Here is a 126,018-nt window from a genome sequence, read left to right as displayed (position 1 = left end):
TGTTTGACAAACTCTAATCTGGTCTTCCTGTTTTTGAGGCTCACCAATGGTTTACATCTTGTGGTGAACCCTCTGTATTCACTCTGGTGAAGTCTTCTCTTGATTGTTGACTTTGACACACATACACCTACCTCCTGGAGAGTGTTCTTGATCTGGCCAACTGTTGTGAAGGGGTTTTTCTTCACCAGGGAAAGAATTCTTCTGTCATCCACCACAGTTGTTTTCCATGGTCTTCCGGGTCTTTTGGTGTTGCTGAGCTCACCGGTGCGTTCTTTCTTTTTAAGAATGTTCCAAACAGTTGATTTGGCCACGCCTAATGTTTTTGCTATCTCTCTGATGGGTTTGTTTTGATTTTTCAGCCTAATGATGGCTTGCTTCACAGATAGTGACAGCTCTTTGGATCTCATATTCAGAGTTGACAGCAACAGATTCCAAATGCAAATAGCACACTTGAAATTAACTCTAACTCTAATGAGATAATGAGGGAATAGCACACACCTGGCCATGGAACAGCTGAGCAGCCAATTGTCCCATTACTTTTGGTCCCTTAAAAAGTGGGAGGCACATATAGAAACTGTTGTCATTCCTACACCGTTCACCTGATTTGGATGTAAATACCCTCAAATTAAAGCTGAACTGTCTGCAGTTAAAGCATGTTTTGTTTGTTTCATTTCAAATCCATTGTGGTGGTGTATAGAGCCAAAAAGATGAGAATTGTGTCGATGTCCCAATATTTATGGATCTGACTGTAATACAGGGATAAGTTAGGCCTATTTTTGAAGATCAAGACATTTTACATATTTACAAGTTACACAGGTTACATAAGAGATGCAAGAGATCACTGGGTTAAAAGCACTTAGTAAATCTGTCCAATAAGCATACATCCCCATAAAACCATGTCAAGCCATTATTGCTGGTTACAATGTATAGTCAGTAAATGACAGCATGTGCCTTTTTGGATAATCTTCTAATAACAGTTTTATGAGTGGTTATTCACATAGGCAGGGTATGTAATAGAATTGGAGAGGCTAAGGTTTCCATAATGTGCCATAAATTAATACAATAAATTAAAATTGTCTGAGTATTCATTGACGAACAGGCCTTTGGGTGGGATTATACAAGCAGTCAAGTGGTAGTCGTCCCTAGCAAAAAACGAATCCGCAGCCAATGGCTAGTCATTACAATCAGCCAACCGGAACTATATGAACTATATAGCTACAACTACCAGTTATATGAACAATACATGTAAGACTTTGGTCTAGACATTGATAAATGCTCATGTCAGTAACTGCAAATAGACATGGTGTGTATCACTTGGTATGTCATGGTCAGTGAAGTTCTAGTGAATGAGCATTCCTGGAAAGTGCTACTAAAATATTAGTATGGCTCTGTGACAGCTTCATTTTTGTTAGCAAGGGGCTTTTTGCATTCTTAGAATAGAGCCCAAGGACTTGTGCTCATGTGCTTCACAGCCCAATTTAAGTCCTTGGGCTCTATTCTAAGAATGCAACAAAATGTCCCTTGCTGTCATTTCTAAGTGATTACATATTGCTATCTCTTGTTATGTAGGGTTTTGGGGACATTAGGATATTAAATATAATTAAAACCCTTGGTACTAGCCTAAAGGGCAGTGAATGGATCAACTCCACCATATGCTCCCCTCCAAAAATATTAGAACAGCAAGGTAATTTCCTTTTTTTTGCTATACACTGAAAACGATTGAGTTTGAGGTTAAAAGATGTACATGTAATGACAGATCCGAATTTCAGATTTAAGTTCCTGGTATTTTTATAGAGATTTGTAAAACAACTCATGACCTTTTGTATCAGACCACCAAATTTATAGGTGAACAAAAGGATTGGAACACGTGACTGACAAGTGTTTCTTTTTGCACAGATGTGTACTATTAGATTGATTGGTTAAACAATAAATAGTTCGGAATATCTACTCTTAGTTTTAGCCTTGCGTTTTGCCTGTGAAGAAAGCTGTCTTTGGGATAAAAGCAAGCCATTTTGTGAGAGGGGTGCGTGGGGGTTGGACCCAAAATGCACGACTCAGAAACAATAGTTAAATAAAGTCCCGTTAGGGCTTTATTCGGGACGAGTCCCAGGAGCGTAGTCAACACAAGCAAAGTCCATACATGAAGATCCAGCCAAACAAATATAAAACAAACAAAAAGCACGAGGGAAGAGCCGAACAAATATAAAACAAACAAAAAGCACGAGGGAAGAGGCAATCTCGTAGTCGGTAGACGTGCAGGGAGGTCCGGTAGCAGGAGAGCAGTCAGCGGGGCAGATGAACAGGCAGACGGCAGGCAGAGGCGTAGTCGAGGGCGAAGCGGGAGTCGAAACCATGAAACAATCAGCGGGGCAAAAGTACAAAAACGGTAGGTGAGGACGTAGTCAAAAAACAAACAGTGGTCAACAAAACAGAAATCAATGGAAGATGGTCGATAATAGGCTTGGATCGTAACGTGTAAACAAACAGTAGTAATGCTCAAGAGTTGCATAGTTAGACTAGAGGCAGACAATTTCGCAGTGAACAGTAGCGCGACTGGGCTATAAATGCGGGTGTAGACAGGTGCAGACAATTAGTTAGAGCGTAGCAAGGAAATGGAAAACAGGTGCGATGGATGACAAGTTTAACAAGGAGATTAGTAATCGTTAGTAATAAACCTATCCTGCCCTAGCATTAGTAAATTAGTAAATGACATGCACGAGAAACGTAAGGTAACATGAACACATGATTAGTTTGTTAGTCTCTACCCAATCCTGATCTAGCGTTAGTAGTTTTAGTAAATAGACAAATGGAAACACTTAGGGAGTGAATGACAGAAAGAGAGAGAGAGAGAGAGAGAAAAGGCGGAACGCAAGGTTTGCGGAAAAACATGTAAAAGTGTATGCATAACAACGACCAGTTAACGTAACAATAAACATGCAGCAAAACATAACACAAAGCGAAACTAAGACGATAATCACTCAACATAACCAGGTAATATAATCGTACGAAAACGTAACTAGACATGACAAGAAAATAAATCGTAACGAAACATAACTAAACAACATGACGAACCTAGACAACATAATACATGATAAGACACTACGTGACTAAGACAACATAAATAAACATAAATAAACATAAAACATGGCGAGACAGACCTGAAACGTGACAGGACCCCCCCCTTAACGACCGACTCCTGGCGGTCCTTGGAATTTATCAGGGTGGTCACGATGGAAGTCTTTGATGAGCGATTTGTCCAGAATGAGACTGGGAGCGACCCAGGAACGCTCCTCAGGGCCATAGCCCTCCCAGTCTACCAAGTATTGCACCCCACGGCCCCTCTTACGAATGTTCAAGAGTTTTTTAACTGTGAATGCAGGGTGGTTGTCAATAATGCGGGGGGAAGGTGGTGGGGGATCCGGGGGACATATGGGGTGAGAGGATACAGGCTTAATACAAGACACATGGAATGTGGGGTGAATTTTAAGGGAAGCAGGGAGTGACAATCTTACAGAGGAAGGATTAATGATTCTGTGGATCTTAAAGGGACCAATAAAACGGGGTTGCAGTTTGTGAGAAGTGGCTTGGAGGGGAATGTCCTTAGTGGACAGCCAGACGGAGTCACCTGGTTTGTAGGCTGGAGCTGGAGTGCGGTGGCGATCAGCAAAACGCCGATTACGGTCTGCCGTGCTTAACAGCGCGGCCTTAGCATCCCTCCAAACCTTGGCGCATCGTTTCATGTGGATGGCGAGGGAGGGAACAGCGATCTCGGCCTCCTGGTCAGGGAACAGTGGAGGTTGGTAGCCCAGGGAGACCTCAAATGGGGATTTCCCGGTGGCGGCGCAGGGTAAGGTGTTGTGTGCGTACTCCACCCAGGTAAGCATCTTGCCCCAGCCGGCTGGGTTCTTGGCCGATATGCAGCGTAGAGCGGCCCCCAGGTCCTGATTGGCCCTCTCAGTTTAGCCATTGGATTGAGGGTGGTAGCCTGAAGAGAGGCTAGATGTGGCCCCGAGGGCCACGCAGAACGCTTTCCAGACTTGGGAAATGAATTGGGGACCGCGGTCAGATACGATGTCCGAGGGAAGTCCGTGGATGCGGAACACCTCTCTCACCAGAACATCCGCGGTCTCTTGGGCGGTGGGCAATCCAGCCAGGGGGATGAAGTGTGCCGCTTTGCTGAATCGGTCCACCACGTCAGGATGGTGGTGTTACCCTCGGAAAGGGGAAGTCCGGTCACGAAGTCCACTCCGATGTGGCTCCAGGGTCGGCTGGGCACCGGCAATGGTTGAAGCAGTCCAGCAGGGGCCTGGTGAGATGCTTTGCTTCTGGCGCATGTGGTGCAAGCCTTGATGAAGCGTCTGGTGTCGGGGATCATGGCACTCCACCAGAATCTCCGCTTCAGCACCGCCAAGGTGCGGGTAAAGCCGGGATTGCAGGAAAGGAGGGATGAATGGGCCCATTGCAGCACCTGTGTCCGGGCGGCTGAGGGAACGTATAGGCGTAATCCGGGGTTGGACCTGGGATCGGGATCCTCCCGTAGAGCCCTCTGGATCACCGCCTCGATCTTCCATGTGACAGATCCGATGGTGCAGGAGGCAGGAAGGATGTTCTCGGGGACCTCACGCTCAGAACAGGTGTTGAATTGACGGGACAGGGCGTCGGGCTTAACGTTCTTCGAACCTGGACGATAGGTCAGAGAGAAGTTGAACCTCCCGAAGAACAGCGCCCATCTAGCCTGTCGAGAATTCAGCCTCTTGGCTGTCTGGAGGTATGCCAGGTTCTTGTGGTCGGTCCAAACGATGAACGGCTTCTCGGCCCCCTCCAGCCAATGTCTCCACTCCTCCAGCGCCAGTTTGACTGCCAGCAGCTCACAGTTTCCAACGTCGTAGTTCCTCTCCGCCTGGGACAGCTTCTTGGAGAAGAAGGCGCAGGGGTGTAGTCGGTTGTCAGCGGCCGCCACCTGAGAGAGCACTGCTCCCACCCCTGTGTCGGAAGCATCCGTCTCGACCACAAACTGGCGGGTGGGGTCGGGGTGTACCAGGATGGGAGCGGAAGAGAACAGTCTCTTGACCTTGGTGAAGGCCGTCTCAGCTTCGGGGCTCCACCGGAATGGCACCGCTGGGGACGTGAGCTTGGTTAGAGGAGAGACTACTTGGCTATAGGAACGGATGAACCTTCGGTAGAAATTGGCGAATCCCAAGAAGCGCTGGAGTTGCTTGCGTGAGGTGGGTGTGGGCCAGTCGGTGACCGCCAGAATCTTCTTGGGATCCGCCCTGATCTGTCCCTTCTCAAGGATAAACCCAAGGAACTCAACTGTGTCGGAGTGGAAGACGCACTTCTCTGCCTTGACAAATAATTTGTTCTCTAGAAGTCTTTGTAGAACTTGCCTGACGTGGTTTTCATAATCCTTGGCATTAGTGGAGTAGATCAAGATGTCATCCAGGTAGACGAACACATGGCGACCCAACAAGTCCGGAAGAACATCATTCACCAGGGCCTGGAACACAGCAGGAGCATTGGTGAGGCCGAATGGCATGACCAGGTATTCGAAGTGTCCGAGAGAGGTGTTGAAGGCGGTCTTCCATTCATCGCCCTCACGGATCCGGACCAGGTGGTATGCGTTGCGAAGATCCAACTTGGTGAAGATGGTGGCCTCGTGAAGTGGGTGGAACGCGGAGTCCATCAGGGGCAGAGGATACTTGTTCCTCACCGTGATGTTGTTCAGCTCCCTGTAGTCGATGCACAGGCGTAGGGAGCCATCCTTCTTCTGGACGAAGAAGAATCCAGCACCGACGGGAGAGGAAGATGGGCGAATCAGTCCGTTAGCCAGGCAGTCACGGATGTATTTTTCCATAGCCTCCCTTTCTGGTCTGGAGACGTTGTATAGGTGACTAGAGGGGAGTGATGAACCGGGAAGGAGCTCGATGGCGCAGTCGTAGGGTCGATGGGGCGGCAGTGACTGAGCTTGAGTCTTGGAGAACACCGTGCCCAGGTCATGGTAAGGTGTGGGAACCCCTTCCAGGGAGGGCTTGGGAGTCTGTGGTGGAGCTAGTGCTCCCTCTGCTGGTGGCGGAGCGGAACGCAAGCAGGACAGATGACATTTAGAATCCCAGGCTTGAACTTGATTAGAACTCCAGTTGATTGTGGGGTTGTGTTTCTGGAGCCAGGGTAATCCCAAGATGAGTTGGTCGTTGGGGGACTGGATGACGCGGAACTGGATCATCTCCCGATGGTTCCCAGAAATGATCAGTTGTAAGGGAATAGTGATGTGCGTCATGCGGCAGAAAGTCCTTCCATCCAGCGACCGCGCATTCTCAGGGTGGGGTAGAGGGAGGGTGGGGATGTTCAGTTCGGACACCAACACTTCGTCGATGAGATTGGCGTCCGCTCCAGAATCCACCAACGCGTTAATCCGGGTTGTTCTGTTGGGAAGAATCAACAGCGTGGTGAGCGTGGGACGATGGTTCTCTCTGTCAGCACCCTCATGCCTGTCGACTGCTCTCACCTCTACTGGTCGCCTGGTCCTGAAGGAGCACCGAGCCTGGGTGTGACCCGGCCTCCCACAGTAGAAGCACGAACCGGTGGTTCTGCGGCGTGCTCGCTCCTCGGTAGAGACCCTGGTACCGGCCCGGGACAGGTCCATGGGTTCGGATCCCTCCGACTGCTGCTCCTCTCGTCGAGGACTTGGCCCCTGCCTGGGGTACGGGTTGCCGGGAAGGATCGGTCTCTCCGACCGGCGTTGTCTGGCACGGTTGTCCAGGCGGATCGTGGTGCGCACGAGTTGGTCGAGCTGGGTGATGGGGTCCAGTCGCGCCAACTCATCCTGGAGCGTCTCGCTCAGGCTGGCCAGGAAGAGATTCGCCAAAGCTGCATCGTTCCAACTAGTAGCCGCCGCGAGGGTGCGGAAGTCGATGGAGTGGTCTGCCGCGGTCTTCCGTCCCTGGCGCTGAGCAATCAGTCTCTGGGATGGCTCCTGGTCGCTGGATGCGTGTTGGAACACTTTTCGAATCTCGTCAGCGAAGGCTGGGTAACGAGGAGGGAAAGAATCCCCGGACCACACCGCCGTAGCCCAATCCAACGCCCTCCCTTTGAGTAGTCCCATCACATAGCCAATCCGACGGTCGTCGCTGTTGTAGGTCTGGGGCTGTTGTTTGAATACAAACTTGCATTGGAGTAGGAACGCCTTGCACCTCTCGGGTTCTCCACCGAACCTCTCCGGAGGGGGTTGTTGGGGCTCCTGGAATTGCCAGGCTCCCGAGGGGTTGACCGCCGGGGAAGTGGGTGGGTGGGTGAGTTCCTCCCGTGGTTGTGGCAGGACCGCAACGGCGAGCCTCCTCATCTCTGCACACAGTTCACAAATCTCCAGGTGAAGCTTGGAGATTCCTTGTGAATGCTGCCGGACGATGGCTCCTTGTTCCTGGAGGGCGTGGAACATGGCAGTAGAGTCAGCAGGGTCCATAGTGGCGAAATTGTTCTGAGAGGGGTGCGTGGGGGTTGGACCCAAAATGCACGACTCAGAAACAATAGTTAAATAAAGTCCCGTTAGGGCTTTATTCGGGACGAGTCCCAGGAGCGTAGTCAACACAAGCAAAGTCCATACACGAAGATCCAGCCAAACAAATATAAAACAAACAAAAAGCACGGTGTCGAGGGAAGAGGCAATCTCGTAGTCGGTAGACGTGCAGGGAGGTCCGGTAGCAGGAGAGCAGTCAGCGGGACAGATGAACAGGCGGACGGCAGGCAGAGGCGTAGTCGTGGGCGAAGCGGGAGTCGAAACCATGAAACAATCAGCGGGGCAAAAGTACAAAAACGGTAGGCGAGGACGTAGTCAAAAAACAAGCAGTGGTCAACAAAACAGAAATCAATGGAAGATGGTCGATAACAGGCTTGGATCGTAACGTGTAAACAAACAGTAGTAATGCTCAAGAGTTGCGTAGTTAGACTAGAGGCAGACAATTTCGCAGTGAACAGTAGCGCGACTGGGCTATAAATGCGGGTGTAGACAGGTGCAGACAATTAGTTAGAGCGTAGCAAGGAAATGGAAAACAGGTGCGATGGATGACAAGTTTAACAAGGAGATTAGTAATCGTTAGTAATAAACCTATCCTGCCCTAGCATTAGTAAATTAGTAAATGACATGCACGAGAAACGTAAGGTAACATGAACACATGATTAGTTTGTTAGTCTCTACCCAATCCTGATCTAGCGTTAGTAGTTTTAGTAAATAGACAAATGGAAACACTTAGGGAGTGAATGACAGAAAGAGAGAGAGAGAGAGAGAAAAGGCGGAACGCAAGGTTTGCGGAAAAACATGTAAAAGTGTATGCATAACAACGACCAGTTAACGTAACAATAAACATGCAGCAAAACATAACACAAAGCGAAACTAAGAGGATAATCACTCAACATAACCAGGTAATATAATCGTACGAAAACGTAACTAGACATGACAAGAAAATAAATCGTAACGAGACATAACTAAACATGACAAGAAAATAAATCGTAACGAAACATAACTAAACAACATGACGAACCTAGAAAACATAATACATGATAAGACACTACGTGACTAAGACAACATAAATAAACATAAATAAACATAAAACATGGCGAGACAGACCTGAAACGTGACATTTTGAATCTTAAAAAATAAAAGAAATCGATCAGAGCCATTGTAAAAGCATTGGGGATAGCTTGTACAACAACTTGGAATGTCCTGAAAAAGAATGAAACCATTGGTGTACTAAGCAACAGACATTGAACAGGTCGACCATGGAAAACAACAGCAGTTAATGACAGAAAGATTGTGAGAGCTGTGAAGAAAAAACCCGAAATATCAGTCGTGTGACATACCAACAATCTCCACAGGGTAGGGGCGAAGGTATCTAAATCATCCGTTTGAAGAGGACTTAGGGAGCAGCAATATAGAGGCTGTACCACAAGATGCAAACTAAATACGAATCGGAAGGGGAGATTTCAATTTGCAAATAAGTACAGAGATGAGCCACAAAAGCGATTTTATTAACCAATGAGACCAAGATTACTCTCTAAAAGTGATGGAAAGGCCAAAGTGTGGAGAAAGAATGGTGGAGGAAGTATCATGGCTTAGGCTTGCGGTCACCTGCTACAAGCCATCGCTTTTCTACACTTCACTGTGCTTACTAGCTAACTAGCCGGGCTAACCCTGCTACACTCATTACATTACATTACATTAATGGCATTTGGCAGACACTCTTATCCAGAGCGAAGTACAACAAAGTGCATACCCATAACCAGGGATAAGTGCGCTGAAAGACCCTAGAGGGAAGTACAATTTCAACTGCTACCTGTACAACAAAGGACCAGGGCCTATTTGAAATTTTTTTTTTTTAACAAACAAATAAACAAACAAACAACAAAACAAAAATGACCAAACTTAACTATCCAAACACTGCTTACCTAGCCAACTAAAAATACTGATACACAAAGTAAATCACAGAAAGACAACAATTAAGGTTCACAGGGAGGTAGGGAGGGACGGGGAGAGGTGCTGCTTGAAGAGGTGCGTCTTCAGTTTGCGCTTGAAGGTGGGGAGAGATTCTACAGTTCTTACCTCAACGGGGAGTTCATTCCACCACCGTGGAGCTAGAACAGACAGTAGTCGTGAGCGTGAGGTGGAGGTTCGGAGAGGGGGAGGTGCCAAGTGGCCTGTGGAGGCTGAACGAAGAGGTCTGGCAGGGGTGGCAGGGAGGTCTCACCCCCATTTGGAACTCCGCGGCAACCACTTTTTCTTTAGGACCCACCCAGATCCAGATCATGGCACCAAAGTAACGAGAGAGAGATTGCCTGAGTCCGAGGTGGAATTTGAACCCCAACCTCTCACTATTTTCAATCACTATGGTAACAGGATATACCATTTGAAAGTGTAAAAACTCATGGTTCTGCCTGTGTACCCTATTTTAATGTGCCATTGCTTTAGCCACAAAATTTCCTTATTTTGCAACATGTGGGTGGCAAAACAAATGCAGGGGTACCTCGCCTTCTCTGAATTTTGGAAATCCATAAACAACACAAAATAAGGTAATGTCAGTGTCCTTTTCACGGCAAGCGTTGCATAATAATGCAATTCTAAAAATGGAGAAAGGGATAGAATGTCCATTGTATACTTTGAACATCTCTGGAGGAATTACAGTTGTGTTTCACCAAACGTCATTTGATTAAAAACTTGATTTGAGAGGGGAAAACGTATGAAGAAGTGCAAATTATAGGATGCTCAGGTAAAATGATCTGAAATGCTTTAAAATGGCAACAAAAACCCAAAACAAGCAGAAGAAAACGAGCAACTACTGTTAAAACGGATCGAAGATTAGTCAGAATGGCAAAGATTCAGCCATTCATCAGTTCCAGAAAGATCAAAGATGATCTACAATTACCTGTACTGTGCTGTTACACATCGATTGGACCAAAGAGAAATGGTGTAACATTCTGTGGACTGATGAGAGTAAAATTGTTATTTTCAGGTCTAGCGGTCATCAACAGCATGTCAGACGACCCCCGCGTCCTGAATTCAAGCCACCGTACACTGTGAAGACAGTGGAGCATGGTGGTGCAAAAGTCATGGTATGGGGATGTTTTTCATACTACGGTGTTGGGTTCGTACATCAGGGATCATGGGTCAGTTTGAATACATCAGAATACTTGAAGAGGTTATGTTGCTGTATGCGAAGAGGAAATGCCCCTGAAATGGGTGTTTCAACAAGACAACGAGTAAGCGAGCAACGTCTTCGTTCCAGACAAAAAGGATTGAAGTAATGGGGTGGCCAGTTCAATCCCCGACCTCAACCCCATTGAAAACTTGTGTGGTGACATTAAAAATGCAATTTCTGAAGCAAACCCTAAAAATTCATGTAGTTAATTCATTCTGGGCTGAAATACCTGATTCTAGGTTCCAGAAGTTGGTTGACTCGATGCAATGCAGATGCGCTGCAGTTATCAAAAACAATGGTTATGCAACTAAAAATTAGTTCAGTAATTGAAGTTAAAGTAAAAAAAGTTAAGTTAAATCTTGAATGTATTCCGTTTATACAGTTTGAAGAGAGTTTGAAGAGAAAAATGAAGATTTTTTTTAACAGATTAATGTTTTCTTTCTTTGCTTCCTGGAAGAGAATAACGCAGACTTGATAAGATTTGCTAATGCTTTGATTTGGAATTGAATGTGTAATGTTTCCACTACATTTGAAATATTGAACTAAAAACTATTGAAAAATATTTGCACTTTATTCACTTTTTTTAACGCACTGCTATTTATTTGAACACAACTGTATATTGAAGAAACACTGCTACAACCCTGTAACCCTGACTTACATTTTACCGGAAGATGTTTTAAAGATATGATTATGTCTATCGTACTAGTGTTACTGCATGCTATTTACACATTTTATCAAATCCTGCAACCAAGTAAGACTTGGTTGATATTATTGTGTTTTGCAAGCAGAATAAGTGTAGTGTTTCGTATTATACTGTACATGTCTACATGCTTATGTTTAAGTGTGTTAACTACAATTTATGAAAGTACAGAATACCTCTGCTCATTATTACATTACATTACATTACATTACGTGGCAAATTTATATATTGTTATATTGTTTAGCAGACGTTCTTATCCAGAGCGACGTACAACAAAGTGCAAATCAATCACAAGAACAAGTGCAAAAGTAGACTTGAGAGGACAGTACAGTTCCGAGTCCTAGTGTAAACATACAGAAATTCAGAACCCTTGAAGAGTACAATCAACTTTCAAACTAGCATACCACAGTTGGCAGCTAGAATACAACAGCCAATAAAAACAACAATACCTATGCAAGTAACGATATCTATACATAAGTGCCATTACGGTCTAAGGCTAATCACAGTGATTGTGAGTTGGGGAGGGAAAGGTGTAGCCTGAAGAGATGGGTCTTCAGTCTGCGCTTGAAGGAGGTCAGAGACTCTGCCGTTCTGACATTCACCGGGAGGTCATTCCACCACCGTGGGACCAGGACAGACAGCAGTCGTGAGCGTGAAGTGCAGGTGTGGCGAGGGGGAGGCGCAGACGGCACGAAGTGGCAGAACGGAGGGGTCTTATTGGTGTATAGGTCTTGATAAGGGATTGAATATACACAGGGGCTGATCCTTTAACTGCCTGGTATGCGAGCATCCATCACCACAACTCCATCATCCATCATCATAACTGCCTGTTGTCCATCACCACTCCAAGGTTTCTTGCACTAGGGGATGAGGTCACTGTGGTATCCCCTAGTGAGATGGAGAAATCAGAGAAGGGAGAGGTTAAAGCAGGGATGAAGATCGCCTCCGTCTTATCTGGGTTGAGCTTTAGATGGTGGTTCCCCTTCCAGCTCTGGATGTCTCTCAGGCAGGCGGAGATACGGGTAGAGACCTGTGTGTCTGATGGGGGGAAGGAGAGAAAGAGTTGGGTGTCATCGGCATAACAATGATAGGAGATGCCATGAGCAGAGATAACGGGGCCAAGGGATCTCGTGTAGATGGAGAAGAGGAGGGGTCCGAGGACTGAGCCCTGGGGGACTCCTGTAACAAGGGGGCGAGGGGTTGACACTCCTCCAGCCCAGGACACCTGGGAGGACCGGCCAGAGAGATAAGATTGGATCCACTCTAAGGCTGTGCCACAGTATTACTATCAAGTATGGACACTGAATCACAACCCCACCATATGTTCACTCCTTATTCAGTCTGAACTGTAATTTCATGCACAAGAGTGCGGTGCTGAATATTTTGACCGGTCTACAACCGATCAAGCTTATATTTGAGAATAAATCAGTGACAGCGCATCAGCTCAGTTTTCTGCGAAGAGTTAATTTGGTACCGTATGCTGAGCAATTAAACTGCTAATAACTTAAATTGTGTATATTCTGTGTTGTTTAACCACAATTAAGTTTGGCACCATGCATCAAGTTCATTTTTGTTCCATAATAACATAACAATAAAAAAAAACACTGCAAATGACTGCAGCTAATGAATACATTCGCCTCATTCTGCAGCATGAACTAACCCAGCTCCAGCTCAGATGTTACACCACACCTGGGCTAATAATAGTGGCAGGTTGGGTTGCAATAGAAAGGCACTCTGATGTTGAAAGCATGTTGTCAGACCTCATCCTTACAGACTCCCCAGACACCCATTTGAATTCCATCCTTGGTCCACTTAATGAATGTATTTAGACTCTAAAGATGTGACCCACATAAATAAATTCACAAGCACAGAAAGAGATAACATTTGGGAGACAAAAAGATAGACACTTGTGCACACTTGCAGTGGGATGTGTTTTGCCTTGAATGAACATAATCTGCAATGATAGTTTGAAAAGCAGTGCTGGGATTGTCATTACACACCATCGAATGTAATGCATGGAATTGTCATCTTTTACAGTGATTTAAATCCGAAATCCGAACTGTGGCAGGGTGTGTTGGACAATGCGGAATTGGTGATTGCACTGCATCTGACAATCTGGAACTTTCTTTATTTTTCTGTTTATTCAACTGAGTAAATTAATTGATTAGTATTAGATCTGGTATACACACACATATTCAGCATAATTTATAAAGGCAAACCAATATTTACTGCGGCGAAATATAATTTAAACAAACAGAGACACCAAGTGGTAATGTGGAGCGCTGCTTCAGATTACATTTAAAATCAAATGACCATTTTCTATTTTGAGGGATTATGAGGTGCTTAGAAACATTCTGGTTGTTGACAAATGATCCTTCTGAATTATTATTTACAAATTATAGAAACAGTAGAAAAATGTGGGTTCAGCCAAAATTCTTCAACAAATCACTTAAGGGTAAAACTGCAATAATTAATTTCCGGCTGAAATTGTGAAATATTACTGTATAAACCCTGGCAGGTGATGTGAAGATCGGAAATTCATACTTCACTTGAAATGTACACTGGGGTGGTAATGTAGAGATCATGTACTATGTGGTAATCATTACATTGCAACCCGAAATACAATACACTCATGTATTGAGAGCAATTTATCCAGAGTGTTAGTCCCAGGAATGCATAAAGTCGGATATCACCAAAAAGGCAAATGGCCGACTGAAGCCTTTGGTGAAGCTTAATCTTATGTACAAGCAAACGCAAATGTGTATTACATTTCAGTATGGGTCGGCGTAGCGACTGCATTTAATAAAGTCACTGAAATTCCATGTAATCCAGGGTCAGACTACCCTCATTTCCTTTAACCGAGGGCAAATTTCATGTCAGTACATCTACAGTCAGGTCCATAAATATTGGGACATCGACACAATTCTCCTCTTTTTGGCTCTATACACCACCACAATGGATTTGAAATGAAACGAACAAGATGTGCTTTAACTGCAGACTTTCAGCTTTAATTTGAGGGTATTTATATCCAAATCAGGTGAACGGTGTAGGAATTACAACAGTTTGTATATGTGCCTCCCACTTTTTAAGGGACCAAAAGTAATGGGACAATTGGCTGCTCAGCTGTTCCATGGCCAGGTGTGTGTTATTCCCTCATTATCTAATTTACAAGGAGCAGATAAAAGGTCTAGAGTTCATTTCAAGTGTGCTATTTGCATTTGGAATCTGTTGCTGTGAACTCTCAATATGAGATCCAAAGAGCTGTCACTATCAGTGAAGCAAGCCATCATTAGGCTGAAAAATCAAAACAAACCCATCGGAGAGATAGCAAAAACATTAGGTGTGGCCAAATCAACTGTTTGCAACATTCTTAAAAAGAACGCAACACCAAAAGCTCAGCAACACCAAAAGACCCGGAAGACCACGGAAAACAACTGTGGTGGATGACAGAAGAATTCTTTCCCTGGTGAAGAAAAACCCCTTCACAACAGTTGGCCAGATCAAGAACACTCTCCAGGAGGTAGGTGTATGTGTGTCAAAGTTAACAATCAAGAGAAGACTTCACCAGAGTGAATACAGAGGGTTCACCACAAGATGTAAACCATTGATGAGCCTCAAAAACAGGAAGACCAGATTAGAGTTTGCCAAACAACATCTAAAAAAGCCTTTACAGTTGTGGAACAACATCCTATGGACAGATGAGACAAAGATCAACTTATACCAGAATGATGGGAAGAGAAGAGTATGGAGAAGGAAAGGAACTGCTCATGATCCAAAACATACCACCTCATCAGTGAAGCATGGTGGTGGTAGTGTCATGGCGTGGGCATGTATGGCTGCCAATGGAACTTGTTCCCTTGTATTTATTGATGATGTGACTGCTGACAAAAGCATCAGGATGAATTCTGAAGTGTTTCGGGCAATATTATCTGCTCATATTCAGCCAAATGCTTCAGAACTCATTGGACGGCGCTTCACAGTGCAGATGGACAATGACCCGAAGCATACTGCGAAAGCAACCAAAGAGGCAAAGAAGTGGAATGTTATGCAATGGCCAAGTCAATCACCTGACCTGAATCCGATTGAACATGCATTTCACTTGCTGAAGACAAAACTGAAGGGAAAATGCCCCAAGAACAAGCAGGAACTGAAGACAGTTGCAGTAGAGGCCGGGCAGAGCATCACCAGGGATGAAACCCAGCGTCTGGTGATGTCTATGTGTTCCAGACTTCAGGCTGTAATTGACTGCAAAGGATTTGCAACCAAGTATTAAAAAGTGAAAGTTTGATTTATGATTGTTAGTTTGTCCCATTACTTTTGGTCCCTTAAAAAGTGGGAGGCACATATACAAACTGTTGTAATTCCTACACCGTTCACCTGATTTGGATGTAAATACCCTCAAATTAAAGCTGAAAGTCTGCAGTTAAAGCACATCTTGTTCGTTTCATTTCAAATCCATTGTGGTGGTGTATAGGACCTGACTGTATAAACTAAAAGTATTTATTTTTACCAGATTGTGTGCTCTGGAAAGCTCCACATGTGACAGATGAACAGATGGACGAATGCTGCCATGATAGTTTAAATGGAATTATGTATACAGACCAATATTAGCTCAACATTAATTACATTTGTCAAAATGAGGTCAGCTTTCGAATGTCCTAGATACTTGATTTTCAGCTTACACAGCTATTCAAAAGGTTGTTTTCATCAACTTAAGCTAACATTACATTTAATGCATTTGCTTCATTTTCTTTTGTTGAATACACATGGGGAAATTACCCCCATGGTAAGTATTTGGACAGTGGTACAATTAGTGTTGTTTTGGCTCTGTAGTCCAGCACATTGGATTAGAAATGAAGCAATATTATGACAAAATAGAGACTGTCACTTTTAATCTAAGGGTATGTACATCCATATTGTGTGATCTGTGTAGAAATTGCGTCCCTTGTTTATATAGTCCCCCCATTTTAAGGGACCAAAAGTGATTGAATACATCCTACTAATCAGAAACAACTGCCAGCTGTCCAATTACTTTTGGTCTGCTAAAATGGAGGGACTGTCTTTTCTACTGACACTCTAATGCTGATAAAAAACACATCTAAGACCACATTTATATAAAAAAACAGAAGACACAGAGCCAGTGATGTCACTGGATGTGTTTGGCTTGAATCTCCAGCCTGTGTTTCCCAAAAGGTAACGGGCACCCTTGAATGCAGAGACTGGTTTATGGACGGCCACCTATCCAGGCGATGACATGACACTCGACACACACAAAAATACAGTAACGTTAGCATACAAATATCATGTAACCTAATTTGCCTAGCGTGAGCGATATGATGGATAGCTCTGACTTCACCGAGTTTGTCGAAAGGCACATATGAGTCATGCTTCTACCGCAGGCTCATCCTCTTCGGGCTTCCAGGCCTCGTTGAGTATGTTCCCAAAAGCGTTTAGTGAGCCTGTGTGCTTCTCCATCAGAATCAGCCCAGCTTAAGTGAATCCTTCTTGTGCTACCGAACCATGACTCCACACTCCAACAGAGATACTGATGAAAAAAACAAAACAATAATGGCTTTGTGGCTGACTATCTGCACATCAATTTCAGCGAGTGATAGTTTATTTACTGACTAGAATTACAAAATAGAGAAAAGAGCACAGACAAAAAGTAGAGAGATTCAGAATTACTGTATTTGGTATTTGAGTGTGGGTTTGACTGTAGTGCATGAGTACCAAACAGATCACAGGTCAGGTGGAGCTAGGAGTAAATAAAGGGCAAGAAAAAGAAAAAGAGGAGAAAAATAAGCGCTTGGAATGAGCCCTTTTTTGGCATGTTGGTCTCAATTTTGACCTTCCCATTCACTGTGAGGCTATAGGTACCTGCCAACTGACTGCCACTCAAGTTTACGATTCTTCTTGATTGGCTGAATCAAATTCAAATTTCTCCAGCCAATCACAGTTCAGCAGTCTGTTCCACCTCTGCACCCTTCTTGAGAACTGTCGGCCATCTTTGTCATTGGTTTGAGTTGTCTGTATATTTACAGGAAGCTTTGCATTTACCTGGGATTTTGCTTGTAATAACTTTGTCGCTATGGTCATGTACCCTGCTTTTTTTATTTCTTTGGATTGCTCATGCTTGGTGAACATTTGTTTATGAGGAGTGAAGATTGTTTTAAATTTGGGTCTGTCACAATCAAAGGTTTGATTGTGTTTCTGTTACGTTGAGGAAAAGCTACTTGCTGCCATTGTTACTTTTATGAATTAAGAATACAGAAGGTGTAGCGATATAAACTGCATGTTACTGAAAGCTCTGGTGCAGATTTGAGAGTTGGTGGTATTTGAGACCAAGATTAGTTTGTGATGAGCAAGGAGCAACATTGCTGCTGCCGCTGCACGGATGGTATTAATGGTGGTGGGTTGTAGGAAACACCCTCCAGAAGACAACAAAGGTAAAAGTCCATGGTTATGTACTTTCACTGGTACTAGTGCGTGTCCTCAAACTAGTCTGTAACTCTAAGCCCACCCTTTCCTGAAATTGTACTTCCCTCTAGGGTGTCCTCAAAGTCTCCAAAAACAAGTATGTGTCTCCGAAACCTAGTGCATGTCCTCAACAACTAGTGAACAACTACAGGAATTCTCAGAAATGTACAAATGCCACACGCCAGTATTTTTCTTAAGAGGATCTGCACTTCTTGTCTGAGTAAATGTTCCGTTTTAATTATATCAAACGCACGTGATGGAACCAGAACTAGGACACAACCTGACGTTTAATCAGGAAAAGATGGTATTATGCATTAATATATTTTACAGTGGGGGTCGGTAGAGAGCGATGAAACTCTGAACCCTGCTTAACTGAACCCTCCTATACCCTGGTCGACAACACAACAGCACAGTATCAAGCTGGGATAGCGGTGGTATATCCCCAAGGTAGGTGCCACAGCTTTTTGGGTCCTCTTAAGAGTGCAGTCAGGATGGTCCTGAGCTGCACTCCAAAATCCCTGTAGATCCATCATTGAGTGGACTTTGACTAGGCCGAGTGGCAGAAGAATATTCAGAAACACAGAAGCATCAGAATCAGAATCAGAATCAGAATCACTTTATTCGCCAAGTCGTTTTTACATACAAGGAATGGGTGATTCACTATACACAGTCAAAACTGTTTTTATTGTTCAAACATTGGATTATTTGGAAAACATTTAGGTTACAGCCATATTAGCTGCAATTATTAAGACATGATTACATTGAAAAAACACATTGAAAAATAAAGTTTTTGTACTTTTAAACAGCCACAAGATGGTGTTGGAAATTCGGTTTCAAACTGAGTTTTGGACTGATGGGCCCTTCCTAGTTTAAACCATAATCTAATGATATGCAGGTACAACAATTACATGTGTATGCATCGTTTACACCATGCACTAAAATGTGTATCCCTTATACTGCATAGTCAACATACCCCCATATGACTTAGATTTAAGGGCCATTGAATCATTAACCTCTTCCACAAGTGTAACTCTTTCATTGTAACATCAATTAAATAATGGGCACTGACACAGAATGTAGCCTACAGTCTTATACTTACAGGCCAAATACTGTATGTATTATTTAGTTAGTTTGTGTACAATTTTATTATTGACCTACCTGGCTGTATTTTAAATGGGTCTCACCAGGTAACCAGGGGGAGATGGCCCTTGATTTAAAAGTCCATCCTCCAATCCCTTGTAGATGGTCCAACAATATCCTAAATAGTTTCCTTTAGCTAAGTAACACATAGGTTACCATTAACAAGCAAGCTATAGAAACAAAGCAGCAAAAGTTAGGCCTAAGCGCAGGGGCAGTTAGGTTAACAGATCAGCAGACAGGCGGTGCGTAGTCTCTGGTCAGCAGTCAGTGTTAGATTGATTGTTAGATGCACTTCAATATTTATACTTCTATACTGCGCGGCAGCACACAACATGAACAAAAAAACACTGGTACCTAACAGCATTAAAAAACCTCAAATCCAAATTTCCATACTTTTGGAGGGAACTGCATTTGATCTATTCTTCCACCATTGCATAGCATTTGGTACTCAGCCTTTGTCCAGTGATAACGTGAACCACAGTTAATGCATTAGTTTTGCAGTATACAATCGGAAGTTCGGAGGTTTACATACACCTTAGCCAAATCCATTTAAATTGAGTTTTTCACATTTCCTGACATTTAATCCAAGAATACATTCTCTGTTTTAGGTCAGTTATAATCATAAATTCATTTTAAGAAGGTGAAATGTGAATAGTAGAAATAATGATTAATTTCTTTCTTTCTTTGTTTCTTTCTTTCATTCATCAAGTTTGAAGGCCTCCTTGCTTTTTCAGTTCTGCCCAAACTTTTTGATTGGATTGAGGTCAGGACTTTGTTGTCCTTAATGGCCATAACTTTGGGAGTGTACTTTGGGCCATTGTCCATTTTGAATAGGCATTTGCATCCAAGCTTTAACTTCCTGACTGATGCCTAGAGTCTTGCTTCAATATATCCACATTATTTTCCTTCCTCATGATGCCATTTATTTTATGAAAGCACCCCCACAACATGATGCTGCCACCTCCCGTGCTTCACAGTTGGAATGATGCTCTTCAGCTTGCAAGCCTCACCCTTTTTCCTCCAAACATAAAGATGGCCATTATGTCGGATCAAGCTTTACCTGTGGATCACTGCGCTCAACCAGCGGAAGATGGAAGGATACATGTGTGTTCAGCAGTTAGTTCCAACTTCTCCAAAAACAACGTCTCTCATTTTTACAATTATTTTCCTGTTTAAACAAGTCGCTGTAAGGTGTATTTCTTCAATTTGACAGAGGTTGGCTACTGACTCCAAAAGGCTTCAAGTCTTTATGCTAAACTACCACGTTATGCTAACATGGAAACCGAGCCAGGTGAAAATGAAGTCAAACATCTCTAACTCGGAAAAAGGTACAGTGGTGTGAAAAAGTGTTTGCCCCCTTCCTGATTTCTTATTTTTTTGCATGTTTGTCACACTTAAATGTTTCAGATCATCAAGCAAATTTAAATATTAGTCAAAGACAACACAAGTAAACACAAAATGCAGTTTTTAAATGAAGGTTTTTATTATTAAGGGAGAAAAAAAAATCCAAACCTACATGGCCCTGTGTGAAAAAGTGATTGCCCCCCCCCCCTGTTAAAACATAACTTAACTGTGGTTTATCAAACCTGAGTTCAATTTCTCTAGCCACACCCAGGCCTGATTACTGCCATACCTGTTCTCAATCAAGAAATCACTTAAATAGGACCTGCCTGACAAAGTGAAGTAGACCAAATGATCCTCAAAAGCTAGACATCATGCCGAGATCTAAATAAATTCAGGAACAAATGAAAAAGAAAGTAATTGAGATCTATCAGTCTGGAAAAGGTTATAAAGCCATCTCTAAAGCTTTGGGACTCCAGCGAACCACAGTGAGAGCCATTATCCACAAATGGCGAAAACATGGAACAGTGGTGAACCTTCCCAGGAGTGGCCGGCCGACCAAAATTACCCCAAGAGCGCAGCGACGACTCATCCAAGAGGTCACAAAAGACCCCACAACAACATCCAAAGAACTGCAGGCCTCACTTGCCTCAGTTAAGGTCAGTGTTCATGACTCCACCATAAGAAAGAGACTGGGCAAAAATGGCCTGCATGGCAGAGTTCCAAGACGAAAACCACTGCTGAGTAAAAAGAATATTAAGGCTCGTCTCAATTTTGCCAGAAAACATCTTGATGACCCCAAGACTTTTGGGAAAATACTCTGTGGTCTGACGAGACAAAAGTTGAACTTTTTGGAAGGTGTGTGTCCCATTACATCTGGTGTAAAAGTAACACCACATTTCAGAAAAAGAACATCATACCAACAGTAAAATATGGTGGTGGTAGTGTGATGGTCTGGGGCTGTTTTGCTGCTTCAGGACCTGGAAGACTTGCTGTGACAAATGGAACCATGAATTCTGCGGTCAACCAAAAAATCCTGAAGGAGAATGTCCAGCCATCTGTTCGAGACCTCAAGCTGAAACGAACTTGGGTTCTGCAGCAGGACAATGATCCAAAACACACCAGCAAGTCCACCTCTGAATGGCTGAAGAAAATCAAAATGAAGACTTTGGAGTGGCCTAGTCAAAGTCCTGACCTGAATCCTATTGAGATGCTGTGGCATGACCTTAAAAAGGCCTCGAAAACCCTCCAATGTGGCTGAATTACAACAATTCTGCAAAGATGAGTGGGTCAAAATTCCTCCACAGCGCTGTAAGAGACTCATTGCAAGTTATTGCAAACGCTTGATTGCAGTTGTTGCTGCTAAGGGTGGCCCAACCAGTTATTAGGTTTAGGGGGCAATCACTTTTTCACACAGGGCCATGTAGGTTTGGATTTTTTTCTCCCTTAATAATAAAAACCTTCATTTAAAAACTGCATTTTGTGTTTACTTGTGTTGTCTTTGACTAATATTTAAATTTGTTTGATCTGAAACATTTAAGTGTGACAAACATGCAAAAAAATAAGAATTCAGGAAGGGGGCAAACACTTTTTCACACCACTGTATTCCCAAAATGTTGGTGTATTCCTTTAAGAAGTTTGTGCTAACAAATTGCAGTTTCTTCAACATAATTGAAATTTGACCATATGGCAGTTTGAATAGAATAAAAAACTTGCAGAAGCAGTAGAACATACCCAGCTAACTGAGAACGTTCAGTGTTCTGAGAACGTTCAGTAACATTTTCTATAGATTCTAAGAATGTTCCACTGTAAAATAACAGAAATAATGTTCCTTTAACATTGCAAGAATGTTAATAAAGGTCACATAAAATTGTTCTAAGAACTCCCAGAAAACTTCACAGATTGAACATTCTAGGAACCAAAACTAGGAACCGTCATGCTAAGAACCTATAATTTTCCCAAAACTGCTAATGGACCATTTGTAAAATTGCATCTTGTGGTACAGCCTCTATATAGCTGCTCTCCAAGTCTTCTTCGAATGGTTGATTGAGATGCCTTCATCCCTGCCCTGTGGAGGCTGTTTCTGATGTCATTGAATGATGTTTTGGGGGTTTCTTCACAGCTCTCACAATGTTTCTGTCATCAACTGCTGTTGTTTCCCTAGGTCAACCTGTTCCATGTTCGTTGCTCAGTACACTAATGCTTGTGCAATGGCTCTGATCGATTCCTCCTTTTCAAAGGTTCAAAATAGCTTGCTTTTCTCCCAAAGACAGCTCTGTGGTCTTTGCAATGGTTTATCTTTTCTAACACAAATGCAGTCTTCACAGACAAACCCCAAGGCTAAAAGCAAGAGTATATACATTTAGAACTATTTATTGTTTAACCAATCAATCTACAGGACACATCTGGGCAACAAGAAACACCCGTCAGTCAGTGTTCCAATAATTTGGCTCACCTAGAAATACAAAAGGTGATAAGTTCTAAGTTCTAAATACAAGGAAATAAAAGCTGACATTCAGATCTGTCATCTCATGTACATATTTTGACATCAAACGCAATTGTTTTCAGTGTATAGCAAAAACAAAGGAATTGGCCTTGCTGTTCCATTACTTTTGGAGGGGACTGTATGTATGAAACGAGTGGACAAATAAAGTTTATCATTGTATTTTCAGCATCACCAAGGACATGAAAAAATATGTCTTTGCGAGAGCTAAATAGACGATGTGCACTTCTATTAATTGGTGCAGGTAAATTCCCTCATGATTAAATCGGAGGCGCTCAAAGATTGTCCTAGGTCTTGATGTTTGAGAAAACACGTTCCTTTCTAAATGCTCTTCTTAGAAAAGCTTTTCTGCTGCCTGAGTGTGATTTCAGTTTGACCAACATTAAAAAAAAAAAAAAACATTTATATTTAGCTACATTGATTAAAACAGCCTATTCAACAATGGTAAACTGTCTGGATATGTTGTGGCTACTCGCAGTTGTATCATGAATTAGAAATATTCCCTGAACCTTCCACGCGGAAATTGCGCTGCTGTTCCCTAGTTATGAAAACCCGAGATAGTCTCCGCCAACCACAGTAAAGTTAGCAACCGAGTATTTTGCTTGTATTGTTCTTTTGGGAGTGGCTTAAATCTGATGGGTCCAACCCCTTGCAATATACCATATCAGATTGCAATCCATCAGGTTCGATTACTAACAGTAAAGATTTTATCAACAAATTCCGTTTCGGGAAAAAAAACCCAATTATTCCTTCACTCCTGAAACCAGCTATATGATGCTAAATGTATTATCCACAACAAGACATTAGGTAGCTCCACGGTAAAACTGGATCTCTGTTAGCTACGCTGCTAACTTACTAGCTAACACATTGTAACAGCGAACTTGGCAGGTCAGACTTTCGTCCGAGGTATGTATGAAATGTACTTCACCTCGTTTCTTCGTGGCATGCCGTTTGTATACCAAGCAAAATTGAGTAGGCTGAAAATACAATGTAGGTCATTGTGTCTGCATTATTATGCTGCAACCGCTACTCGAATCTAATGTCTGCTAACTTACAGAGGGAGAAAAACCTCGTAACTTACCGGTGCCAGTGATGTAAAATCCTACTTCTAACTACACCCTTGTAAAGTTCAGATACAAGTAATTATATACTTTTTTTAATGTGTGTGATGAATATGATTTCTCATAACATCTAGTAAAAATGAGGATAATGAGTAGGCCTAGGAGGATGGTCCTACGTGCGCTGTGATTCAGGCTTTTGTTTCATGGCAGCTGCTCCCGTTTGTGTTTCCGAATCCTGTTTGACACAACCCCTTTTCTTGAAATCGCGCTCGCTATTATTGTTAAATTAACGCATTCTCTTGGCGCGATTATTATCTTTTCCAATCGATTGTTTTCGTTCTGATTTCATACCAGCGGATTGCTAACTAGACGGCCGATTCGTGTATCTAGCTGACTAGCATAGCCAAAGTCTAGACTCACTGGCTAATTTATAGTAAGGCGTTTATTGCATTTACTCAGCGTAAAATGAAGTAGGCTTGGAGTCCGAAGTTTGTTAGACTGTAGTTATAGCTAGACTATGTCTACTTTCATAGTCACTTTCATTTCACTTTCAAAAAGCCTGCAATGCTTTGCAGTGCTGCTGTAACAATAAAGTACATGTCTGCTACTAGCCTATAGTTTGTGCTCAGTTGGAGGTTGTTCCAAAAGACTCCACAACATTAAATTCAAAGCAATGAACGGGCTACGTTAAGGTGATAAAAGTACTGAGAATGCACTGTACCGAAATTATCTAAAACTAAAAACACATCTGACAATTTGATATATGATTGTTATATTGCATGTTAGAGTGTACGTTCAAATATGTAAAATATTATAATAGCAGTTATAATAGCATTTCATACCAGTCTAGGCCAATATCTAGGCCAGGGGTATCATGCATGCTTAGCAATGTCACAAGATTAGCAATATATTTTTTTAAAATCAGCATTGCAATTCTACAAGCATCCGTTGGGAACGCATCAGGATTTAACTTACACTGTGATTTAGTTAATTTAAGACAATGTAAGTCAACAATGCTGCTAATCTGCTAATGGGTTCATATTTTGCTCACTTATTTTTGGCCAGTGACCATTAGGAATAAGTCCAAAAAGGGGGTTCTGTGCGTGTCTGCTGAACACATACTTTAGGAAAGATATGGTGCAATGTGCTAGAAAGGCTGTGTGGCTACAAATGGAAGATCCGATGTTTACATCGATATGTCCACCAAACTCCCCCTTAGGGTGGCCGGGCAAAATTAACTCAGTTATTTTTTAATTTAGGGTCATTCTGTGAAAAATCAAACAGAGGTGTGGGAGTTAACCACTCCACTTGCGCTCAAACCTTTGTGTAAATGTTCTTTAATATATTCAATAAAGCATATAAAACCATTAGCCTCATTTGTATTTGTCACTCTACAGATATTGGCTCTTAAAGAAGGGAGGGTTTGTACCCAAAATGTCATTCACTAGTGGAATTTGAGTTTGTGTAAATTTTGGAGCATCATATCTTTGTCATTACAGTAGTGTTCCTGTAAATTGAGGTTCTGTTTCAACCGAACAAAAACATGCAAATGCATTACAGTATGAACTCAATTCTTGTACATATGTAGCCTAGGCTATTATTTTGAATAACATAAGGTTTCATATTACTTGGAAACCTTCCACCTTACTATGTATAGTAAGGTGGAAGTATAGTACTAACTTTTTGGTCATTTTCTGGCCGGACACAATTTTGTATAATGTTTTAATAAAATATATAATACCAAGGATTGGTCTGGGCAGAAAATTATGTTAACAAGATCTTAGTCCTCTGTATAAATCACCAAGTTGCACATTTCAACATGATTGCCATTATGGACAATTACTTTCTCTTACCTCTTCTTTTCAACCCATGTCTGTGTGAATTGCAAATAATTATATTTCACAGGGGTATGGATTAAAAGTTCTGTTCATTTACAGTGAATGTGATAATTCTCTGTCAAGCAAGCACTCTCCAGAAGATGGATCAGGAAAGAAACCCTTGAGAAAAGGCGTTTCACAAGTCAGACCAGTTGTGAGTTAGGTTTTTCCAATTATTTACTTCAGAGGGCATAAAGGGAATTACCTCTTTTTGAACCTCATTACACTAGTGAAGCTTTAGCAGGCTGTCTAACTGGTAAATGTGGAGTAGTATTCTGTGTAACTATAAACAGAATGTTCTGAATTCTCCATGTAAATCTTATTATGACAAGCATTGTTTGTGTGGCAAGTGCTGAACAAATAAGTGTCTGTTTATTATTGCTACAACTTTGCCAACATAACATTTAAGACATTTTATCTGTAAGATGATTTTTGCTGGCTAACTTCCTACATTCAGACCTAGGTCAAGTATGTATTTGAATTACTTCAACTGTACTGCAGTTTCAAGACATTCATATACATTTCTTAGAATTTTCAGCAGCACAGTTGGCCAGAATACACAGTACAAACATTGAAAAGATCATTTTATTCTGAGTATTGTAAACGGATATTGCCAGTTTTCTCCAGTAATGTCGTTGGTATCTAAAGGGTTACAAAGTACTTCTTACAATTATTTGAGTACTGTTACTGGGAATTTTAAACCAAATAGGGGACTAGAAGTTTAGTAACTCAAAATATTAAAAATATGTGGGTCATGGACACTTTTGGCATTGCTGGTTCTGAAGGAAATTTGGACATGTTTAAAACATCTGTTTTTTGTCTTTTTTCAGGATTCATATTTTAAGATTGAAAATTGAAGACATGGAGGCTACAGTTGTGCTTCCAGTTCTGAAGAAAAGGCTGGCTTTCCTGTCAGGTAAGTCAGTGTACTCAGAAATAAATGGTATTGTCTTGAATTTTTCATTTGAATTGAATAAAGCCATAAATATGGCGTATGATCAAGGTTTTTTAGGTTGAGATACAAATCCCTTCTTTTTTTCATTAAATTCTAAAGTATATTAGGCGATACAGGTACATCAAAAAAAAATTGAAATATCGTGGAAAAGTTTTTGTTACATGATTTAAGTCAAAAAGTGAAACTTTCATATATTCTATATTCATTACACATAAAGTGAAATATTTAAATATTTAAATATTTTAATCTTGATGATTAGAGCTTACAGCTCACAAAAATCCAGTATCTATAAATATCAAAATATTTTATGAGACCAATCAAAAAAAAGGATTTACAACACAGAAATGTCAACCTTCTGAAAAGTATGTTCATTTACGCACTCAATACTTGCTCGGGGGTCCTTTTGCATGAATTACTGCATCACTGCGGTGTGGCATACTGGCAATCAGGCTGTGGCACTGCTGAGGTGCTATGGAAGCCCAGGTTGTTGTGATAGCGGCCTTCAGCTCTTCTGTATTGTTGGGTCTGGTGTCTCTCATCTTCTTCTTGACAAGAGAATCTATGGAGTTGGCCAATCAAGCACAGTAATACCATGGTCAGCAAACCAGTTACTAGTAGTTCTGGCACTCTTGACTCTGGACTTGATAAAACACAGTGGACCAACACCAGCAGATGACATAGCACCCACAATCATCACTGACTTTGGAAACTGGACTTCAAGCAGCTTGGATTCTGTGCCTCTCCACTCTTCCTCCAGACTCTGGGACCTTGATTTCCAAATTAACTGCAAAATTTACTTTCATCTGAAAAGAAGACTTTGGACCACTGAGCAACGGATAGCCCATTTCCTGGACACGTAAAAAAAAGGCTTGAAATATTGTGTAATGAATCTAGAACATATGAAAGTTTCACTTTTTGAATGAAATTGCGTAAATTATTTTTTACTTTTCCACAATATTTGAATTTTTTGAGATGCACCTGTATACTCTCACCGTTAGTCCATTAGAAGTTTCCCTGGTATGGGGATCATTTTTGTTCACCAAGGCTGTATTTGACTCTTTCTACATGTCTTGCTTTAGTTTTAAGACTTGCATGTTTACTTCAAAGGAATGCTGCTGCTAAGGAAATGTGTCTTTCTTAGATTTTGCGCATTTGCTGCATATTTAATAAGAAATTACACTGAATAATGCACTAAATGCACTGATGCCTACTAGATACTGTCTGCTTAGTTATGGAACAATCAATAAGGATCTTATCCATCTTTGAATTGCAGTTGAAGGTGTATGATAAACAATTTGTCCACAAATCACATGGTCTGTTCTTCATAACCAACTAAATCCCTATGTAACATTGATGTGTACAGCGGTTCATCAATCTTCAGTTAAGAAGCAGATGATGTCACCCTCATGTTTTTGAATGAGCCCGTTTGATGGGACTCCTGCTGGTTATATGATTATATGCTGTGCACTGTCATGTAACAAACTAACCATCTGTCCTGTTGTTGGTCAGTTTTATTTCAGTATCAAGCATGGCTTCATAATAACAAATTATACATTATTGTAATAGGGTTGTCAGATCAGATCTGTGTTTCTGGAGTATTTCTTGAAAATAAGCCAAAGCTTCTTGGATATTAGAACTGAACCTTTTCTTTAAATATGTTTTCTGCAACAACATGGTTAAATTACCCATTGTTAATAGGCTTCCGCGTAATCATTGCCCTGTGGTCTTTATACATGCAAATGTGTTTAGTGAAGACCACACCAAGGTATGTAGTAGTTTATGGGGCGCATAATGTGTTCTGGATGAAATGGCAAACCTCTTAATTTCAGTTGTATGTGCAAACGTGTGCAGTGTCTGTTCTGCTGCTCTCTCCAAGCCAAGAGCTTGGATGAATATTCATTTCTCTGAGTGCGTCCTGGGAGTGGTGAATGATGGTGTCCCGAGCTGTGAATAGAACAGTGCTTCTCATTATCTTACTGGGCCAGCTGTGAAGGTTAGATCACTGCTTTAGCAAGATGGGAGATGCTGGTAGATAGCATGCCCCCACAGTCAAGGATGCATGTGAGAGAATGCAGGATGAGGAAAGAAAATGTTTTTGTTTCATCAGTGTTCCTTACAAGATTTGTGGCTGTGTTTATTGTTGGCTTTAATTGTTGGATGTACTGCATGTCATTTTAACATTACAAAAATCAACATATGAAAATAGATAATAGTATTGGTGAAAAAGTGTGTAGCTAATTTATGTGTAGAATTTCAAGACACCTGCTTTATTTTGGACAAATCTGGTGGTATTTTTTAGAAAATATTTGCCTATAAATATGGCTTGTTGTGACAGAGCAGAGCTTTTGCAGATTTTGGTTTTGTTCTGTTTTAAAAGTGTGCATTTTACCAGCAGTCATGCTTCAATGAGTATGCTGTATTGTTTCCTCATACAGTAGGGCCTTTATAGAGGTGAAAATGTACCCAAGGGTCTCCCTGCAATATGTAGTGTTGGGTCACCCTTGAAAATGACACTCCTGCCATCAGCATGCTTTTGGTTTAGTCTCCATACATTTCTGTGAATCATAGCATTTTTCACAAGAAATGCTCTATAGCTGCGTATACAAGGTATTGGAACAGCAAGGCCAATTCCTTTGTTTTTGCAATATACTGAATACATTTGGAGTTGAGAAAAAGATGAACACAAGACAAATCTCAACTTTTATTTCCTGGTATTTACACCTAGATGTGTTAAATTACTTAGAACATAGCACCTTTGGTATCAGACCACCCAATTTTTATGTGAGAAAAAGTGTTGGAACAGAGAGAATTTAAGTAAATGAAAGTAAGTAACATGTAGCCTAATATTTGGTAGCATAACCTTTGCTTGCAATAACTGCATAAAACTGCATCAATGGCTAAGGACGCTGACTTATCCAATGATCATTTTTGCTAGCTAGCTAGCCAAGTTAAGATAAAGGCACAACTGTAACGTTGTTATGAAAACAACATTATCGAAAACATCGCCTTATGAAAGCAATCTAGCTAGCTAGCTAATGCTAAATGAATATAACCAGAATTAGTCTAATAGTCCTTAAAGGGTACTCTAATTAAAGTGAACCTAATGTTAGTCAAATATTTGCATTGTCTTGCCTGGAGGCCAGAGGCCTAATCTATGGGTTATGAGTTATAGTGGAGGGATAAGGAAAGTGGTTATCCTCATGTGACGCACTACGAGGACAACATTCTCAACCGGTTGAAAATACGGTGATACATTTAAAATGCTTACTTCTCCAAAACTAAAGAACTGAACGAAAATGTGACCAACCACCATGTTATTCCTGTAAGAAGCAGGCCAAGGAAGTCTTCCATAGCTGATGACAAGAAGAATTCTCACCAGAATAAAGAAAAATCCTAACCAAACAGAAACACTCTTCAGGAGTTAGTTGTGGATTTGTCAGTGACCACTCTCCATAGAAGACTTCATGAACAGAAATACAGAGGCTACTCTACAGGTCTTTCATCTGTGAAACACAGTGGTGGGGGTGTTATGGCCTGGGCATGTATGGCTATATAACTGCTGATGGTAGTAGCAAAATGATGTGTAAAGACTCATCCTACCTGTTCAAGTTCAAGCGAATGCCTTACAACTCATTGACTGGTGGTTCATTCTACAGCAAGACAATGATTCCAAACGTAATGCTATAGCAATAAAGGAGTTTTTCTAAGCTAAAAATGGTAAAATTCTTGACTGGCCATGTTAATCACCCGATCTGAACCCAAATGAGCATGCCTTTCATATGCTGAAGAGAACTTAAGGGGACTAGCCGCCAAAACAATCACGAGCTAAAGATTGCTGCAATACAGGCCTGGCAGAGCATCACCAGAGAAGACTCCCAGCAGCTGGACTTCAAGCAGTCATGCAAAGGATATGCAACAAAATACTAAAGATGATTACTTTCATTTACATAACATTGCTATGTCCCAACATTATGGTGCCCTGAAGGACAATGTATGAATTTTTCTTTTAAGCTGACAATGTGCACTTTAACCACTTGTGATTTTTCTTATTAAAAATCTTAAATTGTGGAGTACAGAGGCAAATTAAATTATTTGTCCCAAACATTATGGAGGGCACTGTATTCTTGGAGTCATTGTCCGGCTGGACAGTCTGCCTACAACCAAGACTCAGGTTCCTTGCAGAGGCAAACAGATTCATACATAGATTTGAACAATTGTTTGAATTCAGTATTTTTAAACTGCTAGCTGATGACTACAATAGTCATGAATAATATAGGCATGAATATTACTTGTGTAGCATATTTCATTTCATTTGTCTTTTCTGGAGTGACATGCATCAGAGGATGTATTCATTAACTCCGTGCAGACAACAAAGGAAACTTGACAGGAGGATGTGTGTACAGCCTGCCACCTTTCTGTGTGCACAGCCGTGGGCTATATCAGCACAAATTCCCACTGCTTTCAGGAGTTAAAGAAATCTTATGCCGAGGGGAGTGGCAACTAATGCATGCTTTTGGAAATGCCCTGTTTTACCACATTCATTCCAGGTATACATATGCATGAACACATTTAACTATGTAGCAAAATAAAAGTTGCAGAGTGACGCAATGCCCATAAAATGCATCCTACTTGCGATTTTGACCCATTGCCACTGTTTTGTAGATATTATGATTTTAGCGACTGCTCCCACAAGCATAAGCAGTGCAATCTTTTAGTAAATCTGGCCCATAGTTTCATAGCTGTAGACTAAAGTTACTGTATGTTTTGGCATTCTTGTCTTAATCAGTGTCTCACACACATTTGATAAAGTAAAACTAACTGCCCACATGTCATGAATCAGTCTGCTTATGTCAATTTCAGAAAATGAGTTGGAAACATGACTAGAATTCTGTCACTTGAAGGAAAGAACCTGTGAGCAGTCAGCTCACTGATAACTGAGTTTTTATGACATGACTGCTGTTTGTCTGTCATATTATTGTAGACAAGTATTCCAAAAAGCATCCACAGACTTCTGTATTTCAATCCTTTTTATTAGTTTGAAGAAAATTATTATAATTGGCAAAACATTTATGTTAATAAAATGTTACATGCAGAATTCCATGTGTGAGATGTATAGCATGTTTCTTTGTGCTGCTTCCAATCTGAATACTGTATCTAAACCATGGTTTAGTTTCTCAGGGAATCTGCACTGGTATGGAAATGTTTGATAATTACTTTGAAATGTATGACTATTTTCAGCCATGCATGAGTGTGTGTGAAATGCAGAACAGCTGCTGTTTTGATTATGTAGCAAACGCGCAATGTCAGAGCAACGCACGCACAGAGATTCATTCAAATTAGCAACCGATCAAACGTTTGTTGCTTATTACAGGCTGCTTTGAGATGCTAATACGTCTCCGTATGGCTCTTGAGAATTGGATATGGAAAGACCCAATGATACTATGTAGGAAACCTCGGAATCTTGGAGCCAGAGGGAAAGCTTATAACTGCTTAGTTTACAAAATAGATAATTTGTTCATAACTTCAACAATTGGGCCAAACCTTGGTTTATGACTTGCATTTTCATATTAAGGCTTATTTGGGTTTGACTGGGTTTCATAATAACACTTATGTTCTGTGTCCTTGTGCTGCTGGTGATCAGGGGGGAAGGACAGACGCAGTGGCTTAATCCTGAGCATCCCGCTGTGCACGGAACAGACCAGCATGGAGGAGCTCAGCTCCACACTGGACTATCTGCTCGGCATCCCCAGGTGAAGCATGAGAAAATCCGCTCACATAATAACCTGCTCTGCATACGTACGCAAACCATATACACAATGTATTACTAACCTACTATGAACACGCACACAAACCCCAAACACACACCGACAATTCATCAGCTGTGGAAATTTTTTTACTAACACCACTATGTTCTGGGCATTTACTGATTTGTATTAAATGAATTGGTTTGTGACATCTTTATACTCTGGTACCCTTTTGTGGATTGGCAAGCTTTTATTAGGCGTTTCAGCAGTATTGATTTCCTGTGAAAGTACTTTTGGCTCAGCTTTTCTGAAAATCACTTTGATTACCGTGGTGTATTGCACTCAGTGGAATCTCTACATTCCGTTTGTACTTGAACAAGGTTTACTTCCAGGGTTGGTGGTTAGTTTAATTTTCGGTTCAGTAAATTCACAAATTACTGAACTGAAAATTCAGTAAATTCAGTAAATTACGATTAATGGCTAATCCAGGCTCTGGAGCCTGACCCTCTGGGTATGTCCCTCTCTATGTATCCATTGGAACGGGCTCAATTCCATACTGACTCTGACATTCAGTAAATTAGCCTAATTTCAATTTTTTTAAATGAGCTCTCTATGACTTCGCACTCCCAGGAATTACACCATTCCAAAGTGTTAACAAGAAAGCAATGATTTCATCTGGTGCAGATATTTCAGATGGACAGCAGTTGTCCCTGTGTGCAAATCAAGCGTTACTTTCATCATAACATTTTTCTTTTCCTGTGATAGGTTCAGTTTAACATGCTTGAAAATGTCTTGGTTTTTTTTTTCTCTCCTCTGAAGTGAGAAGTGCAAAGCACGAGGCTTCACAGTCATTGTAGATGGCAGGAAGTCTCAATGGAATGTAGTGAAGACAGTGGTACTCATGTTGCAGGTAAAAATTTACATCAGTATGTGCATAGTTTCGTAGAACTTACAACTAATCTTATAACAATAACTGATATCTAATACCGAACCTCTTGAATTATTGCGGATACACTAAGCTACGTCAAGCCTGCTGGTTTTCTGTAATATGCTTTATTGTAGCTGAGGTGCATTCCATCATATTTCTTGGGTACACCAGTGATTTTTGTTAGAATGTTAGAATGTGCTTTTCATAAGGTACGGAATTGAGTCCAAGATGCAATGAAAGCAGCTTATTGAAGGTGACACAGCCCCACGGGGACAACATCATTTCTTCATGCTCTGTTATTTACAGAGCAGTCTTGTTGTTTAAAAGTTTTCATGTGTCTGCCATTGTCCCATGAGAAGTGCCATAAGAGGCAGCTCTGACCTCCAGGCCTGGGCAAGGATCAGGGCAGTACTCCCTCTCTCTTTAGCCACTCCAGTTTGACCTGCTTTTGGCAGGAGGGAGGGGTCGATTGTATTATCCAAATACCCTTTTCTCAGCATTCCACAGGCATTGAAAAAGGTGATAGTGATTTTTTAAAACTAAATTATGCATTATGAATTGTATTGCATCAGTAATGCTTTAATGTTTACCAGTGGCTGGATATGATTTGTCCCTTGGGCAATTTTGGCTTTTTACTTATTATTAAAACAAAAATAAATAATGAATGAGGAATTCACTCTTGGCAGTGAAATTGGTTTTCTGTTATTTTTAAAAAATCAAAAAATAGTAAAAATCTAAATAGTATTTCAAAATCTAAATGTGTATACACTCGGGGCATCCTTAATGATTTCTTCAGAATAAAATTAGTTTAAATAAAGACATTTGTTCTTTAACTGCTAATTTTGTGCATAATTGTTTTTGTACCTACAGCCACACATATATAAAAGTGTAATGTACCAATGGTTTTATAATTAACCATTTCCAATTTCAAAAATCAACACAGATTCATGCGGTGAAACAAAATGATTAAAGACGAACATGTACAGTAGCTTTATGTATCATGGTACATAGTATATTTCCATGCTGCCAACAGTTATTCTCTCTAAGACCATAATTTTATCTGTTACACATTATGTAATATGCATAGGTGATCTGAGCTCTATTCAGTAATGAGGTTGAATAGAGGATATATTGGAAAGGGATTTATTAAGAAAGGGTTGAAAATGGGAGGAATCTCAGAATGCAAAATATCCTGTCCCTGTTTATGTAGATATTTGTCAAATGTGCTTATATTTCTAGAATGTAATACCAGCTGAGGTGTCCTTGGTATGTGTGGTCAAGCCTGATGAATTCTGGGACAAGAAGGTGACCCACTTCTGTTTCTGGAAGGAGAAAGACAGGCTTGGATTTGAGGTGAGGCCGACACTTTCACACGCTATTATACGGTGTGTCTGTGTAATAATTAAAATGTTCTAAAGTTGGTGAAAAGCAGAGGTAACAAACAAGGCTGGGAAAAATAAACTTGTATGAATAAATCATGATGGCGCACAGCTTACAAAATAGAACATTTTAGGAAACTGAAGTCCCTTGCATCTTTATAAAACATTAATATGTAATAGTCTTTTATATTTAGCCAACAAAGTCCCATGTGGCTTTATTCATACACTGAGCAGCCTGTTAGAGCAAAAACTGGACTCATAAACTTGCAGGCCAACTGTTTAAAAGTTTTTTCTTTAAAAATTTTTAAAGTAATTGTACATTTTATTGGGTGAACGGTAATTTCAGGACACAACTTAACAACAGCTTTTCCACTTCATGAAAGTGCATTCTTTTTACTGATATTTCAAATTCTTGCACAGAAACAAACCCACGATTTTGGCACAGCACAAACTGCAGACTTGCGTTCTTCTTGCCTACCAAGTTCTCCATTTGTAATAATATGATACTGATGACATGACGTAATTTACCCACAAAAAGAACTAGAACGTAAAACACAAACATTAGTTGCGATGGAAAGTTTATTCCTATTATGTGCTCGTATCATAGGCTATTGCTCAGTTGTTGACAAATATTTTTAATTGATGCTTATGTTATTGTTCCGTTCTACCTGGCCATTTGGGTGAACGTGACTGTGATGTGCATGGTGGTGTTCATTTAGGTGAGAGTAACAGGTGGCTTGGTAAAGCGGAACAGAAAACACAGTGTACCCCGTGTTGTATAAAGTGTATGGACGGGGTGCATGGAACATGTCTGAGTGTATGTGGACATACCCATGGGGTTCCATTGTGCTTTGATTACTCTTGATTTAGTATGATCTTGTTTGTTTCTTTTATGATTGTAAATAAACGGACTAAGAACATGTGTCGGCTGTAATCGAAGTGGAATAAATCCAAAATATCAGATAGAAAATGGCTAGTAGTTGTAAATGTCGATGTGTAAAGAATTACTCTTTTTTTGCCCTCAGCTGTTTGAATCGATTATCTGTAATCAGTAGGAGGGGGGCGATCAGACGATACAGCCCTACTCTATAGATGTTATTACATTGTGTCAATAGCAGTACCCAAGTTGTTCGGTAAAAATATTAAACCTATTCCTCCAGCATCACAGAAGACCTTCCAGACTGGCTTAATTGATCTTTTTTATGCCTACAGGCTCCTCTGATGAGTTCATTGTTGAAACTATTGATGTAATAATTTCTTACAGGTTATTCTTGTATCTGCCAATAAACTTACGCGCTACATTGAGCCATGTCAACTGACAGAGGAGTTTGGGGGAAGCCTACTTTACGATCACATTGACTGGCTGAACAAAAGACTGGTAAGATGTCAGTTCAAGAGTCATGCGCTTGTTATGAAAAACCAGGGCTTACACCATGTCACGTCCATTTGGCATTTTTCAGGTTAAAGCTTCTCTCAAAATGATAGGCATGAAATAAGTGACTTGACCTTTAGTCAATTTCTTTTGAAGCCTTATTTTCCATTGTATGGGTCTTCTCAGGTCTTTGAGAAGTTCACAAAGGAGTCTACTTCCCTCCTGGATGAGCTTGCTGTCATTAATGAAAATGAGAAAGGAAGCCAGCCAGACAAGGACAGGTACGTCCTTTTTCTGTGTGTAAAGGGCTGTACAGTGTGCTGAGAAACACCCAGTAAATTGCAACCAGTAGCTTCAATCTTAGCAGGAGTAGGAGTGTTCCTCATATTTGCCCAGCTACACGTGTTGCCTCTGAAATGTGTGAAAAGTATCTGTTTTTCTTCCAGACCCTTAGATTGTACCTCCCTCCCATCATTTGACCCTGAGACTGTCTTACAGACTGGTGAGCTTTGACTGGATATAGTGTATATAGCACTGCAGAATACAGCAGAAACTGGGTTGGGGCTGGGCTTTTATCCACTATGGTTTCCACTGTATGGTGTTATCTTATAGCGCTTTCACTGGGCTCTTTTCAGGTTTACTTGTGAGGGTATTCGCTGTCTGTCACTTAAATGTTTTTATGACACTCACAATATTTGCTCAGCCCCTGTGAAAGCCAGGCAGAGCCAAGGCAATAAAAGGACCACTGTCCGTGTAATGGCTCGTGAATTTTTGAAGTACAGTAATTCCTACAGGAAAAAAACATCAGATGGCTTGCATAATGTGAATGCTGTTTGCTAAGCTTTGCTTGTATTTTGTTATAGAATTAAGTCAGATATAAGAGATAGAAGAGGATTTTAATCATGTGGAATGTAGTCCAACTGTAGTTTGTGTCTTGAAGCAACATTTTTAAAGCAGCAAAAATGCCCTGCAAAAATATGTTGCATACTATGAGTTATTCTACATTATGAACTGATAGTATGTTCCATATAAGCATTTTGCTTTTATTATTACGCACTGTTTTGTTACAGATTTACAGTCTATTGAGTGTAGATTGATGGGCAATATTATCTACAACACAATAAAGTGAGCAAAACGTAAAGGTGTCTGAAAACTTTCTGAAGCCAATGTGTATAGCAGGAATGATTCACATTGTGTCCTATTTTCTCTCTCCTGCACTCTCTTTTCCCCTCCCTTCTTTTCTCTCCTTGTCATGCTCCTCGCAGGTCATGAGCTGCTGTCCGAGTTGCAGCAGCGGCGCTTTAACGGTTCGGAGGGCGGGACGGCCTGGTCTCCCATGGACGACGAGCTGCTGGCTCAGCCACAGGTGATGAAGCTGCTGGACTCGCTGAGGGAGCAGTACACCAAGTACCAGGAAGTGTGCCGGCTTCGCAGCAAGCGCTCACAGCTGGACGAGATCCACACCAAAGTCATGCAGGTACACCACGTCCCACTGAGAAAAACCGCCACCGCTGGACTGCATCGTTATTCTTACATAGACTGTTATGCTACACACTTATTCTACACATTCGCTACTGTCGTGAATAAATGTCACCAGAAGTAACGTTTACATGTTATCAGCTATCTATGAACAGGTATTCTTGTGCAACTTCTACAGTATGTTGGCTAGTTTAAATACTGATTCTAGATGTGTACTTGGGGGCACTCGTTTCCCTGTAAGGCAAGTCGCAATGTTGTTTCTTAGTCACCGGATGTCGCAGTCAGTTTTGAGCATTTATTATAAAAACATTTTTTTAACATGGAATTCAGTCCCAGCCTGCTGCTGAGGCTAAATAGATGGCTCTGTTGGAGACCATGATCTGTGGGGTAGAAGCCCCCAGTTTCACTTGAAAACAATCTGCTAACAGTCACTGGAAGTTTGGCCATTATTTTGCCTTTGCTATATGTACAGGACAAGCCTGTCTGTAAAATGTGTAACTACTGTGGATAGACTGATTAGAAAATAGTGGAAACCAATTTAACTGGTAATTAATGTTAATTAAGTGTGCTTGAAGGTCTACTGGATTCTCAATTTCAAGAAACTTGCAAATTGATCTGTAGTTTATCATTGCCAACCTTTTCATTTGCAAATGATGTGATTGACTATATGCATTTAAGTGGATTAAATGAACCATTTTTACCATCTGGACAAGGTGCATGGTTGAAAACAATCCAACATCCAGCCCAGGCTTGATCCTGATTTTACTTTAGGTTAGAACCTCCCTAGAGTAGTATAATACAAAAATAAATAATGTGATTGAACCATTGAAAATGTAGTGAATTGTTACTAAAAGATAGTTTTTTCATTAACCTTTGTTAGTATGAGTGGGTGTTCTACACAAAAGCAATCCGTTCGTAGTATTTGTCATCATGGTTAATGTAATGCAGTTGTCAGAATATTTAAGAGTCATCAAGTCTGCCAGTGGCTTAAACTATTTTTTATTTATCTGAGCCTGTGCCAGTTTCTACTCTATTATGTTTTTAGAAGGTCAAGGCTACTGGTGGGGTTGTTGCTTTGTATTCATGACGGCATCATCACAGTTTCTCAGGCATTCAATTCAAACTCAAGGAGAACAAGACATTTTGTTCCTTGGCATCAGGATATGACCTATCAACATTCATTTTGTATGCTTCTGTATGAGTCCCTGGCAAACAAGGCATTTCACAAGTTGCAACACATTGTTAAATGGTATCTTAATGTCAGTTATAGCCTTTTTTTGCACTCATTATCTGTGGGTTTGTTGCCAGATAGGTAAACTGCTCAATCCTCTCAGTGGAATATGGAGTGGAATATGTTTGTGAAAAAATTGATTTAAATGTATGCGATACTGCATAATTTAATTTTCGTAAGAAAAATCTGTGTGCCGTTATTTTGTCTGTTGAATCAGTCTTCACTTGTTGCTACATACATTTCTGTTCCCTAATTACAGCTCATCCACTGACCAATTCAGGACTGCAGCACCGTGCCTTTTTTCCCCTCACTTCTGGTTTCTTTACATACATTGTTTCCATTAGTCTTCATTAAATATAATAGTTAAGAAACAAGCTTTCAAAGTAGGCGTCTGTGTCCTTCTAGGTGTTGTAAGTGTGTGGCATGGTTACAATTGGAAGTAGTTTAAAACCATGATGTTCAAAGCTTTCTTCGACTGGAGGGAAAATTGCTAATACAGGATAACATGGAAGTAATTCTGTGACCTTTCACGGTTTCCCTTTTTGTTCATTCAATCACATTCCAAGCGCTGCTACTTTCCTTACAAATACTGCAGTGTGTATTTATTTTGTAATTATCCATATCTGTGTCCAGTATATATGTATAACATGTGATTCTAAAAACAAATGCAATTTTTCAGGGAATGTAATACTCAGTGTAAAACATCCCCTTATCCAAAGAGACTTAAAAGCTTAATAATATACTGAATTCATATTTCAGAAGAAACTAGCAAGCAGCGATGGTGTTCCAGGTCTATTTGTGTAGTAGCCAGGGTAGCCCAAACAGATGTGGTTTTGTTGGGACATATGCAAGCTCTTTGCATTATGTACCATCCGTGTTTACCGGTTTATTTTAGCCCTATCTGAGGCTATACACTGCCAATCCACAAGGTGGCAGCCTGGGATAATCTGGTTGGAGTGAGTGGAAAGGATTACTTCTTTGTGTGTTGCTGTTTACATCCTATTTACATTTTGCTTGGCAAGGATGTGACAAATCCTCCTTGTGTTGCCCCTTGCGCCATTGTGCGCATTTACGTTCCTTGCGTAGAGTATGTAACAGATTTAATACAGAAGACATATACCCCAGTGGAGGGGAAGTGATTAAAACCGGTGACTTTTGGGCAACTTTCAGCATGTCACTCATTTCCGTAATTGCATATCTTTGCGGTTCTTTCTTTAAATTGCCTTTATTTCAGAATGACAAGCAACAAAGTGCCTAAATGAAAATGTTTGTTGTTTTTTGTGTGTGCAGGTTGTGAACTGGCTGGAGGGCCCAGGTACAGAGCAGCTCAGCAGGCAGTCTGGGATTGGAGATTCCATCAGAGCCTCTCAGGCCTTGCAGCAGAAACACGAGGAGATCGAGAGCCAGCACAGCGTAAGGGCCGGCACCTCCCTCCATCTGTCCCTCCTCTCCTCCCCTGCTCTCTAGTCAGTGGTTATTCAAAAATGTCTTGACCACATGGTCATTTTCAGTAATTACTTGCTATTAGAGAACCTAGTGCCTCTTAAGCCCTCTTAGCCCTTCCTCTGAGCCCTTTGTATCCACTGTTGAGTGCTATGGCTGACTTTAATTATAAAATAAACAGCAGTGTCAACATTAAAAGGGCATTCAATTACCAAAGGAAGATACAGCTCGTATAAAGGGCAGCAGATGCATGCAGTCACATAAATATAGGTAATACAAGCCACATTTTTTTCACTTGGGCTTTTAGGATACACAACTAAAACTAAATATAATATATATGAGTAATTACAGAAGTGCTTTATGGTGTGTGCAGGAGTGGTTCGCCGTGTACGTGGAGCTGAACCAGCAGATCGCGGCACTGCTAAGCGCAGTGGACGAGGAGGACCTGGAGGAGCTGAAGGGGCTCCAGCAGCAGCTGAGCGACGTGTGCTACAGACAGGCCAGCCAGCTGGAGTTCAGACAGAACGTGCTGCAGCTGGCCCACCTCTTCCACAGCGCCGCTCACGAGGTGCGTACCACGTTTACCGCAAACGAGTCAGCAATGAGGTTACGTGTGTGGTGGCTATTCGTGGTGGCGGCTATGCGTGTCAATGCCGCTCCATGTGTCAGACATTAAGGGGCAACATTGGCTCAGGAGGTAAGAGCGGTTGTCTCGCAGTCGGAGGGTTACCGGTTTCATCTCCCAACCTGGGTGCGTCGAAGTGTCCCTGAGCGAGACACCCAACCCCCAGTTGCTCCTGACGAGCTGCTTGGTGCCTTGCATTGCAGCCAGTCGCCGTTGAGTGTGTGAGTGGGTGAATGAGAGGCATTGACTGTAAAGCGCTTTGTTTAAAAATCACTGTATAAATGCAGTCCGTTTACCATTTCCTCAGTTGTCCCAGCAGTTGGATGGACTACTGGGCATGCTCTGTGCAGAAGCCACCCCAGCCGACGGAGCTGCCATCCAACAGACTTTGAAACATCTAGAAGAAAAACTCAAGAGCGTGGGCAAGTGGATATGCATTTTTAACTTTTCCGTCTGATGCATTACCCTGGGTTCAAATGTAAATGGCTAGGGAAAAATACTGAATTTAATACTGAAGGTGTGAAGCCTGAGAGTTTGGAAACTGTGATAATGAACATTTTTATTAAAACAAAACCTCAAAAATTTTAACCACAGTTAATAGCTTCATAATGAATCCAAACATCCCGATCTGACGTATTGTACACATTCTTTATGGTTCATCCATTGCTGTTGTTTTTTTTAAGCGATTATTCTGCATTGGCCTGCTGGTTGGATCATTCGGTTAGCGCACCACACTATGGTGGATGGATGACCCTTGCGGCCTTGGATTAAATTCCAGACCATGCCAGTGTGGCCAGTAGCTCTATAGCAGGGGTGGCCCTACAGAACCACAGAGTCTGATGGTTTTTGTTTTCATCAGCCACCACTTAGACCAAAAGAAACTGGTGCGGTAGGTTAACTGTGTAATCTGCTGTTTTAATTGATCATTTAAGTGCAGAGTAACAACAAAAACCAGCAGACCCTTCAGCTCTCCTGAATCTGGGTTGGCCACCCCTCCTCTACAGGGTGACACCCAATTGGCAATTGCATCGCTCAGAGTATGGCAGGGGTCCAATTGGTTAGGGATCCGCATTCATCGCTATCTAGTGATCCCTGCTGGTCAGTCGCATGGACTGCATGCAAAAGCCGGGAAGGAAAAGTCTTCCTCCAACTCTAAACTGTAGTCTGTAGTCTGGTTCTGGATTGGCCACTCCAGATTGGGGTGGGAATTGGAAATATCCAGCCCCATGCTGGCTGCCAAATTAATTTTTTTATTAGTTAAAAAAAAAAAAGTGGAATTTCATACAGTACATGTTCTTATTTTGAGGTTTGTTTTGTTGGTCAGAGGGCGGTTTGCAGGGCTTAAGGGAGAAAGCTCAAATCCTCCTCAACCAAATCTCCAATCAGACATCCTGGACGTACGGGAAAGAGGTCCCTGCTGAAAACAAAGAAAACGTGGAACATGTTCAGTGCGTCTTGGATGATATGCAGCTTCGGAAACAGAGGTTTGTTCCTGGGTCCATGTTCTGAAATTCATGCAGCTTCTATTGGAGCTTCCAGTTCTTAGCAGTTTAAGCCATTCCTGGTTTTACTGCAGACACATTAATTGTGTGCAATTGATGGAAATCACCAACAGCAGGATTTTGCTCAGTCTACTAACCCGATTGAATTAAGACCCATTCTGGCTCAAACTGCTGTTTGCTGGGAATGAGACTGTGTTGGCTGGAACAAGCCATTGGAATATTTATTTCTCATGATTTTGCTGTGTGAAGGTGTGAGGACATGGTGGATGTGAGGAGACTGAAGATGCTGCAGATGGTTCAGCTTTATAAGTGTGAGGAGGACGCTGCCCAGGTCAGTATGCAGTATTGAGTATTCACCGATCAGTTGCAAAAGTATATACTTTTATCATCTCTCTCCGACTAATCACTGCTATTGACTTCTATTCATGTACAAAGTCTGGAGCTATAACATTGCTGTACAAGCTGCATTGGAGTTGTCTGAAGTAGTTTTTTTTGCTGTAGCCCATTCAGTGCTGCGGGCGACTTAAATCGACAGAAATGCAAACGTTCAGCAGTGCCATGGGTGATTAATGTCGACCCAATGGCACACAATACTCTTAAGTATGGTCTGACAAAGGTATTCTAGGTCAAGATGGCGCCCGTGTTGGCTAGCCGTCCGCCTCATCTGCTAAACCTCTTGTTTGTGATTGCTCTGTTCTTATGTGTTTTCTGCCGGGAAACCTCTACTCTCTTGGTTTACGATCGCCAAGCTCTTCTAAACTTAAGGGCGTTTGGCGAAACGCTGTCAACACACTGTTTGGGTGAACAACCGACGAGTCTCCCCCCTGTTCTATTGGACATTCCTGCTCACCTATACCGTCCCCCCTGTGCCTTTTCGCGGAAAAAACGCTACAGAAGACGGGGAAAGCGAGGCGGAGTACTCGTAAAAATAAAGGCTTACCTGCTGGCTTCCTCGTCCGTGATCAACGATTGTCTCCTCTATGATGGATGCTACCTCCCCGCTGTCCGACGCTCACTACTCAGCAGAGCCCGCTGGCTTCGCTCCGCTGTTCCCGAGCCACTGCCGCCTGTCGCCACCTCCTCGCCCGGCCCGATGCTATCACCTGGCCGGCCCACTACTGCCTCTTCACCGGATCCTCTGCCGCCTGTCGCCACCTCCTCGCCCGGCCCGATGCTATCACCTGGCCGGCCCACTACTGCCTCTTCACCGGATCCTCTGCCGCCTGTCGCCACCTCCTCGCCCGGCCCGATGCTATCACCTGGCCGGCCCACTACTGCCTCTTCACCGGATCCTCTGCCGCCTGTCGCCACCTCCTCGCCCGGCCCGATGCTATCTCCTGGCCGGCCCACTACTGCCTCTTCACCGGATCCACTGCGCCACCACTGTAGACTACGGGCTCGCAGACTCAGTGGCGGTGTGAATCCTGATTTTCTTCGGCCGCTGAGACGTGCTTCGCCCTCGGCTAGCGCAGAGCTCAGCCTCCACCTAGCCTTGCTAAATGCTAGGTCGCTAGCAAACAAAACATTTCTTCTGAACGACTTCTTCATCTCTCGTGGCTTGGATTTCATGTTTATAACCGAGACTTGGCTGCAGATGGGTGAGTTCTTGCCGTTCTCCGAACTTCTTCCTCCCGACTGTAACTTTTTTAGCTCCCCTCGCTCCTCTGGTAGAGGTGGAGGGTTAGCCTCGGTGTTCAAATCCACCTTTCACTGTCGCCTGTCACAGCCGACACCAAGCTACGCGAGCTTTGAACTGCAGTCCTTCAAACTGAATCTGTCGTCTGTTGTCTTCTGCGCCGTGATATACCGCCCGCCCAAATACAACAAGGATTTCATAAATGACTTTATGGACTTCCTCTCTGGATTAATGGTGCGATATGATTACATCCTTATATGCGGTGACTTTAATATCCACGTATGCTGCCAATCACACCCACTGTCTCGAGACTTCCTAAACCTCATTGAATCACTCAATTTCACCCAATCCGTTATGGCCCCGACGCACGAAAAAGGACACACTCTCGACCTCGTATTATCTTTTGGATTATCCGTCAATATAACTGATATATGTGCTGCTCGTATTTCTGATCATTCACCTATTGTGTTTTCAACTACAACTCCCTGCCCTGCTGTTTACTCTCATGCACCGGTCACGCGTGATTACCCCCAACACTGCTGTCCAGTTCTCTGATGCTTTTGCCAGTTTCCCAATCTGTGCGATGGATGCAAACTGTATCACCAATCTAGACGATTTTCTCTCCAAGTTTAATGAGTCATGCACTGAAATTTTAAATACTATTGCACCTCTTAAGTCTACACGCAAGAAAACCCTCCCTACACCCTGGCTAAATGATTCCACGCGCGCTCTTAGATGCGCATGCAGACGTGCTGAGAGAAAGTGGAGGAAGGATAGGCTGCACGTCTCCCTTCAAATTCTGCGCAACGCTCTGTCCACCTACCAAACAGCTGTCAAAAGTGCAAAAACAACTTACATCTTACAACTTAGTCACAACAAATTGCAATAAACCCCAGGTTCTGTTTAAAGTCCTTAACTCCCTTATCAACCCCTGTGATACCCCCTCTGTTGTGCCTTCACCTGCCCTATGTGAAAGCTTTCTCAACTTCTTTATTAGTAAAGTCTCTGCCCTCAGACCCCCCTCTCTCTCGCCCCCCCCACCCCCTCCTCTCCCCCCTCACCCCCTGCCTGCTGTCTTTGATCAGTTTGTGCCGGTCTCCCTCTCCTCTCTCTCTGATGTCATTAAACACCTGCGACCCACTACCTGCCCCTCTGATGCTCTCCCCTCACGCCTTCTCAAGGAAGTCCCTGACTCTGTTCTCCCTGTCATACTACTGCTGCTAAATGCCTGTCTCAGCATTGGCTGTGTTCCAGCTACCTTCAAGCATGCTGTGGTCCAGCCCCGAATAAAAAAGCCTCGTCTCGACCCCTCTGTCCTTGCAAATTTCAGACCCATCTCCCAACTACCATTTCTCTCAAAAGTCCTGGAGCGCATAGTTCACTCACAACTACAGTCTTTTCTTGAACAACAAAACCTACATGATAAATTCCAGTCTGGCTTTAAACCACGACATAGCACTGAAACAGCCCTTCTCCGTGTCTTCAATGACCTTATCCAACCCCTCTATCTTGCTGCTCCTTGACCTTACAGCAGCATTCGACACCGTAGACCACACAATTCTCCTAGCTCGGCTTGAGCATTATGTAGGCATCAGGGGTGTCGCCCTTGACTGGTTTCGGTCATACCTAAATGGCCGGTCTTTCTCCATTGAGATTGGTGACCTCTCCTCCTCTTTGGCCCCCCTCACCTGTGGGGTGCCCCAAGGATCAATTTTGGGCCCCGCTCTCTTCTTACTGTACATGTTGCCTCTAGGTCAGATCCTAGGAAAATACAACATCTCTTTTCATTGCTTCGCTGATGATGTGCAGGTCTACCTCCCACTAAAGAAACTCCAAGGGAAAACCTCAATACAGCTCTTACTAGACTGTCTGGCCGACATAAAGGGCTGGTTGTCCAATAATTTCCTGACCCTAAATGAGGAAAAAACAGAGGTTATTGTTTTTAACAGTGTCCTCCCGGCCCCCCTCGTCGATGCTCTTGGCCCCCTGGGTTCTAATCTCTCGACCTCGGTCAGAAACCTTGGAGTCATTTTTGACAGTGCTTTTAAATTAGAAAAGCAGGTTAGCACTGTCGTAAAAAACAGTTTTTATCACCTCAGACTCCTGGCCAAGACTAAAGCCTACCTCTCCCAGAAAGACCTGGAGAGGGTGATACACGCTTTCGTCACCACCCGCCTTGATTATTGTAATGCACTTTATGCAGGGATTGACCAGTCCCAGCTCCGCCGCTTACAACTGGTGCAAAATGCAGCTGCGCGCCTCCTTACGAGGACAAAGAAACATGACCACATCAGCCCAGTTCTGTCTGCATTACACTGGCTGCCCGTGCGTTTCCGCATTGATTTTAAATTAGCCTTGACCACTTTTAAAGCACTGCATGGAACGGCCCCTCTCTATCTCTCCGAGATCCTGCACCGCCACACCCCCTCCAGATCCCTTATATCAGTAGACCAGCTACTGTTGGTGGTGCCCAGAACTAGGCTGAAAACTAGGGGAGACAGAGCTTTCGCGGCTGCTGCGCCCAAGTTGTGGAATAGCCTCCCCCTCCACGTACGGGCCGCTCAGACCCTAGAGGTTTTTAAATCCCTTTTGAAAACCCACCTGTTCTCCCTGGCCTTCCCCCCCACGTAGCCATCCTTCTTTACTACTTTGTCCTCGTTCAGTCCCTGGCTTCTGTTGTTTTATTGTTTATTGTTTTTAATTGCTTTTAGCCCTTTTATTTTCTCTCCTTTTTTAATTATTATCATATATTGTTTTATATTGTATTCTATTTGGTACTGTTGCACTTTTATCTGCATCTATGCTCCTTATTTTTATTTTTTTTTCCTCAATCTGTAAAGCACTTTGGTTTCAGCTGTTGCTGCATGTAAATGTGCTATACAAATAAAGCTGACTTGACTTGACTTGACTTGACCACAACGTGTAAACAATTATTCATATGGAAATTTGAGTCACTAATTTAACGAGAACTAGGTTAAACTGGGTTTAAATAGAGTTTTAAACCCAGTCACTATCAAAGGAGTCACTATCAAAGGAGCAAAAGAGCAAAGAGCAAAGACCACTGGCCAGAACCCATAGCAGAATATTTCATTTACTCCGGTCCCGGCAGATGCGCGATTGCCAAGTGACAAATTCATATATATTCAGCCATCCAATTCAAAGCAATCCATGTGCTTCATAATAATAATGTCCCTGTTTGTCTAACAGTACAACAAGTTTGTTTTCTGCACATAGGTAGCCTAAAAACACAACAACGTGCCTATGTTCTGCACATACAGTGAGCACCATAATTCATTGGACAGTGACACATTTTTAGTTCATTTTAGTCTGAACTAGCACTTTGAGTTTGAAACTCAATGGGGTTGAAGTGTAGTTCAAGATAATTTGTTAGCAGGCTAATGTTGAATGAACATTCTGTAAAAAAAAAAGCACTGAAAATATTTTTTTTATTACCGTCGTTATTGTTTGACTGTGTTCTAGCTAATACTATGTTTAAAACTGACATATTACATGTGGACATGGCTATAACCAATAGGGTCTTCTGTTCCTCATTAACAAGTAATTCTGTTCAGTATAAATGTGTTTTGTTGGAGGTTTGTTTTAATGTTTTTATGTACAATGTTTGCATTCTGCCACTGCATTTGGACTCAGCACTGCTGAGGCTTACTGTTCCAGAACACTCCGGCATTGAATGGGTTAAAGCCACAAATGCCTCCGTATTAGCCATTGAAAAGCCAGCAGGTGCTCAGAAACTATTATGTACCTTGTGTTCAATTGAACTATATATGGTATATATGGTATACAGTTCGCTACATGAGAGTGAACAGTTTCCACCTCCTGGGTCCATTTTCACAGCCACTCTCTACCTCCACAGGCAGTCGAATGGATTGGTGAGCTGCTGGATGCGCTCCTGAAGACTCATATCAGACTAGGAGATGATGCACAAGAATCCAAAATACTTCTGGAGAAGCACAAAAAATTTGTGGATGTCACTCAGGTATGAGATACAATTCAAACATTTGAGGTGTATTGCGAGCTCTGATCATGTCATACAAAGAAATCTATATATTTAAACCTTCTCTTCAAAACTTGTTGGTGTTCCTTCTTTGAGTTTACAGCCAGTTTTGAGGCTTATGGAAAGTGCATTGAGGTTTTGTTGGTATGGCATTTCCCTGCGTGTGCCATTGTTCTGGTGTCACCCCGGTCTGAGGCGTTGTGTTGGCTGTGTGACAGAGCACCTATGACTACGGCAGACAGCTGCTGCAGGCCACAGTGGTGCTGTGCCAGTCCCTGCGCTGTGCCACCCGCTCCTCTGGCGACACCCTGCCACGCCTCAACCGCGTCTGGAAGCAGTTCTCCATCAGCTCCGACGAGCGGCTTCAGCGGCTGGAGGTGGCCAGCTGCTTTCACTTCGCTGCGGAAAAGGTGAGCTCAGGGGCGGGCCGCTGCCACAGGCCTTTCTGTTATAGGTCAGTTATACTTCCTCCTGTGTGAGGTCTGAAGAGGTCCCAGAAGTCCTGTCTTCATCTGCTTCTGGTTCGTTTTTGAGACTTCCAGAGCAAAGAAATGGTCTATGGGAAAAATTAGATTCCTTTATGATTCCTAAATTCGGACATTTGTGCATTTGGAAATAAAAATGCTTTTCATCCAATTTTAATCTAAAAAGATTCTGTGTAAAGACAGGGTTGTATCTGGCAGTTTTTTCTGCTACCATTCATGCACCGTTACTGTTTTATTGGTCATAAATGTAATAATGTAATACATTTTTCTACTCCATACATACATGAACAGTGTGAACGTTTTGTTTGCAAAACAATTCTTTTAATTGGAAAGCGCCATCAGAATTCAGTGGATCCAGTGACGTTTAAGAGAGAAATTCAGGAAATTCACATATGGGCATATATTACTCTGTGTTATGTCAGACGTCCAAGGTCTGAGAACCTTGGAGAAGTGCAGGCTTTTATTTTAAGCAGACCACAGATTTGAGTGAATAGCATGGCAGTACTACAGCCGCATTCATTTCAGACGAAAACGTAGTTGCTGTACATGGTTTTCATTTGAAGATAAAATAAACCATGCTATTCGCTGGATTCTGTCTTCTGTCTCAAATGACCCAATCTGGTTGTCTGAATGTTTTCACAACTTTATCATGAGCAATGTAAGGTGCCTGTTTTTTGGCCTTTTGTGGTCATATTAAAATTTGAAATGCTGTACTTGTTAAAATAAAATAAAACAAAAATGGCCAAGATAAAAGCATCTGCCAGAAGTGGGGTATGTGCAATGGTACAACTGACGGGGCTTTTTGAACATTTTACTTCAGAACTTAAAAGAAAAATGCTTTTGTTTTTGGTTCTCGTTTCACTCTTATGATGTCATGTAATTTCAAAGGTTAAACAAACTAGAGTAACATTTATGAACTGAACATTTATTATACTGTAGGATCGAGTAGGCGTAGCAATTTCAAAGAAACTGAGGTTGGAAATGCACATGCAAAATACATCCGTTATCTACCTGATGCCGTTCCCACAGAAGTTGGTGTTGCCATGAGCCAGCAGCATTTGTCCCGGTAAAAAGCCTGGCTCTGACCCGTTGTCCTGTTTCTACTTGGGACATCAATCACAGGTCCTGAAAGACAGCCCGGAACAGGCAGAGACTCCTATTGGACCTGAGACTTACGAGGAGGTGGAGTCACTGGGGAAGTCCCTGCTGGATAGGCTGACGGTGCCTGTTGTGTTTCCTGATGGGTAAGTGCTGAAGGTTATGACTCGCACACAGTGTGTTATTGTCTGTCACCGAGTCTTTCTGTCAGCTGCTCTCCCTCACGCTCACTCTCATTTTGGAAAGTAGGATTGTCACCACTTTTTAGGCTTATTTTGTGTCGACTCTAGTCAAAAAAAGTTGTTTTCTTTAGCATTGTAAATGTAGGAGACCGCTCATAACGGCTCCTAAGGGGAAAAGGTGATTTGCTTTTAAGGTTTAACATTTTACTGGTGTCTTGTGTTGAGAAAGAAAGAGAGAGAGAGCAGATGAGAACATGCTGAAATGAGCTTGCATTACGTGGTGCATTACAGGAGCGAGCAGTACTTTGGCAGCCCAAGCGACATGGCTTCCTCTGCCGAACATATCAGAGAGAAGATGAAGCTGGTGGAGGAGAGGAGGCTTCAGCAGGAAACGGAAAAGCAGCCAGAAGAGCAGGAGGAGGAGGAAGAGGAGGAGGAGGAGGAGGAGGAGGAGGACTTTGAGACTGACCCCCAGCACAGCTAGCATTACCCGTCTCTGTCGCTTCTTTCAAACCGCTCCAAAGAAAGCTAGGAGCTGCGGTCAACACAGCACCTGTAATGACCGCCTGCCGGGCCGCAAATACTGCGTAATGCAAAATGCAGCAGGAAAAACCCCTTCCCGGCATTCAGTGGGCACCCTGGCACTTCTGCCATTTCAGCCCTGCCCTTGTTGCCAAGCCTTATTAACTTACCATTCATAGATAAAGATAGAAGTCCAGAGTGTTCCCATTATGTTGCATGACGAGAGGGTCAGGAGAACGAGTGACTGCACCGAACTTACAAAAGCCATACCATTCCCGGTTCTCTTCTCCCACAGGCAGGTGTCTAAAGCTTCTGTAGTGCTACAGAATGTATAGAGTGTATATAAAATGCTAACTCTTTGCTTTTACCTGGCCCTGTAAAGTTATTTAGGCCAAGCGAACTTGTTCATGGACAGTAATGCAATGAATTTTATATTTTTATTTTTAATTAATTTGTAAAACCTTGCCATACCTTGTGTCAATACACAAACCTGTTCAAAGGGTATTTCATACTGACATAAAATGCCTAACCTACTCTTTTTAAGTATACAGTATAAGAAACCATATTCATGTTGTCAAAGCTTTTTAAAATAATTTAAAATTACGCTTGTGTACATGAAGGTACACTTTAGAAGTAAAGCTCTGTGTGGAACCCGAATTGCAATTGCATAAACCTTGTATGAATTTAAAGGAAATGAGGTGCGAACCATTTATTCTCTTCATAACTGTCATTGTGTGCTTCTTGTTTCCTTGAGAGAACTACATTAAAATAATAATTCTCTCTTTATTTTGTCTGTTTCTGTTGTTTTTCAGCCTTGCCAATATATGCTTTTGGTCATTAAATTTAATCTAGGAAATAAATGTTCAAAATCTTGGAAACTATGAAGGCAGTGGTCAGAAATTATCATTTTAAAGCAGTTAATTTCTTGATATGGTAGGATTATAATCGCATATTTATTTGAGGAATATTCCAACATTATGATGTAAATAATTATTCTGAATTATTTTTGTTGATACACTACTTGGCCACAAGGGTACACTAATGTGCCATTTCTTTGTATTGTTTTTCAGTTTCCTAAGTAATAAAAGTGGAGGGTAAAAAGAGCAATTCTTTTGTCATTCAATTCTTTCACATTTGAGTTTGTTCTGTTTTAGAATTATGTGATTTAGAGGATTTATTTGACTGAAAGCGTGTGGGGCATTGTTAGGTTCTGAGAATGAGTTGTCTTGCTACCTGATACCTGATAGGAAGTAGGGTTTCCTGGATTGTCATTTCCTGAAACATGCTCTTTTCCAAGTAGGAAGAAATCTTCCAAGGAATATATCATATTATTTGTTTATATTAGTATGTATTATATTATGTGAATTGTAAAACAATTGTGCTTAGCAAGGGATTTATTAGTACTGTAGATACTGAAAAACAGACTTCAGCAGTAAAATATACATATTTAAGAAGGTGGAAAATATTAGCAGTGTATTAGCGTGTGAAAGAGTCAATTTGAAAATGGTGCCATGAAAAATATAAAAATGTATTGCAGTGTTTCACCCTGGGCTGTTGGTGCCAGGTGATGTGCTCGGGCAAAACATCGACCACCTTAGCAACAGTTAGGTAAACTTGCAGGTTTTGGGCTTAGTGGCCCTCTTTGCCAGCATGCCATGTGAATGCAGTGACCGCTCCTTCCCTGTTACTGTGAGCTTAGCGGCTCCCCTCCAAACTGTGTTCAAGTAAGAGTGTGGTTTGCTGTAAGACTGCATCATCAGCCTAGAATGCGACTGGCATGGAAATTATGGATGTTTATGATGGAAATTCGAGGCGTGAGAATTTATTAGAGGGAGGAATGTGTAAGCAGCATGCATAGGCAAATGCCTTCAGTGTGAAGTCATGTAATGGTATAATGGTAAACATTTTATTGATGATTAAAATGGGCTCATTTAAATTGTAGTCATTTTAGTTTACAGACTAATATACATAACTCAGTAATTTTACTTATTTGCATCTTGAATTGAAATAGTGTATTGATAAAAGTATTTATTTACTTATGTTAAATGGTAACCTAACCTAGCAAAATAATACACCAGCTCCCACAACCAAAACCTGGTGTAAATATTGCAGCGTGGTTTCACTTTGATGGACATTTTATGGCCGAAAAAGAGGCTGATATGAGCACCACCTCATCTGTGGCTCCGTTTAACCTGGGAAAAGGTCTTAGGCACCCTAGATTTCTGTTAAATATGTTTTATATACTAAGTCTTTGATACATTTATATATATTTTTTAGTTTTCTGCATCCGTCAGTACATTTTTAGCAAATTTGAGATTCCCAAACATGAATTTTCCAACATATTAAACAATATACCACTATTTAGATAACTTGGATCAAGGCCGTCTGGGATTACTTGCATAACCAGAAGCAAGCAAGACAATCAAAGTCTGCAGAAGAACTGGCAAGTTCTCCAATATATTTGGTACAACCTACCCGCTGAGTTTCTTATAAACCTGCAACAGTGTACATAACTTTACATAATTATAATTTAAAGCATCTCTGCTTTAGTCATTGCTGTGCCTAAGTCTTTTGCAATGTACTGTACAATTATGGGGTGTATACACAATTGTGTCTTTTAGTCATTAGTGGAGCCTTGGCAAGGTGGTACTGAACAGTGAACATGTCCCGTGTCCACAGTCCATTTAGGAACAGGAATATGGGAGCTGGGTAGAGTTGATTTGAATATTCCTGTGCAAAAAGCCATACCACTGTTCTTAAGGCTTCACAGCGATGACGGCTAACATGAGGGACCAAAGCCTGCTGACAGGTGCTCTCTGAGCCTTGGGCTTTTTGATGCCTTTTTATTAAACAGATAACATTCTGGTAGCAACCATTTTGAGAAGAAAATGGTAATGCTACGGTATCTCATTATGTTCAGACGTATGGGAGAACAGTCATTTTAATAGTCTTCCATTTACACTGCATACATAATTAATATGAAATATTTTACAAGGGGAAAATAGAAAGATTCTTCCCAAAAGTCATTATGCAACTGGTAAAAACAGTGTTTTTTTTATTTATTTCATGAACAAATAAAAATATTTTGACATGATTATAAATAATAATGGAATAAAGCAACAAAATCAGCTAACGGATATTTTACTCTTGGAAATACATTTATTTGCCAATATAGCCTCTGGATTCTGTCAGTTTTTTAATGTGATCGCGCCCCATTTTAACTGAAGCAGCCAAGAGAGATGCCCACAGGCTGTTCGGAGAGGTGTACTGCTTTTCTTGGCTGTGAATCACTTTAGGAGGGCCCATAAGTTTTCAATAGGGTTCAAATCAGGTGAGCAAGGGGGCCAAATCCTCATTTTACATACAATGTCGGTCAGCAATCCAGCCACATCCTACCCAACAGGTCCATCCAGTGTCACTCATCTCATCCGTCCACAACACCTTTGAAAAAACCAGTCTTCATGTATTGTTTTGCCCATTCTTGATGCTTTTGCTTGCGTTTATTATTTAAGGGAGGCTGGTTTTCTGCCTTTCTGACCTTGCCAATAATGCAAAGCACCTTGCAGGAAGGTCCAGGAAGTCCAGGAAGGTTGCAGGTCTGGAAGATGATGGCACTTGAGGCCAAAGGGTTCCTGAATACTTCCTGTTTAATTCTTCTCTTGTGGTTAATATGCATTTTTGGGACTCATACTCACAAATCTGTTGATTGTGCGGTGATCATGACTCAACATCTTTGCTATTTCAATGGCTTTCTAACCTTGTGAAACTATTTTTGCCTTTCTTAGGTCTCTTTTTCACCCCATTTTCCCAGCAGCAAAAAGCAGGCTAATAATTATGTACACCTGAATCCTCACTTTAAGCCAGACTCTCTCTCAATAAAGTAATTAAGTCACCTGAAAATGTTTACACTGAGTGAATAATGAGGTTAATACGGTTTTCAGTTGAAGAAAATATTCTTGGAAATGCTATTTCATTAGAATATGGACTTTCACAATTATTATGTCCACAGTGTAGACTTGGGTTCACAAGATACATTTTCTGTAGTAAAACATCAACCTTTTTAGGCATAAAGTTTCCAGAACTATTTTTGTTGATGCATGAAATTCTCAGGCTGCGTACTGGAAATCTTGACTTTTGTTTATGCAGGTGAATTATTTTGTTGTTGTTTTATGCAAACAAGCTAGCTAAAATGCTATTCAATCATCACTGTAATACCATACTTATAGCCGGATGTACGCTGAGCTGAAGTTATACTGTAGTTGCTTGAACGAGGAGGGGGTCTTTGCCGATACTGACCAAATGCTTTACCAGTGGTGGTCAGTGGTCACAGAACCTTGTAGGTGGGCTAATTGTGTGTCAGAGAGTCTATACAAAACGTATATGAAACAAAATATTACGTAAAGTAAACGATGGACTCTATTGCTGTTTCTAACAGTTAACACTTTTCAGAATTAAAAACAATTATGGATTTGGTTCGCTGCACCCTTGCAGTGAATCAAGCACAGAAAATTATTTGAATCAAAAAGAATTACATATTTGACCCGGATCTTGATAGCCAGCCACAGCAGCCCTTCTGTATATATAATTGCACAGGCCTGGTAAAAACATTAAAGCAAATGCACTTTGCCATTGTTAGGATTTTTCCCATTCCTTGAAACTGGGCTACAATAATCCTATAGTCATAAATGTGATGGCATCAGCATGAAACCAAATGTCTGGAATTTTCACAAGTGAAGAGTGTTCAAAGGACAGCCACGGGTTTTCTCTATAGGCCTATTCACTTAGCCAACAGTGGATCAGCACATGCTGCAGCTTGGCTTGTTGATGCCAATTAAGTGGAAATTACTGATTTCACTCTGCAGTGAAGTATTAGTATAAGGTTACTATGGCAAACACAACAACATGATTTTATGGGAATAGAAACCAAATATATTTTACTTTTGTGGTCACTTTTTCCCAGAGATGGTAAAGATGGTAAACTGAATCACTAGCTCCCGCCCATCGCAATGTAATGGTAGCTCGTCTCACTGCAGCTAAAAAGGTGGAATTTTCCTTAGACTTAACACAGTGCTTGTTATCATTTGTCTTTTAATTCTTATTTATCTACCAAATGGTTTGTTTAAGTGACTAATTGTTTACACCTTGACCAATTAGGAGCCTATTGATTCACTTGAAGTAATTTGTTTTACTGTAATCATTTACAATGTAGTGCAATGTGAATATGGGTCATCTATTCTTTATGCAAAGCCATGCAAAGCTATTTGTCATACAAACGTTAAAGATGGATAATACAATGTCCAAACAGCTTGTTAAAATTCATGGATTACAATTGTGGTTGGAACAAAAACCAGCACACACGGGGTCCCTATGCCCCCACTGTGCCTGGGGCCCACATTGTGTATCACAACACTGACAGGGTAAAAGTAATGCTGATAATGGACCAATAATCAAATGTGAAAACTGAAAATTGCACACTTATCTCCATGCAATTGATGAAAAATGTATTTGGAAATTATCAACATGTGGAGCCTGTGAAGTGTGCAATTTTCATTTTTTCACTTATCACTACACTGACACATAATATTTTAACAGAATGAGTGTTCCGTGCCATTTTTTCCTTGTTTCCCCATTTTCTATGTGTTTTCTGTGTTCATGCTCCCGTCCTTGTTTTGCCTTTCTCCCCATTACATTTCTCCGCCTTCCACACCATATATGTGTTTCCTTCCTGGCAATTGTCTCACCTGTTTCTCGTTGTCTTTCGTTAGTGTGTTTTTAAGCCTGGCTGTGTCTGTATTTCTTTGCTAGTTAATTTTGTTTCTTGCTATGCTTGGTCCCTGTTGTTCTATTTGCTGTGTCCCTGGTCTGGTTACCTGCCTGTTTTTACCCTGCTTGTTTATTCTCTCTTGTTTACACTCTGCCCCACCTGGCTCTGACCCTCGCTCACCCTGGAGCGCCTTCTCTGCCTCAAACCTTCCCCCAGCACCCTTCTCCTGCTGCTGTGTTCTGACTCCTCAGCTTCGATCTCAGCCTGTCCTCCTGCATCCGCCTGCCTTAACCCCGGTACCCTGTTCAATTGGCTCATGACCATGCCTATTAGTCTTTGTTTTGGATTCAAATACTTTCCTGTGCTCTATTGATTGTGCCTGTTGCATTTGAGCCTGCAAGTAGGAGCAAATGGGCAGGATTTGCACTTGCATTTAATTTGTTCCTATACAACAGGCAAGATTAAACCAATGCAGGAAAGTATTTGAATCTAAAGCAAATAGTGTTTGAATCCAGATCTTGTGATGCTTTAATTTTTTTAGTTCAATAAATATTAACATTTTTAAGATGCAATACTATACTATATTTTTGGGTCTTCTGCTGCTGTCGCCTGTCCACTTCAAGGTTTGATGTATTGTAATATGCGGTTATTTGAGTTACTGTTGCCTTTTCCGTGCAAACCAGTCTGGCCATTCTGCTCTGACCTCTCATTAACATGTTTTTGCCCACATAATTGCATAGCTGCCAACTCTCACGCTTTTGGTGTGAGACGCACGCATTTGCACGTGCGTGTGAAAACAGGCAAATGCATGTGTCTCACGCCGAAAGCGTGAGTTGGCAGCTATGTAACTGTCACTCACTGTAGAGACTGTCAAAATCCCAGGAGATCAGTGGTTTCTGACATACTGTCATCATTCTGTCACCAACAATCATTCCATGGTCAAAGTCACAGATCTAATTTCTTCCACATTCTGATATTTGGTCTGAAGGCTTTTTTGCTTGCTGCCACATGATTGGCTGATTAGATATTTGTATTAACAAGCTGTACCTAATAAAGTGGTCACAGTGTGTATAATACAATAAATAAAAGTTAATTAGGAGGATGTGTCATTTCAAATGTTGACTAGTAACTAAGGTGAATTTCAGTCCTGGTCAGACTAATCTCAAGCCCGCAGACATATTTGTAAAAAATATGTTTCCAAACTGATAATACCGAATCATTAATACCAAAATATCAGGATTTCAAAGGCATGTTTCCTGTATTTGCATTTTCCAATTTAACAATGTGCAGGTCAAGCTACATGATTATTTATAGCCATATCTATTTATTTTTACAGATAGGCACGGAACTGTTAGATAACAAATGCGTCCATGACAGCTATTGCCAGCTTATAGGGTGTAGCCAAAACTTGCAGATGTCTTTTTTTCAGGGTAGATATTCAAGTGCTTGCTGAAATTATATTACCTTTTTTATGTACTCATTTATTTAAAAGATTTATAAAATAAAACGGTAATACAGACAATATGCTATTCTTTGTATGTTGGATTATTAGAAGAATTAAACAATTTTCTTGTTGAAACCTCATTCACCATATCAATATTTGAATTAATGTATTACACTTGTGTATATATATATGTATATATATATATATATATGTAGAGTACATACTACTTTATTGTGTAAGGCATTACCAGAGGAATGAAACCACTTACAGAGTGTCTTGACACATTTTTTGTGTCCGTTTCAGTGCAAACAGGCAGTGAACAGCCGGGCATGATGGATCCATTTGGTTCCTGTGCTGTGAGGAATTTCAGCTTAGTTGCAGAATGCAGTAGACCAAAACAGGAATCTACTATTGTACAATCCCTCAAGGAAGACAAACCCCAAAATCATTGAACAGTTATTCAATGTTTCTTCCTCTAGTTTTCACATTGAAGTGTGGTGACTGCTGCCCGGTGTAATCATGACAGCTTCTAAATTTAACTTGGTCATGCAGGGAGGGTCAAGAGCCTTCAAACAGATGGCCTGACTTTCCATGGCCAGTGATTCCCTTTGGTCAGCTTGCATTTGTCTGGTATGCTGAACAACATCTTGCCCCTTGTACTTTCTCAGCTGTTACTCTAGCTGAACAGCTGCCATGTTGGTACCACACAGGAAACTGGCATGTCTGTAAATACTGTTAAAACCATGGCCAAAAGGAACTTTTCCTTTTAAGCTCTGGAAAGGTCAGATTTGAAAAATATCAGTGGGTACTTGTTCCATTGGTTGGTTGTTTGGGAATTTAAGACTGCCTGTCCTGATTTCATGCATTGTGACTGGGTTTGCAATAACTCCCCAAGTATACAATAATATTCCCCAGCCAGCCAAGATATTCTCCCGGCAGGCAGCAAGTGTGTTACTGGAAATTATTTGGAATCTAAGATGCACAGGCACAAGAGGTCTTATACAGTATCCAAAACTGGCCATTTACTCATTGTCCATTTACAGTATAGAATAAATGTAACACCACATTTTTTCACAACCATAGCTGTGTTATTAGAATAATGCACCCATGATATTATTATTTTGAAGGATAATGTTCCAACCAGAAATGTTGGTATTACAGTGCAGTTTGGAAAGGCACCAAGGCATCAACCAGTACGAGCTGGTTGGTACCTTGCATGGCAGCCAATCGCCGTTGGTGTGTGAGTGTGTGTATGAATGGGTGAATGAGAAGCATCAATTGTACAGCGCTTTGGATAAAGGTGCTATATAAATTCCAACCATTTACCATTTACCAAGTATTTACAAAGACAATGATAGAAAGTGATTTTTTGCTCTGATTTTGTGAGCATAAATTAAATGAACTGAATACCATTGGGGGGTGAGGTAAACAAATTATCTGGCATGCATTCTGTGTCATTCTGAACAGCAGGTTTATTGACAGACTCTCATTCCACAGTAAAGCTCATTACAAACCCAAGTGTGTAGCCCAGTATAATTATTCACCTCCCCCAGAATTCCCAGTCTTCTCCATACTAATTACAGACTGTCTCATTGTGCCCTTTCACAATGCACAATTCACAAACAATTTCAGTTTGCAAGATCTATGACAACTGCATGTTGGTAAATCCTCCTTTGCATACATGTTATCTGATTTAATATCTTAAATTATGAATGGTCACAGTGCAGTGCATTTCAATTAAAAAGCAATTATTTAACATAATGCGTCATTAGACATGAACTATTATGGTTGTGTAAGTGAATGACTGGTCTTTTTAGTATCCAAAAAACTGCAGAACATGTATTTATTCCTGTGGGTTGTGAATAAGCCGCACGCGCATTGATACTATGATGCAGGATGTGTCCCAGTGGTGAGTAGCACTATTAAGCTGTTGCCACTTTGGGCAGAGTTTGTCCAGCAGTGTGTCCTAGAGAAGTGAAGCTTTTGCTGTCGTTTCCCAGGCTTTCTTCCTCCCATTGTGCACAAGTCAGGGGATTGCAGTGTTTTTTATCAAGGCAACACTCCCTTGATTCTGGCATGCTGGTTTGCACGTCATATTTAAAACAACCCAGTGGAAGTATTACTACCTACATGGGAAGCAAGCTTAAAACATATAACAAAGATTTTGTATACAGAGTTATGTGACAAAATGGTGAAACTATTAATTGTCTATCGGTGCATTTCTCTGCAATCTCCTGCATGAAGCAGTTGGAGAAGTACTGGTTGGGATTAAAATTACTGAGTTGTTCACCAGCCCTGTGTGTTTAAACACAGGCATTCCTGGGTGAAGTGTTCTTGGCTGCCAATGGGGACACTGTAAAGACTTCTTCTGAGATCAGGAGAGACACTGTTGCACTGATAGAAATTAATGTGCATATATTTACTTGTATTTTTCTGCAGTATCGTGATCGTAGATGCAGGGTATTATTTGGAGGAGAGAGAAAGTCAGTTAGAGAGAGACAGAAAGACAACCAGAGACAGAAAGACAAATGAAGAGAGAGAGGGACAGATAAGTTGGTGCGGGGGGCATGCTGAGAGACCAGAGCTACTATACTAGGGGTGTGTCAAGTGACTCTCAACATACTGATAATCCTAGTGGATATTCCTATTTTTAGCACAGTCTGCTGTGCTCTGTCCATGCCTGCTTGTACTGTGTTTGGTGTTGGGAATTCATTCAAGCCAGAAGCCTCAACTGGGATTGCAGGGAGGAAACCACGGCAGAGGGATCGCTTTCGGTGCTGCTGAGACTGCAGTCGAGTTGCTGGAGACTTGGCACTGTTTACATCGACTCCCTCGCTGTGGAAAGTGAGCAGCTCTTGAGGGAAACATAAAGTTGCTAACAGTTTGGACTGCCCTGGATTTCTGGCAGAGGGACTGAGGGAGAGGGCCCAGGATTAGAGCGGACCGGTGGCACAATGTCCAGCGAAGGTGACACCAAAGGTCAGCCTTCCACAACGACAATCAGCACCGTCGCAGTGGAAGCTGGGGAATCTCGGCTTATTGTCGCAATTCTTAAGGTACTCGTCAAATGTTTAAGAACATGTGAGGAAGCTAATTGCAAAGAAGGCAGCTGTAGCTTGTTTTATTTAGATCAGTTAGGCAGAGCTGAGATTTTATCTTAGAACAGTGTAACCATCATATGATGATAATTTAAGTGCAACTATATCCAATATTACAACATCATTACTTTACTCATTTTATCCTTATAAATAAGGAAAGTTATTTGAAGACACTAGTTTGCTACAGAGAACATATTGTTTCACAACATAATAGATGGATGGTATTATTTTTCTCTGCATATTTTAAAATTAAATTTTGTAAAAGTGATTGATATTATATTTATTTTGTTTGAGAGAACTTGTCTCAAAATTAACCTCAGCGCATCTTGTCACAGAATTGATTCCTCCACAGTTGTAAAAACTGTCAAAGAAATTCTGTCAATGGAGTTATAAGCATACGATTTGGCCATTTGATAGTGGATTTTAATTGTTTCCATTAAGCTAGTACAAGAATACTTGTAATGCCAATGTGCAACAGGGTATGCTATACAAGTGTGATGTATAGAAATATCCAAGCCTTCAATTTCTGTTAATGACACTGAGAAATGAGGATACACAGTTTGCCAATAATTAAAGAACCATCTTGTATGTTAAATGGGTTATAATTTCAGTCAGTCTTTTGTGTTTCACTTGTGCCAGTATAGTGTCCGGTTTGATAAAGACAATGTTTTATTTTGTGTCCTCATGAAAGAAAGTATGGGAAGCATGTGGTATTCTGAAATGTGTTCCTCATAACACATTGTAATATAATCAGCTGCAGAATAAATAAAACTAATACATGGTATGGTACTGTGTCGTGTCACTGGAATATAAAGGGTGTTTACATCCCATAATTCACCGGTATCTATCACACATAAATGTAAATTATTTTACCTCTTTATCCTCAGCTAATTTGTCAGGCATCAACATGAGAGTATTTAATTTGCTGCATGTTCTGCCATCAGTGGAGTGTCACACTAATGTTTTGTGTCAGGCATTGATGGGATAGCATGCAGAAGACATGATATGAAGTTTCCGCCATTCGTAGGCCATTCTTCCTGTGATGTTTACAGTCTGCGATATTCACACAGGGACCACATGGGCCTCGTGTTTCAAACAGTTCAATGCAAACTTGGCATGGCTTATGTTTTTGTAGTGTGGGCCACTGTTGCAGCTGCGGCTGGCTGAATCAACACCAAACCTTCTAGAGATTGGGAGCAACCAGGATGAGACCAAAAAACACCTTGATGAGCACGAGCAGCTCCTGACCAACCTTAAGGTAACCAGCTGAAAAGCACTGAGCAATGAGCAGGGCTGTATGTGTCTATGCTTACTGTATGTGATTGGTTTCCAAAGCAACAGTTTGGAATTAAATGAAAATGTAATTAAATTAAAATATGTTTCCACATGCACAGACTACTATCTATCCATCCTGATACTTTCATGCACTTAATAATGATATAATGGACCACTCGGTTTCTGGAAATCAATGCACCAAAATATTACTCAACAGCTTAACTTAACAGCAACATTTCTTTCCAAATATAATGCCACAGTTACTTGCAAACATGAACAGAGCTCAAAATGCGTATTTTAGCCCTATCAACTTTGCCCCTTTGAGTTGTCGACATCCCAAATTATTATTGTGTTCATATTTCTAAAATAATATAAACCGCAACGTAATAAATCCACAAAATGGCAATGCCAGATTGTTAAAAAGGCACTCTGCTTGCGAGAACAGCAGTTTAGACAGACACTTCAGAAATATTATTGCGTTGGCATAGCAGAATTCATATACAGACATGTGTAACCATCCTGTGAGTGTTTGCGTTGCAGGCAAATCTTTGTCTGACATAAATCTGTGCAGAATACACTAAGCTTTCACAACAGGGATGGGCTATATTTCTGTAAAACTATGTTTTAGCTTATCCTGAGGGTATTTACCCGGCTGTTGTGCATGCATCACTGTAGAATATGTCAATATCACAGGACAGTTTTTTATCATGTGTGGGTTGAAGTTTGGTTGTACAGCAGACATCATAGTGCTTTCAGCTGTGTATATTCCAATATTGTACTTTTGTAAATAGTTTCATGTGTATTTGCCTACTAAAATTCAACCCCATATTATGTTGTATGAGGTGGTAACAGGTAATTACAGGTTACAGACTTGCTATAGATAAACCTGTAATTTTATTGTTAATTTTGAAATCAAGTTCCATGTGATACAGGTTGGTTAGAAAGCATTAGTGTGGGTTGGGTGTCTCGGTGGCGCAGCCTGTAGAGCACTGACCGCATGCTCATTGCGAGCCTCGACGTCGGCGGTTCGAATCCGTCCGTCCGTCCGACATTTGTCGCATGTCTTCCCCTCTCTCTCGCTCCCATTCTTCCTGTCTCTCTATACTATATACTGTCCAATAAAGCTGAAAAAGGCCTAAAAAATATCTTAAAAAAAAAAAAAAAAAAGAAAGCATTAGTGTGAGTAATCCTTTTTGGAGAGCTTTTTGGACATTTTGGGCATGATTTATGAAAACAATATGTGTGAATAAAATACACATAAAGGTAAATTTTCTTTACATTATGTATAAGAAATATGTTTTAATAGAACAATAAGCTTTTCTGATCATTCATGTGTTTGGACAAAAACCTATGCAGTTCTTTTGTACTTGGAAAGATTTGGGGACACTTTCCCAAACTCATGCTGAAATTGAATGACTGTTGATATTTTTACCCAATTTTATAGTTGACATCAGTTTGTACACAAATATAAAGTAGGTTGGTCCTTGACTTATAAATTGAGATATTCAGTGCTATAAAAACTATAAAAGTGCTTTATTTTTAATTAAACTTTTGTCTAAATTGTTTGTACATGCTCTTACATAAATTTGTTCTGTCTCAAATTTCTGAATGGTACAAGATTCTTTAATTTAAGTCTTCAACCATGTGTGTGCAGGAAATTGTTTTTGAGATATGGACAGTTTTATAGGACTAGTACAAAATAGGCACAATAAAGCACACTGCTTTACACATGTTGGAAAATAAAGCTTAGGTCAATAACTGTATTATTCCTTAGTTTATGGTTGTCACATGCCGTGACACACCCCTGGGTGGACAGAACAGATTGACACAGGCAGGTAAAGTGAATGTTGGTTTTCACCTGCATACTATAGAAATAAACAAAAAGGTCTTTGTCCGTCACACTCTCAGGAACAAAATGACAAACGTAAACAATGATGACAAACAAAAGCTTGTCATTTGTCAGGTCTGTGGCCTTCCTCCAACTGCTCTCTCTCCTCAGTAGTTTCTCGGTCTCAGCTGCCTACTGGGGAAAAGAGCACACATTTAAGAGCCTGGACTAATTAATCATGTTGCCCAGGTAATCATGTTAACCATTAGGCGTGGTCCTCGGTTTGCCCTGCCTCCTTCCCGCAAACCAAGCCCCACCTGCCACACACCTCCACCAACAGAATGCAGCCGAGGCGCATTTGGTTTGCCTGACTCCCCCTCCCTTCCCAGGAGCAGAAATTGGCACAAGCATTTTCCCACCCCAGCCGGTGGATTACACAAAAATGGAATGGCTGTAGGGCCAGAGAACACTGGGTAATCCTTGACTTGGTGTCCTTCATTCGGTGCAGCCACTGGAGCAGGGCATGATCTGAATAGAGGACAAAGTTTCTCCCCCGGAAGTAGTACTGGAGAGTCACCACAGACCATTTTATGGCATGAAATTTGTTCTCGAACCAACTCTCTCTGGGGCTGAGCTTGCGGCTGATGTAAAGTACCAGTCGCTCCTCGCCCTCAACCTCCTGGGACAACACTGCTCCCAGTTCTCTATCCGAGGCATTGGTCTGCAGGAGGAAAGGTTTGGACTAATCAACAGAGGACTGCCACACAAGCACGCTTTAATTCTCACAAATGCCACCTGGCACTGCTCCATCCACTAGACCACCCTGAAGTTGCCTTTCGACTGAGATCAGTCAAGGAGCTAGCGAGACTAGAAAAATCTGGAATGAACAAGCAATAGTCATTTGCTAGCTCCAGGAATGACTTCACTTATTTTTTTGACTTGGGTTGGGGACACACTGAAATGGTCACTGAAAAAAATGAGCAGAGCCCAACCGATTCAGCAGCTCGTCCACCCAAGGCATAGAATAGCCATCAAATTTTGAAACTGTGTTTACCTTTTGGTAATCCATGCAGAATCAAACAGACCCCTCGGAATGCCACGACCCGTATAGTAACTCAAAGGGGGAAACCCCGGTGGGGGCATGGGGAACCTCTTATATAGCAAATAACAGGGGGTCAATTCATTTCTCAATTCCGGAGATCGGTGGGAAGAAACTTACAAATCATTGTCTTCAGAGTCTAATTGAACCGCTCCACCAGCCTGTTTGAGGGTGGTAGATGCTGGTTCTAATAGACTTGACGTCCACCCATTTGTAAAGCTCTTTCAGTGTCTGTGACATGAACAATATGCCTTGATCGGTGAGAATCTCTTTCGGGATTCCGACCTGGGAGAAAAAATGTAACAGCGCCTCCGCAATAGTCTTGGTTGATATATTGCAGAGGGGGACTGCCTCCAGATACCGGGTTGCATAGTCTACTATGACTAATACAGAGCAATATCCTTCTGTGCTCTGCTCTAATGGTCCAACGAGGTCCATGCCAATTCTTTTGAAGGGGACCCTCTATTTAGGGTAATGACTGGTGCTTTTGGAATGGCTGCAGGATTTCCTTTTGACGCCATATACCACCAACAGCATTCTTCCCGTATACGGTTCAGTGTTTTATCTTGTCCCAAATTACTGTGAGCCACTTGAAAAAACTTTTCCCAATGGCTTTTTGCCACCAAAAGTTGCATGCTGTCCTCCCCTGTATTTTGGTCCCGACTCACCATAACTTGTCATTAATTATAAAAAAAGTAGGGGTATGACACTGCCCTCTGCGGTTCAAGTAGCCTTCCATCAATCTTAATCACTTAGTCAGCTACTCAACAGTCTCATCCCGTGTCTTCTCCGAGGGAGAGGTTATTCTCTACTAGTTCAATGGCTGCCACCAGGGAGGTTGGCCGGTGGCACCGGAGCCAGTCGGAGGTCCCTTTCAGGAGCCCCATCATGAACTACTCTAGTGCGACCTGCTCTACGATTTCCTTGAGGTTGCAGCTCTCAGGCTGTAGCCTGTACAAGCAGGAGTCGAGGAGGTGAAGGGCCGACAAACCAAAGTTCCCTCAGTCTCTTTCAGTGGCCCCCCGGCTTCAGTCCCACCCATTTGCCGATGGTTGCCTGGAGGGTGACAACTATGCCCACTCCTCCACTGGTCAGTTGCACACCCTGGCTGTCTGCTCAAATAGTTCAAAGAACGCCTCCGGGTCGTCTTCTGGCCCCATCTTCTGTACCCTGATGTGGGCCAGGGGTGTTCCTTCCCTCAGCAGCCCCGTTAGTATGGCTCGATCCACAGCCAGCAAATGCCGTAATAGCCTGCATCACCTGGTATTGATTGTTCTGCAGGCTGCAGAGGGCTTGATGATGGGACTCCTGCATCTGGGCCAGCTGTTTGCAGTAGCATAGAAGGTTAAATCCTCAGAGTCTCTTCTGTCCTGGGTTTCGGCACCAATTTGTCACACGCCGTGACACACCCCAGGGTGGACAGAAGAGTGACTGTTGGTTTTCACCAGTGTTTAATTCAGTCTCCAGGGAGCGGGCATGGGCGAGAGAGAGTGAACACAAACTATAGAAATAAACAAAAAGGCCTTTGTCCGTCACCCTCCTGGGATCAGGATCAAAATGGCAAACCAAACAATGACGAAACACAAAACCAAACTGTAGTTTTCACTCTCCGGGTCTCTCGTACAACCACTCTCTCTTGTATGTAATTTCCTGGTCTCAGCCGCCTACTGCGGGAAAGAGCACACATTTAACAGCCTGGACTAATTCATTGTGTAGCCCAGGTGTGTGTGTGTCTGCTTAACCAGTCCTCGGATTGTCCTTCCTGCAAACCAAGCCCCACTTGCCACAATGGTATTTTTTGTGCATATTTATCAAGGGTGCCAAAAATTCTGGACCTGACTGTATTACTGGAGATCTTGTATGTCTCTTCCACTTAAAAACATTCCTTTTGAGCCATTGTGTAAGGTATATTCAACCATCATTACCCATGTCGGCTGACAACGGTCTACAGCACTTGCATCATATAGCTAATTATACAGTGACTGCTGCTATTTGCTGTGAGGAGCTTTACTTACCCAGAGGCCCAACCAAGCTGAATCCAAATGATAGAGTGACTGCAATGAGTGTATTGATTGTGCTGAATGTATTGGCATAGCTAGTGCCTGTAAATTTGCAGTACTGTATATTGCAGTATTTGCTATTACTGTATTTCAGGGAATTATCACAAGTAATGCAACCTGTTGCAGGAGCTTCAAATGTTGGCCGCAAATGCAGAAAAGCTAGTTGCACCACTTGCTTTTGAAAAGCCCAATACTTTGTTATACTCAATAACCCAGGAAACTAAAGAAGCAAGGTATGTTTTTTTGCACTAACAAGGAAAAATGGCGTTGGCGCCCTCTACTGCCAATATGCTCTTGTATGATTATCAATTGACTGATATTCTACATTTTTAGAATATTTATTTTCTGAAAATGATGTTTTGTGATTCAGTAAATACATAAACGCTTAATGCAGATTGTTAATATGGTCAAAATTACTGTTTTTACAGAATGAAATATCACAAAAGAGCAAAAGACTCTGTGATTGGGGGACAATGAGGTATGCTGACTGATGTCATGCCGGCATAAGATATTTAATATTTCATGATGTATTCCTGTTATATAAATGGGCTGCCCCCCTGCCCCCCTTAGGCTATCACTAATTTTATTTTCAGCAATACCCATCCAAAAGTCTGCAGTACTATATGTTTTTCAAGTCTTCTCTAATTTGGCATAACAAGCTTGAAAGGTTCATATATTTGGATCACTGTCATACTTTCCATATACAGTGAGCTCCATAATATTTGGGACAAAGACATTTCTTCATCAGGGGGCTGTAATTTCTACATGGTGAAACCAAAATGTAGAAAAGAATCTGCATATTGAACATTCATGTTAATTATATCAGGAATGTTACTGCAAGTAACATTAATATGTTCTTTAAGTGCTTATTATTAAATAATATTATGTTGATGTGTATTAATATTATTTCATGACTAAATGATTATCATCAGGAGATTTTGCCACAAGCATGTTCCCATCATTACTTTATCTCACACTCAAGTATAATTTAATCAGAATATTCTTGGACAATTTTGTGTTGTGTTGCTGAGTCATACGTTTATGGTTTAAAGTATACTTTGTACAAATAGATGAAAGAATCATGGTAAAACCTGGTAAAAGAATAGCAGTGTAAAACCCAACGCTAACGCAACGACGGAATTTAGCGAGGGCTGAAGGTATCAGCGTGCTCGTCCTTCTGGTGTTGCTGAAAGAATACTAATAGGGTTAAAAATGAGTGGCCCCTATGCAGACAGTCTATTTTATGTTCAATATGGTGCACCAAGATGCACTATACGTTTGGCCTACGCCTATATATAATTAAATTTATCCGATAGAATAAATTATATAATCAGGGATTTCATCCTGTTTTACAACAGATGTATCCCCACTAGGGCAAAGCCTATGTGACATCTATTATAGAACATTTAGTAGATTTAATTTTACATATGTCTATAACAAATATTTCACAAACTATTGCCTATGTATTTAATTATAAGTATACAACTGTTACTGATACAGGTAGCACAGGCCAGAGGACTCAGTTTCCAGCAGCTCAGAAAGACAGAAATTCTGTGAGGCGACACCCGACACCAGTCTCAGAGGTCTCGCATAGGCCCCACATGCGGCTGATTCCCCAACCTTGTAGCAGCGCATCAGAGGGTTGGAGACTTGGTATCTGCTGTGGCACCCAGCGGCCCTGTGACGTAACATCAGGCCCGGTACACAGAGGTATAGTGACCACTGGTACAGGCCTCCCAAACTCTGTTTCTAGAACTGGAACTTAAAACCTAGGCTATGCTCCTGACTCAGCAGTAATATATACTTAATATACTTAATATAGTATATATAATTATATACTTAAATAAGATGGAGAAGCTTGCCACCTTTAACAGAGCTCAAACTTACTCCACAGTTAATATAATATATATATGTGCATGTTGTCATATTGCACATCTACGGGCAGCCATCAAAAATAATACTTATATACTTTCAATTGCGACATGCTTGTTTCTAAAACCGTTCCTACTGTAGCCTATTTGCTGTTTAAGCTAATAGCCACAGTCACACAGCAAAGTTACAAAAACATGCATACCACCATTTCTCTCTCTCTGCCCTCTACAATGATTGCGCTACGTACCCTGAGGGGTAGTAACCTGCAAATATGGCTGGTTTCTACGGTCCCAGTCCTGTCCGGGATATGTCGATCCCCTACACAGTATTCATGCAGCAAAATAACACAACTCTCCCCAACATTACTGATAGAAAGAAACTACTCCTACTCACCACACCAAGGATCGCAAAACCAGATGGAAGGAAAACCACACACCCGGGGTAACGGGTATCATGCCGGGTTGCACAACACCACCAGAAGGAGCAAACTTCAGACACCTCACCCCTTGTAAGGCTCGAATCTTACACGGATGAAAGCAGATCACGTCGGCAGACGAATCTGACATGAATGGAATTAGATCACGTCGGCAGACGAATCTGACATGAATGGAATTAGATCACGTTGAACTGTAAATAAATCTGAAATATATGCAATCTTAAACCATGAACAGCACAGCCAAGCACCCCAGTGAGTGCAACCATGTACACCAGTAATAATAATACTAATTTCTGCTTTTATAAATTGGAATAACGCAAAGGTGACACAATGGCTTAATGTATATTCACATCAAGCTAAATGCATGATGCCCGAGACATATTCATCTCATATTTATGGTTTAAAACCTAATTTGGTACCCAACATGTGGTTGAACATGACATTTTCAACCTAATTTGTCGTGTCCAATGAATTGGCAGTGGGATTTGCGCATGAACGCGGTCAAAATTGTAATATTCTGGACTGGATTCAGGACTTGAGACATCAGTGGTTCTCCTCTGAAGGTAGGGTCACCAGCCTGCTTGTTCTCACACAACCAAGCTCACATTGAGTTGAGCTGAAGGAACCTCTCACATGTGGCTTAGGTGCGCAGTCCACAGGCACTCAATCAACCAGTGGAGGTCACTAAAGAGCAATAAAACCAGACCCCTAAAAAACTGAGCCATCATGTACTGTGGGAGACACAATCGCAGACTGCGTGTCACCATCTGGAGCTACTGGCAAGGTCAGGATTCACTCCGAGACCATGGGGCTCATCCATGCTCTGTAGCATGGCGCTTAACTGAACGGCCCACCCAGCAGCCAAACACAGCTCAAGACAACCAATGATTTTTCCAACCGCTGCATTAACTTCTCACATAGCAGGTTCCCATAAATTACCAGCTGTTATCGGTGAGAGACATGCCTCTCCTCCGCTAGCTCTTCCACAGTGCTGTGTAGCCTGTAGTGTGGGGTGGGGGAAAAGTCACTGACATCAAGGGCGAGAGTGTTGGAGGAGTGAACATTCTTCAGTGAGTGTGCTCCCTACATGGGCTCGGACAGAATAGCAGGTGGTGATCCCAAATTGGGGAAAAGACCAGGGAGAAAAAGAGAAATCTGTCTAAATTTACCATCACTGTAAAGTTGAAGGGAAAGCAGCGGGAAGGTCCATGCTACAGAGCAATATCCTTTTGCCTTTATATTCAAACACTTTGGTTTTGGGTTAAATTTCAAGAATAGCTGCTAATGGAGCAGGATATACTTGCTGAGCACTTTATTAGGAACACCTGTACACCTATTTATTAATGGCAGTATCTAATCAGCCAATTGTGTGGCAGCAAAGCAATGCATAAAATCATGCAAATATGGTTCAGGAGCTTCAGTTAATGTTCACATCAACCATCAGAATGTGGACACATTTGTGGAATGATTGTTGGTGCTGGTTTGAGTATCTCAGCAACTGCTGATCTCTTGGGATTTTTGGGCACAACAGTCCCTAAAGGTTACTCTGACGTGTTAATGAGAGAGATCAAAAGAGAAAGGCCAGACTGGTCGAAGTTGACAGGAAGGTGGCAGTAACGGAAATATGGTAAATGGCAGGCATTTATATAGCGCCTTTATCCAAAGCGCTGTACAATTGATGCTTCTCATCCACCCATTCATACACACACTCACACACCGACGGCGATTGGCTGCCATGCAAGGCGCCAACCAGCTCGTCAGGAGCATTTGGGGGTGTTAGGTGTCTTGCTCAGGGACACTTCGACACAGCCCAGGCGGGGGATCGAACCGGCAACCCTCCGACTGCCAGACGACTGCTCTTACTGCCTCTCACAATAACCTCACAATACAACAGTGGTATGCAGAAGAGCATCTATGAACCATACCGATCTAGGAAACAACAGGCCTGTCAGTCTAACTTGTATCACATGTAAAATACTGGAACCTTTAGAGACATTAGAGACAAACTGGAATTATTGGAATATAATAACATTTTAAGGGAGAGCCAGCATGGTTTTCGTAAGGGTAGGTCATGCCTGACAAACCTTTTGGCATTCTTTGAGGAAGCTACCAAGTGTTTTGATGTTAGCAGGATATTTAGATGTTAGCTTATAATATTGTATATTTAAATTTCCAAAAAGCATTTGATAAGGTACCACATGACAAACTCATTATTAAAATGAGGACAGTAGGAATTACAGGAGCCATTTCAGAGTAGGTTCGGAACTGGCTCTGGGATAGAACTCAAAGAGTAGTAGTAGGGACTAAGCAGGGTATTGTGGGAAGTGTCCCACAGGGTTTGGTGCTGGGGCCACTGCTCTTCTTTATTTATATAAATTACCTTGACAGAGATACTTTAGTTAAATTTGCAGATGCATAATAAAAGAGAGCATTTGATACTTTTAGTGTTCTTATAACTCCTTTATAATCCACAAATCCACAGAGCATAAAGGGAAATGTCATTTACTACAATATGGGACCTTGATTCAGATTGATTCAGAACAAGTAATCATTTCATCCATTACTTGTCAGGCCGTATTTTGTGCAGCAAGTTTCATGTACGTACTGTACTACATCTGGCCCTAGATATTATCAAAAATTAAGCAAAGAAAATGTTCGTTGCAACTGCTGAATGGATAAACATTTATTTGTCTACTGTTCTGCTTGTATAGCTTGGTTCATTATCCTTTACCTAAAAGTATATGCACTACTGTTTAAAAGTTTGGGGTCATCTTGTCTTTTTTGCTTTTTCTGATTCAATATTTAATTTTCTGTGTCTGTAATCAAGCAATTCATACGTGGTCAAAGCACAGACTCTGAGTTTTTATGAAATTATTATAATTTTTATACATTTTGGTTTTGCGATGTCATAATTACAGCACTTTTTATATGTAGTCCCCCATTTCAATTTTTGAACAGTAGTGTAGGTTTTTGTTTTTAAGCTATGTGAAATGCCCACTTTTCTCAGATTTTATGCTGTTACTCCCATCTTTCAGAAACATGAACATGGTGTCTGGGGTCTGCTGTCTGAGGCAGATAAGGTAGCAAAGGACAAGAGAAATGAGGTGGATGTACATGTGGCTATGGCCAGTACACTGAGTGATGCATGGAGGACCTTAATCGCACAGCTGGAGAAGCGAAGGTCCCTTCTACAATTAGCCTCGGATTTCTTTGACCGAGCCCTGGAGGTAAGAACTTCAGCACACTTGCTTTAGTTGTGTTTTTTTGCCAGAAATACTTTTTAGACCTTCCAATTAGCAGTTATAAGATTGTGCCTAAAACCAAGAATATATAGCATATAGTACAGTATGCAACATTGCCTTCAAAAGACCGATACCATTAACCATAAACCTTTTGTTTTTGAGCCTAAAGGATTGACTGTTTCAGCATGCAGTGAAATTATCTTACTTGCTCATGGAAAATTCAATAAATCCAAGAACATGAGATTTAATAGCAGTATATTCTACCACTGTTACAGACGATCACTCATTGTTCACATATCATATGACTGGAACACTACACTATAAGAATACCTGCTTAATGTTTTCAAAGTCATCATAGTGACAAGCACATTATTCTGTTTTATTATGAAAAATAAAACATGTATTTTTACTCTCTCTGAATGAAATCACACTGCACAGGGTACAGTAGCATCTGGAGTTTGCCAAATGTAATTGGAATTATGATTTGGCTATACGTGCCATTGACATGTTTGGCAGCAATGGATGTTTTGCTGCCAGGGCCTAATCATTGGCATAGTTAATTAAATAAAATTCCAAAGGTCATTTCTGCCAGAAGAAAATCTGAAGAAGCTGAGACTTAGTTGTATTGTGAATTTTCCAGCAAGAAAATGGCTCAAAATATCCATCGAAATCCACACAAAAATGGAAATGAAATTATCTGCAATAGCCATCTTAGTCTCCAGACTTAAGTCCCATCAAAAAACTGTCTGAACTGAAGAGGGCAGTCCAATCCAAGGATATCTGTGACCTTGAAAAGTCATGCATGGAGGAATATTTTTTTGTAAGACTTGGTTTGATTCCATTGAATCATTAATAAAGCACACATGTTGGAAAATAAAGTTTATGCCAATAATGGTATTATTTGTTAGTTTACAGTATTTTGTGTAATTCTGTGCTTCTGTATAATCAAAGCATAGAAACAGAGGCATGAATGACCAATGATTAAACTTTTCCATGAGTTCAGAAGACACATACAGAAACAGGCGTTCCTCAAGCTGTTATACTGACTACAAAGTACAATTAGTAAGATGGATTAGAGCCCTGTACTATTCATTTTTACAGATGCAAAAACAGGAAATAGGATTCATTTGTCATGTGACGGGTATAGTTATATGTGAAACCCTAGTTCCAGAAGGCAAATCTGTAAGTCCATGTACATTCTGCATATTAATACCAGTGCCCTTTGGCTCCAACTGTGACACTGAAATAGTGACTCCTATACAGGAAAATAATGTGCTATACTTTAAAATAGAAAAACATCAGGTGCTGTAGAAAGAAATCACAAAAAAAACATTTACCATTGAATACAAATGTCTGCCATTTATTTATTTATTTTTGTGTGCAGTTTGCCATTAAGATTGATGAGGCAGAGGACTTCCAGCACAGTGTACCAGAGTTTACTGGACCTGACTGCCTAAAGGATGTCCTCCAGAAGCACAGCTCTATGAAAAAAGGCCAGTGTGACAGGCAGATAGTGACTTTGTGTCTAGAGACCTTGATAAAATGTTATGTTATTTTTACTCTTAGTCCAAAATTTGTCCAATCATTTATTTAGCTACATTGTTATTGTGATTTATTGAACTGTGTAACTGAATACAATTTCAAGTATTTTATGGTTAATAATATAGTTCATGTTTCTACATATTCTTGGTTCATGCTTACATTAGTGGGAACACTTTAGAGTAAATACATTATTACCAAACCAAATTACATTATTTGTGAAAGGTCACTTTGACAGGTTTTGTTTGTGTTATTCCTCCAGGCCTCTTGGAAAAATCTATGCTAGTTTTGAACAAGAGTCAGGAGCTTTTGGACCTCTTGAAGGAGTTCCAGGAGGATGAGACTCTTGTGAACCAAGGAAGGTTTTTGGGCGCACATAGGAGCTGTGAAAAGGTGGAAAGCCTCATGGAGATTCTGCAAGACCGCCGTAGGCAGGTGGATCGCAATATGAAACAACAGTACCTTGACCTGGAGATGATGCGCCACATCTACCAGTGGGAGCAGCAAGAACAGGAAGTGAGTCCCTGTCCGTCAGATATGCATTCACATAATTGGGCTGTACAAAAATGTATTTCTATTAACAAGATTTGTTGTAAATACATTATGTTTTTAATAATATCTACCTCTACTTATTATAGATTTATACAATTAAGTATCACTTCATAAAACTATTTGTCAGTGGTTAGATTAATCTATGATTGTTCATTTTTTAGCTTCATTAGATAGATAAATGTATTATAATCTATTACGATGCCAAGCAAGGTCATTTTAACATAAAACAGTACTGTATGTAAAAACATCCAAGCGGTACCATCCCTTAAGCATATCCCACTGCATTGGTTATCTCTACCACAAATATTTGTTCAATTTGCAAACAACTGTAACATTATAAAACAATACTCATATAACTTAATTGTCTTCATATCTTTATCATACTATTCAGGCAGCAAACTGGTATAAGAACTATGCTGAGATGTTCCTCGATAAAGATCAACTGGGTTCTACATTGTCTGAAAATGAGGAACTGCTCCAGGAGTACAAAGATTTTGAATTGAAAGCCAAGGTAAAACATGAATTTTGTCGGATGCAAGCGGTATCATTTTAGTATCATATTTTAGTATATCACAAGAAGGAAGTAACCATAATTGTGAATATAATGACTAATTATTATGTTCTTCCTGTTATACCTGTATTTGTGTTCAGTCAAGAAAACATTTAATGTTGGTTTAGTATGGTGGCAGTACGGATGATTAGTTTATTGGCAGTGTATTTTGGAGATGGTTGGCAGGTAAGGCTAGTTGTTATTTAGAAATCCACATGGGACCGGAGTCTTGTGCATGGGGCACACTAGTGGTTACTGAAGGGCGTTGGAGGGAGGTGGGTCTGGGATGCCAGGCTTGAACCTTCTGGAGGTGTCGTGGGCCTAACTAATTTATACACCATTGAAGGAAGGTGCCCGATTGAAGTGAAATACTCTATTTAGCACTGTGTTGGTTGGTTGGTTTATAATTTTTTTATGAAACTACAATTCCAATGCAATCAAAATATAATATATGCTAACACAAAATTCGGTAGGCTGGTAGGGGCTGGTGTAAACTGTCAACATGAATATAGCAATTTGGCTGCATGGTGGTGCTAAAAAGCTGAATAAATTTGAAAATTTGAATACCCAGTTCCCATACCCTATTTGACCTATAGTCTTTAAATTGAATGAGGAATAATTTCTGAGTCTTCAAGAACCTTGACGTTCTCAAACTTCTCAAACAAGTACTATGAGCTCAAGCTCAATTTGGGGATTTATTTCAGAAATATGAACTTTGCAACTAGTAAGAAATAGTTCCAAACCAGCTTTCTCTCTATGATTGATCATGCACTAATGGTCAGCTGCAGCAAGACTTTCCTGACTGACCTTGCTCTGCGCTCTTCATGCGCATCACTCATGCTCTACGATATGACATCAGACATGTGCAAACGGAGCAAAGATTGTGTAGTCAGTAACTGTGAACAAGATTTGTGCCTGTTTCACAGCACTCCTTTGTCTGGCAGACCATCACCATTGAATTTTTACTCCCCTCGTGTGCTATAATGTCTTGAGCAGAGATGAGCAAGGCAGGCCGTATCTGTTTCTGGATTTCTGACCAACGTCTGCTCTTAATTATTTAATTCGTCCAATCATTTACTTAATCTGTCATTTATTGCCACATTCTGTGAGATAAACAGCTGATAAATGTTCTTGTCTTATAGCATTTTATTGTGGTCTAATTTACAAGTGAATTCGTCATGGTCCATATGGCTAATTATCTGATTGAGCCATGGTAACTGGTTGCAGCAAAATCCTGCATACACGCCGGCCCACCATGAGTTGCCCATCCCTGGTCTAGAACATCCATGTGCATGACCAGAAGTAAACAAACCTGGCTGTGAGGAAATTTCTGCATAGATAAAACAAAATAATATGTAGCTAGAATGCATATTGTAATGTATATTGTTGAAGGTGATACAAATGTTAGTCTCTGAAGCCTCTCCAGATTTGTAAATTAGCTGTAACATTGTGAACAGAAATTCTTCATACTGTACCATGACACCCAAAAAGAGTTTAGGGATATGAGTACATCAATGATCTGACAGAATGCCAGTCAGCTCCCGCTAGATGGCTAACTCATCCAAGGAGGGAGGGAATTCTCCTCTTGACCTGACTGAATGAAAATTAATTCAGCTATTTCAAATGCTGTCACAGTTGATCTCGCAATAAACCAAAACGTATGGGCTTTTTTGGAAATTACTTTGCCTCACAGCATCACTATGTAGACAAAATTTTAATGGTATACACATAACTCCTCTCTCTTAGGACTGGAGCTTATTGGTAGAAAGACTGTTGATGGAGGCATCTGAGATTCTGACCTCAGAAGGTCGCACAGAGAAGGGACATCTGGACGAGAGGACACAGAAATTGAAGACTATGCATGAAGACTTTTGGAATCTCATGGCGGCTCGCCAGGCACAGCTTCAGGATAGCAATCACTTCTTCAGCAGTGCTAATAAGGTACCAAGACCTCTCACATTCATCATAGATGACAGGACAAATATATTATTTTGATGTTCATAACCTTCTATTTGACACTTTAGTGATGCAAAATAGCTTGAATATGAATGCCATTGTCCCACACTTCGGTTTTGCCATATAGAATTACATGAAACAATATAACCATCCATTCCATCCAATCCATTCCAAACAATCCATTCCAAACTGCTCAAGCACATAAAAATATTATTTCAAATTGAATATGCATTTTACAGACACACACATGGCGACATGGCTCAGGCAGAAAGAGCAGTCGCCTGGCAGTCGGAGGATTGCCGGTTCAATCCCCCGCCCGGGCTGTGTCGAAGTGTCCCTGAGCAAGACACCTCACTCCTAAAATGCTCCTGACGAGCTGGTCGGTGCCTTACATGGCAGCCAATCGCCATTGGTGTGTGAGTGTGTGTATGAATGGGTGAATGAGAAGCATCAATTGTACAGTGCTTTGGATAAAGGCGCTATATAAATGCCAACCATTTACCATTTACACACACTTATGTTGCGATCACAACTGGAATTGTGAGTTCCCCAAGTGATTCCAGGGTATTGTACTGATTAATGATGACTCAGAAGAAATGTTCTATGACTGAACTATATATGTTTTAAGTTTGATTGAATACAACAAATGTCCATAGGCATTTGAAGTGTTGGCGGGAATTGAAAGTAGCCTAAAAGGGGTGAGGTCCGAAGTGCGAAGTTTGCCCGAGCTGGCCAAGAAACACGAGGAACTGCTATGGAGCGTCAAAGAAGCAGCTGCAGAACCCCTACAGCAAGGGCAATTCTTCCTTAACAAAGTCAACCATCAAAGGTGAGAAGCTGGTGTGATGGAGGGCTGGGGAGAACCTCTAATAGTGAAAAGACAGGAAGGAAGATGTAAATGTCTCCTGTGTCAGCAGATTTGGCTTGCTGCCATTTAATGATGTCAAACTGAAATCAGATAAGTCTTTTCCAAAAAAAATTAAACAAGAAAACAGCCAATCTGGCAACAAAACTTAAAAAAACTTTGGCCTGGACACTTAGGCCTTTTATTAAGCCCAATAATTAGGTAATTAGCATTACAATGAATCACAACTACTGCTATACCTGTGTGTGGGGCCTGTTCTGCTCCTGGTGGTCAGCTTCCCAATGCCCTTCCTGGCACCACACTGGCTAGAGAGCTATATGCCTTTCATCAAGATATATGAGAACTGGAGACAGCTTCCGTTCCTATGGGAGCTGCTCAACGATGCAAGAAGCCAGTTCATGGAGGCTGGCTTATTTGACTATGGGGCTTTTTTGGCGCTATGTGCACTGGGTACCTAAATTTGATGGGATAAATAAGAATGAAAAAATGTTGTATGTGGCTTGTTCCTCTGAGTGGCCAAGAAAGAAATGTAATCGACGTAAAGAAATTTTAGAATGAAAGAAAAACTGTCAAAAATGCAAGAATATTAGCAGAGTAAATTCATAGTTTTGAATGAACTTTTTAGCACCAGAGGCTCAATAAACGGCAAATACATCCGTTAACCACTGGTGTTTGAAATCTTCTGGGGCAGAGGTGTGCTGGTTTTTGTTTTCACCTTAAAATCAGCAACCGATTCAGACCCAATAAACAAAGTGAGGTAAGCTAACTGTGTAATGAACTGTGTAATTAATAAATTAAGTAATAGTCAAATCCAGCACACCTTGCAGCTATCCAGGACCTGGATTTGAATCCTTGAATCCCTTGACAAAGCGTTGGTGAATCATAAGCCTTTGTCAATCCCTGCCCAAGTCCTGCTCTCCTTAGATACTATTGCTAGTCCTGTCAAGCTTTCACTTCTGAAAGCAAGTTACCACAGAAAACCCAATCATTACATGCATTTGTATTTGTACGGACTATAAAATTTAACACAGACTACCCCCTTGATCAAGTGACTCTCAGGCACATTATAGTGCACTGCATTTAATTTATTTCACAGTAATGTAAAAAATACTGGGGTCCGGACCTCAGTGACCTCATAGCTGGTTACGGCCAAGATTACAATCTGTTTCTTATGACCGCAATTCGAGCCTTGGTCACAGAGCATTAAAATCAATTCAGTCAAATGTTGAGAGAATCTGATTCATAATATTACTCACATATTTGTAATATTTGTAATATTTACTCACATATTACTCACTCGATTTGTGTTTCCAGCACTCAGGTGGTAGGGGTGCAGATGATGATTGGATATATTCATGAGCGGGTGGATTCCCTAAGCAAGGACTGCCAGGCCCACAGGGAGCTAGCAGAGAAGAGACAGCTGTTGGTGTCCTCATTTGAAGACCTGGTGGACAAGGTATGCGAAGCTAACCCATGATTGTATCTCTTGTATCTGAATTCTGGAGTAACAGTGTAATACTTTACCTTTGGAAAAGAATATGGATTATTAATTGGTAACACTTCACTTGAACCTTTTGACATAAGGCTGACATAACACTGCCATACACACGACATAACAGTAGATGCCAATTCATGTCAAATGACATAACACTGTCATTTACCTTTGGTAAATGTTATGACAGATGTTATGTTCACATGACAGGATATGTCATATTCACAAGGAAATGCCATACAGTCTTGACCATTTATGATAGTGTAACAATGTCATGATCCAGGAAGATGTAGAAGTCATAACATGTTATAACGCATGTTGATATGAACAGAACTAGACTTCTGATCAAAAAATCTGATGAGTTTTTGAAAATCCTTTAAAAAAATTATGACATTTGGACCATAGTTTGTATCTGAAAAAGAATACTTTTCACCCAATTTTATTGTCAAAATAAATATGTTTAATATTTTTATTTTTTATTGCGGCGGATAATTCACATACAGTTACCATTCACAGGCGTTGCCAATGGCTATTACTCATTTGTATAATTATTATATGTTTTCTTTACTTGTACATACCACTTCTTTACTTGTACATACCACTGTAAGTGTCTTTATTCTTGTCAACGTTGGTGTTCTCGTTAGTAGTTTCCTTAAGTTATTTGAGTCGTTGCTTTGCTGTGTAACGCTAGCATTGATAAGCCAAGGGAACCCTTCTCGTGGAACCGGTAACTGTGGTGCATAAAGGTATGTTGTGGTCTTCGCATTTGGCTAAGGAAATGGTTATTTTGGTTGGAAAGCAGCAACGGAATTCAGTGGACCCAGTGCCGCTTAAGAGAGAAATGAGTCTGGATTAAATTACAGACTGTGACAGAAACGGCTATGTGAAAAGGCCATTACTTTTTCCCATAGAGAAATTGTGGAAATCTGGAAATCCATATATGGACAACGGTTTTGCTTTGGGTTACTTCCAAGAGAGCTTGGGACTTCCAAGGCCTATTACAATTGTCTAACTGTGTTCAGTTAGGTTATTCTTACCTAAACAGTCTTGCACCAACAAGGTTTTTTAACCTTAAAAAGGTCTGTAGATGGCATTAATGCTAGCTACCTTGCGAACAGCTGGCTATAGATACATACAAGCTGTATTAAACATTCTCAAGCACATCATGTATACCTGCACATACAAGAAGGATATACACTCAGTGATCACTTTATTCGGTAGACTTGTACACTAGCCTGTTAATGCAAATATTTAATGTGGCAGCAACTAAATGCATAAAAACATGCAGATGAGGTCCAGAGGGTGGTTTGAGTATCTCAGTAACTGCTGATCCCCAGGGAATTTCACGCATAACAGTTTGCAGAGACTGGTGCAATAAACAAAAAACATCCAGTGAGCAGCAGTTGTATTTTTGTTTTCGAAAATTTCATTCACAGGTTAATTATCCAAATATGGCAAAGAAGTTTCTTGTTAAGTTCCTCTGAAGAGTCAGTTTAACGAATGTGCTCGGGAAACCCATGTAATGAGAACGTTCTTTGATTATCACCTCCCCAACCACACTTTGGCAGTCACTTTCCTGCTAAAGGCATGAGTAGTTGTTCAATTGATGTCAAAATTCCACATCACATGTTTCTAAGCCAACCTACACTGAAAAATTAAGTGCTCAAAATGTGAGAACATGCGTTATCATTAAACAATTACCATTTTCATTCAGGTTGCCTTTTTAACTAAATATAATAGCTCCTAAATAAAAATTTGAACAAAAGATTCCACAATAACAGTCTAAATTATTACCCACCCTAGGCATCATTTGTGAAGTGGTTAAGTGGTTTAAAATATGTCCTGATTTCTAGACACAGTCTCACAATGTTACTGCGTCCTCTACGTATTCATATGCACCTATAATTGAGGTGCTAAAGTAGTTCAGTCATAACAATTTAGCATATTCTCCACATTACAGGAGTGGCAATGTTTTGGCCCTATTTATATAGGGGCAGAAATTTGTTTTATTAATGAAACATCATTAAATGATAGTTTGCTTATTAACATAATTTAATTTGACTTTTTGGAAGGCTTGTATGAGATCTCCTCTGCAAGGCTCAAGGTTTGAGTGATGAACCAACTTCAGAAAATATAACGAATTAAAGTTTGCGAACAATTGTATGGCATGAATATTAAAATAAGGACACACCAACCTCTACCCTTCAACGTTACATAAACAGGCTCTAAATCAGAAATAATTGTTTAGCCTTTGTTGTCCTTGAGAGAAGCAGCGAGGGGCCCTTTTTGTGAGGCTTAGGAATTTACTGCTGCACCTGTTTCTAGAGGGGCCGAAGGATTTTGTGAGTTATACTGAACATACTTCAAATATTTATTGGTGAGGTTGTTTTTTTGATAACTGTATGATTTGCTAACAAGTGCAAAATTATTATGTGGTCAAATGAGATGAACTTAGTTAGTACCAGTTTTGAAACTTGACTTGAGGACATAATTGAAAATATCAAAATGGATAATAACGCACAAAGTAAGTAAGCAACCATCAAATATCGATTTTTGGGGAGTATCCTTTCAATCGGCAGCAGACTGAAACAGGCTTTCAAATGTGGCACTCCTGTGGCTATTCCTAGAGCAGGCACTAAGGAAAGTGTTTTCCTCACTGCAGGTTTCAGCATGGATAAAAAGTGGCAGCAGTGCCCTCTCCAGCAGTGTGGACCCAGGACTGGTGCTGTCAGACTCTGAAGATGTGCTGAACAGACATCTGGAGCTTTCCTCCCAGACCCAGGTGAGTGTTCCCACATTCGATTCACAAGCATGAACAGCGTATGGATACTGATCCTTGATACGCAGGAGAGGAGGTGCAATAAAACTCTCCAGGCAAGTACTGCCCCAAGAATGCTAATTTGCTTTTGTTTTTCATTCAGGGTGTAGCGCATGAATTGGAGGCCATCTCAGAACTCATTAAGGAACTGAAATCATTAGAATCTCCTGAGGCCGTGGAGTTCTCCAATAAAGCCAGCATACTGAGTGAAGAGCTGAGAACCCTCACCAGGAATATCATTGCACGGACTGAGAGCCTCAAGCCCTACGTGAGCTTCTTACGGTCTGCAGAGGAGGTTCGTCATCAGTTCCATTTCTCAAGCTTTTTTCATGGCCTACCTAAACAATCAACAACCAGTTGCTTTCTATTACATTAACAGGCAGCGTGATCTAAAATGGCATTAAACATCTCACCTGTGAGGTCCTATCTTGTCCTTACAGGATTCCATAGGTTTTGTTTTTTATCAACATTATGTACATGCATACATAACAATCCTGAACCCATCAGTCCCCCATTTTGAATATAGTGGTGAGGCGACCCTTACCTCACACATCCAAACAAAAAAAAAACTGGCTCTACTAATCCTAAAATTACCTAATTTAGAGAAGATAATTTCATTTTTCACCTCTCTAATCACCCTCTTGAAGGTGCAATACACCTCAATAAGCATGACATATTTTATTATATTTAACCCCATATGCAAAGAGACCTTTACTGAAAGAATTGTCAGGACATGGCTGGGCATGGTGGTGACATCAGGATCAAATAAGACAATAGAAACAGAAATGACAGAATGCAGTAAGAAATGTTAATGTTATTTTATTATGCATTAAGATTCTGTGAAGCATGTAAAAGACCCTCCTGCACCAAGTGGTGGAGCTCGCTCACTCTGCTATGGCTCCATTTACTTTTGATAATACTTGTACATCAGGTCCCAGTGATGGTGATAGGGCTTGTCCTGATTCCTGGGAGCAGTGCACCGTTTGCCCCTTCCATGGAACATAACTGGCAAAGCTCTATTGCCGATTACCTATTGCTGGTTCCAACTCACACTCCTCACCTTCCTCCTTTGCAGTATCTGGCTTTGTGCTTGGATCCTGTGAAACACATTGTAACAGGCCCCTGCTTGCTCCACTAAATGATCTCTTATGATCATCATATCATTATCATATTCTGCTATGATTATAGTTCAGTACTGTATTACACATATTGCCTTCTTTGTCTGCCTTGTTCAGAAGCTCAGTTTAAAGACAACCTGAAGTGTTAGCAGGATTTAGTTCTTGCATTCACTCAACCAAGCGGGCTTCCCTGCCTTATCTACAGCGTAGGGGGACTAAGGAAGTGCAGAAAATGTCACACACTCAAAAATACTCAGACACAGGCACACATAAACACAAATATGCACAAATAAGGCAAGACAATCCACTCAAATGCCCAGCGCTGAAGCAACAGATCTGAAATCTGTCTTAAAATGCTGAGTGACTGTGCTCTCGTCAGCTAAAAACCCTCCTCAGTTTGACTGCGCACTCATCAGCTAAAACGCTCCTTACAGTGACTGCACACTCCAGAAATTGGTTCAAGAACAATCAACACCTAATGGCAAGTTTCATGAAAACAATAATACTCACCCTCTCCTTGATTCTCTTTGATCCAATTAAATCCAAGATATTTCCAAATCCCATCCTCCTCACCAAACTGTTAGAACCCAACTTCTCTCAGTGGATTCAAAGTCGGGACAATGCTTGAACTCAACAAAGTCAACAAACACTTACTAGAGAAAAGTCAAAGTTTATTAAATGTCACGCCGACCCAGCGGGTAGATCACTGAAACAAAACAAGTTTGCAGTACAGCAACCTTCAACATGCTTGTCATATGGCCTGGCTTAAATACCCTCGGTCTTCATAGCGGGCATATCCATCTTATCTGTGAGGTCCTATCTTGTTCTTACAGGATGACATAGGCTACATCAACATTACGTACATGCTTAATTATGCATACAGAACAATCCTGAACCCTAGTGTTGCTTGGATGCTTCGCTGGTACGGAAAATAAACTTTGTAAGGTTGGCGTTTCCTTCTGGTGTCAGTTGACAATCAGACAAGATTGACTTCAGATTTCATTAGCTTTCTGTAGGCTACGATGCATGTCACACAAAAAAGCATACAAAATGAGACCTTGTAGATAGTAACCTAAATACATCTGCAATACGGTGTGTGTGTAGGCTACCGCGAATGCTGATCTAGCACATTTAACTGGCTGCAATAGAAATCTTGAGAAACACTGAAGATTAAGCTAACAGTGCTATGAAATTCTCTATCATAATGTAGGGCTCTATCTTGGAATTGGTAGATAAGTACCGAAGTGTTGTCGGTAGTTTCGGAGAGATGTTTGTAGTTTTTCCATCCAGTGCCAGTTAAAATCGCATCAATTTGGGTGGGTTGATCTTTAAATGAGATGTGGTCATGGTAATTCTTGAAATATTCCCATTTTGATGTCAATTATACTTTTTTCAATAGCTCAGCAATGCCCTTGTGAATGATTTGTTTTACGAAGCAGAACATGTGTGCAATCATAAGTACTGTCATAATTGAAATTGACACCCTTAAATAGCATAGGCCTAAAGCAAGAGGGGGGATGAAGTATCAAAGCTGTATACTTTGTTGGTACAGGTGGACGAGCAGATCTGCAGTCTACAGGAATGCTACAAAAACAGGCCCGATGCTGAGAATGAGGAAAGCAATGCAGCGATGAAGGAGGTTGCTGATGCCAAGTGGCAGTCCCTGCTGGAGAGGTTCCTTGTTGTACAGGACCTGGGAAACAATTTCATAAACTCCTTTAACATGGTGATAATTACTGTCATGAACACACATTCAGCCCATCTTTGTTTGTCATTTAGCTCTAATCTAGCTTGTAGAGGTTATTTTGTCCATAATGTTTGAGAGAAACATATTTTTTTGTGATTTGGCTCTGTATGCCACAATTTGACACCTCTACATGGTGCAATGATCTTCCTGATTTTGCATTTTGTGGCAGGTCAGTGGAAATATGAACACCCTGAATATGAAATCAGCTGTGTGCGTGGTGGAGAAGACTTTGGATGATCTGAATAAGAAGAAGACCAACCTTATGGATCTGTGGACTTCTTGGCAGCTGCACATCAGCCAGATTAAATCAGTGAAAAAGCAGTGGAAAAAATTTAAAGAACAGCTTAAAAAGGTAATAAATGTAACAGAACACTCCCACAAACCACCATTTTGATTTTCTAGGAAATAATTATATTAAATACCTAATTGGTAGAGTCAATAAAATAACAATGTAGGTTAGTTTTCTCCTGCATTTGTTCCTCCCAGCAAGACCCAGGCACCCACAAGCTACTGGTTTTCTTTAAAGGTGTATATACCTCTGATCAGCAGTACTCTCTTGCAGTACTGCACAGTTTGTGCGCTGTAAAATAGGTATCGGCTTGCAGACAAGTGCACACTATCCAGCTGATGGCCTCCTTGGCTTAAATTGGTATACATGGCACAGTTGAAAGTTACACATTTATATAGTATAGCATGCTATTTTTGGTAATGTATTTAACCTGAAATGTAAAGGCATCTGTACTTTGTTTTTAAAGACAGTCCTCAACCTCAAGACACTAGAGGATGTTCTCGTTCCAGCCTCCAATGTTGACCTGGGAAGTGATCTTCTGACTGTGTCTCAGCTGCAGGATAATTTTAATCTTGCAAAACCTCAATTTGTGGTAAGACTGCTTATGCTTTTAGCTGGCACAGTATGACAACTTGTATCAAGAAATGTGACACATTTACGATTCCTTTGTGCCATTGTCTTCCTCTTGTAGAAATTGAATGCAGAGGTGGAATACATGGTCAAGATTTCTGAGATGTTAGCCTTAAAAGGAATTCCTATAAAAGAGAAGAATGAGAAAGTCACCGAGCTCCTGCACCTGCACGAACGAGTAAAAGACAAAATCAAAGAGTACGAAAGAGTCCTCAACGTGGCAGTTAAATTCCACCAGCTATTTGATGAGGTTAGCTGATGTCTATCACTGCTGTGTTATTCTTTCTCTTGCCTGCTTAATACAAAACAAGTGCAAATTATTGTATGTCTAATTAACTGTGTAACACAATTTACCTCTTGCCTGGTCCCAGCTGGAAAACCTGCTGACATCAGAGCCAGTGACAGGATTCCAGAACACCAGCCAGGCAAGGATTCAGCTGACACAACACCAGGAGAGGCAGAGCCACGTGCGCCACCTGTACAAGCTGGCCATCTCTCTGGGGGCGGACATCACCAGCACCGCGATGCAGTCGGTGAGGGATGCACCGTATTTACCCTTCACACTTCTCCTCACTCCACGCCTCCGTAACAATGTAAACACAATAGTCAGACCCGTGTAAAATTTCAGCATCAAAAGGTTAATAAAAACGTATATTCTCCTATATACGTATATTGTTGTTCAAAAACAACAGTCCTGCTTGGGCTTTGCTCCCTGATTTCAAATGCATGGAAATGTTTGTGTGTTCTTCTTCCAGATTTGTGCTTCTTCCATTGTCCCTTTACTAACTGCAAGTAATGTTAGAAAATGTATTCATGAGACATGAATTATAGTTTACAAAACCTGACATTTTATGACTAATGCAGCAATAAAATGAAATAGAAATAGGGGGTTATTGAATGGGTGGGAATCAGTTGGCTGTTGGCAATTTGCCATAAGCGGAACACAGAGCAGAGCTGTTTTAACGCCCAAATTTAAGTCTTGGCATTTAGCACCCACATTCTAATCTTGGTCTGGTGTGATTTTAACATTATATATATATTTCCTGAAATGAACACCAGAAACACTTTGTGTGTTTAAGTGTGTGTATTGTAAACTAAATATGAGACTTCTTTACTGAGGAAGCCAATCTGCATGATGAAGATTATATTGAAGATGTATTTACCCTGAATACAGGATGCTAATATAGTGTTAACCCATAGAGTTAACCCATATGCTTCCATGTCTCCAGAATGTGCTGGGCTTCACTGCGTATTGGATTCAGGACAAGTTGGAAAGACTGGAAAGGGGAAGTGCGAACTGGAGCGTTGAAGCTGATAAGTGTGAGGAGAGTCTGCTGAGCAATGTGCACTACTGCATCTTCAAAGAGGAGATCAATGAGGTAAATACCCCTCTCTATTAATCCCATTCACTCCACAGTGTATCTGGTACCGAATGACAGTCAGGATGACTGACTGTCATTCCTTTATCCAGAGACTAGTCCGGCTGAAGTGCTCAAACGACACCTGTGCTGGGGGCTTTTGTTAAACCACTTCATTGTCTTCATTTTTATTTATTTTTAGCAAGGCTGCCCATGTTAAATATAGTCTACAATCTACAATCCCATCTACTGCCTACACCTCTTCCCTCTGCCAGCTGTCATATGTCGCTCACTGGCAGGAAGGGAAATGCCAATCAGATCAGTCACACATAGCTGACAGAAATAAATGCCTCCATGCAATGCAAGACTCTTAGTACAGGGGGCCATCGTGTGCTGTCACAGCTCTAATGTATCTGCATTTGTATAAAATATGTAACATAATGACAAGAACAGGCCATTGAGTCCAGCAATGCTCGTCATTGTGCACCTAATGAAACTGCACCCAATAACTGAAGTGTACCTAATTCTGGGGAATATTTGAAGTACTCATATGTAGGGTTTACCATCCCATTTTCTAAACGGTTAACCGTGTAACCGATAATGCTTATGACTGCTAGGGACTCGCCTACTGACAAAAATGTAATTGCGTTTTCATACTTTATTTTTGGCCGTTTCACATAGTCCCGTTTTAACATTGTAAGTCAGATAATAACCTAATTGCCAAATTAAAGATTGCACTTACATTGAAATCATGCTCACAGTTGTCCAGCAGTCTGTAGATTGCATGTCATTTTTTAAAATGCATTGGCTAAAATTATAATTCTTTGTGTTTTCATCAATCTTCCCTGTGGCTTCTGCCTGACAGACTTGATTGGCATGAAATGTGCCAGATCTGCTATTGAGAATGTTGTCACAGACAGGGCACTCAAAATTCTGTGGTCAAGTTAATGTCCAATATTTGTGTGATATACAGTACAATGATAACTCTGTCCTGGTGGCGACACAATAAATCTGGTCTATTTTAGGCAGGGAACCCAACAGAAAATGGGAAATATAAAAATGGGATAAAGTAGTGGACTGGTCTAATGATTCTACTTTCATGCCAATGGTTTCTGTACAATTTGGCTTATATTTTTATGTAACAGTAAACTTTGCCAATGCATTTGATTTCATACAGCACAGGGAAATCTTTGTGGTGACACGATTAATGTGTGGAATTTTCACTTTGAATATGCAATGGAGATGATCGGCTACTGGTCTCAGGATTTTTCATTTATGCCAACAATTCTATTTGATTTTTGGACCTGGAAAATATTGGTAAGCTAGCTCTGGCCAACATTAGATATATAGAACAAAACATTTAAAAAAAACTTTTCATAGTGATTACACTAAGTAAAAACAAATTATGCAGCTACAGATTTAAAACACATAAATTATTTCATAACTATAATACTGCAGCATTCAATTTCCTGTGGTCTTTCCGTTCTTAAACTTCTGAAATAGGCAAAGATTGCTTGCTAGGACTAGCTTGTCGAGTGCTAGTTTAGAATATAACCAGCCTTACAGAAAGTTATTACATAGTCAGAATCTTTCTTTCAATTGAGCAAATTTGGGCATTTTGTCACTGGTGGTAAAAGTGCATTTATTTTAAACTGAGCTTACCATTTCAGATTCAGAAAAAAAGAATCTGTGAGTAATTTACAACTCAGTTTTGGTTTAACCCTTCCCACCCCTATTCATATGTGTACAAAAAAAAATCACAATAATATTCTGGGAAAAGTGCTATTTATAAAAACGGCAAAGACAGAAATTTTTTTTACTTTGATTACTGACAAGACATCATACAATTAAAACAGAGAAAAAGGTGTTTTGGCAACTACAATAGAGAACAAGTATTTATATATAAATACCATAGGGTTATATTGTGTGTAAATTTGGTAATTTCTTGATTGTGGTCTTCTGTATGTTTTTATGTAACCTTTTATTTTAACGTCAGGACAATTAAGAATATTGTGACGACCCTATAAGAGTAAAAAGCTCTTGAGTGATAAATGCCTATTGAACTCTGCGTCCCTCTGGAGGTTTATTTCCACAGTGCCACAGTTTTTCATCATAGTGTAAAGTGACTGTAGAGTGGCTGGAAGATGTTTAAATGACCATAGATTATCATTACATTACATTACATTATTGGCATTTGGCAGACGCTCTTATGCAGAGCGACGTACAACAAAGTGCATATCCATAACCAGGGATAAGTTCACTGAAAGACCCTAGAGGGAAGTACAATTTGAACTGCTACCTGTACAAGAAAGATAAGGACGAGGGCCAAGTTTTTTTTTATTTTTTATTTTTTTAAACAAGAAACAAACAAACAGAGCAAAAGTGACCAAAGTTAACTATCAAAACACTGCTTACCTAGCCAACTAAAAAATACCGATACACAAAGCAAGTCACAGAGACGACAATTAAGGTTCACAGGGAGGTAGGGAGGGATGGGGAGAGGTGCTGCTTGAAGAGGTGTGTCTTCAGCTTGCGTTTGAAGGTGGGGAGAGATTCTATAGTTATGACCTCAACGGGGAGTTCGTTCCACCACCGTGGAGCCAGAACAGACAGCAGTCGTGAGCGTGAGGTGGAGGTTCGGAGAGGGGGAGGTGCCAAGCGGCTTGTGGAGGCTGAACGAAGAGGTCTGGCAGGGGTGTAGGGTCTGATGATTTTTTGTAGATAAGCTGGGGAAGACCCCTTAACTGCTTGGAAGGCTAGCACCAATGCGAGCCATGACAGGCAGCCAGTGGAGGGTAATAAGCAGGGGGGTGACGTGCGAGTATTTGGGAAGGTTGAAGACCAGACGAGCTGCTGCATTCTGGATAAGTTGGAGGGGTCTGATGGCGGATGCTGGGAGGCCAGCCAAGAGGGAATTGCAGTAGTCCAGGCGGGACAGAACCATCGCTTGGACCAGGAGCTGGGTCGAGTAGGGGGTGAGAAAGGGGCGGATTCTCCGTATGTTGTATAGGAAGAACCTGCAAGACCGGGTCACCGCTGCAATGTTCTCAGAAAGGGACAGTCTGCTGTCCATCACCACACCGAGGTTCCTTGCACTGGGTGACGGCGTGAGTGTGGTATCCCCGAGGGAAATGGAGAGATCCAGATGGGGAGAGGTATTAGTAGGGATGAATATCATTTCAGTCTTGCCTGGGTTGAGCTTTAGATGGTGGTTGTCCATCCAGCTCTGGATGTCCCTCAGGCAAGCAGAGATACGGGCTGAAACCTGCGTATCAGACGGCGGGAACGAGACGAAGAGTTGGGTATCGTCCGTGTAGCAGTGATAGGATAGCCCATGTGCAGTGATCACAGGGCCAAGGGAGCGAGTGTAAAGAGAAAAAAGAAGCGGGCCTAGGACTGAGCCCTGGGGAACTCCTGTGGCGAGGGGCCGAGGTGTCGATACCGAACCAGCCCAGGCAACCTGGAAGGAGCGACCAGAGAGGTAGGACTCAATCCAGTCCAGGGCTGTGCCACAGATGCCCGTTGCTGACAGGGCAGACAGGAGGATGGAGTGATCCACAATGTCGAAGGCAGCAGAGAGATCTAGAAGAATGAGGACAGAGGAGAGGGAGGCTGCTCGTGCGGCATGGAGTGACTCACTGACGGAGAGGAGCGCAGTCTCTGTCGAGTGGCCCGATCTGAAGCCAGACTGATGGGGGTCTAGCAGGTTGTTGTTAGAAAAGAAAGAAGAAAGTTGAGTAGAAGCGGCTCGTTCGATAGTTTTAGAAAGGAAAGGAAGAAGAGATACCGGGCGGTAGTTCTGGATGATGGAGGGATCCAGAGTAGGCTTTTTTAGCAGCGGAGTGATGTGGGCCCTCTTGGAGGATGCCGGAAAACAGCCGGAAGACAGGGAGGAGTTGACAAGGGAGGTGACAAATGGGAGAATGTCAGGTGTGATAGTTTGGAGAAGAGAAGAGGGGATAGGGTCAAGGGCACAGGTTGTGGGGCGGTGGGAGAGCAGGAGTTGAGAAACATCAGAGTCTGTAAGGGGGGAGAAAGTGGAAAAGGAAGGGATGGGCCTAGAGGGGGGAAGGGCACAGTGAGGGGGGCGGTGGTTGTAAAGGATCTGTGACCTTCTCATCGAAGAAATCAGCAAAGTCATCAGCAGCGAAGGAGGACTGAGGAGGAGGAGCCGGTGCGTTGAGGAGAGAGGAGAAAATAGAGAAAAGTTTCCGGGGGTTAGAACCGGAGTTCTGAATTTGTGTTTGATAGTATTTAGCTTTGGCGGCAGTGACAGCGGAAGAGAATGCCGCCAGGAGAGACTGGTAAGTTGTGAGGTCTGAAGCGTCTCTGGATTTCCCCCACTTCCTCTCCGCTGCGCGGAGGCTGGCCCTGGAGGTACGGAGGGTGTCAGATATCCAAGGGGACGGGGGGGATGTGCGAGGCGGCTTTGAGACAGGGGGACAGAGGGAGTCAAAAGCAGAGGAGAGAGATGAAAGAAGGGCGGCAGATGCAGAGTCAGCGGGGAGTTTGGAGAAGGATTCGAGAGGGGGGAGTGAGGCGGTGACAGTGGTGGCAAAGGAAGAGGGTGAGAGGGAGCGGAGGTTACGGCGGGCTGAGGAAGGGTAGGTGGGAGGAGGGGGAGGAGGATGGGGAGGAAGAGGGAGGGAGAATAAAATGAAGTGGTGATCAGATGTATGCAGAGGGGTAACCGTGAAATCAGAGCATGAGCAGTTCCTCACAAAGACAAGGTCTAGGACATTGCCTGCCTTGTGGGTTGGAGGAGAGTGTTGCAGGGAGAGGCCGAAGGAGTGGAGTAGCGGTAGGAAGGCAGCAGCCTGGGAGGCTTCAAGGTGGATGTTGAAGTCTCCAAGGAGAATCAGCGGGGTGTCATCCTCAGGGAAGGAGCTGAGAAGGGTGTCTAGCTCATCAAGGAAGCTTCCCAGGGACCCTGGAGGGCGATAGATAACTGAGGGATGTATCCATTACACATCCACCAAATATCTATTCAAAGTAATGAAAATAACATTTCAAGGCAGACATAAATTCTCTATGTCAGGATTGTTTGTCTGTGGCCTGGACTGCCCCACCTCCCTCCTCAACTCTTCCCAAAATGTACCACCTACAAGTAAATTGTATTGTTGAAGGATGGAGATTGGGAGAGGAATATGGTCAGTAGAGGGATTAAGAGCTGAAAAATAGCAAGATGGAAACTTCACAATGAACGTCAAACACATTTCTCTATTAAAAATCTCTTTGTACAAATCTCATGATACTATAGGAGGAGATATGCAGTGAGACTAAAACATTTATTGGCCATTAAATCTTGATGTCATCAGATACCTGACTCAATAGCTCAGAGTAATAAATTGATCTCCTCCCATTCAATCCCCACATATCAATAGATAGAAATATTTACAAATTGGTATTGCAATGTATTTCTCTAATTTTGCTGATGCTTAATAAATACCATTGTCATTCAATATAGTTTGAAGTTCACAGATTTACCTTATATATTGTAGAACAGGATGTCATGGCCTGACATTCCAGAAAAAACATGCAGGAAAGTATGAACTATCTTAAGGATGTAAGACTCAAGGGGTCTCATTTTAGTGTTGCACACAATGTATCATTTAGGTGGCAGTGTACATTTACATTCACCACAGAGAAAGATTAATTTGCAGTTTAATTTATGAATGTATTCACCACTGGTGAATATGGAGAAAAAAATGACCTTTTTTTAAAACCTTTATTGTTTTATTAGGAACAGGTACAAATTATCTCACAAGAATTCTCAAGTGAATATTTCTGAGGAAGAGATGAAAACACCTTTGGCTCCAATATGGAGGCTATTTTCATTAGCGTGACCCCATTTTATGTCAGTGAGCATGTAAATATATTCTCAAAGTATTTTATTATTATTCAGTAAGCTAATAAATAAGTAACAAGCCTGCTTTTGAATAATAAATAGCATGTTAATTTGTGGAATATCTTTGACTTGTTGATGGAGGTTGCGTACTTGCGTAAACTTCAATCAATAGACCTCAATCAATACATTAGTATACAACATGTTGTTATTGTGATTATTGTACTTATTTTTTACAATCTTCTCGACCTGTTGCTGTCTGAGGAAAGCACAAGGAGAGGGAGAGGTATTTTTTTCAGGATAAAAATTGTTGTATATCTTTGTAGGCAAAATTCTGTATTTTACATATCACAACACTCATAATATAATTTAGTTTCCATGTGTCCTTTTGGAGTCTGCAAGTGTCCTTTTTGGAAAACTGCCTAGACATAGCTTAGAAAAAAAACAATGCAGAATGCAGATTTTGGTGATATTGTCATCAAATTTGAAAGGTGATTTGTCCAGTGTTTTGGCTGTGGCTCTGAAATACAGAACATCTTTACAGTGAGAAAAAGATCTTCCACTTCCACTGTGTTTGAGCTTCTGTAACTTCTGTAAGCTCATTTTTCAACCATTCTTGCACTCTGCGGGTGATAGGTGTTAAGTAAAAGCTTTATTGCTTCTTTCATGACTCTTCCTAAAATGTATTCCATTATTGGAATGGATTTGCAATGGTAGTTCCCATCAGAGGAACACTTATGTGGTCAGAATTCTGGCTGCAGCTTATGATTAACAGTTTCTTGTCGGAAATGCTTCCACCCACTGAGTGAACGTCGACAACAACAGAAATATATTTGAACCCCCCCACTCTGGATTAGTGGTCCTGTAAGGTCCATCTTTAAATGAGTCCAAGGACCCACAGACCACATAACTTATAGGTATTTTCCTTTTACTGCTCTTTTTAGTCTTTAAACAGATTAAGAGTCTTTCTTCAAGGATGACCACCACCAGGCCTTCAACATCTGTGCACTCTGCTTTTCAGGTCTTTCATGGGTAACACTGATACAGATTACCAACTGTTGGATGCTGGCATAGGTACTACTTGTGTTCCTCTTCTCCATATTCCATCACTATCTCTTATTGCTCTTTTTTGTTCCTATTTCTGTATTTCTGTTTCCATTTGTTCTCATAAGCTTGTTTAATTTGGTTCCTCTGTGATCTCAACAGCTGTTCCTGTTGCAGGTACTGCTTCTTTCTTAGCAGTTTTATCTGCCTCTGCCTTCCCTTTAACTGCTTTGGAATGGTATTCTTTATGTGCTGCCACCTTGACAGCTGATAGAAGTTCCAAGGTCTGTTTTATTGGTGCCCCTGTTGTTGTTACCAATCCTCGGTGAGCCCACATACGCCCTTTAATAAGTGGAGAGCAGAGGTAAGGGCTAATTGTCTCCAGACAGTTTTTGGCCCAATTTCCATGCAAGGCTTCTTTGAGAGAGCCAAAAACTTGCAAAGGTGCTGTAAGTCCAGTATATATTGTCCACAAAAGCTAGCCAGCCTCATACACTGCCTCAAGCCCATTACTGTTGTAGGGCAGGCCATCTTTTGAATGGCTTCCAGTCTGTTGCTAGTCATGCAGCAACCATGTACTCCAACAAACAGCACCCGGTAGGTTACTTCTTGCAAATCTGGGCCTTGTGAGGGGATTACCTTCCTGTAATACCTTAAAAAGGCATGACAATTCTTTCAGATGTTGTAACTTGGTTGGGTTGGCAATAAGAATATAATCTACATACTGCAAGCAAACTGAAGCCAGCACTCACCAGTCCAGACCTTAGAAGATCAAAGTAATAAGGTAAAATAATAAGGTGAAAAAACAATTCCTGTTTCCAACATCATTCAAAATAGTTGCAGGATTTTCCACTATTTGGTGAACTTTTCGAGTTCAATGAAGTAAAATCACTGATCAGCCTCCAATAGGCATCTGATTTCTTCACTGAACAAACAGGTAACTTAAAAAAATAACAATTCAAAATGGGAAGGGCTCCGTTCAATTGCATGGCACTGAAGTCTGGAATACAGTGTCAAATTTGTATGAATTGCTTCCTATTATTTTGTGAGCTAACATTAGTGAATAGCCTAATGTTTTATTTGCTTTCTTTGATGGTGAGCTAGTGAACTTTTTTTCAGCGATGATGCAGTTGGCCTTTTTCATTGCATCTGCGTAAAGATTTTTTCTCCTGTTCCCATTGCATTTTGATTAATGCATTTGTTTCTAAACTACAAATAAATTGTCCATAACTACATTACTCTGGCAAGTTAGCCATGGTATAAGAAGGATAAGACCCTATGAACGTGTCAGTTATGAGAAAATAATTGCCCTTCAGACGCCTATCAGGCAATTATTTCCTCATAAATTACTTGTTCATAGGGTATTATCCGTTTCATAACTGGTGCCATTCAGGCCGTGAACTTCAGCCCTTTTGGTTGCAATGAATCTGTATGTGCTGTATGTGATCGAAAGCAAGCCTGAACTCTAAATGGTACAGAGTTAAACAGGAGACCATTCTGTAAATGTTAAAGCAAAATTGCTTTTTATTTTCCATTTTTTGCAGTTTATAAACTATACAAAAGGAAAAGGACCCTGTGCAAAAGTTTTGGATTATTCTTTATTACTTTTTAAAAAGATTATTACTAAGGCCCAGACCCAGGTGATTTACTTGTTAGGACTTCAATGAGTCAGGTGAGTATAATTCCAGGGCTGAACTTTTTATTCTGAAGTAACTCCATGCCTTCAAAAGTATCCAAATGCAGTGGCTGTTTTTTCTGGTGTTAACAACCATGGGTTCCTCTAAACAGTTGTCCAAGGACTTCAGAATGAAGATGGTTCATTTCCACCAAGAAGGAGAAGGCTACAAAAACTCTCTCAATATTTCAAACTACCTATTCCACTGTCAGAAACATTATTGGAAAATAATAGATAAATGGAACAGTTGGAAGACCAAGAAAGATTTCAGATAGAATGGCCCAAGACCTGGTGAGAAATGCTCACCACTGCAAAAGAGCTGCAAAAAAAGAGTAGTTTCAAACATAGGTCTAGCTGTTCGCAGGACAATACAACATACTATAAACCACAAAGACCTACATGGCAGAGTTGCCAGATCAACACAAAATTGAAGTCGTTCAAGAAATTCTAGAGGCCAAAGGTCAACCCTTTAGCCCTAGAGGTTCAAAGGTCAGTCCAGACATTGGAGTTGAAGAGTATTCCAGCAAGAAAATGATCCAAAACATACCTCAAAATTGACCTTGACATACCGCCAGGAAAGACAGATGAAGGTTTTGGAATGGCCACCACAATCCCCAGACTTGAATAGAATTGAAAATCTGTGGTGACATCTCAGACATGCCATACATGCAAGTAGGCCAAATAATATTTTTGAGCGAGTAGTGTTCTGCCAGGAAGAATAGGGAAAAGTTCCAAAAGTGAGAATTGAAAGTCCTGGCTACAGGAAGTGTTTACAAGCTGTTATAGTTGCCCGAGGAGGAGTAGCAGAATACTAACTGACAGGGTTCTCTTTTGTACAGGGCCCTTTTTATAATTCTGAAACTGTAAACCATTTCACATGAGTAGCCTACATTTGTTGTAGTGTCTGTATCTTGAAATTGCAGAAGGCTCATTCTGCCTCTAATTAATGTCTTTAAAATGGTGAATTTGGCTAAGTTATTTAGCAATGCAAGGCACCTTTTCTTTTACATTACATTACATTAATTGCATTTGGCAGAGGCTCTTAGAGCAATGTACAACAAAGTGCAAAGTGCATACCCATAACCAGGGATAAGTGCACTGAAAGACCCTCGAAGGAAGTACAATTTCAACTGTACAATTGTTCAATTTCAACTTTACAATAAAGATAATGACTAGGGCCTATTTGATCATCAGAATTTTTATAATTTTTTCCTCCACATCCTAATGACACAAGTAAAGACAACAGTTAAGGTTTACAGGGAGGTAGGGAGAGATGGGGAGAGGTGCAGCTGGAAGAGGTGCATCTCTAGTCTGCGCTTGAAGGTGGTAAGAGATTCTGCTGTTCTACCAGAACAGATCGTAGTTGTGAGTGGGAGGTGGAGGTGGAAGTGCGGAGAGGGGGAGGCGCCAGGTATTCTGTGGTGGCCGAACGAAGAGGTCTGGCAGGCGTGTAGGGTCTGATGATCTTTTGGTAAGGTAAGCTGGGGCTGACTTAACTGCTTGGAAGGCTAGCACCAATGATTTGAATTTGATGCGAGCCATGGCAGGCAGCCAGTGAAGGGAAGTAAGCAGGGGGTGACATGAGAGTGTTTGGGAAGATTGAAGACCAGATGAGCTGCTGCATTCTGGATAAGTTGGAGGGGTCTGATGGCAGATGCTGGGAGGCCAGCACAGAGAGAGTTGCAGTAGTCCAGGCAGGACAAAACCATCACTAGGAGCTGGGTCGAATAGGGGGTGAGAAAGGGGCAGATTCTCTGGATGTTGTATAGGAGGAATCTGCATGACCAGGCCACCGCCACAGTGTTCTCGGAGAGGGGCAGCCTGTTGTCTATCATTACACCACGGTTCCTTGCACAGGGTGATGGCGTCAGTGAGGTATCCCCTAGGGAAATGGAGAGATCCAGATGGGGAGAGGTAAGGGCAGGAATGAAGATCAGTTCAGTCTTACCTGGGTTGAGCTTTAGGTTTAGATTGGTTGTCAAACCAGCTCTGGATGTCACTCAGGCAAGCAGAGATGTGGGCTGAAACCTGTGTGTCAGCTGGTGGGAATGAGAAGAAGAGGTGAGTATCATCAGCGTAGCAGTGGTAGGATAGACCTGTGGCAAGGGGCTGAGGGGTCTGTACCAGCCTAGGCAACCTGGAAGGAGTGAACAGAGAGGCAGGACTTGATCCAGTTCATAGCTGTACTGCAGATCCCCCTTGCTGACAGGGAGGACACTAGGATGGAGTGATCCACAGTGTCAAAGGCAGCAAAGAGGTCTAGAGGAATCAGGACAGAGGAGAGGGAAGCTGCTCGTGCGGTATGGAGTGATTCACTGATGAAGAGGAGTATGGTCTCCGCCGAGTGTCCAGGTCTGAACTAGACTGCTGGGGGTCTAGCTGGTTGTTCTAAGAAAAGAAAGAAGAGTTCATAAATGAATGGATTTAGGCAGTTGATTTAAATTTTAGGTAAAAAAATGTTTAAATGTGGAAGCCAATCTGCACCATCAGTTTTGCAATCTGCATTCGGTTTGCCTAAACTGAGGGTACAGATCAACCCCTTAAGTATCGCCCCTTTACTTGACATAAGCTTGGAAATAACATACCCAAATTAAATTCATACTATTCTTGAACCATTTTGACTACAGGCATAATCCTGGTCTCTACCGAAAGGTAGCCCTTTGTTTTCCAAGAGTTCAACTACATTCAATATTACTAAAACATAGTTACAGAAGCTCAAACAGTGAAAGTGGAAGTTTTTTTTATCTCACTAAAATGTTTCTGTTTTCTGAGTGGATACAGATTGTTGTCGTTGTGCATGGTGCACTTAGAAACACAAAGGAGCCACAACACTGGACAAATCTCCTTTCAAATCGCCCTTGATTGCAGAGCAGAGACAGGAACACTCTTTGGTGGAAAACCAAACAAGGCAACCAATGGACAGGGTAGAAGATTTTACCTTTGCCAGGTGAAATGTTATGTGATTCAAAGAGTTTTCAAGGAGATATTCATCTGTTCTGGACAATACCAGGACAGATTAATTAGTGGACCGGGGTCTGTGACATCTATCCCATATGGGGTCAACATCTGGCTTTATCTTTGCTAATTTTCTTTTGGACCAATATACTGTATACTGTGACGAACTTCAACTGAATCAGACCATGATGAGCACAAATATAGGAGGTGTGGATCCTAGAAAGGGCCTGTTCCCATTGAGTGGACAAGAAAGTCAATGTTTTAAAATAAATATGTAATCATGTACAAAATGAATGAAAATTTAAGTGGCAATGTGGTCTGAGATTGTATTTGGAGCTTGGAGCAGTATACAGTAAGATGGAGATGAAGGAAACAAATGATTTTATTAATCCCTACAATAATACAATAATCCCAATAATTTCAACACATGAGCAATTCCAGTAATTTCCTATTGGTTCTGGATTTTCAGGTGATGGCTAGATGAAGCCAATAAGATGGTTCTGAAAGGTTGTTGTCCCACAAAGGTAAAAGGTGTGTGAGAGATGGTGAACAGAGGTCAGAAAGAGAGGATATGGTATGTCTGGTTGAGAAATTAAATCATTTTGTGTTGCAATTCATGACCGATTCATTAAGAAAATAATGCACCTTTCTCTTTTCCCCCCTTCCTTCCATTTTATGTCGACACTTTTTGAAGAAAATAAAGTTAGAATTGATGATATATTGATTTAAAACTTTTAAAGTTTTTCATACTGAGTATACCTTTACACCAACTTCAAATTTAAGATCTAATACTGAACATAAATTTGAACCAGTTGTTACTTCAGTTTCAATTGTTTGACTATGTGGAGATGCTGTTAACTTTCCCTTTCACACATACATTTTTGGTAATTTTAGTGTAGAAACTGTACTATTTGGAATCAGTTACCATAGCAATTAGCAAGCAATCCTTTCTGTGACAGATCAGTTTCTCTTTGTATCGTATCACTTTTTATTGTACATTTCAAAGAGCAAAACAATTCTGCGAATTGTTACTTTACTTGTGGTTACTCTGTGTGAGCAATACATACTCTGCCCAGCAGAGGGAACTAAGATCAAAGTTTCCCTTTAAGTCTGTGATTATCAGGGCACAAATATGAAACACCAGAAAATTACTTATAATACATATACTCATTTTTAGAAAAGCTCATGATATTTGTCTAAGAAGCTCACAATGTATGTGATAGAATACTGCCACGTCATGCCAAACAAGTTAATCACATTTCATGTACCATGCCAATTATGATAAAACAATCACCCTCACTACAAGAATGACACATTGCCATGTCTTTATATTTAAATCATCTTTGCTTTCACCCATAATTTAACAACTATGCAAAATAATAGCTTTTATATGTGTTCACTCACCATAAAATATTGTGCAATGCAGTTCATACTCTAGTTTTGTTGTGTTTTGGTATAAGAATCTTCCAACAGCAGCCACAGTCCTCTACGTCCCTCCTGGCATGCTAATATTCCCAACTCCCCTCATGAGTATGCATGAGTAAACATGTTGACATTTAAGCTAAGGCAGTTGCTGCTGCTCATCAGGTCATTTGTGGTTTGAAAGAGCGCCCAACCTCCACATGCTGTGACTTTCAAATCTGTGCACTCTGTTTAACTGATCATGTTGGAAAAGAGGATGCAGAATGCGCATAACTAATTCAATATTTCTGTTCATAGGGAGTGTGTCAATGTAGCAAAGCATTGTTCAAAACGGGTCTGGTCTTTTTCACTTCCTAAATGCACTGTTGCTTACTAATGTGATTGCATCTACATAGGCCCTTAGATCTTTGTCCATACATAGGTTTGCCCATTTGTCTATTTACCTTTGTAAATAAATATAAAACCCTCATTTTCACAGATGCAAAGGCCTCGCTTTGGCTTATTTTTAATTTAAAAATATATATATTATATGCAGCCTACAGTATACAGTATCTCCACAATTTTATCAGCGATATATTTATATTATCAATATACACTATATAATCTATTATATAACAAATCCCAGAAAGTCACAAGTTACAATTTGCATATGGCACAAAACAACAAAGGTTAAGCTATTTTTAAGTTACTTGTTTGAAAAAAAAATTCCCCTGAGGGTCCATGTGATAAAGACATACTGTACATTGCATAACATATTTCATGCTAGTCATACTTTCTAGATTGTTTTCAGCTAAAGCTCTGCCAGGACCAAACGTATCCCATCACTGTCCACTTATATCATGGTGACAAATCTTAACAGTTTGGTCTGTGATTCCCCTTCCTCCCAGAGTGAATCACAGGTCAGAAGGTGCTAGCAACAGCTGTTCAAGTAATTGCTCAGCCAGCAGAACATTAGTGCTTGGCAAGGTGGCAAAAGCCTGTGGGAAAGCGCATTTACATTTTCCACATGAAAGTCATACAGAGTTTCCAGCCTTTCGATTCCCTTCTGCTCTGCTATTTACCTCTCCCTCTCTGGGGTTTAAAAGAGAGACTCCCCTGGTTGCCTACCCCAGAAAATGGCCTGTACGCTAGTCATGAGCCTCCTAAAAGGGTATCTGGAATCCAGGCTGCAGCTGTCCCTCAATGACATATGAGCCATTTGCTCAGAGACCCTACACCATCGCAAAACCGGCCTGCTGGACAGAAATGGCTCGGCTGTGTAAATCACATCTCCAGCCACAGTGCCAGTCATTAATCCCACCAAAATAACACCCACCAAAAGTGTCGGTGACTGCTTTGGTGAAGGAGAAACATTGTATTTTGCTTCTAATAAGTGCATTACCATACATCTTACATTACATGAGCGCTCCATATTACAAATAAAGGAAATCTTGTATTTTTTATTTACACTTCATTTTCAAGTGAAAAAATATTTTTTTGAATTGATTATGATATTATTCATGAAATGTAATATTATGTATATTATGATTCACATTGCAAGTGTTGATGGCAAACCTGACATTTATTTTATTTTTTTTCAATTTAGCTCAGAGAGTCATTTAAGGATCTTAAGAAGAAATTCAATAACTTGAAATTCAATTACATGAAGAAAAATGACAAGTCGAGGAATGTGAAGGCAGTGAAAAACCAAATCCAGCAGATTGAGATTTTTGTTGAGAAACTCCAGGTAAGACTAAAACAAGTGGATATCCATTTATCAAATGTTTCTTTAAATGCAGCACATCAAAGTTCAGCCAAGCTCTGGTTCTAAGATCTATCTTATTTTATTTATGGGATTCGAATCCAGGTATTGAAAAAGAAGATGCAGACTTTCACAGTGAAGATCTCTGCGAGTACAGAGCATCTAAAAGGCAGCAGCCCCAGAGAAATTGAGGATGCTGTAAATGAGCTGCGGAGACAGCTGGGAGACTTTGACAAAGTGGTGGAAGAGTACAAGCACAACCTGGACATGACAGTGAAACTACAACAAGCTATGGAGGAGGTAGGCTTGAGTACACACAACTCCTCTTTATTACACTTTGCTGTCCTATTCAAGCAGTGGAATGGCCAAGAATGGCCTGAATCATATATTTTTATTAACTGAATGATATCTTTGGAGTGAGCCAAATAATCTGTACTATATTTTCAAAGCTGATCTTGTACACAAAATCTACCATATTATTATTATTATTATTATTATTATTATTATTATTATTATTATTACGCTATGGTGAAAGATGCATTATTTTTCTGTGGCCCCTCTATCCATTGAGTTAACTGTAATCAACTGCTCTAATTGATTAATTGAAATCAGCAGACCCTCTAGCTCTCTGGGACCATGGGGTTGCAGACCACTGACCTATATAAAGCCTGGTGAAATCACACCTTGTACACACACAGATTTTTTTCTCACGGCAGTGCATGCTCCCACCAGCACAGTTCCACTCACAGCAGAAATGAGCTCACCTTTTTAAAATGAGGTTGAATCATATTTTTGATGAACATGTCATTGTAAGAAGAGCGTTGAGAAGGGAACTTGTTTTTGGAGACTGGTGAAATCACCCACTATCTTTATGAGCACTGCTGATTTATTAGTAGTGAGATCACTGCTTGTATGTATGCTACATGATTTTTGTCTCAAATGTATTCCAGTAGCACTTGCCACACCAGGACACCAACTGCACATAGCATTACAGTAGGATGGCAGTCAGATATATGATATGCTCTAGAGTTGGATTTTGAGTGAACATATCACTGGAGCATAACTGGAGCTCCAACTACATTATAGGAATGTTACCACGAATCATTATTTCTATCCATTATATTCCCAAATATAAGTAATCTTCTATATATTACTCCTTTTCCACTGATGTAGATAATGCAGTGCAGCATAGGCCTTCGCTTCATTAAACATGGGAGAAATTTAAGCTGGCTGCAAATGGCATTCTGATGTGCTTTGCTGCAGGATTTGTTTGCCCTCTCAGTCATGTTAATGAAGTAAACAAGCATGCTTTTCAAGAGGCCATAATTAATTAGCATGCTTTACAAGAGGCCATACTTAATTATCTCCTCTATATATGTCAGTCTCAAATGTAGCAGTATGGTAATTCTTATTATGGGGGACCTCCAAAAGAGCCACTCTGAGCAAATAAGTATATCTGTGAAAAATACATTTAGAATGTGATATAATCTTGCACCTCTTTCTCATTTCAGTATCAGTTTTGGTGTGATGATGCAAGTGCCACCATTGTGCGTGTAGGGAAGTTCTCCTCAGAGTGTAAGACCAGGGAAGCAGTTAGTACCCTCTACAAGCAGTTTGAGAAGTTTGTCTGGCCCACTGTACCCCAGCAAGAGGAGAGAATCAACCAGATCACTGAGCTGGCTGTTCGTCTTCATGGTGAGAATGAATCCACACTTTAACCAAAGTCATTTGGTCCAAATTCAACAAATGTATGTGTACTTACATGCATTCTATTATTATTGTCCTGAAAAAATCTAGGCCCAGAAGAAGGAAAGAAGTTTGTGGAGAAAACAGTCAACAAACATAATGAGATTGTTGAATCCATTAAGGAACTGTGCAATGGTTTAATGGATCTGGAAGCGAAACTCGAGGTGGGTTTTTATTTGTACTAGTATTGTGTGGCCCTGCAATCTACTCTGTACAGACAACACACTTCCGTTCAAAAGTGGTATCACCATGTTTTTTTCTGATGAAATATTTGATGTTGTGTATTTGTATCAAATTTGTATCAATTTTATAAATCAATTTTGGTCAGTCATTTAAATGTATTTTTAAACTTATTTTTCTACACCTAAATTTCCCACTATAAAAGTTCAGCCAAACTGTCTGGCCATGGTAATGACTGTCAATTAGCTATGATTGACAGACTGTGCCCCCACTTTCCACACATTGTTGTCTGTTACCATAGCTACCTCCATGATACGCGCTCATCTTAGGAGACTGCTCAAGCTAGTGAACTTAGTATAGCAACTATTATCGATAGTTAAGGCAAGGACGCTGACTTTAAATAATCAAATAATGATCAAATAATTTTAGCAAGCTAACTAGCTAAGTTAAGATAAAAGCACAACTATAATGTCCTTATGAAAGCAAACTAGCTCCCTAACATGATTGATAATGTCACCTTATTAAAGCAAACTAGCTAGCTGACATTAGCTACCTAGCAAAAAGAATATAACCAGAAATAGTGTAATAGTCCTTAAAATGCAGTCTAATTTAAGTGAACCTAATATTAGTCAAATATTTGCATTGTCTTGCCTGTAGGTCAGCGGCACAAACTGTGTGGATAGGGGAGTAGTTATCCTCGTGTGACGCACTGCAAGGAGAACATTGTCAACCGGTTGAAAATAGGATGATAAAATGGGACATTGAAACGGTTACTTCTCCAAAACTAAAGAACGGACAAACTTTTGTGCAAATTGTATATAAAAACCTAGAAAGTATGACCAATCACCATGTTACTCCTTTAAATATTCAGCCAACAAATGTGTTCCATACTGTATCAGCATAAGTTACAGCTGAATCTAGTCCCACCCCCTATTCCCACTGAGAGATATCCAGACTCTGATGATGTTGATAGGTCACAGACATCAGGAAGTCATGGCATGCAAAGCATATGCAACCAAATAAAAAGCATGACTCTTAGTTGACATGTTAATTTTTCTCAAACATTGAAATGGGGGACTACATATAAAAACTGCTCTAATTACTACTACTAAATGTATAAATATATCCTTTCATAAAAGCTGAGATTGCGTTTTGACCACGTGTGAATGGTTTGATACAAACAGATAAAATAAAATATTAAATCCAAGAAAGACAAGGTGATTCCAAACTTTTGAATGGTAGAGTAGGTGTAACCAAATCATGTATATTGCCTTATTAACTCCTTAACCCTTATAAGGTCTTCGGGTCTGTGGGACCCGTTTTCAGTTTTTAGCTTCAGAAAAATGATACAAATAATTATTTTTTCAAACTAAGATTCATTGGCCTTGGCTCATTTTCTTTGAGGAACATGAATAAAAAAATTTTTTCAATGACCCCCCCCTGTATACCCCCCCAATAAATTTATATTACATACAGGGTCTTCGGGTCCCGGGGCTAGTGAAAGTGTGGAAATCATAGGTCCTGTGCATTTTCCCTTCCTCCTCTCTGGGCCTGTGTGTGTGTGTGTGTGTGTGTGTGTGTGAAAGAGAGAGAGAGAGAGAGAGAGAGAAGGAGAAGGAGAGGACGAGAGTAAAGCAAGTGAATGGGCCCTTGGTGTGAGCACCCACAGTGTGCACCCACTGTTCCCGCACAAGGTCGCAACATTGTTGCAAAATTGGAGCACCCAACACTATCTGCACCCATATTCCCACACATTTCACCCTCTAGCTTGCGGGAACCAATCTTGGGGACCAGTCACTATAAATACCTCTGTCAGTGTGGTTCCATACCATAACTGATCAAGATGGCAAAGCGATTCTCTGTTCAGACTGCCTTACAGTTGATATTGGAAGAAACAGAGGATTTTGATGGTGATGCAGGGGAAGAAGTTTCAGAATGTGAAAAATTCAGAGTCTGACACTGAGTCTGAAGAGGAGGATGAGCATCAACCAGCTCTGAAGCGTAAAACAGCCTGAAGACCAGCCCTTCAGCAACCAGGACTATGTGATCAGCCAGGAACAGCCTGTGAGCAGCCAGCCCCAGGACCATCCAGCGAGCAGCCAGGACCAGCCCGCAAGCAGCCAGCCCCAGGACCAGCCCGTGAGCAGCCAGCCATAAGACCAGCCCATGAACAGCCAGCCATAAGACCAGCCTGTCAGAAAGCTCCGAAACGCAAGCGCGCCTCAGGACCTGGCTGCCAGCAGCCAGCCTCAGGACCTGGCCGCCAGCAGCCAGCTACAGGACCCGCCGATGAGCTGCAAGCCACAGGACCAGCCCATCAGCCAGCTCCAAAACGCAAGCGAGCCTCAGGACCAGCCCGTCAACAGCTTGCAAATGATAACATATGGATGTCAAAAAATGGCAAAATTGAATGGTCTTCCTGCTCAAGAAATGAACCCCCACGCATGGCTGCCAATGTCATTTGGATGATACCAGGACCTACACGCATGGCAGTCACTCATGTACAAGACATCAACTCTACTTTTGACCTTTTCATGCCATTGTAAGGAGGATTCAGGAGGAAGGTGATGGTGCCACATCCTCATCATCTGCAACATCTGAGGTAAGTGTTTGATGCTGTTGCAGTAAAATAATTATTTTTTCTGTGAAAGAGGAGTGTTAGTAAAGATCTATCTTTTCATTGTTCTAGATTTTGGCCGGCAGCAATACAAAGAAGCGCTGTGAAGTGTGTGGCCCCAAGATGGACAGGAAAACAAAATATACATGCACCCAGTGCAAGAAGTACAATACACATACAGTGAAACTGTGGCCCTCATGTGTGGAATAGGCTGGGATAAAAATGGCTGTATTCAATGGGGCTAATGGGTGTTATGTGTATGTGTTATGTTCAATGGGGCAGACAGGTGTTATGTGTAACCTGGCCTGAGTAGGTTAAATTTCTAATGAAATTCAAAGAAATAATACATTATAGTTTTAGAAAAACTTGCCTCATTTGTTCTTTTGTTGATTATATTCCAGTAAAGCCTGTTTTGTGATTCATTTCTTATTTTGTTACAGTTTGATTAAAAAAATAAACAAAAACGAGTGCCATTTCAGTTCATAAATGTGATTTAACAAAGGTAAAGGGAACAAATTTAACATATGTGTTTATATTACTTGCAATTGGGATGAAGTAAACATTTTCTGAGTATTTTAACAAAAAAAGGTTTGATTGTGTTGAATTAAAAGCCCCAAAATGCTATGGGTCCACTAGACCCGGCAGGACCCCCTGTGTAACAAAAAAACGAAGATCCTATAAGGGTTAAGTGTCACCCCTCTTCTTAACACAGGCTTGAAAATTACATACCAAAAATAAAATGGTTACTATTCTTGAACCCTTTTGACTACAGGCATAATCCTGGTGTTTTCTGAAAGGGAACCCTTTCAGTCATAATTACTTCAAGTATTACGAAAACAAAGTTACAGATTATTGTGGCAGTGCCTGGCACACCATACTTTTTCTAAGCTATGTAAAGGCAGTTTTCTAAAAACGACATTTGGAGACTCCAAATGGACACATGGAAAGTAAATGATATTATGTAGACATGTAAAATATAGCATTTTGTTTACTAAAGTATACAACAGTTTTTATTCTGAAAAAAAGTGTTTGCACTTCCACCCACCTGTCACCCTTCCCACTACCTCTCCCTCTCAGACAGCAACAGGTGAAGAAGATTGTAAAAAAGCAAGTACAATAATCACACATTCCACAATTTCACATGCTACTTATTATTATAAAGCAGGTTTGCTCCTTTTCATAAGCATACTGTATAATAATAAAATATTTTGAGAATGTATTTAGATACTCACTGATATAAAATGGGGTCACTTAAATTAAAATGCCCTCTATATTGGAGCCAACAGTGTTTTCATGGTCTTCCTTAGAATATTAACTTGAGAATACCCAAGAGGCTAGAGAAACGAGAGATTCCTTAGAAGTCCTCCAACAGAAGTCCTCTATTTAAACGTAGGCATCGCAAAAAAAAAAGAAAAATGTCAATATCAACTGTTTTTGCCGAACTGTCTCAGCATACATATTCAAAATGCTACGGTTTCTTTACGCAGGCAAAAATAATAATAATTCCGTGTATTTTTGGAAACAAAAAATCTTCTCAGTTGTTACTTCAATATCATACCACTAATGCTGGACCATTAACACATGTAATATTTTTTATATAAAATTGTAATATCAATAATTTAAATGGCTGCATATTTCAGAATTTGTGTACACAAATGATGCCCCAGCTGTGTTCACTTGATTGTCCAGCCCATTATCATTACAATATCTGTATGTGTGTGATATAAAAATATATATACATATATATATATATATCTTTTTGCAATGCCATTTGACAGTCGGAGGCTTTAAAAGAGCAGTCTGACGGAAAGGGACCTAATGGGGAAATCACAAGTGAAGAATCAAGATATACAACTGAAGGGACCAAAATCTCCAAGGAATCCACAGAGATGGAGGTAATTTGCCCTGTAATTCCTTCATGTCTTTGAATGTACAACAAAATATGTGACCAGATCCATGCTTCAGATACATGTTTCAGTTTTCAGTTATCATCCCATGTTAAAGTACAGAATGAGAGTTACAAAATGAGATATCAGTTGGTGAGATTGAGTAAATATTTAGAATATTTAGAATTTTTTAACAAGCATTTTTGCAAAACACAGTTTTGAGAAGATTTTGTTGTGAATTCTGCCTTTTCTCATCAAAAAATATTAAACACACAAGAAAATACACACACAAACCAGAAACTCTTGTATGAAATTGTTATATTTGTGTAGTCCCAAACTCAGTGCTTGCGATGAATTTTAATTGGTTTGATTAGGATAATATTTTAAACTATGAAAATATGAAAGAATACATATCTCAGGTTTAACCTCTAATTTAGCTTTAAATCCTGAACCCTTTTCTTACACTTCCCCCATTATCATCCCCCACAACTTCATAACACTGATGACTGTTCTCCCTATTGAGATATAACAAAAATACTTCAGAGTGCCCACAATTTTTGTATAGCCACCATCAACAGGTAATCCCACAATACCTTGCATATGAACGCTTGGTGAAAAGTGACTCAGTGACAGCAGTAAAATCTGTGAAATTGTTATCTGAATTGGGCAAACTATTTATGTCATTAATGATGGCAACAATAATGCAGTAACTGAGAAATAAACAAGTTAACCAACATGTGGAAATCAAATGTGTCATCATTCCAAAGTGGATGCTAGTCACTAAAGGCAGCATAGGTGTACTGAGTGAGTGTATAATTGGGATCACCCTCCTTGAACAAGGCAACTTATAAACTCTCATTCGAACTGTATGAATGAGATGGCGTAGCGTAACTAAATAATGTACGTGAGACGGAATGTCCGCTTTTTAGACAGTGGCTAAAGATTCCAAATTGCTCTGAGAACTATCCAAATGTATTGTTAGCTGCATTTATAGTAATCATTATAGTCTGCATATGCAACCTGTTTGCTTGAAACAAATTGATTGCCTATATCGTTAGTTATCGTACAATGTATCGTTCTAGGTGTGAAGGTGTCTCACCTTAAAACTGTTTCAGGAAGGACAGAGACCAATAAAGTGTGATATCTATCTTTCAAACCATATAAATGATGAACACGCAAAAGTTAGTTTGGGACTCCAAAATGTATGGTGAGTCTATTTTCTAATGTCTTGGAGGACCAAGTAGCCCCAATATTTAACAAAATTTGACATATTTTCACCGATTTTGGTATTAAAGGTACAATAGGTAATATTTTTTTGTTAAACCATTGTAAATCCCTTCCTATCATTGAAAAAGGCTCACTGACATATTGACTCACCCTCTGCCTGTGTTTTCAAAATATACAGTTGACGGGCCGACACTGTACCAAAACTGTGTATTGCTTTACAATAATTCAAGCTCATTATTGGGAAAGTGGGGTTGACAGAGAAGGGGAGAGATAAACAGTGTTGTCGGGGGTTTTTTACCCCTCCTGTGAAATTGAGAGTGTGAGACATGTATCTGAAGCTTGTGATGGGTCACATATGTAAATATAGACATTTATGGGAAAAATGTAAATAACAGTCTCTGAGCTTTATTTCTGATGCTTTGGACAGTATGAACCGAAAGAGTCTGGACACACTCCTGAAAATACTGGAAAAGAAGTGCCTGTGAAGAAATCCATTAAGAACCTTCACTTACACAAAGACCAGAATTCACCAGAAAATCTGTACCCGGAAAAGTCGGAGTCAAGTTCTCACGCACTGGAGGAATATTCAGAGATTAGCACAGTCAAAACCATCACCAGCAGATCAACAGTGGAGACCACTGAACAGTTGCACACATACTCCCATACACAGACCTTCAACATCTCCTGCTCACCGGTGGACAAGAACCCAAAGATTAATGTCCTCCACCAGAAAGAAAGTGAACCACAAGCCACACCTCCCCCAGCTCCAAGTTTCTCTGACATACAGAGAGAGTTCCAGAAGAAGGGATCTGCTCAGAAGACCACTCATGAGAAGGTCAAATCTTTCAGTGGGTTACAGGTCCCATCTACAGATACACAGGTCTGTCTTCTCTCCTTTACTGCATTTGACATGGACAATTCCTACTCACAAAATGTGTTGTTTTCAGTATTTACTTTTTTAGTAAATAGGACTGAAGAGGTTGACCTGTTTGTATTTCTTTTTGATTCATATTATGGTTTTCTTTTATAGGGTGCAGTGCAATACTCAACAGGAGAGAGTTTATCACAGGAGGTGTCAGATGTGCTCCAATCTCCAGGGGATGGTGGTGGCCTGCCAGAGGGAGAGCTCTATACCGAGGACTCACTATCTAATGATGAATATGAGTGCACCTCTCCTGACGACATCTCCTTGCCCCCCCTGTCTGAAACACCTGAATTCATCCAGTCAGAGAATGACTTAGATGATGGATACTGCCTGAGTTCACACAGCCTGCATGTCAACCAGTACAGCCAACAGTCCCACTGCCACCTTAACGACACCACAACCTTCGACACCACCCAACAAAGGCGCGACTGGGTCTCTACCCAGACTGAGGACTTCCCCTCCCCCACTGAGGTCCTGGGCACCAAGTTCAGGGCAGAGTCTTCTTCCTTTCTGCGCAGCCCCCTGACCGTTCCCACCCCCACCCTCGTTTCCAACACGCTCTCCACTATCCTGAAAAGCAAGCCAGTTCCAAGCCTGCCACCCGGCACCCTCAGCAAGTGCCACCAGACCATATATGCTGTGCATGAAAGCTTCACAGAGACACAGGAATGTGTGCATGATCCCAGCCAGGGCAGAGGGACCAGTGCCCAAGCTGATAACATGCATGTCACCCCCTCCCCATTAACCGCAGAGCAGGACCCGGACATCTGCAAGCCCACAGTCGTCCGAGAGGAGATCAGGCTGATGTCCGGGAGCCGAGCCTCGGGAAGCCTAGTAGGCCAGGGCCCTAAATTCTCCAAACTGTTGTCTAATGCCACAGTAATGGAAGGTTCCCCCGTGACCTTGGAGGTAGAAGTCACTGGATTTCCAGAACCTACTCTCACATGGTGGGTAGCCTACAACAAACTAGAGTAACATACTAGGAGTTGGCTAATTTCTTTGTTTTATTAAAACCAAATCTTAGATTTACAGGGAATACCATGCAGATTAATCCTTTATACTTATTAAGGATTTGTTTTGCTTTGATAAAAGTCAAAATACAATGCATACTCAAATCTATTATATTCATCAGGCCTTAGTAAAACTGAAATGATTTCCTGTTAGTTCTCAGGAAAAGTTAATGTTCTACAAATACACAAAATAGTGGACAAAAGCTATTTGTAATTCCAGTAAAACAATTTGGAATGGGGAAGATAATTCGACACATATGCATTTCACAACTGGGTAACGTTACATTTTAAAATGCATGCCATTTTCTTGAAATAACTTTCTTTCAAACCCACAATTATGACAAATGTGACAAATATTCAAATGTATTTCAACTTACGAAATCATTTAGTTGATCCTTTTTTCCATTCTACTAACACTTTTCATGTTGTCTTTTAATAATCAGTGTTTATTTGGTTCATGCATTTTACAATCAGTACCAAACAGCCTGACCTGTTTTACTTGTCTTTTACATGTACTGAAGATTTCATTCGATTCTGAGATCATTTTGTCATTTTGCCCGTTGTGATTGTGTGACGTGAAAATTCACTTTTTGCTTCAGGTACAGGAATGGACAGAAAGTGACCAATGATGAGCACATAGAACTGTCCCATAAAGAAGGCAAACACACGTTGTTCATTCAGATGGTCTCTGATAGCAACGCAGGCCTCTATGTTGTTCAGGCCATAAACTCTAGCGGTACTCTTACCTCTAGCGCTGTGCTACAGGTCAAAGGTAACTCCTGCCCTAGTGTTGCCCCCACTTTCAAGCTGGACTGGCTCACTTGCTTTGGCACACTCTGTGTTCTTCTGTGGCTGCTGTACTTACTCGTGTTGTAGTGCAACAGCATACTGTATAGGTCTCTATTCACTTCCCTTCACTGTCCCTTCATCAGGACTTGTATTTGCACACCGCACCTGAAACAATTACAAAGTCTACTGTATCTATGTTTGTGATGTTTCACTGCTAAACCAGATCACTGCCTCTTTTACCAATATTATCACTGTATTGTGTTTATTCTTAGCAATTAACATTCTCCCTTCTACATGGTTATTAATATTGAACAGAGGTGTGTTATTTTTCAATCAGCATTTTACTTTTCTCTATATTATGGCATAAGGTTGAATTATGTTCAAGCATTGATCCCGACTGTAGTAATTTAAAGATATCTGGCTGTCATACCATGTAACAATATGGACACTGCACATATTTTGTCTGTACAGTATTTATTTAATATGGCTTTTCTGCAGGAATTCATATTTGAAGTCAACTATGACAATATTATGACAATGCCAAATATGACAATGAAAATGTTATTTTACTTATCTCAGGTCAAACATTATGTACAGTTTGCTAGTATATGGAATTTTCATCAGATGAAATTTGGTAGTTTTATTTTTATTTTTCTTCATAAAAGCTGATTGGCAATCAAGTATATGAACAGTATGTGGCTGTCTGAAATACCTTCATCTTCATTCTTAATTTGTTGGTTACAATTTAGTTGACTGATGATGCTAATCATTTTAGGTTATGGTGTATTGTGTGAAATAAATAACTTCATAAACATTGTGTAGGGATAAACAGCAGTTATATACTGTATATAGGCTTCCTTGCACATTGTCTTTCCAGTTTTTTTTCCAGACTTTTGTTTAGTTAACATACTGTTTGTATTTTATCTGTGCCACTCTTCTGCTGCAACCCCTTGCCAAGTAGCTTTTAGTAATTGGTCATTTCCCCTAGAAATATGTATGTTGACCTATTCATTAAACCAGCTTAACAGATAACAGTGAATTAAGATACCAGTTAGAGCAATATAGTGAACCACTGTGTTTATAGACATGATAAATAGGGTGGGTTCTCTATTTGAAATAATTAATTTGATACTTTAAGAAATGTTAGAGAGCCTTAGGGGGCCATCTAAGAATTATGCTGGTTTACACAGTAAAAAAGCTTAATTGTGTATTTTGAAGGCATAAAAAAGTATGTAGCTTCATGTTACTTTTTTGCATTGAAATTGCATGTGTTTTCCCCATATAGTTATTCTTGGATAGGTGTGTTATATTGAGGGAATGGGTGGCAGTGTAATAACTATAGGAGGTAGAGTGTTGTTTTGATCAAGTCACTGCCACAACAGTCACTTCATAATGTAATCAACTATCCAGTCAACTGAACAGGGTATGGAATTGGAAGTATAACATTGATTCAAAATTACTGCGAAACGTAACCAAGGAACAACAAATGAAAAACTTGAAATTAGATCAAAATTAGACATGGAGAAAGTAGCCTGCAAGGAAAGTACTGCTCATTTCAATATCAATATTTATTTTAACTAATACTCTTAATTCTCTAATTATTTTTGAGCACTCCACATATGGAAAATGTTTAAAATATATACATTCTGAGCATATTTATCATTCTTAACTCTGCCATTTGAAATCAGAACATCTAAGTCAACACTCCACAATAAAAATTAAAAGAGAGAACAGCAACAGAATTGCTTGGGTTTCGTTTTTTTTTTCAACAGATGGCTATCCATTATATAGTTGTGAAGACAAGGTTTTAAGTGTTGGGAAAATAAACTTTACCCATGTTTACTGATGTATTGGCATTACTGAATAATTTCTAAATAATGTAATAATTGTAATGTGGTGTTTTGCACTTAAACCTATAAGGCATATTTGGCTGTTTAATTTGCATGGCATACTGACCAGTATTTTGTATTTGTCCAGCTGTACATGCATACACAAAGACTACACAGCAAAATGACCCAATGGCATGTTGCAGACAAATAATATTTTTCTCCTTTTTCAAGGCTCTGTCAGAGTTTTATGTTTTTTAAGATATCCTTATTTTAAATAGTGCCTCCCATTGGAACACATGGTACTGCATCAACAGTAGGTTTCTGTGCATATTCCTGTGTGGAATGAACCACATGGTTAAAAAAGCTATGCTATGCTGAATAGCCCTCTATAAAGAAAAGTTAACAGAGATATAAGAAAAAAAAAAAAAAAAATAATAATAATAATAGCCTACAGGAACAGTATGACTTACAACCATAATTGTGCCATATTGTTCTGTCTGCAAAATGCTCACACGATAGCCCAGCAAATTGGTAACACAATTCTGTACCTCTTGATGGGCTACCTAGCAAGAGAAAGTACCGTAATGTACAATACTGAAAGTGAACATGTATGCATAGAATCATCTTTAGATATTAACACTTTCATTGCTTGTCCACTAACTGCAGGTTGTGACACCGTTTCTACCAGCCTACAGTGAAAGCACATCTCTGCAGCCAGACCTTATTGTCATGGATGTTCAGTGCATAAGTAGAAATATGGAGCTGTGTTCTGCTGATGTTTTGATATCTACAAATAATAATTCATATTTTTTGATTCAATTAACAAAACAGACCAATGTCAACAGCAATCCCACTGATTATCTTGAATTCATAACCGTTACACTGTTAAAGTAATAAATCGTTCACATGAAATGCTTGCGTGTTTTTTTCCCACTGGAATTTTTTTGATGGTAAATGCAGGTTAGGGTAATATACAAAAATCTATAATCTATTATCTTCAGTTTACTCCTCTATACCACACACTAATAAAATAGATTGATATTACTGGTTTGCAATATTGGTTACTTCTTTGAAAGAATACACATTATTATTATTTTTAAAGAGACTATTGGAACAAATGGCCAAGGGATATACAATGCAACATACCATATTTATTTATTCCTTTTCATCCCTCCACCACCTACCCACAACTTTTACATAAGTATTGATTTATCCAAACAGTTGACATACATTAAATAATATTTGGGAAGTAAAGTCAGTGTCATACATGCAAATTGATCAAAAGTGAACAGAAAATAATAGCACACAAAAAAAAGAAAAACAATAATGATATCATTAACAATAATAGTTATATTCTAACAATATTTACAGTTTTAGTGCAATTCATTAATTCTGACTGAAGGATTTCCTTTTTTTTTCCTACTCCTTTTTATTTATTAATTTTTTCATCCTTAATGTGGCCTAGCACCAACCCTCTGCCTGTCTCATTTTTTTCCACCTTGAACCATACAAACTATATTCATAATTTCCTTGAGATACCAGGTTTTCTACTCTGCTGTAATGTTTTACGATTGCTCCATTTGTAGATCCTGATCCGAGGTAGACTTGAAAATAAATACTTTGCCCAGAAGTATAATAACATTTACAACAGTTTGATTAATATTTTTTAAATCCTCCAGCAGAACAGTCTGTATGTCCAATTCAGCCTTGACATTACACTTTCTGAGCCACATTTGAATTTGTGTACAGAAAAGGCTCACTATAGGACAGTCCCAAAAAATATGTTGCATCGATTCGGTTTCATCTTGGCATAATCTACATACTGGAGAATGTTCTATACCCCATCTATGTAGCATTTCTTTGGTGGCTAAAATTATATACAATAGTTTTAACTGGAAGGCTTGCATGAAGGAATCAAGTTATTTTATATATAGATTCATATATCACATTCCCTGGGAGGGGTTCATCAAAGCTGTTCCCATTTGTCCTGAATTTTATATCTCAAAAAATATCGAATGCCTTTTCAAAGTCATCTATAAATATTAGACCTGGTTTCTTTGCATTATCATAATATGCTATGGTCTCAATTATCTGTCTTATGTTATTGCCAATTAACCAACCTTGAATGAAACCTGTCTGATCAGTATATATAATGTCTGAAATAACATTTTCCATCCTGTAAGAAATGCATTTGGCTAATATTTTAGCATTACACCATTGTAGGCTAAGAGGTCTCCAATTTTTTAAAAAGACAGGGTCCTTATATTGACCACCTGGATCTTGTTTCAATAGTAGAGAGAGGACACCCTCTTGTTGTGTACCTGACAATTTCCCTATTTCATAAGCATAGGTAAAACATGCCAATAATGATTCTTTTATTACATCATAGAAAACTTTATATGCTTCGAAAGGAATTCCATCCAGGCCAGGTGATTTTCCAAGTTTGAATTAATTAATTACTGTAAACAGTTCATCTTCCCTTATTAGGCCTCCACATGAGTTACACTGACATAACCTTTTGAAAAAAATATTTTACAGTGGTATTACTTGGAGGGGATTGGAAGGAATATATTTGCTGAAAGTATTTGGTCTCTTCTTCAAGTACTTTGTCCAGAGAATCTATGACTATTCCCTCCATTGTTTTTGTATATTCTTCTTAGCAGAATTTTGATGTTGAAATTTCAGAAAAAAATGCATACATTTTTCTCCAAGCTCCATCCATTGTGCTTTATTCTTGTAGTCTTCAATCAGTTCTTCCATTTATTTTTGTTTTTCTTTTAAAACAGATTAATATTCTTTTTCTTTGCTTCCTGTAAAAGAATAACGCAGACTTGATCAAATTTGCTAATGCTTTAATTTGGAATTGAATGTGTAATGTTTCCACTACATTTGAAATATTGGACTAAAAGCTATTAAAAAATATTTTAAACACTTTATGAACTTTTTTTAACCCACTGCGATTTATTTGAATACAACTTGTAAAGGAGAACAATTGGCTGCTACATTAAAAGCAAAATCCTCTGACTTATTTAGAAATCACTTCAATTTCGAAAAGCCACTCTGAGTTCAGATATACAGTGCCATGAAAAAGTATTTGCCCCTTCCCAATCACTATTATTGCAAATTGATCATACTGAATGGTTTCAAAATCTTTTGAAATGAAATGATATTAGACAGGGAACTTCAGCAAACACAAAACACAATTTTTGAGAGCAGCTGAGCCTCTGAAAGAGGTAGACCTTTTAAAAATCAGGCTTTTAAATTCAGGTTTCAGTGGAATTTCCTGGACTTTCAAACTAGCTACCCTAAGTAGCTTGTTTGAATTTGCTCATCAAAAAATAAATACAGATCCTCTGTGACCCTTAAAAAATGGCATAACGTTACAATAAGCTATGTCATAATACTGTAGCATTCAATTCCCTGTGGTGTTTACATTTTAAACCCCCTAAAATGGCCAAAGATTGCTGGCTAGAACTGCTGTAGCTTGTCGATTGCTAGTTTACAATGAACTGCAATAAAATGCCTGGTGGTGAACATGCATTTATTTTAAACTATCATTTCAGGTTCAGAAAAAAATAATTGGTTATCTGTTTGCAATTTTTGGTAAATTATTTACAGCTCAGTTTTGCTTGACCAGTTAACCATTTAAACGTTCACACCCCTAAGTGTGAACTTGTTTCGATCAAATCGATGTTTCGCAAGTAAAATTATGCATTATTTGCATGTTACATTCTAGATGATTGAGCTGAAATGAAGCTAGCAAGCTGGCTGCTAGCTAGCTATGTGTACTACTCTGTGCATCAGTCTGTGTTCAGGTAATGCCAAGCATTCTAAACTAAAATTGCTGTTGTTTGCATTAATTTGTGTAGCTACAGCTGTTCCACAATAAAGAAGAATGTGACGGACCAGCAGGAAATGCAACCAGCTAGGTTTTATATTTTAATTATTTTTTCATCTTTGCATATTGACATGTAATGGCTGTATAGCTGAATGATAGATGAGTATTTTAAGATCTGTGCTTTTGATCTGTGTCTTCATTGTCTAGTCTTTTGTGTATGTGCATCGCTGTAAGGGTAATTTTCTTAATTGATTCTTAATTGCCAATGTGATTTAACATAAAGACAATCACATGATTACAAATAACCTTGTAGTGATAATCCTTATTACTATTAGTCTCTGCTTCTCAGCTAGCACATTCTGGTCTTACAGCAAAATCAACAAGGGGTATTCAGATGACAAAATGTTTGTGGCCAGCTTCATGTCTTTTTGTTTTGGTAAAGCCCCCCCTTCTGGAAAAGTGTGTATAAGAGTCTTACTGTGTCTGATTCAAAGCCGGTAAGCTTTCTCCAGCGTTTAATTCTGATTCATTTCTGTTACGACCCGTTTTGTCCAAGACTTCCGCATTTAGCTTTTCCCGTCTGTCTTGTTTCCCGTCTGCCGGACACCCTCGACTCCCTTATGGATTTGGCGTGGACACTCGGCTGAGGGATCGACATGCTGCCCGGCGGGCCCAGCAACCCGACCACCCACAGCCCGGTTCCCTGTACCAGGCGTCCCATACCCAAAAACGCACCGGAACACGAACCCAAGCCTATGCAGGTGGGACATACCCGACTCTCAGCACTGGAGAAGGAGAGACTGGACACTGGAGCATCTCTGCCTGTACTGTGGTGGACCAGGCCACTATGTCTCCAACTGCCAATTAAAAGGCAACACCCGTAAGTGAATGAATCCATTCCCCTCAACCTCAAAATCCACAATCATGGCTTACATCTCCAGGTAGGGGGCCGATGCCAACCTGATCTGCCCCACTCTGGTCCATCACCTGGGAGTTCCGACATCCACTCTCTCCCAGGTCCTCTGTACCACTGGCGCTCCCTTGGCTGCTGTGGACACAATCACCTCCCCAGTTCAGCTGCAGATCTCAGGCAACCACCAGGAGGAGATCACCTTCTACATTAAGAAGTCTCCCCTGGTTCCTTTGGTGTTGGGCAGACTCCGACTCCACCAAGACAACCCCCAAGATGACTGGGTCCAGGAAACCATCACGGGATAGAGCCCCAACTGTCACCTGCCTTCAACCAGCTGGAGTCCGTTCCTGATGCTCCCAAGATTCCACCTGACCTGTCCTCCGTCCCACCTGTCTAACACAACATTGGACAGGCCTCCGGGACATGATCACCTGCTTTGTATTCGTTTACCCACTAAGTGCTCCGTTGCCTCCTGGAGAACAGAAGACTAAAGTAAAAAATAAATAAAAAACTCTATAATAAAGTGCTCCGTGAGTGTACATTACATTAGTGAATAAAAAGAATGACTTGGAAAAAATAGCTACTAAGTGAACAAAGTACGGTACAACTATAGCTAACGTTAGCCACTGTACATTTTTTTGTGGTTAAAAGACAGTGAAATCCCGACTTGGTTTTCAGGAGAAAACCCAGCTACATTTGGTTTACTTTGGTTTTTGAGGTATATTGTGGTTATTGCTCTTGAGATATAGGTTAGTCTGTGTAAATCAAAATGGCTCTTTTAGCCTGGCTAGCTAGTTTGCTCAGGCTGACTAGTTATATGGTGTTCTTGGTATGTTGTTTCACTTTCAGTTGTCAGTTGCACTAGGTGGCACGTCAAGGTAAAACATAGTTAGTAACATCAAAACAAAATATAACTCTGGTCATAAATTAACTGAGTGGCTATGAGTTAAACCATTGAATACATAACATGTAGTATATGTTAATACGACAATGCATTGTGCAATGCTCACTTCAGACACTAACACCTTGCTTTATAAGTTTAGGTCTAACATTAGCTGGTAGTTGCTCACTGTTCAAAGCCATTGCCAGCTAAGTGTTAATGGCATTCTGCTAACCATAAAATGCAGAAATGTAAATGTATCTTTCTAATGGTCAGAAATATCTTGTTATCCTTTCATTTGTCATACCCCTGGTTCATGTTAGCCTGCCTGGAAAAAAAACAGGTAGGCATCAGTAGCCTGCTTTCAAACACTTTAAGGCACCTTTTACAGCGTTTCCCCTAGTCTACAGTGGCTCATATGTGGGTAACTGCCACAAAATAAAAAGTGGGACAATAACGGCATTTATTTAGAAAAGCACCTCAACACTTTCTGCATTTTGCACCGAATAATTGGCCAAAATGCAGTGGGTGGAAATGCATGCAATGCTTTCTATAAATGCAGAAATTTCAATGTATTTTTTACACCTACCTATTTAACAAGATAAGGGACTTTTGTGATGATAATGCAAAAGTCATTACATACCCTGTTGCCTGTTGCACAGCCCATGGATCATTCCAAATACATGTCACAAACCATGTGACCTTGACCCAAGGCCAACCTTCCCATATAGATGGAATCAGAATGTTTATGAACAAAGGCCGCAAAGTTACTTCTGGGTGGCCACTTAGCCGCCGAATTAGGTAACATTACTTAAAAATCGACTGAACCAGACCTGTGTAGAAACAGTTAGCTAGTTAACAATGCCGAAATAGTGTTGTGTTTTGGACTGTAATGCCAAATGTAATCAGGCACACAGTTGATTGGGCTTTTTCCAATTCTTAAAAGGATAACCCAGATACGTTCTGTTTACAGGGCGAACTCAGTTTTGACAGGTGCTTGGCACAGTCAATGACAGCTGACACAGAGACGCCCGTGTTAGAAACATGTGTTAGAAACATGGGGGGAAACAAAACCAGCACTTCTGACTGTATTGCACATGTGCTTCACAAACGTTATTGGTAGCTAATGTTAGCTAATACACACCAGATCCTCATCTGTGGCCGTAGAGAGAAACGCTGAGATGATAACTTTACAAACATGAAATGTGAAATCCGACTTGTTGTTTTGGTGGTAACATAACCCACATGTGGTTTCCAATAACGCTAGCTAGCTAGTTTTCACTGGTTATTCATGTTAATGATGTTGGCTAGCTCACATTAGCTAGCTACATGGTTAGGGGGGTGCTGACAGCTAACATTAAAGCTACATTAGCTAGCTAGACCACATCGTATACGTCATAGAAATTTAAACATTTTGTTCAGTTTTTATAAATTATTTTTATATTCCAACATACGTGTTTGTACCTTGGTTAAATGGCACAGAAAACACATTCCTCAACCTTATCCACCCGGAACTAAGTTCTCTGCTGTTGTGACATCACACTGATTTAATCTTTTTCCACCAAAAAGATCTCAGGTCAACGACCAAGGATAAAGATACAGCGATAAAACAGATTCATTATGGTTCATGTCTGCCCAGTTTATGTTTGCTCAAATCAAGCTGAACGGGAGAGAAATAAGTTGTTTTTTTAGTTTGCCAAAGATTATTACCCTTCAGGGATAAGAAACTTGAAGGTTGTCAACAGAAAGAAGATCATGGCAATTTAAGTAGGCAAGATCTTACACCAGAAAAACAGAATATATATATATTAGTTTATATATATATTAGTTTGTTCTGATCCAAACTAGTGAGCTACGAGGTACTTTGCAACAAAATCAGCTAACGTTAGGCTAATAAATGTTGTGGCACCATGATTACTTGTATATCCTAGCTATACGGTCACTCTTTTGGACGTAAGTGGATAATCAAAGATGGAAACTTCCACTTGGCATCGTAGCTAGTCTGTTTGCTATATCGCTACTGAAATATAATTTCCATAAATGAGTGCTGAGTGTAGGTATTCATACTATTATGATGACGTCACTTGCTGGGCGCCATATTGTACAGATAGACTAACCGCTCACTAACACAAAACCGCCCGCCACTATGTGGAGTAAAATTAGAAAAATAATCAATTTTTCTGTTCATGTTTTTCTTCACAAATGGTCAGAACATGTGTAATCTCTTGTTGTCATAACAAATCCAATGGTGACAAGAGTAGGCAGTTGCATTTTTATAGAATTCCAGTGGTGAGAGAGAAGAGGGCTCAGGATATGAGGATTTTAATCCAAACCAGGAGGAATTTATGGCTAACCAGAATAAACCGGGAAAGATCTCCTGCCTTCACAAAGAGTGTTCTAATCACTTCAGTCAAGGTAGAATCTAGCCAGATCAAATGGATTAATGCCAGTGTTGACAACTAATGTGAACATTAATTAAACAGGCTAGTAAGCCGGCTAGTTACATAATGTTAGTTGGCTGGTTAACATTAGCCTGCATTTGCTAATTTACCTAAACTTTAGCAGAGAGAGATCCTTATCTTAAATGAGCACACTGGCCAGTTTGAGAGACTAATTCTTATAATCACAACAAGCAGCTCACAGACAACAATTAAAAAGAGGCTTGAATGTGTGTTCACTAGGGCTGTAGGTCTCTTGCCATCTCTATTAGTTTATAAATTGGCCTTAGCAAGACCCAACAAAATCATTATCTTGACATGCCACCGAATGAGAGCTTGAGAATCAATTATATTATAATTTGGTGTACTGGTAGTACACTGGCGAGAAATCACAGGGAAGTGACATGTTTTGCCCAAAACATTATCAGGTGTTGCTGGTTGCTTTTTTATTGGCTTGTACTGGTTGCCTTCCAGGCATCTTGTGGACAGAATTAGGGGAACTGTTGTTCAGTTCAGTGTTTATTATGACCAGGCGTTTAAGGCATTTAAATTAGGCATTTAATTGAAGAATTCCATAATTCCATATTTTTTGGTCGTTTTATATGACTTATTTAATATTTGCTGTGTTAATATTAAGTGAATAAGTAAAGTAATTGTAGCATTATAATTTTCTAGGGCCATTAAACCTATAAGTTAGGCTTACGTGAATAAATAAAAAAAAGTGTATCAACTATCAGCTACATTATGCTCTCAATATGATTGACATATATAGCTAACTGATACTGATAATTGCATGCTATGGTTCCCCTTAAAATAAATACATTAAATTACTGTTTATTTCAATTATTCTAATTAAAGTGGCGTATTTCTCTAACGTTACTCTCAATATATCGCCATAGGTATAGGGTGCACAGCTTCACCAGTCAACCAAGACCGTAATCTGATCAGGCATGCACTATGACAAGCTAAAACCGTCAATCAGGAGATTGAAAAACCAAAAATATGACTGAGAGCAATGTTTTATTTTATTAAATTTGGGCAGCTACACGTTCCTTTTGTCTCTTTGCATGTTCAATCATCTGTAAACCTTTATTTCTCTCAAACTGTAAGCTGCAGTTGCATTGTTTTTGGTAGACTATCATATCTTAGTTATATAGCCAGCTAGTTACGCAGCCGAATAACTTGCTTGCTCACAATATAGTGTTGTCAGTTGCACTAGGTGGCACGTCAAGGTAAAACATAGTTAGTAACATCAAAACAAAATATAACTCTGGTCATAAATTAACTGTAAACTATAAATAGTGTTGTGTAGCACACCAAAGTCAAGATCTCATGAAGTCACCTGTTCGCCGAAGATTTTCTTACTAGGACACTACGAAAAGACGGCAGGCTCTGTTGCGTTTGTCACTGTCAGCTTTCCAAAACAGTGCACAAGAACACCAAACTGTATAATAATGCTTTATATCACGTTTTATATTCATAGACTGTGAGAACAGTGTTGTGGTTTGAGGTTGTTTGTTGTTGCAATTCCTCTCTTTTACCTTCAATATGAAAACTGATATTTAATGGGCACCATCATGATTTATTTTTTAACGGATGTCATCTAGGCCAAGTTTAACACTTGTGTTTTACCACAAAAATGAATGGATTGCTATGGCCTTGTTAAGGAAATTGTCACGCGATTGAGAACAATCCATCGCGATATTCTAGTGCCAGTCTCTGCTTCAAACTCTTGCACTCTGTATTTATACTGTAATTTGTATTCATGCACCTATTCACATACATAATCTCCTCCTTTCATGGCTTTTCCGAAATGCATGCGTTTTAAAAATTAAAAATAACTTTACTCACTGAAAAATATACACAAATGGTGCCATTTTTAGGAACAAATGGGTAGGCTATGCTATTCAGCAACTTAATGGCAGGCACATTGGAGTGAATTGCGCAATAATATATTGCAGTTGAAAGTCATTTTGCACATGAAATAAATCACTCAAAATTAATTCATTGCAATGGGCCTAGTGATAATTGAAGGATTAATTTTCATTGAAAATATACTGGTGTCATGTTTCAGTTTCTTCGCTTGTTGCTGGCATCTGCACACACCTTTACCGGTCTCTCAAGATGTTCCAAATAAAACAATTTGCTACACATCAATATACAAAAAATAATTGTCTATTTCAATAAACATAGGCTACTATACATTCAGTGAGCAATTTATTAGTTAGACCTGCACACCAGCGTTGTTAATGAGAGAGGGCAGAGGCGAAGACTGGCTGAAGCTGACAGGAAGGTGACAATAATGTAAATAACCACACGTTACAACAGTGGTATGGAGAAGAGCATCTCTGAAGTAAAAAAAAAACCTAATAAAGTTCTCACTGAGTGTATACGCTTAAACAAGACCAGTTAGCCAGCAAAATAATGTAGAACACATTAGGTGACTTTTTATGGGGGGAAAACAACCAACCTGGTTTCAAACTGAAAACTGATAATAGGGCATTATCACAAGTGTGTGATTCTCTCATAGTTTCTGCTCCTTTTGAGTCTGCGCCTTGAGCTAACTTGAGTGCACGAGTCACAACATGCCTTTTTTATAGCAAGGGCAAGATGAGAGGCTCCCCATTCACCTAGCCAAATTGATAAGGGGAGCGTTACAATACGATCGCAAGTTTCATACATTCAAGTAAATAGCGTTAAAAAAAGTGCACTTTTTTTTTAACAGCTTTTAGTTCAATATTTCAAATGTAGTGGAAACATTACACATTCAATTCCAAATCAAAGCATTAGCAAATTTTATAACCATTGTTTTTGATAACTGCCGCGCATCTGCGTTCCATCGAGTCAAAAACCTTCTGGAACCTAGAAACATGTATTTCAGCCCAGGATGAACAAACTACATTCCACTGTTCCTGTGAATTTTTGGGTTATGCTTCAGAAACTGCATTTTTATTGTCACCCCACAAGTTTTCAATGGGGTTGAGGTTGAGGGATGTGCTGGCCACTCCATTACCTCAATCCTTTTTGTCTGGAACCAAGATGTTGCTCGCTTACTCATTACCCATTTCAGGGGCATTTCCTCTTCGGCATACGGCAACATAATCTCTTCAAGTATTTTGATTTATTAACTATTAACTGATCCATGATCCCTGGTATACAAGCCCAATATCATAGTATGGAAAACAACCGCATACCATGATTTTTGCACCACCATGCTTCACTGTCTTCACAGTGTACTGTGGCTTGAATTCAGTACCCGGGGGTCGTCTGACGTACTGTCGACGACCACTAGACCCGAAAAGAACAATTTTACTTTTATGTTTTTTTTAAAATTTACTAATGGTTAAGGTTAGGATTTGGGGAGAGAAATTTGATCCTAGATCGTATGGAGCAACTTCACCCCAGAATGCAACAACAGAAAAAAAACATGACAGCTCCATCACAAGATAATTTCAATAGCTTGCTAACTACGTGACCAACCAACCAAAAGAGGTTTGGCTAACTTTATTGTTCAAACTAGCTAATGTTACAGCATGATCAAAGGCAGTTACTGGCTAGCTCTTGCTAGCTATGATAGCTATCCTTGCAATTGATGTAGCGACAGGCAGTGAGAATGAAGAATGAATTCATGTCATGAAGATGTCAT

General features: G+C 40.6%; 2 protein-coding genes across 2 annotated transcripts; both read left to right on the top strand.

Annotated features, from left to right (window-relative positions):
• Nucleotides 1-23,476: 23,476 nt before the first annotated feature.
• sestd1 (SEC14 and spectrin domains 1) lies at nt 23,477-51,483 on the top strand. Its single transcript, XM_061235384.1, has 19 exons — nt 23,477-23,752; nt 25,845-25,938; nt 26,615-26,700; nt 32,381-32,489; nt 33,303-33,393; nt 34,651-34,764; nt 36,055-36,168; nt 36,349-36,443; nt 36,609-36,664; nt 37,428-37,639; nt 40,163-40,285; nt 40,689-40,883; nt 41,248-41,362; nt 42,265-42,424; nt 42,692-42,773; nt 47,953-48,075; nt 48,312-48,503; nt 49,701-49,822; nt 50,150-51,483. The coding sequence occupies exons 3-19, from the start codon at nt 26,646-26,648 to the stop codon at nt 50,340-50,342; spliced, it is 2,151 nt and encodes a 716-aa protein (XP_061091368.1). The 5' UTR covers nt 23,477-23,752; nt 25,845-25,938; nt 26,615-26,645; the 3' UTR covers nt 50,343-51,483.
• Nucleotides 51,484-60,340: 8,857 nt separating this feature from the next.
• On the top strand, nt 60,341-115,170 carry ccdc141 (coiled-coil domain containing 141). Its single transcript, XM_061235789.1, has 25 exons — nt 60,341-60,644; nt 61,822-61,944; nt 72,292-72,483; nt 73,883-73,991; nt 74,300-74,553; nt 74,981-75,100; nt 76,886-77,080; nt 77,752-77,924; nt 79,275-79,416; nt 82,115-82,234; nt 82,374-82,565; nt 84,941-85,114; nt 85,305-85,487; nt 85,891-86,016; nt 86,116-86,304; nt 86,426-86,587; nt 87,284-87,433; nt 101,939-102,079; nt 102,200-102,394; nt 103,606-103,789; nt 103,892-104,004; nt 108,416-108,532; nt 110,178-110,630; nt 110,781-111,622; nt 112,285-115,170. The coding sequence occupies exons 1-25, from the start codon at nt 60,543-60,545 to the stop codon at nt 112,559-112,561; spliced, it is 5,028 nt and encodes a 1,675-aa protein (XP_061091773.1). The 5' UTR covers nt 60,341-60,542; the 3' UTR covers nt 112,562-115,170.
• The last annotated feature ends 10,848 nt before the right edge of the window (nt 115,171-126,018 follow it).

Source organism: Conger conger, chromosome 3 (genome assembly GCF_963514075.1).
Source record: "Conger conger chromosome 3, fConCon1.1, whole genome shotgun sequence".
Taxonomy (NCBI): Eukaryota; Metazoa; Chordata; class Actinopteri; order Anguilliformes; family Congridae; genus Conger; species Conger conger.
The sequence above is the reverse complement of the archived record's forward strand: the minus strand, read 5'-3'. Positions and strand labels throughout refer to the sequence as shown.

Bases quoted from the DNA above. Each gene is read 5' to 3' on its own strand.
- ccdc141 (XM_061235789.1), top strand. From the start codon at position 60,543: ATGTCCAGCGAAGGTGACACCAAAGGTCAGCCTTCCACAACGACAATC. The intron at 60,645-61,821 runs GTACTCGTCAAA...ATGTTTTTGTAG, and splicing joins TTATTGTCGCAATTCTTAAG to TGTGGGCCACTGTTGCAGCT. The intron at 85,488-85,890 runs GTAATAAATGTA...TTGTTTTTAAAG, and splicing joins TTAAAGAACAGCTTAAAAAG to ACAGTCCTCAACCTCAAGAC.
- sestd1 (XM_061235384.1), top strand. From the start codon at position 26,646: ATGGAGGCTACAGTTGTGCTTCCAGTTCTGAAGAAAAGGCTGGCTTTC. The intron at 26,701-32,380 runs GTAAGTCAGTGT...GCTGGTGATCAG, and splicing joins AAGGCTGGCTTTCCTGTCAG to GGGGGAAGGACAGACGCAGT. The intron at 48,076-48,311 runs GTATGAGATACA...GCTGTGTGACAG, and splicing joins AATTTGTGGATGTCACTCAG to AGCACCTATGACTACGGCAG.